At 45.5% G+C, this 123,234-nt stretch overlaps 3 protein-coding genes and 1 long non-coding RNA gene across 4 annotated transcripts in view; 2 read left to right on the forward strand and 2 right to left on the reverse strand.

Moving 5' to 3' along the window:
* Positions 1-30,770: 30,770 nt before the first annotated feature.
* Positions 30,771-52,540, reverse strand: LEO1 (LEO1 homolog, Paf1/RNA polymerase II complex component). The gene is made up of 12 exons (XM_081170025.1): positions 52,390-52,540; positions 47,973-48,749; positions 47,174-47,278; positions 44,047-44,141; positions 43,378-43,523; positions 42,208-42,292; positions 40,116-40,210; positions 38,828-38,962; positions 37,319-37,454; positions 35,759-35,945; positions 35,342-35,439; positions 30,771-31,054 (listed from the first exon to the last, which is right to left on the reverse strand). Exons 1-12 carry the CDS (start codon positions 52,445-52,447, stop codon positions 30,947-30,949), a joined length of 2,025 nt encoding a protein of 674 aa, XP_081026151.1. The 5' UTR covers positions 52,448-52,540; the 3' UTR covers positions 30,771-30,946.
* Positions 52,541-57,483: 4,943 nt separating this feature from the next.
* On the reverse strand, positions 57,484-102,485 carry LOC308573279 (tropomodulin-3). The gene is made up of 10 exons (XM_081170085.1): positions 102,465-102,485; positions 89,809-90,014; positions 86,188-86,344; positions 74,237-74,359; positions 73,751-73,840; positions 70,523-70,653; positions 69,516-69,623; positions 68,484-68,627; positions 66,821-66,965; positions 57,484-59,924 (listed from the first exon to the last, which is right to left on the reverse strand). The coding sequence occupies exons 2-10, from the start codon at positions 89,932-89,934 to the stop codon at positions 59,890-59,892; spliced, it is 1,059 nt and encodes a 352-aa protein (XP_081026211.1). The 5' UTR covers positions 89,935-90,014; positions 102,465-102,485; the 3' UTR covers positions 57,484-59,889.
* On the forward strand, positions 91,383-91,845 carry LOC308573311. The gene is made up of 2 exons (XR_014002023.1): positions 91,383-91,510; positions 91,722-91,845. It is a non-coding gene; the product is annotated as an uncharacterized lncRNA (long non-coding RNA).
* Positions 102,486-115,335: 12,850 nt separating the features above from the next.
* The window catches only part of TMOD2 (tropomodulin 2), a 42,482-nt gene continuing 34,583 nt past the window's right edge, over positions 115,336-123,234 (forward strand). Inside the window, exon 1 of the mRNA XM_081170086.1 lies at positions 115,336-115,504. The gene's annotated coding sequence lies outside the window, so the exon portion shown is untranslated. The remainder of the gene's footprint in view (positions 115,505-123,234) is intronic.

Consider the following 123,234-nt stretch of genomic DNA (forward strand, 5'->3'; position numbering starts at 1 on the left):
GTGGAGAGGTGTAGATAGGAAAACAAGATCAGCTGCAGTGGGAAATGTGACATTTCTGTCAATTGACCTCATCTGGGTTAATGACATCCACTAGCAGCAGTGCTTAAGTATGAATAAATAAAGCCACCTGAGAGCTACTACTCTGGGCTGGTATCCGCCAGTTCAAAACACCATCTATCTTGTTTTTTTAGGGATTCAGAAAGAAACAAGGCAGAACGTTGTTGTCTAAGTTATTACCCACCCATTACCAGCAGATTCCAGAGCAGGCTAACATAACTTAAGGTTCAGTATTAAAAGCAGTGAAAACAAATGAGTCACAAGAATAGGATGGATGCCTCTTCAGTATTCTGTCCGTCCCGAATCGCCCATCATTCAACATCTTTGGACATCCAGCATTATGAGCAGGGCTGGCCCAAGACACTTTGGCAGCTCAGGCGATCCACAAAATGGCACCCGTCCCCACCACCAGGGAAGGAAGAGCGAAGATCTACACCGGGAACAAGGGACAGAATCAAACCAACCTCCCCAGACGGTTGAAGTGGGAATCAAAGGCTGCCGCAGCGGGACTGGGAAGGGATCCACTCTGAATTATGCCGGGAAGGTGTAGAACCCAGCAAAGGCAGAGCTAGCTGCTCTGACACCCGGAGTGGTGCACATGCTGTGCACCCAGGGGCAGGGCCATGGGGGGGAGGACGAATATCCCAGGGGGGGCACCGCGGCGAGTTTCCCAGGGAGCGAGCTGCCCATGGGGTGTGTGGAGTGATCTGCCCATGGCATGCTGCTTCCTGGGTGGGTGGGTGGGTGGGTGGGTGGGGAGCAGTGCCACTTTACCAGCAGCCTTCCTCCCTTCCCTCTTCCTTTTGACAGCAGGGGGGGAGGCCTCCCTCCCAAGAAGCAGCCCGCGAGTGGAGGGCAATGGCACGCCGCCCGCCCGCGACTCCCAAGGCTCCCCTGAACTGTCAAAACAATGGGGGAAGGGGGGAAGGCCGCCGGCAAGGCGGTACAACTCTGTCCCTTCCCCTGATGGCTCGGGGGAGGCTTGGGAGTCGCGGGAAGGCAGCACGCCGAATGTCACCCCCCTCAGTGATGACACCCAGGGTGGAACGCCCCCACCACCTCCTGGAGAGCCAGTGTGGTGTAGTGGTTAAGAGCGGTAGTCACGTAATCTGGGGAACTGGGTTCACGTCTCCGCTCCTCCACATGCAGCTGCTGGGTGACCTTGGGCCAGTCACACTTCTTTGAAGTCTCTCAGCCCCACTCACCTCACAGAGTGTTAGTTGTGGGGGAGGAAGGGAAAGGAGATTGTTAGCCGCTTTGAGACTCCTGAAGGGGAGTGAAAGGCGGGATATCAAATCCAAACTCTTCTTCTTCCTCTACCCCTGGACCCCTGGACCCCAGGAGACCCCACAAGTTTGCTTTTGGTTGCCTGTGAGCCAATAAGGTGTAGTGGTTAAGAGTGGTAGACTCATAATCTGGTGAACCAGGTCCGCTTCTCCACTCCTCCACATGCAGCTGCTGGGTGACCTTGGGCTAGTCACACTTCTTTGAAGTCTCTCAGCCCCACTCACCTCACAGAGTGTTTGTTGTGGGGGAGGAAGGGAAAAGGAGATTGTTAGCTGCTTTGAGACTCCTTAGGGTAGTGATAAAGCAGAATATCAAATCCAAACTCCTCCTCCTCCTCCTCCTCCTCCTCCTCCTCCTCCTCCTCCTCCTCCTCCTCTTCTTCTTCTTCTTCTTCTTCTTCTTCTTCTTCTTCTTCTTCTTCCCTCTGCCCCTGGACTCCAGGAGGATCTGCTGAGCAGCAGACAGATCTGTCCTCCAAGGAGCACATCACAGCCGTCACTGTCATCGCGGCAGCGGCAAAATCAGTAGGAAATGCATTCCTTGGAGGTTGGATCTGCTGCCCCTGTGGATTCTGCCACTCGAGGCGGTCTTCTCGCCTTACCTCATGGGTGGGCCGGCCCTGATTATGAGATTAGGGAAGGCAGAACGTTCTTTGTCTTTGTGAAACCTTTAGCGTCTTGTGTCCAGTTCTCTATCCCCGCCATAGCAGGGAAACATTGGTCTTTTGTTTAAAATGGTTTATATGGAACTCTCCACCTCTCTCTCCTCCACCCAAGTTTTTCCTCAGCCTCAGCAAAGACTATGAAACCTGCCCTTGACAGATACTGATCTGGGGCGATGCCAGGTTGCTCATGCAGATGGAAGCTGCCTTCACCTCTCAGAAGCTACTGGCTGCCTTCCCTCCTTCTCATGTGCAACAAGGCATAACTCCAGCTGCTGACATCAACTGATTCAAAGGTCCCAGTTTACACGCAGAGAGGAACGCTGCCAGAGGTGTCGTGGCAAATGCTGAAACGCTCACCATGACAGCTCCTGTTGTCATGTCCCCAAGGAGAATCCACAAATGCAGGCAGCTATGTTCATCCATTTCTGACTCTCCTTCATTATACATACACACCCTGCCAAAGAGAAGTAATACATATCATAATACTGTCAGCATCACCCTTGAGCCAGTGCCACCGACTGGACTCATCCACTTCAGCCCTGACTGGGCTAGGCGAGCTGGGTAGCACTTCCAGAGACCACCTTCTGCAGGAACAGGTCAAAGTGCTGTGGACTCACAACCCAGAGCTGTGAGCACCTAACTCACTTCTAGAAGACAGTCGTTGCACAACAGAATATAGCAGAGTGCAGCCGAGCATAAACGACTCGGAGAGCAGCTCTGTAGAATATCTTCTTTATTCTATCTACAACTATAATACACAACTATATACAGAGCTAAATGAGGTCTAAATGAAAAATGCTGAACTGCACTGAGTGTCTGCAGCTGCTCTTAGCAGCAACCTTATCTATACACACGATCTCTCTCTAACACTCAGTCTCTCTCTCTCCCCCCCCCCCGACACTTTGATGTGAGGCTGGAGAGGAATAAGTAGAGAGCAGAAACCGCCCCTCCTCTCTGGAGAATCAGCAGAGAACATCAGCAGATTCTTGGATATGGGAGGGGTGAAATCTCCTCAAATACCCAGTGCAGGCATCCCCAAACTCGGCCCTCCAGCTGTTTTGGGACTACAATTCCCATCATCCCTGACCACTGGTCCTGTTAGCTAGGGATGATGGGAGTTGTAGTTCCAAAACAGCTGAAGGGCCAAGTTTGGGGGTGCCTGACCCAGTGCGTTAGGATAAGAATGACCACAATCTCATGCCTAGTTTCCTGGGAGTAGACTCCGTTAACCTCTGTGGCACTTTCTTCTGTTCTGGCTGGAGATATTCCACTTGTAAAACACACCAAGCTTTAGGAAAAGATTTTCAGCCAGCTGAAGTACAAACTTTAGAAATGCAAATGACCTTGCAAATAAATGTTCTGTGAAGTCAGACACCCATCAAAGAAAATGAAAGAATTTCCCGGTCTCTGATTGTTTCTCTCGTTCTCTGACCTCCACTATGCTAATTTGCCACAAACAGACTTGAAAGCCTCATTATCATCACATTCATTTGACAGATCAAGGAGGAGCCATCAATCACCGTGGAATTCTGCAAAATGATGTCATTACTCACCTGACCCACTCACCTGTTTCTTTTCCACTATACGACTGAACACTGCAAGTTCATTTTTTTATTGATACAGAAAGAAATGGAAAAAAGAGAAAACACAGATACAGAATTACACACAGGAATAACAATAAACACAAAATTTTCTTAACAAACAGTAAAACATAAGTTGGTCTTAACACTATAGACCCGACCTCCCATCTATTCCTTATTTCAAATTCATATTACTTATTGCCAATACACACTTTTATCATAATTTAACTTTTTCTTAATATATCTTAACTCTTATGTCAAACTTGCATCTATTACTGAAGTTCCTCGAATGCTGCAACAGAGTTTAAACTACTATATTTATATTTCAAATATTCTTTGAAAACCTCCCATTTTCAGACAAATTCCTGTTTTGATTTATTCTTTATTTTTTCTGATAGAGCATCTAATTTGGCATATTCTGTCAGCTTTTGGATCCATTCATGTATAGAGGGAATTTCAATACTCTTCCATTTTGCCGTGATAAGAACTCTTGCTGCCGCTGTGGCGTATAAAAAGATACCCTTCATTTTTTGCGGAATATCCAAATCTGTAAGTCCCAGGAGATAGGCCTCTGGGGGTTTTTTTATTAAAGAACACTGCAAGTTCAAAGGCTGGTTAGGAATCTATATTAGCCCGTCTGTGTGACAAAGCAGTGGCGTAGCGTGGGGGTGCAGGGGGAGTGGGCCGCACCGGGCACAACATCAGGGGGTTAGGGTTAGGGGGCGCAAATCCACGGGTTAGGGAGCGCAAATTACTTGCCTTGCCCCAGGTGCTGACAACCCACGCTACGGCACTGTGACAAAGAGCTAAAAATTAAAATACAGGTTCCAGGAAATGTGGAGAAATGAATCCAGGATGCTGGCAACTAAGAGTGTGCAGCAGTGGTTAAAATTCCCACAACTTAGAGTTTACTTGGAGATGACATAAGGAATGCAGGAAGCTGCCTTCTACAGAGTCAGACTACCATATTTTTCGCTCTGTAGGGCGCACCTGACCATAGGGTGCACCTAGTTTTCAGAGGGGGAAATCAAGGAAAAAAATATGATTCCCCCTCCCCCCCAGCTCTGGGAGCAGTGGGCAGGCTGCATGCAGACCTTCTCCCTGCTATTGCGGGAGGTAGGGGAATTCCCCCACCTCCTGCAAAAGCCCACAGGAGGGAGAAGGGACTGACTCGGCCAGTCAGTCCCTTCTCCCTCCTCGGGGAAAAGCCCCCAAGAGCGGCGCACTCTTTAAAGGCTGCGCGGCTGTTGCGGGCTTTTCTACGAGATGGAGGAATTCCCCTGCTCCCCCCCCCCCAGCCTCAAAACCAGATCGGGGAGCAGTGCAAAGGCGTCACGCGCCTTCCTGCTGCCCCCCGAGCTTGTGGGGCTGGCGGTGGGGGGAGGCGCTGCTTTCCCCCACCGCCAGCCTCAAAGACCAGACTCTCCTGGCTTCAGCGAAAGCAACGCAAAGCTTCCGGAGCGCAGGCTTCAGAGGCTTTGCATTGCTATCGCTGAAGCCAAGGAGCCTGCATTCGCCCCATAGGACACACACACATTTCCCCTTCATTTTTGGAGGGGGGAAAGTGTGTCCTATAGAGCGAAAAATATGGTAATTGGTCCATCTAGATCAGTACTGTCTCCACTGGCTGGCAGCAGCATTTCAGGTTTTCAGAAAGGGTTCTTCCCCAGCCCTACCTGGAGATGCTGCGGATTGAAATTAGGAACTTCTGCATGCAAGACAGATGTACTACAGAGCTATGGCCTTTCTCACTCACTAAATCTCACCCCAGCCAAACTCCCAAGGTTGCTAGGATAGATTTGGGTAAATCCATCTACCATGTGCTGAGCTTCTTGGGAGCAGAGCAGGATATGGATAGATACAAGGGAATCAGGGATAACATAGATCTTTTGAGATACTCAAGTGGTACCTGCAATGAAAGGTTACTTTGTGGAGTGCTCCTATTCAGGATATGTGGGTGGCGCTGTGGTCTGAACTACTGAGCCTCTTGGGCTTGCTGATTGGAAGGTCAGCGGTTCGAATCCCCACGACGGAGAGAGCTCCCGTTGCTCGGTCCCTCCTCCTGTCAACCTAGCAGTTCGAAAGCAAGTCAAGTGCAAGCAGATAAATAGGTACCACTCCGGCGGGAAGGTAAACGGCATTTCCGTGTGCTGCTCTGGTTCGCCAGAAGCGGCTTAGTCATGCTGGCCACATGACCCGGAAGCTGTACGCCGGCTCCCTCGGCCAATAAAGCGAGATGAGCGCTGCAACCCCAGAGTCGGTCACGACTGGACCTAATGGTCAGGGGTCCCTTTACCTTTTATGCAGGATATTATACAGGATATTCCATTCCACCCCCACATCCAATTTCCATGACTCCCTCAACAATCAGTTAGCACTCGGTGGCCACTGAGCATGCTGCTCAGTTCTCAATAAATGGATTCCGAGGGCATTGTTGTATATCACAAAAAACCCAGCTCATTGAAATTTCTTTTATTTAATTTCTTCTTTCTTTTTGTAAAACCGCTTTTGTTGTGTTATTGACGATGTATTCTGACCTTGGAAAAAAGCAATAAAAAATATTATTAAAAAAAAAAAAGAAATCACAATGGTCTTCTGTGATACTCTAATACAGTGTGCCCACTTAAATCACATCCAAAATGTATGCGCATAAATCGTATGCAGGACTCTATCTCCCATTCAGACCCAGCCAGCGTGGCCAATGTTCGGGAATGGTAGGAAATGTAGAATAGAAACATTTAGAGTGCCACAGGTTCTTCACCCCTTATTTAAAATGCAGTAATTACCGTATTTTTCACTCTATAACACGCACCCGACCATAACACGCACGTAGTTTCTAGAGGAGGAAAATCCGTAGGCATGCCACCCGTAGGCATTCCCTCCATAACACGCACAGACATTTCCCCTTACATTTTAGGAGGAAAAAAGTGAGTGTTATGGTGCAAAAAATACGGTATTTCCAAATTTTAATCTATTGTATGGAGATTTTATGCAAATTAGCGCTCTCCTTTTCGGTAAACCATTTTGTCTTTTCTTGGTTATGCCTATAACAGGCATCCCCAACCTGCGGCCCTCAAGATGTTTTGGCCTACAACTCCCATGATCCCTAGCTAACAGGACGAGAGGTCATGGATGATGGGAATTGTAGTCCAAAACATCTGGAGGGCCAAAGGTTGGGGATGCCTGGCCTATGTGGCCAGCCTGTAACCATCACCCTGGGCCTGAAAACATCAAAAACCAGTGCGGTCAGTATCACAAGATAGTTACCTGCTTAAGAAAACCCACCACCCTTGTCCCCAGCCCCAAATTCTTGCTGCTGCAGTCGTATGTGACACTGCCCCATTTATCTTGACATATTTGCTTTATGATCTAAGAAGAGGAGTGAATCTGAGGGCAGGGCAAGAGGAGATCAAATGCTGAGCAATCAAAGAAGTCCTGGGGAGAGAGGAACACAAGTCAGTTTCGCCTACGGGGAAAAACAGATTAAGGATTGGAAAACAATATTCAGAGAGTTGGCAGGGATTCCACCCACAGTGGAAAACAAACACATTCTCAGGGATGGAGGCTAGAGATAGAGATGGCCCCATCCAACCAATCCCGCAGCCTCGGAATGATGACTCGCAGAATTGGGCTGGTGGAAGCAGTTTAGGAAACAAGCTTCAAAGGACTGACCTACTAAGCAAGATGTGCATTTCCAAGTGGGTTAGATTTGCATTTCGGTTGCGTTCCAAAGGGAGCTGCCCAGGCTTCCAAGTTGGGAAATCGGAACGGATTCAGAAGAATGGGAGCAGTCATAGAGGCTTAACCAGCCAACCAGCATCCCCAAGTGACTCAACGGTTGTTGGCATCCATCTGTCTCGAGAGAGAATGGAGTGCACCTTCAAGGGTGAAGTCAAACTGCTGCATTAGCTGCACTGAAGTGACCTCCTTGGGGCACAAACCTGGGCAGTGTGTCTGGAGGCCCTGGGTTGCCCAGACAACAAGGCTCCCCTCTCGGCTTCGCTGATCATAGAATCATAGAGTTGGAAGAGACCACAAGGGCCATCGAGTCCAACCCCCTGCCAAGCAGGAAACACCATCAGAGCACTCCTGACATATGGTTGTCAAGCCTCTGCTTAAAGACCTCCAAAGTAGGAGACTCCACCACACTCCTTGGCAGCAAATTCCACTGTCGAACAGCTCTTACTGTCAGGAAGTTCTTCCTAATGTTTAGGTGGAATCTTCTTTCTTGTAGTTTGGATCCATTGCTCCGTGCCCGCTCCTCTGGAGCAGCAGAAAACAACCTTTCTCTCTCCTCTATATGACATCCTTTTATATATTTGAACATGGCTATCATATCACCCCTTAACCTCCTCTTCTCCAGGCTAAACATGCCCAGCTCCCTTAGCTGTTCCTCATAAGGCATCATTTCCAGGCCTTTGACCATTTTGGTTGCCCTCCTCTGGACACATTGCAGTTTGTCCTTCTTGAACTGTGGTGCCCAGAACTGGACACAGTACTCCAGGTGAGGTCTCACCAGAGCAGAATACAGTGGCACTATTACTTCCCTTGATGTGGTCAAAAGGAAAGAAGAGTGAAACGTTTGGCACCAGCTTGGCTGCAAGAGTTGCCAGAAAGAGGCGTACCAGGCGCCACCCAACCATCTTAGGAAATCTATTCCAGATTTGTGCAAGGTTTACTCCTTAGCCTTCTCCTCTCTTAAAGATAGCCCACAAGACAGCAGGAGCACAACGCAAGGGCAGGGAATCTCATTTTTCCAATATTAAGTTCTGTTCTTCATATTTCAACATCAGTTTGTGATTTGTTTTTTTAATGCCCTCATGAAAACCAGCATCTCCTCATATACACATTTTGTGTGCAACATTGCCCAATACAGTGGTACCTCGGGTTACATACGCTTCAGGTTACATACGCTTCAAGTCACAGACTCCGCTAACCCAGAAATTGTGCTTCAGGTTAAGCACTTTGCTTCAGGATGAGAACAGAAATCGTGCTCCGGCGGCGTGGCAGCAGCAGGAAGCCCAATTAGCTAAAGTGGTGCTTCAGGTTAAGAACAGTTTCAGGTTAAGTACGGACCTCTGGAACGAATTAAGTACTTAAGAAGAAGAAGAGTTTGGATTTGATATCCCGCTTTATCACTACCCGAAGGAGTCTCAAAGCGGCTAACATTCTCCTTTCCCTTCCTCCCCCACAACAAACACTCTGTGAGGTGAGTGGGGCTGAGAGACTTCAGAGAAGTGTGACTGGCCCAAGGTCACCCAGCAGCTGCATGTGGAGGAGCGGAGACGCGAACCTGGTTCACCAGATTACGAGTCTACCGCTCTTAACCACTACACCACACTGGCTCTACTTAACCTGAGGTACCACTGTATACACAATTTTTACAAAAAAAACCCCCCTCTCCTATAATGGATTTTTGCATGCTGCTTTCACCCATATATGTATTTTTCTACACATTGCTTGGCCGGAGAACTGCCTTGCAGAATTCAGAGAAGCATATAGACAATACTTGGATCACAAGAGTGATCTGCTCACCCATTGGACTAAACGAGCAGCGTGACTTTAGAGAATTACAGTGGCTACTTCTCTGAGTGGAGCTTTTTGTTCCCTTATTTTTCAGTTATTTCTACCCCACCCATAAAACAAGCTTCCCCAGGTCTCCTTCACAATAAAAATAGAGACACAATGAAAGAAAACAAGGATAATAAAATTCATGCAGCTAAACAAGATCTGTAACGAAAGCAGAGCATCTTAAATACCAATCAACAGAGACTTTAAAAAGCCTCACAGTTAAAATGTCTGAGGAGAACAAAAGCAGCCCTTGGCACTGAAATAACCTCACGGCGCGACAGGTGTTATGCAAGTTTCACCAGGAAGCCTGTTCCGCAACAGGGGGCCATCGTTCTCTTTCCAAGACTCTATTCATCTGCGACAGAGGGGGCAAGAAAATCTCAGTGCAGAATAGAGATATATATTGGCTTCCAGCGCCTCCTGCTCAGAGAAGTATTCCCTGGCAGTCTTCCACGAGCGCCTTCTCTGATACTGACATTAGTCAAAATATCAGTGAATACCTTTAAAAGACCCCAATAGCTTGGTTTCAGGGTACCCGAAGGATTCCATTCTGCCTGCTCCCTAAGATCAAGAAAAGTCTTTTTCTGTGTTTCTCCCTAGGGTGGAGGCCAATTGTTAAGTTGTGGGTGAACATATCAGACGACACAGCGATTCTTCAAACAGCTCTTGTTTCTTCACAGGCCAGAACAGAACTGAACTGAAGGGTTCAGTCAGCCTGTTTATATAGAGCTCCAGTACAACATAACTGTAACAATCTTCTAAAACTATCCAATCACTGAACGTCACTTTCGATCCCTTATTTGCATAACTATCTACAGTATCCCCCTGCTGGCCCAGGGTGAGAACTTCAGTACATAACACCAATGATGATTAGTAACGCCTGAACCTAGTGGGGGTGGCCTGTGGCCAAAGAGTTCCTATGGATTCCTGTCTCTGCTCTGTGCTCTGTGTCTGTTTCTTCCTCTTCATCATTCATCATGCTCCCAGCCTCCAGTAGCTCCCAGCTCATTTCCTCCTCTGGGGTGCAGCCTGTTTCCCACCACTAGGAGCCTGGGTCCAGATCTTCTCCCTCTGAGCTTTCCCAGTAAGGTTGCATGGGTGGCGACCAAGGAGGTCTGATGGGTGCAGCCAATTTGCTCTGATTTTCTTCCCCGGCTCTCTTGCAAAGGGGTTGACTCTTTGACACCATCTGCACTAGGCATTTGAAGCATTGTGCTCCGAACAGTCATGGCTTCGCCCAAAGAATCGTGGGAACTGTAGTTTAAGGGTTTTGAGAGTAAATCAATCCCTCTTCCCAGGGAACTCGGATATTGTAGCTCCAGGAGGAAAACAGCGGTCTCCTAACAACTCTCAGCTCCCTTAGCAAGCAACAGTTCCCAATATGTTTTGACTGTTCATGTGACATAATACTGCTTTAAATGTATTGTGCAGATACGGCCTCTATTATTCAAGCAAATGAAGCTTAGCCATCAAAAGATTGGACTCAGGGATTGGTCCAAATAGAATTAGGATTTGTATCATTTGCCTGTTTCTTTCCCTGTAATGTCAGGTCGGTATTGAAAGAGAGAAGGTCAGACAAGGATGATGATGATGATGAAGATGAAGAAGAAGAAGAAGAAGAAGAAGAAGAAGAAGAAGAAGAAGAAGAGGAGGAGGAGGAGTTTGGATTTGATATCCCGCCTTTCACTCCCCTTCAGGAGTCTCAAAGCGGCTAACATTCTCCTTTCCCTTCCTCCTCCACAACAAACACTCTGTGAGGTGAGTGGGGCCGAGAGACTTCAGGGAAGCGTGACTGGCCCAAGGTCACCCAGCAGCTGCATGTGGAGGAGCGGAGACGCGAACCCGGTTCACCAGATTACAAGACTAACGCTCTTAACCACTACACCACACTGGCTCTCCATGTTTGGATGGTCAGCCAAACATCAATTCATTCACAAGACAAGAAAGCATCCTTTTAAAACCCGAATATATTTTGTTCAATAAAAATAAAATAAAAATCCCTTTTAATTTGTCTGGCTTAGCCTTTGCTTTCACTAAGATTACTACATAACGCTTGTTATTTTCATTCAACTTTTCCAACTGTTACATAAATGGAGCCTGAGAAAATCCCGCATGAAAGCAGCCAAGCCAAACTATGTATATATTGGCCAAAGGATTAGCCCTGTGCTCAGCAAAGGCTTACATTTTAAAGCTTGAATAACTGATTGCATAAAACGTTTTTCTTCAATCCAACCCGGCGAGAGGGGGAATTAAGGCCATTTGACGGAACAGACAAACAAACTGAAGCAAAACCCCAGTCATTGAGGATTCCAATATTTCCTGGGTTCAAGCCTTTTTGTCATTCAGGGATCAATGACAAGGGCACTCGAGTTGAAGCAAAAAATAAAATAAAATAAAATAAAAATCCACCACTTCCAGCAGCTAGGGTTATTTTCTAAATTATTATTATTAGCTGCAAAATGGCTAGGTCAGCTTTGAGCAGCTGTACCTGAATAAAGGAGATGTTCTCTAGTTCAAGATCCCTGACTTCAGCATCTTGAGCTGAAAACTAGGACATCAAAAGCAGCAAGCAGAGGTTTGGGGGGAACTGGGTGTCGAAAAGCTCTTCATTTCAAAAAAACACACTCTCTGCACCTACAAACCTTTGCCTAGAAGTGAAAAACCTAATCTAGAACCTATACGTTTGTTTTCATATGGAATAGTACATGATCCCTCCTCCCCAAATTCAGAATGCAGCAATAACTGCACCACCCCACTCTGCAAAATCCCGACTGTAGATTTCCATTTTCGTTTTTCTGATGCTTTGGGACATGACAGCGATGAAAAGCTCTAGCAAACATCAGGTCTTGATCACAGGTGAGATGTTGCAGAGTCAAGATGCCTCAAGGATATCCTGCCACAGTGGCAAGTCTAAGCAGTTGGGGCAGAAAAGCGACTTACTGCCAGAAGTTCCTATTTGAAGAAGAGTTTTTAATGGGTTTTTGGTTTGCCAGTACTGCTTAAAAATAGAAATCAGACCGAAAAGGTGCTGTGTGTTTGCTGCAGGAACCTTCCCTGTTCTGCTGCCACCCATTACGATACACGGAGAGTCCCTGCACATTTTCTCTCTGTACTCTGAACATAATGTTCTATTGTTAGATCAGATATGAGCAAGTTAAACTCTATCTGGGCCATTTTAAACAAGCTCCCCTCTCTCGCTGTTCAGAACAAACCTTTCCCATGTGGAGCAAGGCCAAGCTGATTTGTAATCATGTGAGACAGAAGCAAGTTTTCTAACTTCCCAACAGCCGGCCTGCGACCCTCTTTCGCCTTCCAGAGGCTGTCAGCTCCACCTGCAGAGCAAGGTAGAGCAGGAGGACCATCTGGGATTGGTGGTATCAACTCCACCTGCTGCAATTGGAGTGGCAAGAAGCCAAAGACTCACCCTGTAAGATTCACAATTTCCAGATACATCGCAATCACTCAGGATATTTCTCAGGAACCCACCCACACCTGTTTTTGTGATTGTTTAATAAGGAGCAGTCCATTTCCATCTAATCTAGTTGTTATAAGAACCTTGAAACATTAAGGATTGACACCCTAGTTTGCTTTCTTTCCTCTTCCCTCCCCATCCCTTTTTCCTTTTCTGCTGTGTCTTTTTATTTTGTAAGCCCAAGAAAAGGGATACTGTTATTTTCATTGATCTTTTTCGCTGGCTGAAAAAGCGTTTATTGCCCCTTCTGCCTAGTCACGTACACCCCACTTGACTGTTGATATACTTACAAAGGTTTACATTTTTAGTGACTCATGCTGCAGGATTTATGTATGTCTAGACTGACCTTCCCCCTCCCCAAATGCTATTTTCATGGAGGCTTAATCTCAAACCTGAAATTGAGCAATGCCTCATGTGGCTTCGAAGTCTAATTTGCAACAATTAAATTAAAGCCCTTGGAAAGTATGCATAAACTGAAATTGCTGTGCAATTAACTTTCTACATTCTCCCGGTAATGCAGAGTTATCTGTGGCCCAGTTACAGGAGAGAAAAAAGGAAAATGGGTTCAATTAAAGCCTATTTTGAAAACAGCCTCAGCGGTTTCCCAAGAACGCACACCTTCTGAATGACAAAAAGAAAAGAAAAAAGTCACGCAAGCTTTAGGAATCTCATGAGATCAGGTCTGCTTAAGCCCTCTCAACATTCAGTTGAATGTTTTCAAGGAAACATTTGGTCCTATTTCCAGTGCAGGGGGAGATTTAAAATTATGATCTGCCAAAAGGTGCTTTTACATAAGCCCCCAGCTTGGAAAAAAGTGTCATTATGTGCCAATATCAATTAAGAACAGAAACTCTTAAGAAAATGGAAAGCTGTTTTATATCACATCAGATGCTTGGTCCATGTAGCTCAGTACTGTCATAAGAGGAGCCCTGCTGGATCAGACAAGAGACCCATCGAGTCCACAATCCTGTTCTCACTGTAGCCAAACAGATGGCTATGGGCAGCTCACAAGCAGAGCCTCAACACAAAAGCATCTTCTCCACTTGTAACTAGTATTAAAAGGCACAGTGCTGTCTCCAACAGTGAAGGTAGAACACAGTCTCATCCACACTGAATTCTGTTGTCCAATAAAAATTGGCCCAGTATACCTGAAGGAGCGTCTCCACCTCCATCATTCTGCCTGGACACTGAGGTCCAGCACCGAGGGCCTTCTGGCAGTTCCCACACTGTGAGATGTGAGGTTGCAGGGAACCAGGCAGAGGGCCTTCTCGGTAGTGGCACCTGCCCAGTGGAACACCCTCCCACCAGATGTCAAAGAGAAAAGTAACTACTACCAAACTTTTAGAAGACATCTGAAGGCAGCCCTGTTTAGGGAAGCTTTTAATGTTTAATTGGTTATTGTATTTTAGTGTTCTGTTGGAAGCCACCCAGAGTGGCTGGGGAAACCCAGCCAGATGGGCGGGGTATAAATAATAAATTATTATTATTATTATTATTATTATTATTATTATTATTATTATTATTACGCTTTAATACTAACACAAAAACTTCTAGGGCCAGATCATGTGTTTTGCATGATTCCCCAAGAACCATTGTTTGGGGGTGACTGATATACAGAACAAATATTTATCCGATTGGCCTTCTGCAATCCTGCTTTCTGCAAGTCTGCTGCCAGCTGCTTCTGGTGAAGGGACTGCAGAGATGCAGATTCCTGCTTGAATACCTTGCGATTTCTCTAGAAGGAATCATAAAAGCAGGGCCGTCTTACGCATATCCGGCGCTGTGGTGCAAAGCTCCCTCTGGTGCCCCCTCCCCTGTTTCCCAGAGGTTTTTTAGGGAGAATGGTGCTGCCGGTGGGGCTGGAGGAGGCGGGCAGCGGCTGGAGGGCGGCTCCTCAGGCAGGGAAGAGGTGGAGAAGGCTCTGGGCGCAGCGCTGATTCGGTGCGGGCGGCATGGCGGAGGCAGGTGAGGGCGGCGAGCTGATGCCAGCTTCCGCCTCATCCTTGGCACCCTCCAGGCCCTGGCACCCTGGCACCACTAGCCTCTATGGGTAAAATGGGTAAGACACCCCTGCATAAAAGCCACAAGGGACTCCACCACTTCTGCCTGAAGTTGACCGGATCAACTTGATGTCCTACAGTCACTCAATGGGAAAGGGCCATAGTTCAGGGGTCGAGCATCTGCTTTGCACCAAGGAGGTCCCAGGTTAAATCCCTGGGATCTCCAGGTAAGGCTGGGAGAGATCCCTGCCTGAAACCCTGAAAAGTATCCAAACAAACCCGTGTTGCAAAAGAGAACGTCAACAGTGTTTAGGCAACACGATGACCGTATACATCCGTAATAGACAATCTTTATAGAATTCCTTCAAACAATAACAAGTTCAAAAGGAAATCTTAGACTTAAAGTCTCTGAAAGTCTTTGAATGAAGGGAGGTACCAAACTTTGTACGATGAAAGATAAGCTGTGAAGCTTTGTGTGTTCAGCAAATACAATGTCCAACACTGAACAGAGATTCCGGATATTGACTGCTGTTTTGTAGATCTTTGTCAGCATGGTGGGAGAATATAGAATTGTTTCATGAACCCATCTTATTTTGAATGAATATATGTGAATGAAAATATCAAATGCTGTGGAGCAGTGCTCATGTAATAATGTACCACGCTGACAGAGATCTACTTGGGCTGCAGGTAACTGACTCTGCCACTGTCTCATGCCTGATTTTCAGCTGCTTTGCACCAGGAGGTTGGACTATATAATCCTTGGAATCCCTTCCAACTCTACAATCCTATGATTCTATGGTTTTCATGATTAAGAATAGTCATTCCCACATGCCTGAAGTCAGCCCATGCTTCCTCTAGAGCAGTGTTTCCCAACCTTGGGCCTCCAGCTGTTTTTGAACTACAATTCCCATCATCCCTGACCACTGGTCTTGCTAGCTAGGGATGATGGGAGTTGTAATCCAAAAACAGCTGGAGGCCCAAGGTTGGGAATCATAGAATCATAGAATCATAGAATCATAGAGTTGGAAGAGACCACAAGGGCCATCGAGTCCAACCCCCTGCCAAGCAGGAAACACCATCAGAGCACTCCTGACATATGGTTGTCAAGCCTCTGCTTAAAGACCTCCAAAGTAGGAGACTCCACCACACTCCTTGGCAGCAAATTCCACTGTCGAACAGCTCTTACTGTCAGGAAGTTCTTCCTAATGTTTAGGTGGAATCTTCTTTCTTGTAGTTTGGATCCATTGCTCCGTGTTCGCTTCTCTGGAGCAGCAGAAAACAACCTTTCTCCCTCCTCTATGTGACATCCTTTTATATATTTGAACATGGCTATCATATCACCCCTTAACCTCCTCTTCTCCAGGCTAAACATGCCCAGCTCCCTTAGCCGTTCCTCATAAGGCATCGTTTCCAGGCCTTTGACCATTTTGGTTGCCCTCCTCTGGACACGTTCCAGTTTGTCAGTGTCCTTCTTGAATTGTGGTGCCCAGAACTGGACACAGTACTCCAGGTGTGGTCTGACCAGAGCAGAATACAGTGGCACTATTACTTCCCTTGATCTAGATGCTATACTCCTATTGATGCAGCCCAGAATTGCATTGGCTTTTTTAGCTGCCGCGTCACACTGTTGGCTCATGTCAAGTTTGTGGTCAACCAAGACTCCTAGATCCTTTTCACATGTACTGCTCTCAAGCCAGGTGTCACCCATCTTGTATTTGTGCCTCTCATTTTTTTTGCCCAAGTGCAATACTTTACATTTCTCCCTGTTAAAATTCATTTTGTTTGTTTTTGCCCAGTTCTCTAATCTGTCAAGGTCGTTTTGAAGTGTGATCCTGTCCTCTGGGGTGTTAGCCACCCCTCCCAGTTTGGTGTCATCTGCAAATTTGATCAGGATGCCCTTGAGTCCATCATCCAAGTCGTTGATAAAGATGTTAAATAAGACCGGGCCCAAGACAGAACCCTGTGGCACCCCACTAGTCACTCTTCTCCAGGATGAAGAGGAACCATTGATGAGCACCCTTTGGGTTCGGTCAGTCAGCCAGTTACAAATCCACTGAGTGGTAGCAGAGTCAAGACCACATTTTACCAGCTTCTTTACAAGAATATCATGGGGCACCTTGTCAAATGCCTTACTGAAATCAAGGTAGGCTATATCCACTGAGTTCCCTTCATCTACCAGGCTTGTAATTCTGTCAAAAAATGAGATCAGGTTAGTCTGACATGACTTATTTTTCAGAAATCCATGCTGACTATTGGTGATCACAGCATTCCTTTCTAGGTGCTCACAGACTGTTTGCTTAATGATCTGCTCCAGAATCTTCCCTGCTATTGATGTCAGACTGACTGGGCGGTAATTATTTGGGTCCTCTCTTTTCCCCTTTTTGAAAATAGGGACAACATTTGCCCTCCTCCAGTCTGCCGGGACTTCGCCTGTTCTCCAGGATTTCTCGAAGATGACTGCCAGTGGTTCTGAGATCACATCTGCCAGTTCTTTTAATACTCTTGGATGCAGTTCATCTGGCCCTGGAGACTTGAATACATCTAAACTAGCCAAATATTCTTGTACTGTCTCCTTAGTTATTCTGGGCTGTGTTTCCTTTGCTGAATCATTTGCTCCAAATTCTTCAGGTCGGGCATTGTTTTCTTTATCGGAGAAGACTGAGGCAAAGAAGGCATTGAGGAGTTCAGCCCTTTCTGTGTCCCCTGTTTGCATTTCACCATCTTCTCCTCTGAGTGACCCCACTGTTTCTTTGTTCTTCCTTTTGCTACGAACATACCCATAAAAGCCTTTTTTGTTGCTTTTAACCTCTCTAGCAAGCCTGAGTTCATTCTGTGCTTTAGCTTTTCTGACTTTGTGTCTACAGGTGCTGGCTATTTGTTTGAATTCCTCTTTGGTGGTTTCCCCCCTTTTCCATTTTTTGTACACATCCTTTTTTAATCTTAATTCAGTTAAAAGTTCTTTAGATAGCCACCCTGGCTTCTTTAGGCACCTTCCATGTTTCCGTCTCATTGGTATTGCCTGACGTTGTGCTTTTACTATCTCCCTCTTAACAAACTCCCAGCCATCATGAACTCCCTTTCCTTTTAGTATTGCTGTCCATGGGATCTCACCCAGCACTTTCCTAAGTTTTATGAAGTCGGCTTTCTTAAAGTCAAGAAATTGAGTCCTAGTATGCTTGGCTGCTCCTTTCCGCTGTATAGTAAACTTCAGAAGAGCATGATCACTCGCGCCTAATGATCCTTCCACTTCTACCCCACTAACCAGGTCATCAACATTGGTTAGGACCAGATCTAAAATGGCTGTTCCTCTTGTTGCTTCTCCCACTTTCTGGACAATGAAGTTGTCTGCAAGGCCAGTGAGGAATCTGTTTGACCTTATGCTCTTGGCTGAGTTTGACGTCCAACAAATATCCGGGTAATTGAAGTCCCCCATTACTACTATCTCCCTTCCTTTTGCATGCTTGGCCATCTGTTCCAGGAAGGCATCATCTATGTCCTCCGTTTGGCTTGGGGGTCTATAGTAAACTCCCACAATGAGGTCTCTGTTATTCTTCTCTCCCTTAATTTTGACCCAAATGCTCTCACATTGGCTTTGAGGTTCTAAATCTTGGATCTCTTCACAGGTATACACATCCCTGACATATAACGCCACTCCTCCTCCTTTCTTGTCTGGTCTGTTTCTCTGAAATAGATTGTATCCCCCCATTATTACATTCCAATCGTGGGACTTATCCCACCAGGTTTCAGTGATGCCTATTATGTCATATTTAGTTTGCTGTACCAAGAGCTCAAGCTCATCTTGTTTATTTCCCATGCTTTGCGCATTAGTGTACAGACATTGAAGTCCATTAATCATTCCCCCGTGTCTCTTATTTAAGGATTTTTTCCTCCCACCACTAGGTCCGCGTGCTGTTTGCTCCATTTGGTCTATGACCAAATTGGGAAACACTGCTCTAGAGCACACCCAAGTCCTCCACAGTCTTGCGGCCCAATGGGGAAGATCAATAATGGCAGGCAGGCTGACTTTCAGGAAAACTCACCTGCCATTAGTGATCTCATGGAGGAATCTCCAGGCTTCTTCTTTCTTCTTTGGCGATCACTCGTAGCTGAGTAAGATTGTCTTCCATAAACACGGTTTTAACAATGAGTCCGTAAGTGACTGTGGAGGCCAATTCTGGATCCACACGTCCTTCCACAGTGGGGACATTGGTTTCCAGGCGGGAGTTGATCATGGTGTGGATTTGTCAAGCGTGCCTTCCTCTTAGCATGTTTCTCCCTTTTGTCCTGAGTTCGGGTGTCTTCAAAGCCCATGACACCTTTGGTAAAGGCTGTTCTCCAACTCCAGTAGGCTTCTGAGGAACACCAGGTTTGCTCATTTAAAGAAAACCACATACAGGTGGAAAACTATTTTATATGAAAGAAAACTATAAACATTTGAAAACGTTTGTAGGTTTGAGTTGAAATGTTTGGTAATGTGAAAATAAGGAGCTGATTTACATATAAGGAGGTGAATGTAAAAAGAAGATATTAGGTAAAAAAGTGGCTATAGAAATGTGAAGAATTTGTAAAAGATGTTTGGAAGTCAGAAAGAGGGAGGGAAGGAGGTTGATGCTTTGTTTGAGCAATGCTTTAAGTTATGGGTTTGTGTAATGAAAATGTAATGAAATATGGAAAAATCAATTAAAAAATATGTTGTTTTTTTAAAAAGGAAAACCAGTGTGTTAGAACATGTCATCCAATCTTTCCCCAACTGCTCACATCAGTACAGAGACCCTGTGAGTTGAAAGATTCATGAAAGATTCGCTAGTGTCTTTTTCAGCTCTACAAAAGGCCCACTTGCTTGTGCGGAACTGGAAAACATCCTTATTGGGTTGTGTTATGTACTGAGTTGAATAGGATCCAAACTGCAGCAGTCTGATTGGTCCTAGAACAATAGGCTCCAAAATGCAGCAGTCTGATTGGTCCTAGAACAATGCAGCAGTATGATTGGTAGGCAGGAGCCACCCAATCCAGCTCCAGATAGAAGTGAATCCACAACCTGATTGGCCTACAGGAGAATTCTGGAATTAGCCAATCACGTGCAGCCCATCGTGTAAATAATGTATATAAAGCAGATACTTTGAGGGGACTTTCATTCATTCCTCCTCACCACTATGAGCGGAATAAAGAGCATGAAATCACTTTGCGACTCTGAGTATATTTCAGGTTGACAACCTGGAATTCATGCAGCTGAGCTCCCCAGAGTCAGTTTTGCTTTGGCATTTTCTCTTTTTCTCCCATCCCAAGCGATCATACAAAGGGGGAGGGGGACAGGGAAGGTGGGCAGGGCAGGGGGAGGCGGAGAGAATTGCCATAGTTAAGTTGGCTTGTCAGCGCCTTTCTTTCTCCAAAGACGCACAACTCCTTGTTCAAAACACAACATGACCCATCGGAATCTGAACAATACAGGGAGGAAAATGGCACCTTTGTACACTTCTTAATGGCAAGCATCGCACGGTTGGCACCAAGGTGCCAAGATAGAGGGAGCGTTGAACTTGTCTGGCGCTGAAATTCAACCCGATTCAGTGGGGCTCGGAGATTAAATACTCCAGCAGCCTTAAGCAAATAAGCTTCCTGGAAACTTTTTATCTTATCACTGCAGAAAGCATCACAGATGGCTAATCATTATGCTTTAATTTAGATAGGATGTTCTGCCATCCAAATGTCTTGGACAAAGTGCAGATTTCTTCACTTTAAGGAAGTTACCTTGATTTTTCTTATCGAAAACAATGCTGTTGGAACTTCTGATATGATACCCCCAGCCATCCTCTGTCCCATCAAGGTGCATCGCCTTTGTACAATCACCTGACAGGCCTTCTGGGCAAATGCACATCTTGAGTGAATCCCTACACTGGTTTCTTGTCCACTTCAAAATCCTGTATTAGGAGATTGTGTCCAATACAGGGATGGAAGGATCAATCAGTTTCAGTTTTCTCAGTTTCTCATTTTTCCAGTCATGATTTCAGTTGTCCAGGATTTCTGCAGCAATTCACAATTAATTATTATTATTATTATTATTATTATTATTATTATTATTATTATTATTATTATTATTATTATTATTATCCTCATGGAAACTCATCAGTGTTTTGGTCAAATTTCTGCAAATAAACACATTTTTGTATGCAGTTTTGACTAACGTACACATTTTTACAAGCAATTTTCTTAATGTGATGCATTTTTGTATGTTATAATAATAATAATAATAATAATAATAATAATAATAATAATAATAATAATAATAATAATAATTTATTTATACCCCGCCCATCTGGCTGGGCCTCCCCAGCCACTCTGGGCGGCTTCCATAAAAACCAAAAATACAATAAAATATCACACGTTAAAAACTTCCCTTAAGATGTCTCCTGAATGTCAGGTAGTTGTTTATCGCTTTGACATCCACAGGGCGGGCGCCACTACCGAGAAGGCCCTCTGCCTGGTTCCCTGTAGCTTTGCTTCTCGCAATGAGGGAACCGCCAGAAGGCCCTCGGCGCTGGACCTCAGCGTCCGGGCAGAATGATGGGGGTGGAGACGCTCCTTCAGGTATACTGGACCGAGGCCGTTTTCACTACTACATTCATTTCCATGCACCCTTTCCCCTAATACATGCATTTTTTGTAAACAATGGTTGGTTGGAGAACTAGATCGCTAAAGTTGGGTGACGGTGGATTTTGAAGAGTGGCTGTGTTTCAGTTCTCATGTCCGAAAGTGCGAAGTTGATAGATTTACCTTTAAATGTGAACTAATCCATCCACCTGGATAGCTCAGTTGGGAGTATGGTGCTGATAACGGCAAGGTTGCAGGTTTGATCCCTGTACGGGACAGCTGCATATTCCTGGATTGCTGGGGTTGGACTAGATGATCCTCATGGTTCCTTGCAACTCTATGATTCTATGCTCTATCATACGCTACTCCTCTGTTAGTCCTACTTAGATTAAAGGTAAAGGGACCCCTGACCATTAGGTCCAGTTGTGGCCGACTCTGGGGTTGTGGCGCTCATCTCGCTTTATTGGCCGAGGGAGCCGGCGTACAGCTTCTGGGTCATGTGGCCAGCATGACTGAGCCACTTCTGGCAAACCAGAGCAGCGCATGGAAACACCGTTTACCTTCCCGCCGGAGTGGTACCTATTTATCTACTTGCACTTTGACGTGCTTTCGAACTGCTAGGTTGGCAGGAGCTGGGACCAAGCAACAGGAGCTCACCCCGTAATGGGGATTCGAACCACCGACCTTCTGATCGGCAAGCCCTAGGCTCTGTGGTTTAACCCATAGCGCCACCCGTGTCCTACTTAGATTAGACCCACTTAAATTAAAGGACTCAACTAACCTAGATTTTAATTTCACTTGGTCAACACTGCCCAGGACCTATTGGCATACAACCCAAGCTCCTCACCCTTTATTCATCCTTAACAGATAGCGACTGAACGAGGGCACTCGTTTGCATGCAAAACATGTACTCCACCTAGGGATGCCCAAGGATTTTGTTCCGTCTGTATTTTTAAAGCAAACTGACCCAATTTTTCCTTCCCGAACAAATGCATGGATTGGAATGCAATTGTTATCCTTCTCCAAATTTCACAATATCATCGTTGGCTCCAAAATGCATACCAAAACGTGTACCAAAAATGCACGCTCTAGGACAAAATGCATATGAAGGTGTGTATTTCAGAATGAAAAGCATTAATAAATAATGCAATTTTTTAAAAAAATATGCACCCGCCCCTGAGACGGACCTATGCATGAAGTGGGCTGGACTTATAAACACATGTGGAAACCCATGAAGCCCTACCTTCAATGTCTTTCCTCTACCCAATGTGAAGTCACTCCCCCAGCTCATTCGAAGGCTGAATAGTGGGTTGCCTCCCATGTTAACTCCTGCTCAGAGAATGGATGGATAGTTGGAAGTCACTTCTATCGATCTTTCTCTCTCTCTCTGTTTTGTTATTATTCTTATCTTTCCAACCTTGGTATTCTATTATCATTTCTATTATCATTTTATCTTACTGTATTTGGGTAAGAATTGCAAACAGATGAAGGGGATGTTCAGACCCTGTGTGAGAGACAGGGAAGGGGAGATATCTCAGTGCAGGAGGCCGGGAGACGAGAGAGAGGCTCCCAGGTGAAAGCTGGGAAGACACTCTGTGTGGGACAAAAATTAAGATTTATTGTTAGAGACGATCCCTGGATTCTTCTATCTTTTTCCTTTTCTTTTTTATGATTCTTTGTGTCAATTAGCTTGTCTTTTATAATAAAATAATGATGATGATGATGATGATGATGATGATGATGATGATGATGATAATAATAATAATAATAATAATAATAATAATAATAATAATATTTATACCCCACTCTCCCCAGCCAGAGCTGGGCTCAGGGAGGCTAACACCAATAAAATCACAGTAAAAACGTAATAGGGGGAAAAGAGAGGGGGGGGAGAAACCAATTTAAAATACAGGTTAAAATGCAATTTGAAATGCAGCCTCACTTTAAAGTAGCCGATAAATAAAGACCATAAGGGGAAGGAAACATTAGGGTCAGACCAAGTCCAAACCAAAGGCCAGGCAGAACAGCTCTGTCTTGCAGGCCCTGCGGAAAGATGTCAAGTCCTGCAGGGCCCTGGTCTCTTGTGACAGAGCGTTCCACCACATCGGGGCCAGTACTGAAAAGGCCCTGTCCCTAGTTGAAGCCAATCTAACCTCCTTGAGGCTCGGGACCTCCAAAGTGTTGTTATTTGTGGACCTTAAGGTCCTCCGCGGGGCATACCAGGAGAGGTGGTCCTGTAGGTACGTGGGTCCTATGTGGGTCCCATAGGTAGGTGGGTCCTATTGTATTCTGAAAAGTGTTAATAAAACTTTATCAAAAAAATCAGGGAAAAGGAAAGGAGAGAGAGAAGTCCTGCTCAAAGAAGATCCGCTGAAAAGAATAGGCATTAGACGCTTAGTCCATTGGGTCGCATTCGACAAAGACATCCTGTTTACACTACAACTTTTACCTGAGCTTCCCCTTCTCCTCCCCCTGCAAGCCTGCTCCCCAAATCTGCTCCAGAAGGTTAGGGAACCCCCAGAACAGATCTGGGTGGTGCTCAGAGGGAGGAGAAATTCGGCTGTACAAGCAGAAGCCTTTGTGCAGATGGGAGAGTTTCACCGGCTACAACCCAGTGCCATGAACGAACTGACTGGACACCCTACAGTGCACCCCAGAATCACCTGCAATGCGCAAGGTTCCATCGCAAGCAAGCATTCGCTGAAGCTATAAAACGATTACCTGCTATAAACCAGGCAAGCCAAATACTTTGAGAGAAAAGGGACTTTCTCCCCCCACACCAGCTCAGCTTACATAAGTGTTCAGAACACCCAAGCGCTGGCAAACGCAGGCGATCGCTACCCTACTGACCAAGACTGGTCTGCAGCTTTCTGTAAGCTTTTCATGTTCAGGCAAGTGCGAAGAAATGTGGCCTGGAATAAACTAGGAAAACATGTTCCTTGGCCCTTCCGCCAGGGATTAGGGAAAGAAAGCAACAGTTAGAAGCTCCTGCCACTCGAGGCGAGAGAGAGAAAGAGATGGAAAAATGATTGATCGAGTCTTAGAGTAAGTTCTCTGCCAAGCAACGGCGGTAGCAGCAGCCAGAGCCTCTTTTAAACTCTCCAGATTATTCCACTGTTTATTTCTTCGGCCGTGGCTAGGCAACTTCATTTTAAAGGCGCATTATCTAGACACAGGTGCCACACATCACCCATTTTGCATTTGCTAGAATTCAATCTTTTAGTGTAGTTAGCACCTAAACTGCAGAACTCCCCACCAATTGATGTCAGGCAAGGCCTCTTCAAAGAAAGTGGATGTGAGTTTTAATCTGTTTGAGTTTATTTTTTTATTTTTTAAAATAATTTTTATTAACCGACCAATCAAATCAAATCAAATCACATCACATAAATTCCGAATTACAAAGCCAAATTTTAAATTTTTGTTGGGGGTACCCATATTTCAAGTTCCGAAGGGGATTCCAATCATCTTCTTGCTGCTGCATTAATGTCCACAAATCTGTCCAAATAATGTTCACAATTCTATCCAGTCCTATCTTGCTGTTCCCACATCTCATCTTGTTATTTTCATATATTTTTCTTTTTTCTTTGTGATCTCTTCTGATAATCTCCTTAAGCAGGTAAACACAAATTATAATCCTGTGTGGATTTTTCCGTTCGTCCAATAACCATATCGAGATGGTTTCCATATATCATCACTTCCATACATAAAAGCGCTCTTTCCATCATTAATCTTCACAAATCTGTCGCCTTCTTTAGTCCTCTGAGGAGGTTCGCCCGCAATATGAAAACAAATGCATTCCTCCTCCCAGACATAAATCTTTCGACAGAACTTGCCAAAATGGTGACACTGTTTTTTACTGCGTCATCCCAAAGCTCTTGTACTTTTCCACGATCTCCTTAAAACGTGCTTTTGGTTAGAAATTATTTCCACACAGTCTTAAATCTTCCAGCTTAGGTCATTTAAGCGGCATTTCTGACTTGTGGGGGGATTATTGGTTAATCACATAGAAGAAAGGAAAGTCCCCCCTCCATCCAGTCCCGTTGCCGACATACCGAGCCTTGGTGTGTCTTCTCATGATATATTCCTGTTTATCCGACCCGTCTTCTTTCTCAGAGATCCCTTCAATTAGCAGTCTTTACTCCCCATTCTTCCTTGAAATATGTGCATTTGCTTCTTCCTAATTGTTTCTTTTGAAGTTGCTGCAGCTAGTGGCGCGAATCAGAGACAGCGTCCAGGAGAGCCGAAATCCACACAAGGGCTTTCTGCCTAGTGCCCCCACCCCCCTCAAGTTCGGGGGTGGTATATATGGGCACAGCAGGCAAGGGCAGTCCCCCCCCCATTCCCTTGGGGGGGGGCAGGGAGGCTGTTTACTCCCATCACAGCCTCTTAATTACCTCGTGTGGGTCGGAGAGATGTTATTGTCAGCCATCTTCCAATGCGCCCCTAGTGGCCCCCCTAATCTGTTTGAGTTTATTGTTATTTTAACTTTTCAAAAGTTAAGGGGTAGACTCTCTTTCCTTGGAGGCTTTTAAGCAGAGGTTGGATGGTCATCCGTCATAGATGCTGAGATTCCTGCGTTGCAGGGGGTTGGACTAGATAACCCTCAGCGTCTCTTCTACAATTCTATCATCATCAACCTTTTATTCGACCGCCAGTCAGAAAAAAGTACATTTGTCAATACACAGTTAAAAGCTCCGGGAAGATTTTAGAACTTAGCCAACACTAAAATGGGCTAAACAGACAGCCCCATATTTCTACAATTCTATGAAATTATTGCCCCTAATTCTTATTGATAGTTGTATTGTTTTATCCTTTTTGTAAACTGCTTTGAGTGCCCCTCCCCCAACAAGCAGTGTGTGAAATTTATGAAATTACAGAAATGGCAAAAACCTAGTGTGATGGGATGATGAGCTGCTTGTGCGTAAAATCCAAGTCCCTCAGAGTTTGTTCAAGTCCGCAAACCTCTGTCTGTAACGGAGCCCCTTAAGCATGGCTCCGTCAGTCACTGGCAGATTCCGACAGTGGTTGCTTTCGGAATCGCTTCCAACATAAAAGCTCCTTAACGGAAACACGTCTTCTGGACTCGCGGCGTGACAGTTTCCGGCGAGGAGTGGGTGTCCCTATGGGAGGTCCAGAAACCTCCCCACTGTTCTCGCTGGAAGTGTCTCTGAGCCATCCCTCCTGCTCACTTTCCCTCGGAGACCCACCTCTCCCCCTGCTGGTTCCTGCTTCAGCTGCTGGGTCTCTCCCAGCCTCCGTGAGCCCTTCCACCACCTGTCCCTCCGATGGCAGTTCCCTGACATCTAGGCTTGCCACCACTGAAAGGACACATGACTGGAAGGTATCACTATGATCCACCTTTATGCAAACATAGGGGTGCCCCCCCAAACTTGTCCATATTTTACATATACTAGTTTACATTTACTATCATTATCATCATCATCATCAAAGTGTAAAATCAGGGCCTACGCAATTGCGAGACACAGGATGGCACTTTTGTGTTCAATTGTGCATGCAGCAGTCGATTCAATTTATTGTGATGCTTAAAATTGGAGCAGGATTAAATCTGTAATAATCAGAACCTATTGCTACCTTTGCATTCCTAATTTGCTGCCACTTAAAAAGAACCTCAGATTCACTGATTTACCAATGTGTTTTGTGTAAGCAACTGTAAGTCATCTTCGTGTATTTTTTATTAACAATTGTATTATTATTTTTTAAGAAAAGCTAAACAATGTTAACACTGCAGTTTTCAACTGATGGAAACACACCACTGGCAGATTTGTCTATTTTATTTTATTTTTAAAAAGAGAGAGAAAGGAGAAAGATTTGGGGAGGGAAGGAACACTGCGATGTTATAATGGTTTGCTACTATGGGTAGCTCTTCATATAGGGGGGGAAATGCAATAAGTAAGTCAGAAATTAAATTGTTATAACAAAAGAAGAAAATGCTACGGAAAATCGCATGGTTTTTTTTTAACTTTCCAGCGCATATCTGGTGTTGCATGTTTATAACACATTCAAAACACTTTTTTAAAACTAATGTAGCTGAGTCCTAAATCAACTGTCAGGGCTTGCGATGAATCGGTCAATAAGTTTAGCGTAGGTGTGGAAAACCCTGCTTGGGAAGATCCCTACAACTACACACATACACACACGGCCTGCACAATTGTCAGGGATCCTTTAAGGGCAAAATAATGGGTATTAAACCAATATGTCTGCAGTGACGAGATGCCCTGAGAAAAACAGGAGGAAAGCAGAGAGGAGAAAGTGGTCACTTGAATTTGAAAAAAGTAAAAGGGGAGCCCATTGATTCCTTGGGGCTAGAGAGTGTCTGGCTTCTAATGCGCTTGGGAGCTTACCTGTATACCAGAAACAGAGAGTAAGTAGCAGATTCAGCATCACTTTGATATGTTGTGCCATATTAATATAGCCTCACCTGTTGTAAGTATTGCATCCAGGTGATTAGGCAAGAGCTGGTTCTGTTTTCTTTTTCTTCTGAGTCACAGTTGGCAAACATTGGAATACACGGACAGATGCAAATAAAAAGAAGACACGTGTGGGTGACTCCCGGGTCCTTTGGGTGCTGCTGTTACCACCATCTTGTGTTATTATGGTTACAGACCCCTCCGTGTCTGCACTGCTTTAGGGAGCACTGCATAGAAAAAGTGGGTCTCTGCACCCAAAGTACTGACAATCTCAATTTAGAAATGGCGGTTGGGAGGTGTTAAAGAGGACAAAGGATTTTTAAAAACTTACAGTACAGTCGTACCTCTTATGTCAAACGGAATCTGTTCTGGAAGTCCTTTCATCTTCCAAAACGTTCAGAAACCAAGGCACGGCTTCCGATTGGCTGCAGAAAGCTCCTGCAGCCAATCGGAAGCTGCAGAACCCACGTCGGACATTTGGGTTCCAAAGAACGTCGCAAACCGGAACACTCACTTTGCAGCATTTGGGAGCCAAACGGTTCATCTTGCAAAGCGTTCAGGATCCAAGGTACGACTGTAATTTGTTTTTTTCCTCTAGTGGCAGTAGTCTAGAACTGATGGCTCTAGGGAGAAAAATTAAGAGTGTATTCTATGAATCTAAAAGAAGTATAGAGTTTTGCTGTTAGGCACAGTACTCCCTGTCGTGACAGTCAGAGTGTAAACAAAAATGGGAGAGAGAGAAGTCCTCATTGTCCTGAAAGTGTGTGGGAAATGTCTACTGAAATCACAGTAACCAGAGTACAAGGGCTTGAGAAACCGAAAATTTCCAATTGTCCTGCATAGGTTGAACAGTGTCCTGTGAACATACACAAACAAAACGTACAAGAAAACGTTATTCAAAGTTAAAATCCTGAGAGAACATAGGAAAAACTGAAGCACTCTGACGGCCAATCAAGTGCGCAGAGCAACTGTAATATTCCACTGAGGTCAAGAGCTTCCCCTCCACACTCCCAGCAGAATTTCAACACGGATATGCGCTGGGGTTGCTCTACGACAAAGCAAAAAGGCTACGTTAAATCTATATTACATAATGAAGCATCAGCCTCTTCTGAGCTGGCTTCTGTTATGTGAAAAGACCAAAGTAATACCTAAGTAACCTCACTAAGGGGATCAATGCCTCTGCTGATGTCACGCTGCTAAGAAGATTAACAGGTCAAAATTCCAGCAAGTTATAAAGCAGCATTATTTTTGAGGGTGGGGGGAATAAAACCCTAGTGGAAAACGCATGAATTTTATTAGACAGCGTTAAAATTACACAGAGGAACGTCATAAGGAGAGTTTCTCGGGTGTCAACTGATCACATGTTTAGGGTAAATTAACAATATAGGTAAAGTGAACCCTGACCATTAGGTCCAGTCATGGCCGACTCTGGGGTTGTGGCGCTCATCTCGCTTTATTGGCCGAGGGAGCCAGCGAACAGCTTCCGGGTCATGTGGCCAGCATGAATAAGCCGCTTCGATGAACCAGAGCAGCGCATGGAAACGCTGTTTACCTTCCCGCCGGAGTGGTACCTATTTATCTACTTGCACTTTGACGTGCTTTCAAACTGCTAGGTTGGCATATATTTTCCCCCAAAACTAAAGGAAATAAGGTATGTGGAACCACCCAGCTTTGATGCAGTGGGTGTGGGTGTGTGGAATAAAGGAAAAACAGGCAACAGGTAGAAACAAAGATTTGGGAAGGCTTACATGGGATGGTGAAAATCTCAAGAAAAGTAATGGAGGTGACCATGATGTGGCCTAGAGATGATGAAGTTGAAGGAGCTGGAAATTTTTGTATGGACAGAGAGGGACGGGCCTTAAATGGGAATCTCCGTGATAGGCTGAGGCCACATCCTCACCAAATATTTACAACAAGACGATACCACTTTACAGATTCATGGCTTTCCCCGCAAAGAATTCTGGGAGCTGTAGTTTAAGTGTGCTGAGATCCGTGGTCCCCTTATAGAGCTACAATTCCCAGTGGTTTAACAATAAATCCCGCTTCACCAGAAACTCTGGAAATTCTAGCTCTCTGAGGGGAATAGGGGTCTCCCAACAACTCTTAGCACTTTTAACAAACTACAGCTCCCATAATTATCTGGGGGAAGCCATGACTGTGCTGTATGGTGTGAACGTGGATTGAGGTTCTTTTGCCTGTAAGACCAAGCAAAGTTTTCTTCATAGCTAAGGCAGCAGCCTTTCATCCTTCCAGACCAGAACTCACATTTAAACCCAACATGTGTCCTACTTTTGAACAAATTCTATCTTATTTTGGTCTGTTTATATATCTAGACCAGTGGTGATCAGCAACAAAAGGTCTTCGTGGCTAGCTAAACAGGAAGAGGAGCCCAGGTCTCCCCAGGTCTAGTAAGACACAACTGACCACCTACACAACACCCACTCGTGTGTGTGTGCAATACAGGATCCAGCCATTTGATTAATGTAGCTATTTTTTAAAGTGCTAAACCTTTAATTACTTCTTCACCAGGGACAGGGGCCTGGCATAAGGAAGCAGAATCTATAAGCCACCCACATACCCTGTAGGCATAGTAGCTTGTGACTTATTTAATTCGGATTTGTGTGTGTGTGTGTGTGTATGCGCTTGTATATATGTTTGTGTGCACATGCTTGCACATGTGCCTGTTTTATCTGCACCAAGGGTGGTACGTGTTATGCCTGCCACCCAAATCAGCAGCCTCGCATCTCTACCTCCACTTCTTCTCCACTGTAGATATGCAAAACATATGATACAGCAGTAGCACGTTGCAAGTTTTCCTGCCCCTACGAGCAGCAGCCAGCAGAGTAAGGAAGGGGCAGGGAATCTTACGGCGCAATGGCATCGTGCCACACACTTTACCCTACTGAATGTTACAAGGGGGAAGAGGAGATGCTGGATCGCTGCTGCTTTTGGTGGCAAGACGTGACCCGTAACATTTCGTTCCGGCTTCATAAAACTCAACGATCCAGCAACAACCTAGCATTTGCCGAGCACAGTGTTTGACGATGAAATGGGTACAGATCTAAAACAAATCTGCCGCAACATATTCCAGCGGAACAAAGCAATCACCTTTTGAAAGAAAAGAAATTTAAAAGGGTCCAACAAAAATCTTTATTCATTTTAAGACTACAGATCTGAATGCAAGTTTCTTTTGTAAAAATAAAATAAAAATCCTCATTAGGTTTACTTACATCCTGGCTGCAAAAAGAACAGTGCAGTCATTATATATATTTACACGAGTCTTGTAGACTTTCAGGCTTGCATTATGCGTCCTCGTCCTCGTCTTCCTCATCACTGATCACGTACTTCTTGTGCTTCTTGCTTGCCTTCTCATCGTCTTCTGCTTTTCTTTTACCAGATGGCTCACCCTCCTACAGGAAAGCAGATCGATTTTAAGCCAAAATGAGCATTTCTCTAGGTTTAAGTGACTAAAACTGCAATTTGGATCATCCACGCACTAAGAAAAAGGCATTTAATGCTCCCAAAGAAAATGATGTCCCTCCTTGGTTAATAGAGGCAACATTTAATTATTATTATTATTATTATTATTATTATTTATACCCCGCCCTCCCCAGCCGAGACGGGCTCAGGGAGGCTAACACCAGGTATAAAAACAATTGATTGAAATACAATTTAGAGGGGAAAGAGCCTATGGAAACAGAGGTTGGGCTAAGGAAGAATGAATCTTGCAACTGTTTACGCTCGGCTATCTAAAGATGCAAACAGGACAGAGGACAGCTGAAAAAAACAGCCACATCAAAAGTACCCGAATCACGTTTTCTCAAAAGTTAAATTCCCCAGAGCTAAACCCACCAGGAGTGACAACTCAAGGCCTTCCATATGTGCTGTGCCAGAAAGATTTTGGGCATAACACAGCAACAGAATCTCAACCCAGCCCACATTCCCAGCTTGTTCACACACTTGTCTCAGAGACGACTACACTGGCTTGGTCATGTGCACAGAACAGAAGACGGCAGGATCCTCGAGGATGCGCTCCACGGGGAACTGGCTTCAGGCACCAGGCCCACTGGCAGACCAACTCTGCATTACGAAAATGTCTGCAAACATGACACAAAGGCTGGCAAAATCAACCCTGCCGTGTGGGAATTCCTCGCAGGTGCCTGGTGACAGTCAGGTCATGAATCCATAGCGGTGACCAGAGGAAAAATGACGGCTGGGAGGAGCGCAGAGAGAAGAAATGCCATGGTCCACCTGTCCCAATGAAACAGGACATCGCCACCTGCAGTAAAACATGCCTCTCCCATCTCTACAGTCACAGCAGGCACTGTGACCTTCCAGCGGTTTGACACCCCCTGCCCCGCCATGGCACACTCTTCCATTGCCTCTCAAGACAGATGGATACAAGCCATTTGTTGCTGGCATCTGTGTTCCCCCCAAATTTGCTTTGGAGGGTTTCCCAACCCTCTGGAGCAGACTTTGAGGGTGCCCAGGGGTCTGCAGATCAACTGCACAAGCAAAGCCTGACGTGTGAATAGCACCGGATGCAACCTAATGTTTTTAGGATTGCAGTTTCATTGGGGCAAAGAAGGGTCAGGAAGCAAGTATCCGAATGCTCCCTGCATAAAATCTACTGCAAGTCCCCCAAACTAGGCACCATTCATTGTTGTGGGAATTCACATGGTTTCATAATGTCAAGACAGGAGTGTCACTACACATCACAGAAGGTGTGAACTCAACACAGTGATGCCCTTTTCAGTGGCAGCCTTACATCGCCCAGAGACTCTGGCCCTGCCTGATGGGCATATTACAGTAGTTATGATTTCAGCCTAGATCTCAGCTAATTACTTGTTGTTAGCAAAAGGTAATGCATCTTGTTTGTTTTGCCAAAACATAGACTGTGTGCAAAATCTGGACAAAAAGCAAACAATGTGATAATTATAACTTGCTCTTAATTTTCAGGTAAGTATCCTGTTCTAATTTACAATGAAACCACTTCCCATTTTAAGACAGAATGCATTAACAGTGATGAGCTTAAAGATTTCTCTTTTTTCCCCCAGAGAAGATCTTGTATCCTAGTACAAAATACTTCAGCAAATGGCACCACCTACCCGCAAAAAAACAAAACCGACCCAAATGCATTCAAGTTTAATATTTTTCCTTCAGCTCTAAGAAGCCAGAAGTGCTACTGGGTGATTTGGGACTTTGGGTGAAAGCTAATTGCAATCCTCTACTCCCTGACTATTAACACACATCCAGGTTTTGTGCAAATGAAAGATCAAAATGAAGTCCTTGAGAATTTCAAAGTCAGCCTCTGCAACACATGCTTCAAAAGAGGCTGGTGGTTATTTTAATGAAGTAATCCATAATGTGTGTGTCTCTCGCAGTGAAGTAGAATTTCAACAGCTTTCTACCAACTGGAAAATTACTTGCTTTTTTATTAATGAACCCAATTACTTGATTCATTTTTCGCTATAAAGCTTAACATAATGGAACCTAGGACACCTAATCAACATGGGTCCGGATTCAGGGAAGTGCCTGGGGTGCTAGAATTTATTTTGAGGGGGGGGAGCAGGAGTGTCTCCTGGGTCAAGGGCGGCTGATTCAACCATCTACTCAGAAGCTGAAACAAATAGTGCAAACAGTTCATAAGGCATGGACAAATAAGAGTTGAATTCATGCATGCAAACTGAGCATCCAAGTCATGAAATGATATGACCACAATAAAAAAGAAGGCATTTAAAAGGGGGACAAATTGAGGGGATGCTGAAAATGCTTCCTTGCCTGTGGGGCTGCTTGGTCTGGGTCAGGGATGAGGAATATCAGGTGCAGGGTGTGAGAGTGTGTGTGGAAACTAGCCCACCATTCAAGATAAACTTTCCATGCATTGCCCCTCCCACTTTTGCCTCTGGCTCCACCCACCACCAGCATGTGGTCCAGAAGAGAATTGCAGCCTGCAGGCTCACAAAAGTTCCCACCTCTGGTCTAGGCACAAATTAAATGCTGACTTTAATAAGCCTGACCTCCTAAATAATGATGAACCTCTACAGATTGAATTCAGCCAAGGTTCCCCCCACCCACCCACAATGCACGTCAACTGATCTCAATGCAGTACAGAATTCTTCTTTTGGACTTCTACCCTAATTCACTTCTCCACCTGTTTCTGAGTTCTGCTGAACTCCAACATCACTAGCGCAAAGACAGCGGTCCTCTGGATCATTTTTGGAGAGCAAGGGCAGGAAAATGGTTGCAATGAGATGCATACCAAAGTACAAGTGTGTGCAGCCCATAATTTGTGGTCCATGCAGATGTGCTACTCTCTTAACTACTTTTTTTAATGCTTAAGCGCCACCATGTGGTGAAGTTGAATGTTAGCAAACTAAATTGCTTTTAAAATGGGGGGCGGGGGGGCGGGAAGGAAGCAGAAGTCATGGTTTCGTTGTCTTTCACAGAAATGAGAAATTTGTGGCACCAGACAGAATTCCACTTGTAGAATCCCTTCGATTGGAGAAGGCTTGGAGAAGGCTTTTCTTTGATTGGAGGCTCCCTTCTTCAATGCCATGTCACCAACCACTTTTGAAACACAAGACCAAAGCCTCTTTGGGCATGCGGGATACTGAGCCACTTAAGTAAAAACATGCAGGCGTCTAAAATTACAGCATTCAACAGATGCTTTCCAGTTATGATCTTAAGAGACAACAATGTTTTCAGACTAGAATCTGTGCAAGCCTGAAGGATGCTAGCAGGCTTTGTGATGCAACTTTTTATCTCAGTACATTACCCTCAAGAAGTTGAGCCCTGACTCCAAAGTTCCAGTCCAACGCTGTAAACCACTGCACTACACTGGTTTTAAAATGACCAACAACCTCTGGAGGGCCCTTCGTTCTCCACCCCAATGTACAGAGTGGTCTATACTTCAAACCAATTATAGTAAGCCTGGGAGTCATTCTGGACTCACAGCTGTCCATGGAGGCGCAGGTCAATTCTGTGTCCAGGGCAGCTGTTTATCACCTCCATCTGGTACGCAGGCTGAGACCCTCCCTGCCTGCAAACTGTCTTCCCAGAGTGGTGCATGCTCTGGTTATCTCCCACTTGGACTACTGCAATGCGCTCTATGTGGGGCTACTTTTGAAGGTGACCCGGAAACTACAACTAATCCAGAATGCGGCAGCTATACTGGTGACTGGGAGCAGCCGCCAAGACCATATAACACCGGTCTTGAAAGACCTACACTGGCTCCCTGTACGTTTCCGAGCACGATTCAAAGTGTTGGTGCTGACCTTTAAAGCCCTAAACGGCCTCGGTCCAGTATACCCGAAGAAGTGTCTCCACCTCCATCGTTCTGCCTGGACACTGAGGCCCAGTGCCGAGGGCCTTCTGGCGATTCCCTCGCTGCGAGAAGCCAAGTTACAGGGAACCAGGCAGAGGGCCTTCTCGGTAGTGGCACCCGCCCTGTGGAACGCCCTCCCACCAGATGTCAAAGAGAAAAATAATTACCAAACTTTTAGAAGACATCTGAAGGCAGCCCTGTTTAGGGAAGCTTTTAACGTTTAATACGTTATTGTATTTTAGTGTTCTGTTGGAAGCTGCCCAGAGTGGCTGGGGAAACCCCGCCAGATGGGCGGGGTATGTATGAATAAATAAATAAATAAATAAACACCTGAGCCACTCAAAATAGACCCCTTCACCATTTCTCTCACCTCGTCACTGTTGAGTTTCTTCGCTTTTAGTAATCTCTGAGTTTTATCTTCATCTGAGCCCTCATCGCTGTCTGAAGAATAAATCCTAGCACGCTCCTCTGAAAGGGAAATATATATATATATGCATTTCTTTTCAAGAGCTAATTTACAAAAACTGACCGTAATTTAGAAACTGGCCGCTTAGAAGTGACAATCCTTTCCCTCCATGAAGCACTATCAGCGTTCTTTATTTGCTTGTCATCACTGGCCATTGCAAAATGAATCAAACAAAATAATCACATATTATTTCCAAAAGGATTTCCCGCCACCCTCCTCTTAGGTATTAATGCTCGACTTTTCCTTTGTGTGATAAGCCCAAAGCAGCACCCTGGACTTAAAACCAGATAAATCCAGGACTCTGCGCTAAGCCGACCATACCTCTTATTCCGCCTTTATATCTGTTTTTAATTGCTGCCAGGCTGATGGCTTCTTCTCCTTCGTCTTCTTCATCATAGCGGTCAGGCTCCAAGTAGCTAGCGCTCAGTCCCCGCTGGTGCTGCTTCTCTCGCATTCTCCTCTGCTGGGACTCCCTGCGAATGGAAGCTCGCAGCCTCTCCTCCTCTTTCTGCCGGGGGAAATGGCAACAACATAAGGGTATGCCAAGGATTTCTCAAAACAGGGCTCAGACTGTGTATTGCCCTGCACATCACTCACCACTAATTGACACTCCTCTTATTGCCCAAGCAGAATTCGAAGTGGTTTTCAAAGTACACCAGTTACACGAATATTAGAATAGAAGCATCCATAATTAAAATACCCAATAAAACAATCCTATTAAACAAAACATTAAAACAGGTCAAGATCGTGGAAATGCCTGTGTAAACAGGTGCATCTTCAGAAGCCGGTAGAATGCCAGTGCAGATGAGGCTTTGGCATTCTTGCAGCAGTTAAGTCTAGTTCTACTTTTATTCCAGGTTCTTTTTCTGCTACATGGTGAAGCAGAGCAATGTGGCACAGGTTTCATGGGCTCTGTTTCATGACTTGCTCTGGCCTGGATTACACAGCTTGATCAATAGGTTAGAGAGGGAGGAAGAAGGATCCAAGTAAGGTTTTTGTTTTGCTTCAGACTAAATTAACTTGAATGGGACGCGGGTAGTGCTGTGGTCTAAACCACTGAGCCTAGGGCTTGCCGACTGGAAGGTAGGCGGTTCAAATCCCCGTGACAGGATGAGCTCCTGTTGCTCTGTCCCAGCTCCTGCCAACCTAGCAGTTTGAAAGCACATCATAGTGCAAGTAGATAAATAGGTACCGCTCAGGCGGGAAGGTAAATGGCGTTTCTGTGCGCTGCTCTGGTTTTGCCAGAAGCGGCTTAGTCATGCTGGCCACATGACCCGGAAAAACCATCTGTGGACAAAACGTTGGCTCCCTTGGCCAGTAAATGGAGATGAGCGCCACAACCCCAGAGTCATTTGCGACTGGACTTAACTGTCAGGGCTCCTTTACCTTTTTATATTAACTTGGCTCCCAACTCAGCCCCACCATTTCACCAAATGGGGGGGAAATGTGTTTTAGTCCACTGGCAACATAGCAGCGAGGCACTGCCCATTTTACCTAGCAGTGCTGGTGATACCATAAAATGGTTTATAAAGACTGATTGCCAGATTCCAATGCTGAGTTTTGCAGGATATGGCAAATAGGAAGTTACTCTTATCTCTTCTGCTCCTCCCCGCTTGTTCTTTTCTTCTCCCCCTTTTCAACTGTTTGCAGGCTTAAAAAAGCCCCCTGGCCACCCACAGAGATGCCAAGGTAGGTAAGGTTGTTTTCTATGGCAATTCAGACTCCTGCCGAGCAAGAGGCTAGCTGCATTGAGGGCAGTAAGTCTAAAAATGCTGCTGTCATGCATACAAACAATATTTTAAGATTTGCATATAAGGGACAAATTTAATAATGACTTAGAAGGCAAATTTTGATTCCAGCTACCCCACCCCAAAACTATACCTTAATCATTTCTGTTCGTTGGGACTCTGGATCACGGCCAGCCATGGGCAAAATACGAATTTTTTGTGTCTTGGAACATCTGTCTGCGAGCGAGAGAGTCATCTTTCTGTGTGTGGCACTGTCTGTTGAGTGAGGCCTGCGGTAAAATTGTTACTGGGTTAAAAAGCACTTCTTTCAGGGAACTGCAGGTTTGAGAAAACAATTGCATGTGACTGAGCTGATTCACACAACACGCTATGCCAACCCGTAGCCAATACCATCTTGTGGGTTGATCATCGGTTGCAGCAACCTCCTTCGAAGAAGCCTTTTCAGTGCCACGGGCACTAGGAGGTTGCCTTCACAGAGGCTCCCTGTACGCAATGACCAGCTGATTGTCAGTTACAGGGAGCCCCTTTGGAATCTCTGCAGAGGGGGAAACGCTCCTAAAAGTAGAACATTTCTCCCTCTGCAGAGAAAGCACTTCGTATCCCTGGAAAGAACAAAATCTCCATTTTAAATTTCAGCAATTTTCTCTCTCTCTTGAGAAAGTGGTTGCATCAGGTACTTCCTAAAGGGGAAGTCCTAGCACAACTGATTCCTGCTGACTGTCAGGCCTTTGGCTGTGCAGCGCTCTCTTGAAGCCAGGCCTTCAGCTGATTTGGCTCCTGGGCCTGAGGTTCCCTACCTGACACTGTTAGAAACTGAGATATAAAAGCTATTCGGCATATGGACCCTTAAAGCTAGGTTACAGGCACACTAACAGAATGTTTGGATGCATATATTTTTTAAAACAAGATCACAAAGCTGAAAATGAATTGTGTATATTCTCAGCTCCAGCGAAAATCTGACTCGCGCCATAACATGGCAACAAAAAACCACCAAACACTACTGTCCACCAGCCAGTCAGATGGTGAAGTCAGGTGCCATCCTGGTGCCCAGGCATCTTCACTTGGTTGCAAGTGGCTGATAGCCAGGTGCAAAATGTGCCTGGCTAATTCTGAATGCAGCTACCTGCTATAGGCCATAGAGAACAGTGACCATAATAAAATGATTCAAGAGTTTTGTGGCACATTAAAGACTAACATATTTAGTATAACATAAGCTTCTGAAGACTAGAGTCCACATCATCAGATGCATTACATATTTTCCTGAATTGGAAGGTAGACAGAGACAGAGAGAAATAGATAGATAGATAGATAGATGATAGATAGATAGATATGGTTGAGGGTGGGTGGGAATTGTAAGAAGTGAAATTAAGAGGGCAGAGAAGTAGATTCTGAGCATTATGTTAAAGTTTAGAAGGTATGTAAAATCGTCAGTGACCACAACAGCACTGCTGAGAATAATCTAAACATCCTGATGCTGGTCAGTTAATTAATGCCTGTAGATGAGGCAAGTTTCAATGTTCTTGCTTCAACATGGCTACCCCCCTTGGAAATAATTAGGCAAACCACCTTGTATCCTCTTTCACATTCACTGTGATGCGATTACATGTAAATATTTTCAACTCAATGGGATCCACGTGCTTACCTGAAGGTTAGCTTTGTTTTGAACACAGCTTGCCCCTGAAGACCTGTTCCTTGCCTGATGAAGAGATGGTTGTGATCTCCCTGCAATGGTGCTTTGTATACATCGAACACTTCATTCCCCAAATGTAGTGACATGCTTCAAAAGGAAGGAGGATAGCTTCGATTAGCACACAAGCCACGAGCCTTATTTGCTTTGCTCATACAAGTACATTAAGCCAACTGAATACTTCGACTGATGTATTTACAGGCCCGTGATGCCCATATCGTGCACTCTGCCATTCTGTCTCAGCTTTGTCCTTTTTCTCCAGCCTCCTTTCCTTGCTCCCGTTTTACTTAGGCAGGAAGCCTTATTGCAGCAGCAGCCTTTGAGTTATTTTTCTGTTTAAGGGAAGGCGCCCAGTTGATACAAGTGAACTAGATATAGGATGTTATTATCTGTTTACAGAGCAGTGAAGAAAGTTATCCCACAAAATTCTGACAACTCCTTACATGGATTATTTTTTTACAGGTGTTACAGAATTTGGCAGTGCCTGTGTGAAACTTGATAATTCTTCCAATCTATAATTATGCTCTCCTTGGTTCTGTTCCTAGCCTGTCTTTTATCGTGTTTATTGTCAGCTTTCTTTAACGTGCTATATGGATATGTTTTTCTATGTATTCTTGCCTACTGCCTCCAGGCCCTCCTGCCATAACACGGATGCCCTAACAGAATTGGAAATGGCAAAGGAGAGGGATATGGGCTTCTTAAGATTCACTGACGGCACCTTGCACTTTCCTCTCCCTGTGGGTTTTTATATGGGTAGCGACATCGGCCATTGAGCAGCACTTCCACCAAGGTGTCTACCACTGGAACCTTCTCTGTTCCAAAGAGGGTGGGAGGCAGTAGTTATTTTGAGCTACCTTGGTAGCTTTTCTGACCTTTAGTGGGGCAGCTCATTCAGCCTGGATCATAGCAACAAAAGCAGCTGCAATACAAACAGTGGTATATACATATTTAAATAAATAAAATGAAAGGCGTCCAGAAAGGTGAGATGCAATGAGGCTGAATGAAGGGATAGGGCAGAGCTCTGTCCCAGGTAAGGAACTGAATTGCTTAAAAGCTGGCCGCATGATTCCTTGCAGGAAGACTCAGCTCCTTCATGGATGCGTGCCCTCTTTCACTCAACTCAGAAAACAGAACAATAATAATAACTGGGTGAACGAGACCCGAGATAGAACTCTATGCTACACAACATGTTTCCTTCTACAGTTCAGAAGCATGGGTCAAGCGGGATCAGGCACAAACTGACCTTCCATCAGACCATTTGACTATCCGCGCGTTGCTTTCTCGAACCTCGCTCCCTTCTTCATCTCGGCGAGTTCGCCAGCGTATCGTGTTCTCCACCTGTGGGGACACAAAGTTGCAGGAGGTATTTCTTGAGAGAAATGTCACAACGCTTGCAAGAAATAAGAGTGTGGGGAGTGGGGGAATAATGCTGGTGGGAATGTCATACACTGGTATTCTGAATTGCTGAATTCATGTTTAAATATTAACTGGCTTAATGTATTAGTATTGTGAATCAATGAGCAGAAAGACAGCTCAGTGTACCATGAGGGATTCAGCAGGGGGGCGGGGAGGAGAGGCCACCACTGCAAGCTCAGACCTTTTCTGCTAAAACTTTAGCGTAACATGTTAGTCCTCACATATAACATGCATGCAAACCTGAAATTAACTTTCTCTCCTCTCCATTCCTCTCCACTCCCACTGTTGCTTCCCATGTGCCCATTTTAGCTCCTTCAGGAAGTAACCTATCTCCCTCCCTGTTATGCTGAAAAGTAATAATCCATGTACACTGGTACCTTGGTTCCCAAACTTAATCCATTCTGGGAGTCCGTTCGACTCCCAAAACAGTTCAAAAACCAAGAAGCGGCTTCTGATTGGCTGCAGGAGCTTCATGCACCCAATCGGAAGCCATGGAAGCCGTGTTGGACAATCAGCTTCCGAAAAATGTTTGCAAACTGGGACACTTACTGCTGGGTTTGTAGTGTTCGGGAGCCAATTTGTTCGACAACTAAGCCATTTGGGAACTAAGGTACTATTGTACATTGATGGAGATATAACTAAATAAAAACCAAGGAAGAAACCCCAGGTGCTCTAACTGGCAGAGAGAATGTTATTGTGCATATACTATGGTAGTGCTCTAGAGGTCAGCCCTATTGATCCTCCATAGAATGAATCAGTGTCATATTTTGTGTTTAAAAAGTAATTTGAAAACTCTCAAGAACTTCACATAAGTTATCGTGGTCATCAACATTTATTTATTTCATTTACAAATCACTTCCCAGAGCGACGGATGTTTTCCTAACAATGGCGCTGTAAGGTGGGTCAGTATTCTTGTCCCCCTACTGCAGATGGGGACCCACAATTGGCTGGGGTGGGTGGAGAAGGCTTGCTTAGGGCCACCTACTCGCTGCTCTTCCTGGGAAGAAGTTTCTCGCAATGCTCAGCTTCATCTGAACCCTCCTGTAACTTAAGCCAATTTAATTTAATGGGCATCAGTTACAGTAGGGTACCTTTCAGCTGAACGTTATGAGAAACCTCTTGATGGAAACAGGAGTTGGACCATGAAACCAATTGCCTGGCCTCTTCGAGAAGAGTCTGGGCAGCTGCCTGTTGGAAATGCTCAAGTTGTGGGTTTCCTGCATTGAGCAGGGGTTGGAATAGATTACTTAAAAGCTTCCCCTTCCAACTTTAGGGTTTGATGGGACTTCACCGCATCAGTGGATCTGAGCTGAGGACTTCAGGGTGCATTGCTCCATCTCTCAGAACTATGCTACAGAAGCTCTCAATGTTTAAAGAAGGGATGGGGAATCTCTGGCCCTCCCAATTCAGTTGGACCACAGTGCTCACCATCCCTGACCATTGGCCATTCAGACTGGGGTTCAAGGGAGATGGGAGTCCAACAACGGCTGGTTCCCCAACCCTGATCCAAAACATGAGGCTTGAAAGAATTGTGTTCCAAGACAGAGCAAGGAGTGTTTAATAATAATAATAATAATAATAATAATAATAATAATAATAATAATAATAATAATAATTTTATTTATACCCCACCCTCCCCAGCCAAAGCCAGGCTCAGGGCGGCTAACACCAATAAAATCACAGTAAAAACATAATGGGGGGGGGGGGGAGAACCAATTTAAAATACAGGTTAAAATGCAATTTAAAATGCAGCCTCATTTTAAAAGTAGCCGATAAATCAAAACCATAAGGGGAGGGAAACATAAGGGTCAGACTGAGTCCAAACCAAAGGCCAGGCGGAACAGCTCCGTCTTGCAGGCCCTGCGGAAAGATGTCAAGTTTGCATGTTGTGTGGAGGCAGAATTTAAGGTATACGGTACCTTCAGTTTTAACCTTGTTCTACCTTCTTCATCCAGCATCTCCTCATCTTCAAATTCATCCTCATAATACTGTGGATCAAAAGGCCTGCAATAAACCGGAATATGGGTTACCATGGATGTCATCCTTTCCTTGCAAAACAATTTGGTACCAGGACTGGAATTCTCACACAAAAACCCAATTATGGGTTTGTGGCCGCAGTTCCTTTGTACACATGGTAGGGGGTGGGAGAGAGAACAGAGAAGGCGAATGAATATTGGAGAAGGGCTGTAGAAGATCTGCCTTGCATGCAGAAGGTTCCAAGTTCAGTCCCTGGCATCTCCAACTTGGGTTGGCAGCAACACACACGGGACACCCTGGAGAGCCACTGCCAGCCAGTGTAAACAGTGCTGATCTAGGTGGACCAAGGTGTGACTCAGTATAAGGCAGCTTCCTATGTCCTTAAGGTTTGCACATTGTGCAACAACATCACAAGCAGCTTGCTTGTGCATTCTATTGTGCAACAACCTTCTTCTGGTGCAAAACATTTCGCCAGTGGAACAAGTGAACTGCTAGGTGACTTTCACTTCGCACTACATTAAATACAACCCTCTGTTACTATCTTCTAGCAAGACAGAGGGTTTCAAAGTCACACCTGAGTTTTCCTAGTACAATTCTGTTTATTTAAAATGCTTATATTCTCCCTTTCTTCCTTATAATAAAGATGGTTTATAATAAAACCAAACACAGAATTAACGTGTTAGCATTATTATTTTTTGTAAAAAAAACCTATTTACGAATGTTTCCTGACTAAAGGGGGGGGGGGAGGACTTGTGTTTTTTTACATACAGTGGTACCTCGGGTTAAGTACTTTAATTTGTTCTGGAGGTCCATTCTTAACCTGAAACTGTTCTTAACCTGAAGCACCACTTTAGCCAATGAGGCCTCCTCCTGCCGCCATGCCACCGGAGCACAATTTCTGTTCTCATCCTGAAGCAAAGTTCTTAACCTGAAGTGCTATTTCTGGGTTAGCGGAGTCTGTAACCTGAAGCGTATGTAACCTGAAGCGTATGTAACCCGAGGTACCACTGTAGTTGCAACTCATCTGTGGATAGCACTACAGATTGGTTTTCTGTTTTTGTTTTTTAAGGCCCTGGAACACTTGTTTCTCAGACTGAGCCTGTGACTTTTACCTGGGCTCCACACTGAGGAAGTTGGGAAGTTTCACAAAATATAAGTCATTTCCCAAGTCTGTGTTGACTTTAGGAATTTCGACTTCTATCCGCGTTTCAGGAATAGGTTCCTCCTCCTGTTGATCCTCGTTCAATCCATTCTCGTCCTATTCAGTGGGGAGGGGAGAGAAAATCAATTAGGAAATGTAAATATAAATATAATTCCATCTCTTCCATTTATGCATATGTGTGATTTAACCATACAGAGAACATACATTTTATCAACATTATGCCTGCTCAGGACATCAGCATAAGGCAAGCGTGGGGAACTTTTGGCCCTTCAGATGTTGCTGAACCACAACTCCCATCATATCCAGCCGTTGACCATGCTTGCTGGGGCTGATGGGAGTTGTAGTTCAGGAACTTCCGGAGGACCTAAAGTTCCCCAATCCTGGCATCAGGAGAGAGGGGGGAAAGAGACCTTCAACTTTCAAAAGTCCCGAATGGAATACACTTATCTGCAACCCCTTCTAAAAGGATCACAAATCATTATCCCACTTTTTCCTAATGCAATTTGAGAATACAAATCTTAACAAACATGTAAGCATTAAAATATTAGTGGTCAAGTTGTCAGGTTAAATCCAACACTGATGCAAAATCAGGACCTAACAGACCAACAAAGGTACTTACAATAGGTTGCCCTGGAGTTGGGGGCTTGTCTTCTCCATCGCTCCCCGAAGATATGTCATCTGCTCCTCCAAACAGATCCATTGCATCTTTATTACCTTGCCCAGAAAATAAGAAACAGAAATCATACTTAGAAGGTTGGAAACTGGAGGTGGGGAAGGACTGGCTTTGTTTTCAAGAGACACCTTATTTATAGAAAATATACTCTACAAGGGGCATAAAAATATGTATTAAAAATAAAATAAAATTGTCCAGTAGCACCTTAGAGACCAACTAAGTTTGTTCTTGGTATGAGCTTTCATGTGCATGCACACTTCTTCAGATTCTTTGTTGAATGTAGAGGGCTGGTTTATACCTGGCGTTCCCTGTGACGAGAGATCGGTTGTTAAACCACTCTGCAAATTGCAGCTCTGTGAGGGTAATGGGGGTCTCCTGACAATTCTCAGAACCTTTGACAATTTGCAGTTCCTGGGATACTTTGTGGGAAGTCATGATGGTTAAAGTGGCACAATAGTGCTTTAAATGGATGGCTCAGGATGCGGCCCGAGAGGGTGGCAAGCGGAGAATGACATTCGAACTCCCAGCCAGCCATAAAGCTTATGAGGCTTGGTGTGACTATTTTCCACCTAGTCATTTTGACACTTTGGCACACCCTATATGCAAAATTTGACAATTGCAAAATACAGAGAAGCTTTCACTTTTGCAAGATTGAATATACTGCCTTTGGCTGTACTTGACGGTCGATTTCAAAAACTCCCACTGGAAAAATGGTTATGTCCCTATGGAGATGGCAGTATTGAGTCAGTGGCTCATGTGCTTCTGGCTTGCACTCTTTATAAAGATTTGAGGACTGAGGTTATGACCCCTTTATTACTGTCCATGCCGGGTTGCTCAACCATTCCTACTGGGTCCTTTCTTTTAGCAGATCAAGATGATCAGGTGACAGCAAAAAGTGCAAGGTTTTTAGCGGGGGCAATTAGAAAAGATTTATTATTTGATTATTGATGTAAACCCCCTAAATGTATTTTCTATAGTTAAGTTTTTACCTCTATCTTCAGCACATTTTACTTTCTTGCTACGGCTTCTGGCTGATGCAAATAAAGATTCTTCTAATTCTGATTCTTTTCTCCTCTCAGACAGGGCTGTTGTGAGGATTTATTTAAAAGGGTGGGGAAATCAAGCATTCCCCCTCTTTTTAATCTTAATATTTTGATAATTTTATTACATTGACTTCTTTTTAAAATCTGTTGGTTTTATTGGCATTTTCTTATGAGTACTTTATATTATTTCATGTAAAGTTTTATATTATTTCATGTAAACCATTCATTATTAAATTGTTATTTCTTTATCATATGTGTTAAAGTGACTTTTCTTACAAGGTGGCCCAAAGTGCCTTACATCCTTGTTTATCCCTTCCTTACAAACAAAAACAAAGCATTTTAAAAAAACAAAAAACTAACTACCAAGTTTGCCCTCCAGCATACCTGGAGAGAGGGAGGCAGGCAAAGACTTTCTCAGAGCCTCCTGCTCCAGCTGGACTCCTTTGCCTTACAAAGAAACCTTCTTCCTACAACTGGCCTGTGGGAAGGTGTGACAAAGTTATCAGGTAGACTTGGCAGATGGACGTGAGGTGTGCATCTAAAGAAGCCAGTTCTCTGGCAGTTGGAACTTTGTCAGTTGGGAGAAGACAGTTAGATCTCTGGGGCAAAGAGTCACAGAAACCGAGAGAGTGTCAGAGAGGGAGTGAGAGCGAAACTAGGTGATCTGAGCTAAGCCTGCCCACCCGGTCATAAAGATGACCTGTCCTTTAAATGAGAGTTATTCCACCTTGGGGGTCCCCACCTGTTGCTGCGCAAGACCCATCGTTATCAGCCAGTGTGGTCAATGGAGAGGGCATGATGGGAGTTGGAGTCAAATGGGGACCCAAGGTTGAAGAACATTGCTTTAAATGACTTTAGTGATAAGGAACGTGTAGCTAGACTGGAAGCAAATTTCTTACTTCTTAGTCTTTAAGGTGCAACAAGAATCTTTGTCATTTCAGTAGCAGGTATGTATCTTTTGGTTTTGAGACTTTGCTCTGTATGCCTTGCCCTTGTTTCATTTCTAAAAAAACTCCCGCCCTGGCTTATCAATGACGTAAACCCTTCCAGGTATTTAGTGGCGTGCTTCAGATGCCTGAAGCATCTACTGGGGATTTTCTTTTGAAACTTAAGGGTGGTCCATTCTGAACTGGTCTGGCAAAAATTGACCTTATCTCCTAAACTGCTCTTACAATAAGACCTAGAAAATTATATGCACCACAGAAGGATACCAGGAGAGGGTGCTCACTTTGGCAGCACAGATACTAAAATTGGTTTCCAGGAGAGGTAACATTGTTTAACACTAGGTACCTGGAGTTGGATTATTGCAAATTGTTCAACTTGGTTTTAATATTGTAATTCTAAATTTTTATACCCAATTTTAATTTTGTATTTCTGTAGTGTTATAACTTGCAAGTGTAATGAAAGCCAGTGTAAACTGTTTTAACTCATTCTAACAATGTACATTTATTTTGTTGTAACCCACCCTGGGACCTTATGATGAAGGGTGAAAAAAAATCCATAAATAATAGTGTTTTTTGGGGTGGGGTGGGGATAAGTAAGTATTAGGTAGCTCTAGACCAGATGAAATTGTCTCAGGTGCCAGATCCAGTCCATGGAGCAACATGGAGCCAATCCTGGTTTATAGGAACTTTCCCACTGAAGCACTTGACCTCCTTTGAACCCTATAAAACAGGGACAGGGGAAATGTGGACTTCCAGCTGCTGTTGGGGCTAAAACCCCCTTAATCCCTGGCCTGCTGGCTGGGGGGTGATGGGAGTCCAACAGTATCTGGAGGTCTACAGGTTCTACATCCCTGCTCTAAAGCAAGTGACAAGAGATGACCCAAAATACTGAAGTCAGAGCTACCGTGAGAATAATCAAACATGTAGATTTGTTGTTAAACAGTTGCTTAAATAAACTGTTGCGGTGACAACTTTTGATCGATTGCAGTGGAGGATGTGAAGGGGAGCTTGGCACTGGAAACTGCTCAGATGAGTTTTGGTTTTTGGTTTTTTTACTCCCAAATGACAGGAAGCGGGGCTGCTTACCTTTTTGTCCTTCCACATCACTATCCATTTCAGAATCTGATGCAATTTGTTTCTTACGCTTCGTTTGCATGACTTCTTCATCACTGTCACTGCCTCTTGCCGATTCTGCAAAAGCAAATATCAATCTTGAAGCCCCCTCATAACTTTCTATTATTATACTGTATATATTTCCATTAATGTATTTCCATTAATATATTATTATATATTACACAATCCAGACACCCTGAATAAAACACAGCGGAGAAATGTCACTTTGAAGAATGGCATTCATACCAGTACTGTTGATGAAACCACACGGGTGCTAAAATAAAAATGACCGAGCAATGCAGTGGGCGTATATAAATGGAAGATACTCAAATCCCTACTTGGCCTTGAAGTTCCCTGGGTAGAGGCATTCAGCAATTTTTTCAGCCTTACTGCTATCAAAGGTTCATAGTGAAAAACAAACAAACCCCCCAAAACATTACAACCCATCCTGAAATTTTGGGGGGGGGGTTAAATTTTTTATAAAAAGGTAAGTGGAAAAAAGTGTGAGCAACTATTAAACCCAAATTCCAAGAGATATTCTAAAGGGACAACTGCTCTGCAAACTAAAGATGGATTGTGCTAGACTTGTTGATTTGGGGTGGATGAAAAAGAGTAATCGTAGTCTTCAAGATATGAGTACTAAGCCAAATCTCAGTGGTAAAGCACATGCTTTGCATGTAGAAGGCTGGGAAAGAATCTTGCCCAAGAGTCCTCCAGACCTAAGGTTTCCCCAGCCCTGTGTCTAGACATTTGCACCCTCAATTTTCCATACCCGATTTATGTTCATGCTCTTCTTCATCCTCCGAGAGCCTTCGCTCTTCATCATCGGAATGCTGGGGCCTCTCTTCGTCAGAGTTCTGCATCTTTTCCTCGTCTGAATGCTGCAGCCTTTCATAGTCATCATCCGAGTTCTGCATATTCTCCTCATCAGAGTTTTGGGGTCTTTCCTCTTCATCAGAAACCTGCAACCTCTCTTCGTCATCATCCGAGTTGTGCATTTTCTCCTCGTCAGAGTTCTGCAGCCTCTCTTTGTCATCAGAAGCCAGAGGTCTCTCCTCGTCGTCCGAGTTCTTCTCATCATCATCCAAGTGCTGTGGCCTTTCTTCGTCATCCGAGTTCTGGAGCTTCTCCTCATCGTCTGACTGATCACTTCTGTCTTCCCTTTCCCACTTTTCATCCTCAGAGTGTGCTTTGTCAGAGCCTTCTGCCTCAGAGTGGTGGCTGCCTTCATCTGACCTGTGATCCTCTTCATCCTCGTCCTCCTCGTGAGCAGCTTCAGAGCCACTGTGCTGGTCCATATCTGACTGGTCATTATCCTCATGTTCAGAATGCCCAGAGCCTTCCGAGCGATTGTAGGATCGCTCAGACCGGTTATCGCTGCCACTATGGTGAGAGGCGCCATCATCCTCGCTGTCGTCACCAAACAATTCTTTGTTACTGGGTTTCAAAGCCTCTCGGTCGTCATCTCTGTCACTCTCACTACCAGAAATATTACTGATGGAGCCAACAGGCTCCTGGTCAGAGTCTGAATCTGACCCAGAATCGGAATCTGTGAAAACCAAACAAACATAAAAGGACAATGTTAGCAAGAGGAAAAGGGTCAGATAACATATATAAAAATCAACTGACCAATACCATTTTACAGTGGTACATACGCTTCAGGTTACAGACTTTGCTACCCAGAAATAGTACCTCAGGTTAAAAACTTTGCTTCAGAATGAGAACAGAAATCGCGCGGTGGCAGTGCGGCAGCAGCGGGAGGCCCCCATTAGCTAAAGTGGTGCTTCAGGTTAAGAACAGTTTCAGGTTAAGAACGGACGTCCGGAACGAATTAAGTACGTAACCAGAGGTACCACTGTATTTATGTTCACCTAGTCAGAAGGAAGCAAATCCATCAGATATATGCAATTTGAAGAACTAGTCACTTTGCTGAAAACACTGACAACAGTGAAAAATCATAATTAAGTAGTAGTCCAGGAACAATCCTGACTGAAGTACTATACAGAAGTAAAGCAAATGTTGACTGAAAATGGGCAAAACAGTAAAAACAGGTTCAGGTGGATAGATGTGTTGATCTGTCATAGTCATAATAAATAACAAGATGAAAGATGAAAAAATCTTTTTTTAATAATTCCAGTGGCACCTTTAAGATCAACTAAATATAAGCTTTCAAGGTATGAGCTTTCATGTGTAATACACACTTTGTCAGATACTCCGAAGCAGAGGTCGCTTCAACCTTATAACTGCTGATGGCTGTTACGGCAGTTGGTTCCATAGGGAAGAACAAGGGATTTTTAAAGGGACAGATGACCAAAATTAGCTTTATCATGTATAATGGGACATGAATCCAATATCTCTGTTCAGACCAGGTCTCTCCATAGTTTTTAGTTTGGTAATGAGTTGTAATTCAACAACTTCTCTTTCAAGTGTATTTCTAAAATTCTTTTGCAGTAAGACAGCTACTTTAATATCTTGTATAGAATGTCCTGGGAGATTGAAGTAAAAACAGGATAGCCTGTACCTTATATCCCAGCTTGATCACTAGGATCACCTGCTGGAGCGTCACTTTTAAATTGTCAACTTTAAATTCTCTATACAGGCAATTAAGACTGCATCTTTCCACAATGGTTAATTAACGTCCATTTTAACTTTTTTAATATGATTTTTATTGTATGTATTATTGCTGTAAACTACTTGGGTATTTTTCTTTTTACCGTATAGTGTATAAATATTTTTATAAATAAATAAAACAATATTTAAGGCGCTGCTATTTAGTCCCATTATGCCATTGTTTCAGAAACACTGCTATGAACTGGCCCATAAATAGCAGCTCTCCTGGTCATCTGTGCAAAGTAAGAATCACCACCAGGTGACCACATAAGAAAAATATTATCCAAGCTGGCTTACCCCCAGCTTTTAAGCCACGTATGACTGGCATCAGAATGCGACAGATAGGTAAACTGGCAATTACTGTATTGGTTAGTAACTTTTGTGGGTTTATTTATGAGGATGCTATAGGCTGACTCGAAAACAACCGACACGGCCACAGCATTTTGGTGCTGGCGAGGGCTGAAAATAGTTGTAGTACAAAACACCTGTAGGGAATCAGTTAGAGGACGGGTGACTTAATGATATTTGCATTTGGGCAGAGATTACATTTTTTATCTTGCACTGCACCACTCTGCTTGCCAATATGACAACCACCACACATCGACCCCTAAACAGCCTGTCTAAAAAAAGGTCTCCCTTGCCTGTTTTCTTCTTCTTTCTTTCTTCTTTAAAAGACACCAAGACCTTAGAGTCAGTGCACAGAACCAGGTACTGAACAGCTTGGAGATCACCACAATAAAAATCCCTTGTTTGATAGTGGCCTCTAGTTTAATAGATGGTGGGTCTGCCCAAAAATTTTCATCACCAGATTTGAAAGAGTAGGAAGACACACACATCTGTTTCTGAGAAAACCTGATTCAAGGTCCACAAGTGCGTCATGGAGTACACCAGTCTCCTGTGATCCGAGAAAAACCCCCACAGCAAACCACTATGTAAAACAATATACGCTAGCAGCATTCAAAATAAAAAAATTCCTTCCAGTAGCACCTTAAAGACCAACTAAGTTAGTTCTTGGTATGAGCTTTCGTGTGCATGCACACTTCTTCAGATACACTGAAACAGAAGTTGCCAGATCCTTCTATATAGTGAGAAGGTGGGGAGGGGTATTACTCAGAAGGGTGGTGGGAATGGGAGATTGGCAGATAGCTGAGATGAGCCTGTTGACGACTCTTAACGACTGCACTATATAGAAGGATCTGGCAACTTCTGTTTCAGTGTATCTGAAGAAGTGTGCATGCACACGAAAGTTCATACCAAGAACTAACTTAGTTGGTCTTTAAGGTGCTACTGGAAGGATTTTTTTTATTTTGACTATGGCAGACCAACACGGCTACCTATCTGTAGCTAGCAGCATTGTTTAAGATGTTCTTGCAGGGTACCTAAAATGAGGAAGAATTTCAGAATAGATGTGCATGGGTGAGAAGGGGGATGGAGACGAATGAACAGACAGAGACCACAACATTGTGACCCAATGAAAAGGAAATTACAGTCGTACCTTGGATCCCGAAGGCTTTGGTACTCAGATGTTTTGGCTCCCGATTGCCGCAAACCCGGAAGTGAGTGTTCAGGTTTGCAAACGGTCTTTGGAACCCTAATGTCCAAAGTGGCTTCCGATTGGCTGCAGGAGTTTCCTGCAGCCAGTCAGAAGCCGTGCTTTGGCTTCTGTTTTGGAAGTCGAATGGATTCAACTTCCAAGGTAAGACTGTATTGTACCTTTAACAGCGGCACATAAGGATTGCAGTGTTTCTCAAACTTCAGTCCCCAGCTGTTGCTGGACTGCAAATCCCATCAGCCCTGACCCTTGGTCCTGCTAGCTAGGCATGATGGGAGTTGTAGCTCAACAACAGTTGGGGACCCAAGTTTGAGAAACACTGGATTATAGTAACCATAGCTTGTGACAAAAGCATGAGAAAAGTTCCCCCCGTTGTCACGCTGCTGTTAAAAGGTACAGAAACCGTGCCTTCCTTTGCACTTGCCCCATTCACATATTGCGAGTTTTGATGTTTCAGACCCAGCGGTGCCTGGAAGCAGTCTCACAAGCCCCAACTTCCAGAAGGATGAAAAAATGAAACTGGGAAAGGGGGGGGGGGGACAACTGAAACGTGATTGCAGGTAAATCTGGGGAAGAGCCACTAAGGTGGGATTCAACCCATCGCTCACTGTCAGCCTAGCCCTCCCTCACAGAGTTGCAAGAATAAAAAACGGGGCAGGGGTGGGAAACAAACCACAACACACCGCCCTGAGCAACTTGGAAGCATCAAGTCCCCTTCTCCCACCTCATCCCAGCTGTGTTGCGAATATGGCACTTTGCTCATGCTCAGAGGAACTATTTTTCTGCATGGCACTTTGTTCATGCTCAGAGGCACTCTTGTTCTGCATGGCCGCCTCTCGTGCACTCTGGTACCAAAACGAGGCTTGGGGCTGAGCTCTGGGCGCGAACAAGAAAACAAGGAGAGAATTTCAAAGGAATCAAAAGGCGGGGGGGGGGGGAGAGGTTAAAAGCCAAGGCCTCCTTCCGCGCATGCGTGACACAATGCGATATGCCCCCCCGGGCGTCCGTGTCTCCCCTCCCCCGTTACCTTTTTGCTCCGGCTCGGTGTCAGCATCGCTGCCGAACAGCTCCTCCATGTCCGCCATGGCGAGGGGAAGCCCAATTTCCTCAGGCCACCTCAGCGGACCCGGCGGCAGAGCTAGAGGAAGAGGGCGCCTTCTCGTGACGTAAAACAGTTGCGACTGTGGGGAGGAGGAGTCGTGCCTAGATTTACAATAGAAGATGACAGAAGATAGAGTGGCGCAGGGCCTGCACTTCCGGTTTAAAATGAAAACCTATACAGTATCCACTTGCGTTAAACCGGAAGTGTCCGCGTGGGCGGGCGGTAGTGATTCGCATAGAGATAGAAAATAATAGAGTCATCTCAATCTCTATTGCGATAAAAATCCTTCTGTGCTGCAGTGGGTCAGGGCGTCTGGCTGTTAACGGGAGGTTGGAGGTTCGAGCCTACCCAGGGATGGCTATGGGCAGGATTCCTGCATTGCAAGAGGTTGGACTACATGAGCCTTAGGCAGTGCCGGATTTATGTATAAGCTAAACAAGCTATAAGATTAGGGCCCAAAAAAAAATTAAAGGGGAAAAAAACCTGGATGTACATCCCAAAATATAAGATAAAAAACCGAATAAAACCTACATACAGCAACAGTGTTTTGTGTTGCGTAGGCTCTTATTTGTTATGTGCAAATGGCTTTAGATGCCAATTAGGTCCATAAATTTGTGGGTGGCGCTGTGGTCTAAACCACAGAGCCTAGGACTTGCCAATCAGAAGGCTGGCGGTTCGAATCCCCGCGACGGGGTGAGCTCCCGTTGCTCGGTCCCTGCTCCTACCAACCTAGCAGTTCGAAAGCACGTCAAAGTGCAAGTAGATAAATAGGTACCGCTCTGGCAGGAAGGTAAACGGCATTTCCATGCGCTGCTCTGGTTCTCCAGAAGCGGCTTAGTCATGCTGGCCACATGACACGGAAGCTGTACGCCGGCTCCCTCGGCCAGTAGAGCAAGATGAGCGCTGCAACCCCAGAGTCGGTCACGACTGGACCTAATGGTAAGGGGTCCCTATACTTTAAACAAGCTATAAGCTTATGGCCACACTCTCTTGGTGGCCCCCCAAAAAAATTAAAGGGGGAAAAAACTGGATGTACATTTCCAAAATATAAGATAAAAAACAAATAAAATAAAACCTACATACAACAACAGTGTTTTGTGTTGTGTAGGCTCTTATTTGTTATGTGCAAATGGCTTTAGATACCTATTAGGTCCATAAAGTACCATATAGCATATATTCAACACAAAAAACAGCGGCAATTTGTTGTTGACAAAGGACAGTTGTTGATAAAGGATGTTGTTGATAAAGGGCCCCATTACCTTCAGTAGCTTAAATCCAGCCTTGTCTGTGCTACCTGAGAACGTGTGAAATATAATTAATTGTACACTGCAATGGAGAAATGCCTGTGTGTGTACTGCTGAAGCATTTAACATTGGAAAATTCCACTGGAGTATACTAAGCTAGAAGAGAGCTCTCTGGGATCTAGCTGGGGTGATCTTTAACTGTTGTTGTTGTCTGCTAGCTTTCACGTGGTGTTTAATTTTAGATTATGTGAAGATATTGCAAATCTGTGGCTTGAAGGCAGTTGCCTATTAGCCTTCCTCTGGACGCCACAGAGACGAGGATGTGATAATGAAGCCTATCAAGATCGGGTTGCCATCTGTCCGGAATTTCCCAGACATATACGGAATACTGCTGTCTCTAGCATTGTCCGGGTGCAAATTTGTAGTTCTCTGGGAAAATATGTATGGCAGCCCATGTCGGCAGTGCCAATTTTCCATAAACAACTTTGGGCAAAGCTCAACAACTTTTCTGTCTGGATTTTCACTCTTTGAAATATGGCAACCCTATGTCAAGGAGCTGGATGCAGGTTAATGCAAGCTAAGGGAGAGAGATTTGATTTTTACTCTGATTGTAATTATGTATATTTAAGGAGAACATATGCTCGAATATGCATATGCCTTATACATCTTTTTGGATGCATCATTTATGTTTTTGTATCTGTTTTTTTAAGAAGTCCTGGTTAGTAAAGCTTTGAATCATAATTATGGGTCTGGACAATTTGTCTTCCAAAAGGACTCCGCTTTTATGCATCCATGCTGCACAATATTAATACCTGCAGTAGAACCACCCTGCTAGATCAAGCCAATGGCCCATCTCTTCCAACATCCTGCTTTCATGGTGCCAACAAGAAGCCTACAGGCATCTCACAAGCATGGCCAGCAGGCAAGCACCACCTGTGGTTCCCTATTCAGAGCTTTATTGCCATTATCATTTATTAAATTTCTATAACGCCCTTCATCCGAGGATCACGGGGTGGTTTACAATATAAAAACACAAAAATACATAACATAGGAACAGAGAGAAATAACTCCCTGCCCCAGTTTAAAAGGCCATATTTCTCCTATTAGTCTTTCTATTAGTCAAAAGCCTGGGAGAAGACCAACAGATGTCTCCAACATCTGGAGGGCAACATGTTGACTGCCCCTACCCTGATGCCTTAAAAATATCTGACCAGTCCTACCGTCTTCCCTCTTGTCTGATAGCCCAATGCAACTCATGTGCTTGGTAGCTGTGAATGCAGCCCCATGGAGTAAAAGGAAAGGAAAGCTTTGATATAGCTGGTTAGAGCATGGTGCTGATAATGCCAAGGTTGTAGGTTCGATCCCAAATGGGACAACTGCATATTCCTGCGTTTCAGGGTGTTGGACTTGATGATTCTCAAGGTCTGTTCAAATTCTATGATAAAGGGGGAATGTATGTCTTCTTGCTGCATGGTGAGGAAGGGGAATCCCAATGGTTGGTTATGAAAGTTTTGTCTGACTTTATAGATGCTGAGTATCTCCCTTAGCAATTTAATAACAAAGCGGTAGTTGGGTTGGAACGCAAGACGATCCACAAGGTCTATGTGCTTCTTTTTTGACCCATCCAATCCCCAACTGAACCAAGTTGGTCACCAGAGTGACATGTACATTTCAGGGTGAGAAAACCACTGCAGTGACTACTTGGGAAACACAAAGATGCAGACCATGGACCTCAATTTCTTTCTTTCTTCCTTACTTGGACCTCAGTTTCTGATATAAAGGAATGCCTTCCGAATCACATGAAACAATAAACCTACTTAAAGCGGGAGAAAAACCACCTTGTAATAATACTTTGAAAAAATCATTTGGATATTTTTATTACAATAACAGCAGCATACAGCGCTGGCATTCCTATATATTCCCATTCATGTTTTTCCCCCACAGAAACTTTGCCCAAAGATTCGAGAAAGTTTATAGCTTACAAACAGTACTATCTGTATCAAAAATAGTAAGAGAAGATAACATTTGTAAACAGTATTAAGTGGAAACAATTATTTTGTCATATAGTATGAAAACATTCTGTTCAAGATAAGTGGAGCCTAAAGCCAAGGGTTGTTTGTTGTTGTTGTTTTTAAAAAAGGGTAAGTGCATATATTTTAAAACATAAAGCAGTCTCTCACCTCAGCAAGAACCATTAGACTAAAAATGCACAAAACCTTCACCTTTTCGGGAAATGGCCCAGTTCTACAGTCATTTCTGAACCATCGTTGTATGTAGACTTTCATGATATGTGCCCTTAACAGTAAGCTTAGTGAACCGGAATGAAATATGAAAAGTCAGACAATTGCACTGTATTATAGTGTGCAACTCAGAAAGCTTTACGTTCCAAGGAGTAGAAACAGGAATGCATACAGAACTAGAAAGAGTTAAAGTATCCTCAGAAGTCCTAACTCAAAAGGACAATTTGATGGCTTAGACCCAGTTCCCTGCCTCTTTTCTCTACTCATAGATTGCTTGGCATTAAAAGGATGCCTGCTTCTACTCCACTAGGACAATGATCACTGGACTCTCTCAGGCTAGCTACCAGCTCACACAGACCTCTAAATTTAGGTGCTGCTAAATGCTCATATCACCATAATACTGATGGTTCATCTGGGCCAAAGGGAGCCAAGGTGATTCTCTCCAGGTGCTTCTTAACTCCTGCCACCTCCAGCCAGGGTAGTCAACGGTCATCTTGGATGGTCAACAGCCATCACTGACTGCTCCTGGTCTGAAGCACAAGAGAGCTTCACACTTTACTGCCTTCCTTCATCTTTAATTGAACATTTTCTGACGGTCATTGAGGCACCAATGAACTTTGCACCTGATCAGAACCCTCCCTGTAACAGAAACACAGAGAAACATTTACTCTGTGTGTGTGTGTGTTGACAACTTTTATATTGTATTAGGCACTACAGAAATGGAAAACCATCCACTCCACAACACCTCTTGATCCTAATGTGATGTAGGCAAACTCCCATGCAAGCCCTATTGAATTGAATGGAGGTCATGCAGTAGCAGTGCTTTCTGCACCTCATCCCTCGAGTTTCAGACAATGCAATACTGTACAAGTATTTATTATGTTTTGGTCAACTTAGTATAGCACCACTTGTTGAAAAACACCCGTGGAGCAATCCTGCCTGTGCACCGTGGCTCGTGTGAACCAAGTACCCAAGTAAGTGCAGGGCTGCAGTCTCAATAGATAGATAGGATTTTTTTTTAATGCATGCAGATGATTTGAGTTCATTCTTTAAGATGATTTAAGTTCATTCTTTGAGGGGGGGGGAAACACCTCTAAAAAAAGCCTGCCAGTTTGCAGTCTCAGCTCTCTTATAAAAAGCCATTCCTGCTTTGTGGCTCTTCATATGTCTGAAGCAGGCTGTTTTGGAAGCCCCCCCAAAACTAAACTGGGTGTATCAGCCGCCTGGCAGGCTGTAATCCTGACAGGCATTTTGTCAAAAGAGGAAAAAATAAGGGAGAGAAAGCTACTTAATCTTTGATTTTTCAGGACAAATCTACACTATCTTCTAAATAGGTGCATCGTATTTACAGACTGAAACTTTTAAAATGCTTATGTTTATACGGAGGCAACTACCCCCCCCCCCATTTTTTTCTTGTTGTTGGGACTGTTTTAAAGCTTTGCAAGTGAGAAAAGAGATTTGGATTTGTTTCCCAAAATTGTTTTTTAAAAATGCAAGTTTCTGTTTTACACACCTAAGTGCCAATAGGAACAAACATATGGTTTCTTTAATGCAGTCTTTGCATACAATGCAAAAACGAACAAAAACCCGCACCTCTGCCCTATAGCACCCTCCAGATAGTATGTACTACAACTCCCATCAGCCCTTCACTATTGTGGATGATGGGAATTTTAGTCCTAACATCTGGAAGACACCTGTTTTAGGATGACTGCCCTACAGAAACACACAACTTTAGCTTTGGTATTCTCAGTGCACCAACTCGGAAAAACGTATCACTGATTTCAACACAACTTCCTTCAAGGTAAAATGTTTGCCGTTATGGTCCATATTCAAAGAGACAATGATGTGAAAAACAGCACATCAGAGTTGGGCAACTTTAATCAAAATGCGTTTGTCCTGGCCTGATGCTCTGCTTGTTTTGCACTCAACAAATCCAAGAGCCAAAAGATGTCAGAAAAATGAAGGAAAAACAAGAGCGAACCTGACCAGAGTTGTTTCCTAGTTTTTCTGAAGACAGAACCCTGAACTAAAAAATGAACCTGGCGTATACTCTGTGAATCCTATTCCATATACTACTACTGCTTGTGCTCCATTGACTTTTATCATGGTTTGCATAGGAGAAGCCTGGCGGATTTTGTCCAACATGCATGATTATTCCCTGTACCACATGAAACTGGAGATGTAAGTCAGCAGAAGGCATTAACATAGTGGCATTAAAACGGTCCTTATTTCACAGTGGGAACTAAGCTCAGGTCACAAAACCATCCTGTTAGTTGTAGCTGTTGTAAGGTTAAAAGTATATGCTGTTATTAACAGATATTTGAAAACTGTGGATTTTCCTTGCCAGCTGCACCAGAACTGTGAAAGAATACAAAATTTCCTATGCACATAACGGATGAAGCAGAGTAAGGGCTGGAGCCAGGGTTGAGGGGGAGGCCTTAGTAAAATACCACTTGGTATTTTAAGTCAGCGAACCCCTAGTGGCAAGGTTGGACAACTGAGAAGCCACCATTAAAAAATCCCCACGGCATCTCAGAGCAGTCAATGTTTTGCCCCACAGCATCGTGGGAAACTAAAAGTGGTGGCGCCCAACTGGAAGCCATTTTAATTCCTCACAATGCCCAAGTGATGCTCCGTTGGCTGCCCTGGGGCATTGTGGGTAATTTAAAATGGTGGCCCATGGGAGGCATCGGTGAACGTGGGCCCTGTTGAGGTGCTCAGAGGCTGCAAGGCCGCAGCAGCTGTCTGTGGGTTCTGGTAAGTACAGGAAGCCTGAGGTTTCTAAAAACGTGCCATGTCACACTGGTCAGAACTCACAGCCAAAGAGCATAAAACTTGGTTGCCATGTGTTTTGGCCTATACAAAACAGCATACCAGCAGACTGCTACTTGATGCTGTGCTAGGACTCAGATGCCGTTTGTGTAGGTTTGGCATGCTGCCACTGAAGTGTGTGTGTGTGTGTGTGTGTGTGTGTGTGTGTGTGTACGTGCGCGCAGACACACACACATATATATATACTCACACACAGAGAGAGATTCCAAGGAATATAACTCGACACGACGCGGATGAAACAAAAACACCAAAAGGTCCATAAATACATCCAGTTCAGACATAACAGAACAAAGGTGCCGAAACGTCATGTTCTGTAAGTTGACAGAAAAGGAAGCCAACCGAACACCAGATATTGCAAAGGCCGTGGGCTTAAAATACCAATCTCCATTTCTGTCGGCTTCACTTACCTCCAATGAGGTAAGAGAGTAGAAGCAGCCCTTAAAAGTGGGATAATAATCTCTTATAAAAAGAAGTTTCAAGCTTAAATCTCCATATCAAGAAAGCATTCTACATGGTCAAAGCACGTTAAGAACCAGAGGAGTAACTGCGGCAGCAGTGATTTATCCGCATCACATACAAAGTTGAAGTAAGTGGTCAAAGCCCTTTGTTTTTTCTTGGAAGGGTCTCTTTCTCTCCCCCACCCCCACCCCACCCGAAACATTTGTTTTCTAAAAATATGGAGTCCGTATTTTAAATAAGGACTCCGGGTTTCCTGACTGAAAACTTCCTCCCTGCGGGTTTAAAACTGTCTGCCGATCCTTGACTGCATGTCATGAAGATACTCCGCAGATGATAGAATTGGTACTTATCTTTGTGGAAGACACACACCCAAGTTCTGAAATGAAAGGCTGTTCAAGGACTGATCTTGGGCAGATGTAGTTACAGGGCTTTGAACAGACATGTGTTGGATATCACGCATACAAATATACATTTACAACACAGACACACAAAAACAGAACACCCGACAACAGGAGGAATGGCGATTCCAGTCTTTTCCCTTCTACCCAGGTAAGAAGTAATCTTGAGGATGCCGAAGAAACCATCTCAGCAGATGCACCTGGAGGAGCTCCAAATTCTCCATGCCACACACATCTGGAAGCCGCTAAGGTTTATTGATGGTCTCCTTCCACTCTTCTTTTGCGAACTGTGCCCACAGAGGTGGGGGAAGAGAAACAAGACATGAGACAACGCTGGTGTAAGGCTATCATGTTTCAGTTACCGGAATGACGTCTATTAACAGCCAAGAACTAGGAGGACTAATTGCAGCATCTGTCATACACATTAAAAATGGTGGCCATGACTGAATTCTCCCACCCTTTAGCGATTTTTAAAATTTTCCTTTGTTTATTATGGGTTGAATCCAAAGTTCCCTTGAGTGAGCACAAAGGCACACAACTAGTCCCCACCCCCAATATGCTGATGACACTCAGCTCTATCTGCTGATGGATGGCCACACCGACTCGGCCCCGGACACACTGACCAGATGTTTGGAAGCTGTGGCTGGATGGTTTCGTGGGAGCCGATTGAAACTAAATCCTTCAAAGACAGAGGTCCTCTGGCTGGGTCAGGATGGTTGGGGATGAGGGACCAACTCCCTTCTCTTGCGGGGGCCGAATTAGTGCCATTGCCTTCCGTTAAGAGTTTGGGTGTAATCCCTGACACCTCCCTTTCCATGGAGGCACAGGTTACAACAGCCAAGGCGACATTTTTCCACCTTCGCCGCATCAAGCAGTTGGTCCCTTACCTTTCCCGCCCCGACCTGGCCACAGTGATTCATACGATGGTCACCTCCAGGCTTGACTACTGTAATTCGCTCTACGCGGGGCTGCCCTTGAAGCTGTCCCAGAAACTCCAGTGGGTGCAGAATGCTGCAGCGAGGCTCCTCACAGGGTCTCTGCCATGGGAGCATATTCAGCCAATGCTTTTCCAGCTGCATTGGCTCCCGGTGGAGTACAGGGTCAGATTTACGGTGCTGGTTTTGACCTTTAAAGTCCTTCACGGCCTAGGACCCTCATATCTATGGGACCGCCTCTCCTGGTATGCCCCACGGAGGACCTTAAGGTCCATATATAGCAACACCCTAGAGGTCCCGGGCCCATAGGAAGTTAGATTAGCCTCAACCAGAGCCAGGGCCTTTTCAACACTGGCTCTGGCCTGGTGGAACGCTCTGCCTCATGAGACCAGGGCCCTGCGGGATCTGATTTCTTTCCACAGGGCCTGTAAGACAGAGTTGTTCCACCTGGCCTTTGGCTTAGAATCAGTTTGATTCCCTCCCCCTCTTTCTTTTTCATTTCTCCTCCTGTGAAGAGGCCGCATCCTAATGTTTTAATGTTGTATCTTAATCTTTTAAATTGTATTTTAATCAGCTTGTTTTTATTATTGGTTGTTAGCCGCCCTGAGTGCGGTCTTGGCTGGGGAGGGCGGGGAATAAATATTTTTTTATTATTATTATTATCTTGCATTCCATCTATCCCTTTCTCTCCCACTGCACTGCTCCAAGCCACATCCCATCTCATTCCAAAGCATCCATGACTGATGGATGGTCCATTCTCACCATCCAGCAAGCCAAATTTTAAAAGCCGCAGCGAACCTGAAGAACAGCTTGTAATATGGCAGTGGGTATATGATGTGGTTAACAAAACAAACCACATCTGTGCTGCAGCGCATTGGGACTGCGGAGCTGTTGCTGCAATTACTCTTCCTGTGCCTTTTGCCTGCATAGCAAAGATACTTGATGTTATTCAGCACTTTTTAAAACGGGTCTGGAGTCTTTGTTGTACCAGCACAACTACAGAAGCCCAGCACGAAAACTCAATTTTTAGCAAGCAGGTCATGTTGACCTGAACTGGTAAGATATTAAAAACACAGCATATTATGGAACAGTTAAAGGAGGTCTCCTACTGCAAACCTCGTTTTGTTTTTTCAAACCAGGCAGGGAAATATTCATTCCAAAACAGTTAATTTGATAAGCCAAAGATTTAACTGGTCAATTTTGCACACACAATTCTCTGGCCTTTTTGTTAGGTTAAGAAAACACATTAGTCCATCAAGTCAACAGTGGAGAGAGTCCAAACAGTCTTGTAAATATTTTCAGAAGGTTACTGAACATGTATATTAAGCAAGGAGGGGGGGGGGGAATGTATCAGCCCTGTATTTTGAAAGGAAACAGTTATTCAAAACTTCTAAGTTTAAATGTACCGAAAACTCATTTTTTGTAAGAATCGGTAACTAAGAAGCTCCCTCTATTGGTGCAGGCAGACCTAGGCTTTGAAGAATCCAATTTGCTTTTTCTAGAACCCGCTGGAGTGCAAAACAGCAGCTGAGAGGCACAGACGCACTTATTAATTTAATGAAACTTATATACCACGTAAGACATTAACTACATATCTGTGCCTTTTAACTGCAGCTGCTGCTTTGATTCCACAACTTGCAGGCCTGGGGAAAGCAGAAGAAGGTAAAGAGTTGTCGAAGCCTGCTTATACTAGGATTCTCCTGGACACCCTGCACAGGCAATTCATGTTTTTAAAAAGCCCTTCATTTTAACCAATGCGGAACGCAATGGCGCAGTTGATCCCAGTTGGCTTGTGCAGCTGATTGGTGGAGGCAGCAAGCACAATTTGCGAGTGATGTTATGGGACATCAGGAGAGAGCATTTGTGGGAAACAGCCTCACAGGCCAAAGTGGGACCTGTGTGGGTCCAGTTAGGTTTATGGAACAAATGTGCCCCCGTCCCCGACTTAAAGGCAATGATAAGCCATTATCGTAGTGTAGCTGGGCCCAAAGAATTAAGGGAAAAGGAGCCTCTGAGTACGTTTTTTAATTCGGTACTGGAAATGAGCTCACAGTCCTTTCACCTCAACATCTGATGCCCCTCTCCACCTTTCTTCATTGCAGCACCCGAACTGGGAAAGAACAAAATGCCAAAAAGAAGAGAAGAAGAAGAGTCTGGATTTGATATCCCGCCTTTCACTCCCCTTCAGGAGTCTCAAAGCGGCTAACAATCTCCTTTACCTTCCTCCCCCAGAACAAACACTCTGTGAGGTGAGTGGGGCTGAGGGACTTCAAAGAAGTGTGACTGGCCCAAGGTCACCCAGCAGCTGCATGTGGAGGAGCGGAGACGCGAACCCGGTTCCCCAGATTACGAGACTACCGCTCTTAACCACTACACCACACTGGCTCCCAAAAGATTGGATTTTTGGAACACGTTTCACTTCGGAGACGACTTGGAAACCTCCACTGGTCCAAAATGCAGTGGCCAGATAGATTACTGCCAGTGGTTCTGTTTAGATCTTACCTAACGTATTTTAATACAAGTGCACTGGTTGCCAAGTTTATTTCCAGGCCTAATTCAAGGTGCCCATGTTAGTGTTTAAAGCCCTACAGACCACTTTGGGTGTTAAGATTGACAGAGGAGACCCTATTGGTTGTTTTCCCATCCTCAGAAACTTGGGGCGGAGGCGGCTCGGAAGACGGCCTTCTCTGTGGCAGCCCCAAAATAGTGAAATTCTCTCCCAAAAAGGGTGCCCCAAGCTTCTCCATTGTACAGCTTTCAGTAAATACAAAACACACATCTTCACCCTGGCTTTTGACATATATTTAGGATCCACCTCAATCTGTGTTTGCAAGATGGTTTGAACTGTTTTTAACATTGTGTTTTAATTGCTGCAACCTGCCTTAAGACCTTAGGGTAAAGGGTGGGTAATAAATACGTAATAACAACGTATTTTTGGTGGTGAATGTAACATGAATTATGGGAATTACACTAGAACTTAGTCCAATGTTGATTTTATTTAACTGGATCAAGGAGGGTATCCCAAAGGAAGTGAAATCTTTTAACAACCACCTTGTTAACAGCAGCACCCAAATGTGAAGAAGAAGAAGAAGAAGAGTTTGGATTTGATATCCCGCCTTTCACTCCCTTTAAGGAGTCTCAAAGCGGCTAACATTCTCCTTTCCCTTCCTCCCCCACAACAAACACTCTGTGAGGTGAGTGGGGCTGAGAGACTTCAAAGAAGTGTGACTGGCCCAAGGTCACCCAGCAGCTGCATGTGGAGGAGCGGAGACGCGAACCCAGTTCCCCAGATTACGAGACTACCGCTCTTAACCACTACACCACACTGTGTTTTTGCATGTGATTGTGTGTTTTGTGTGTGATTGCATGTCAATGTGTTGACATGCAAATGGAAAAGTCCACTTGTTACATTTATTTTGTATTTTTCTTTATTCCGTACCCTACACTTTTGAGCCCAATCAGCTCTGAGCCATTATGGCACTATATATTGCAACCCATTGCTGCATGAAACAGCCTCAAGAACAGAATTATACAGGATTTCATTTACGCCTCCCTAATTAATCATGCTATTAGAAAGGAATTCCAGAGCCTTCATGAAATGAAAAAAAAGCATGCAGAAGAGTGTGATGGAAACATGGAACAACAGTGCGCACACGAAGAGCTGTTAGGAGACTCATACAGAGACAAGGAGAGATTTTAAGAGAGTTTCTCTTGCAGTGTTCAGTACCCAATTGGGCGTTTGCAATAACCTGTCTCAGAAGCTTCAGGGCTGAAGAGATGAAAGGGCATTTGATGACATTTTTACTCCTATACGCCAGACTAGGAAATCAAAATAAAAAATAAAAAAGCAAGATATAAATAGATGAGAAAAGATAAGACCATCCAGCAATGACATATCACAGCTGGAATTTGGGGCATTGATGGAAAACAGGAAAGTTTACAATGTGCTGAGCGGCTTTTTGAAAATGAAATTAAGAAGAGGCCAAGTTATATTTCCTTAGAAGCCTAGAGTCTTTTCCGGCAGTGTTGAGGACGCCTTTTGCTCTTCATCCCACCGGTGCTTTGCATGTACAGTGGTACTTCGGGTTACAGGCACTCCAGAAATAGTACCTCGGGTTAAGAACTTTGCTTCAGGATGAGAACAGAAATCGTGCTCCAGCGGTGTGGGAGGCCCCATTAGCTAAAGTGGTGCTTCAGGTTAAGAACAACAGTTTCAGGTTAAGAACGGACCTCCAGAACGAATTAAGTACTTAACCCGAGGTACGACTGTACTCTTTGTTAGTAGCTGTTGAAGCAACTCTTAAGCTCAGTCAGTAGAGCATGAGACACTTCATCTCAGTACAGGGCCATGGGTTCTCGCATTGCAAAATGCGCTCAGCTAGCTCTCTACCCAACCACCTTCCTATTTATAAACAGCTGGTCAGTGCTGCCCTTTGTAGAACTCAGTGGGGAAGAGGATGGGGCCAAAACTAGAATGGGGTTGGCTCTCCCTGTCAGTGGCTCAGGCACAACAGACTGTTTGGCCTTTGGCCCTGCCACTCCCAATGGGCAACATCTACTACCAAGGACACTTGTGATTAAACCTGCTTGCTTTCCTCCCCATTCCCTCCAATTCCTCTTCCCTTGGGTTTGTTATAAGTCTCAGGGGAGCCACTCTGGAAAACTTTACAGTTAAATAGCAGGATTTTGTGGGAGGGAGCATTACTTGTTTAGTTCTGTTTTATTACATACAGTGGTACCTCGGTTCTCGAACATAATCCGGAAAACCGTTTGACTTCCGTAATGTTCAGAAATCGAGCCGCAAAGGGCAGTTTGCAAATCACATTGAGAAAATCGAAAACAACCAACCCTGGAAGTCAAATACAACAATAATATTTCGTTCGTACAGTAACAAACAGCATTTAAGGTTACATGTAGTTAATTCTCACTACATGATTGAAATTTGTTTTTTGTATTATTTTATGCTCTTCCTGTGCTCGTTGTACAAGTAACAAGAACTGTATTACTGCTTGTTAACTGTATTTATTTTGTTAACTAATAAAGCATTATTTTTTAAAAAAGAGAGAAAATTGAAAAACACGCAGAGGAAGCTGTTTAAGTTCTGAGGTGTGTTCAAAAATGGAAGCATTTTCTTCTGGGTTTTCGGTGTTCAGGTTCCGAAACGTTCGTCAATGCAGACGTTCGAGAACCGAGGTACCACTGTATTTTGTGTTCGCATTTTGTATTTTTCTGTTGTGAATGCCTTGGGGTCTTTGGATGAAGGGCAGAATATATTATTATTATTATTATTATTATTATTATTATTATTATTATTATTATTATTATCATCATCGTCCCTTAACTAAGTAAATCAATCTGGTTGGCCATGATGCGAAACTAGATGTGGGATTAAATAGGCCAGAGGTGGGGAACATTTTGCAGGCAGAAGGCCACATTCCACAGCAGGCAACCTTCTGAGGACTACACACGAGTAGTATGTGGGGTCCTAAGGCACCTGAAGGATGGAGCAGTGCCCGTGACTCTTAACCTTTGTTCGGCAGGTTATACAGTAGTGCCTCGCAAGACGAAATTAATTCGTTCCGCAAGTTTTGTCGTCTTGCGATTTTTTTCTTCTTGCGAAGCACGGTGTCGGGAAAGTTTTGGAAAAGCTTCAAAAATCACCAAAAACCTCAAAAAAGGTTACCACACCGCGTTCTATGAGTTGCTCCTCGAAGTCAAGTCGCAACTGTATTAACGGTGTTAAGAAAAAGGAAGCAAACTTGCAAGACGTTTCTGTCTTGCGAAGCAAGCCCATAGGGAAAATCGTCTTGCGAAGCAGCTCAAAAAACAAAAAACCCTTTCGTCTAGCGAGTTTTTTGTCTTGCGAGGCATTCGTCTTGCGAGGTGCCACTGTATTCCAATTATACAAATACAGCAGTTTCACACCCACCTTCATTCAGGAAAGTAAGAGGCATGATCAGAGTTGAAGGACACTTTCCAGTCAGGCAAAAGCACCAGGAGGCAAGATAAGAGCAACCTAGAGGGCAGCATTCAGTTTGAGGTTCCCCACCCCGAGACAGGCCTTAGGCCTGATCCAACAAAGCTCTTGAAGAGGAATCAATGTGGAGGGAGAGCATACCAGCTGGAGGAGCTGAATTTTTGGTGTCAGTTTTCCTTACAGGCATATTCTTACACAAATTATGCCAGGTAGCTGCCACCATGCTCAGTGTGACTGAGGCCTGCTCGTTCTGCAGCAGAAAACGCCTTACCCAAATCGTTGTTTTTCGTAATTGCATCCGCTGCTCTGGCTCGCGGTCCCTGCTGCGTGAAGTGATATCCGAACTTGAGGATCTTTGTGTTCTCCTCAAGCATCTTCACCATCTCCGTTTCTACAGGGGTCCCCAACTGCTGCCTCTGGTGGAATCAGCAAAGCATTGGAAAATCAGCAAACGTCGGTCCAGGGTTGCCCAAAATAAAGTCTCCTAAGCACCTTGGGATTTTAAGATCAGTAGTGGGAACAGTGAGATGGGTGATTTGACTCTACAAGAGTAAGGCACAGCACGGCATATGTGGCGATGCTCTCTCCCATCTCTCAGGTAAGAGGAGTTATGTTTCGAATTCAGAAACGATTAAACTTTCAGGCACCAAATTAAACCTCGAGGCAAATAGTCTCCTGCTTTCATTAAGAGTCAGATACAGTAAAAATAAAATTATTATTATTATTATTATTAATGCTTTGATCCTGCACTGGCAGCCTCGCAACTGACAGTTAAGAGCTGTTTGGCAGTAGAATAGACTCTCATGAGAGGTGGTGGACTCTTCTTCCTAGGAGGTTTTTCAGCAGATATTGGATGGCCATTTTAAGAAGTCAGTGCCATTTTGAAAGGTTCAGTCTGTCATCTTGATTCAGAATGGTGCTCAGTTTTATCCAAACATAGATGAAAACCAGCTTTCAGAAACCATCATGCGTATTTGGCTACGGTATCTTAAGAGGTGTCCAAATGCACAGAGAGAAGAACTGACAGACCATTTTGTAAAATATAAGATATCAGAGCATATCTAATTATAAAAAAAAAATTGTAAGCACAGGACAGATATGGACTACGTGTGTGCAGAGATTGCAAACCGCATGTTAAAAACAATAACCACAACATCCCTATCTCAACTGTCAAAATTTATTTGTTTAATAACTAGTATGTAAGTAGTAGCTAACATTAAAAAACCCCAAACACAGCTATTTTTAGTCTCAGCAATTAAAGTTACAGGGCAATTACTGTCATTGGAAGGCGGCTGTTCAAGACCAACACAGAACTAAGCGAGGGAGAGTTAAATTCATGCTGTAGATTAAAAAAATGTTACAGGTAGGTAGCCGTGTTGGTCTGCTGTAGTCGAAACAAAATAAAAAAAAATTCCTTCCAGTAGCACCTTAGAGACCAACTAAGTTTGTTCTTGGTATGAGCTTTCGTGTGCATGCACGAAGAATCTGAATAAGTGTGTATGCACATGAAAGCTCATACCAATAACAAACTTAGTTGGTCTCTAAGGTGCTACTGGAAGGAATTTTTTAATTTAAAAAATGCTTCAGGAAAGGATTAATTACTCCAAAGGCATCACTCCTCTGAAGAATAAATTTGCCTAATTGGTCCCACTACAACATTCAGGCTGAGAAGAGACATTTGAAATGTGTAATGCGGCCAACAGGCCCTCACTTTCAATCTCTCAGCCCTCTGAGTGTTCGGTAGAAGGTCTGAATGCAGAATCTATGCAGTTACAGCTTCCACCAAACAGTGTCATTTGAGAGGTGGACCAATAGCTCAACCTTCAGCCTCACCCCCACCAAACTAGATTTATTTATTTTTCACAGCAAAGCTTTGGATCCTCGCTAGCCTGCACTTTGACAGTTAACTTTGCATAAGAAGCAGCTGAAGTTACCTGGTTATCAATCTTTATTTCGGCCAGGGTTTCGTTCTCCTTGAGAGCTTCGACCAATGCCAATATGCCCACACCGGTGATGAAGTTGGATTCAATGTTTAGACTCTTCAGTGTTTTGTTCACCCTCAGCATGTCGGCAAAAGCCTTGAAATACAAAGAGGTGTCAATGAAATCAGCCCATATGGAAAACCAAAGCAGAGTGCGACCATGTCAGGCATGAATGAAAGCCTACACCATAATGGTCAATACCCAAAAGGCGATGAGAGTAACAGTGTCCTGGTTCAAGAACTTCCCTTCCACCAACATCTTACAGTGCTTTCAGTCTTGCCTCATCCTGCAAACCTGGCTAAATTCTACAGCGCAACAGTATCATCTAGGCTTCAGAAACTACCGGAACACTGTCAGCTGACCAACCCCTGGCCAATCAGAGCCCACCAGGCCCTATAAAAACCCAAACATCCAAGTCAATTTCTCAGTTTGAACAACTCATTATTGTGAAAAGCTGCTGAAGGGACTAGTCTTGCCTCATCTCCCCCTCATTATCATTTTATCATTTTTCATTTGTATACCGCCTTTCTATCTTACAATACTCAAGGCGGTTTACAAGCTGAAGAAGCAAAAAATGTACATCTTATAACAATCTAATGCAATACAAAAATGTGATAATGAACCATAACTTTAAAATAGGCAACCTCCATCAAAAAAAGTAACATTCAACAATCATTGGAATAGTATAAAATAATAATATCAACATATAAAAGTTAAACAGAAATCCACTCAACGGTTACAATAATATCTAAACTATCATCAATAAAGCAACCCTGTCGTGCCCTTGACCCTTCTGACTATGTCCTCTGGCTCTTGCACCAGAATGAGACCCCTAGTGTCAGCCTTAGTCTGAGCTTATCCAAAGCACGACAGGTTTTGAAAGCATCTCTCCCTCATGCACCACCTTTTACCTTAACTCAATTGTTTTGAGTACCTCGTGTCACGACAACACCCTAGATTAGCGAACCCTGGAATCTCACTTACGACAGCAACAGGGTCGTTGCTCCGAGTAGCCGCAAGGCTGAAGCTCTTCACATAAGTATTTGTTTCCAATGCCTTGGCAAATTCTTTCAGTGTTGGAATGGGAATGTTCTTCAATCAAAATTAAAAGAGAATAAGACACAATTAATATTATGACGGCAGTTCCCTCCTTCCTTCAACTTGGGAACAGTGGGGCTCTCGGTCTATTTTCACGAGGGAGGAAAGTGAGGGGAGAGGGTGGCAGATACTTGCCCCATCTGCACTAAACATTTAAAGCAGTATCATACCACTTTAAACAGTCATGGCCTCCAGCAAGTAATCTTGGAAGCTGTAGTTTTGTTAAGGGTGCTGAGAGTTGTTTCGGGGTTCCTTTTCCCTTTGAGAGAGCTAAAATTCCCAGAGTGGTTCACAGTGAATCCAGGGAACTCTGGGAGCAGGGATTTCCTAAAAACTCTCAGCAAGGACAGCAAGTGCCACTGTAAATATCCACAGATCAAGAAACCAAAATAAAAACAATACAGTCGTACCTTGGATCCCAAATGCCCTGGAACTCGTACGCTTTGGCTCCCAAATGCCGCAAACCCAGAAGTGATTGTTCCGGTTTGCAAATGTTCTTTTGGAACTCAAACATCCGACGAGGATTCCACAGCTTCTGATTGGTTGCAGGAACTTCCTGCAGCCAATCAGAAGCCGCAATTTGGTTTTGGAAGTCGAACGGAATCCAAGGTACGACTAATTAAATAACAATTTGCATTGTAGTAAGTTAAGCACACTATTTGCCATCATAAAACACTGGAGCCACATTGCCATGGACACAGAAATTCTAGTCATTTTGAAAGCTACATTTCTGGACTCCAGGAACAGGCACCTGTACCCCACCGGATGCTGTTGGACTCCCATCAGCCTTGGCCAACGTGGTTGAGTCAGGGATCATGGGAGTTGTAGTCCAGCAACATCTGGAGAGCCACTGGCTTTCCATCCCTGCTGTTCTCTGTATGCTTCACAGTTACCTTTATGTTGTTCAAGTTGACTTCAACAAGGCGCGAATCGTTCTCTTTAATCCTTTGCAAACTCTCCTCTACGTTTGTGGGATTTGGTGGCTCATTGAAGACGGGCATCATCTTTTCGCCTTTGACCACATCTGAATCGAGAGACAGGGAATGTGAGAAACACGAACACTGAATTTTTCGATCACACACCCCAAACGGCGCCAGTACTAGTTTTAAAATGCAGGTTCATTTGTTGCAACATTTTTCTGTCAGGGCAAACTGTCAACTACCATCAACAAAATTCCACAGGGAGAAGGCTGTAGTATGGAAACATAGGGATAAACCAAAGTACACAGCACAACCTCCCATATCTTGAGTTCTTTAAAAAATATATTGCCCATGCCAATGCAATCCAGAAGGAAATTCAATTCTATTCCAATTCAATTGTAAAAAAACCTAATGGCTAAAATGTTTTGATTTGAAAGACAGTTACATTGATCTTTTAATTTACTCCTTGATGGTATCTGATGGGTGCTTATTTTTATATGTTTTATTACAAATATTGTGTGTTTCCTTCTCTGATTATTTGTGGGAGGCTATTGAGTCGTTCTTGTTTTTATTTTGATTATGTATTTTGTGTTTTAATATTGTGATTTTATCTTGTGAACCGCCCTGAGACCTGTGGATATAGGACGGTATATAAATTTTAATAATAATTGTAATGGAAACACTTCACTGGAAAACAAAATTATTTGCAATGCCCCACCGCTTCCTCAAGATGTCATGTGTTACTGATATTGGGAGAACTTTAAATGAAAAATCTGGAATGGTAAAAAGATAAATTACAGGTTGTATCCCACTAAATTGTACTCGTAGTAGACCAGCTGAAATTAGGGGGTCTGCTCTGAATGAGTCTGATACAACCAATCAAACAAATCATTACATCCCTTTATGAGTATTGTGTTGGACCGCCAATGGGTTGGCGCTCCCAAAAAATCCTTCCTCCAGCAGAAAGGATCTTGAGGAGAGTTCCCTGGAAAGAAGGACTGACTGTTAAATCATGCTAGTTCTTGGTATAAGCTTTCGTGTGCATGCACACTTCTTCAGATACTGTGTATCTGAAGAAGTGTGCATGCACACGAAAGCTTATACCAAGAACTAACTTAGTTGGTCTTTAAGGTGCTACAGGAAGGAATTTTTTTATTTTGACTATGGCAGACCAACACGGCTACCCATCTGTAACTGTTAAATCATGATGAGCTCTGTTGCATTGTGGTGGGGAAGCCATGACTATGTAAAGTGGTATGACACTGCTTTAAATGTATAGTGTTTGTGGGAGGGAGGGGTGATTGGAAAAAAACCAGTGTCGGTGCTGACCTTTAAAGCCCTAAATGGTCTCAGCCCAATATCCCTGAAGGAGCGTCTCCACCCCCATTGTTCAGCCCGGACACTGAGATCTAGCACGCAGGGCCTTCTGGTGCTTCCCTCACTGTGAGAGGTGAGGTTGCAGGGAACCAGGCTGAGGGCCTTCTCGGTAGTGGCGCCTGCCCTGTGGAACGCCCTCCCATCCAATGTGAAAGAAATAAAACATCTATCTAACTTTTAGAAGACATCTGAAGGCTGCCTTGTTTAGGAAAGTTTTTAAATGTTTGATGTTTTATTCCAGGCTTTTTAAACCTCGGCCCTCCAGATGTTTTTGAGACTACAATTCCCATCATCCCTGACCACTGGTCCTGCTAGCTAGGGATCATGGGAGTTGTAGGCCAAAAACATCTGGAGGGCTGAGGTTGAGGAAGCCTGTTTTATTGTTTTAATATTCTGTAGGGAGCTGTCCAGAGTGGCTGGGGAAACCCAGCCCGATGGGCGGGGTATAAGTAAACTATTCTTATTCTTGTTCTTGTTCAGTTGCTGGGAATTGTAACTCTGTGAGAGGTAAACTTCAGTGCCCAGAATTCTCTGAGGGAAAGAAGGTGGGTCAGACGCTTGGCAGCTGCCTGAGGTTGCCCAGTGGTGCCCTGGGCCTGCCAGAGGGAGTGTTCCTGGAGCCCAGAGCCCATTGGCTCCAGTCCTTGGCCAGGCTCTGACCTCACAACCAGCTGTGGAATCCTGGGGAATGTTTGGTTTCCTAGGAAACCAGGTGAGTTGCTTGAAAGAATCCCTGGGTCAGTTGAAAGACAGTTGGATCAGTTAGCAGCCCATAAAGCAGTGATTCTTCTTTTGTGGTCTTGGAAGTTGTTTGACTGACTTTCTGGACCTTTTTGGTTCTGAAGATCTTTGTGCCACTGGTGGTGTAGAAGGTAAAGTCATGGGAAAGATGGGAGGCACAGTGGCGGAGGAAGGGGGGGGTGCCCTGCCCCAGGTGTCATCACTGGGCGGACGGGACAAAATGATTTTTTTTTTTTTTTAAAGGGCTCACGAAACTTTTTAGGAGTGACATGGTGGGTTAGCTGCCTGCAGGTTCCGTCTGCCTGAAACAGCAGAGTGGGACTTGCATCTGCCTACTGATTCTCCCTTAGCCACCTTACAGCTGTGGAATCCTGGGGAATGTTTTGTTTCCTTGGAGGCCAGGTGAGTTCTTTGAAAGGAACCCTGGCTGAAAGCCCAGTCAGTTGGACCAGTTAGCAGCCATTCAGATCCCTTCTTCTGTTTTTGTCTTGAAAGCTGATTGACTGACTTTCTGGATATCTTCGGTTTTCTACCCCCATACCACAATGTCCTGCTGGTTGTGCAGAAGGTAAAGTCATGGGAAAGAGGGGAGACATCCTGAAGATTCATGTCCGCACCACATGCCCAGTTTTTAAAGATGCTCCTTGGACCAATGTTAATGTTTTATCACTTTAATTTATTATTATTATTATAATTCTGTTGGGAGCCGCCCAGGGTGGCTGGGGAAACCCAGCCAGATGGGCAGGATATAAAAAATAAATAGCTGTTGTTGTGCAGATGGGGCATAAAACTGTGCAATTAAGCCTCACAGGAATATTATGACCTCCTTAACAAAGGCATAAGAGACCCACAAAGTCACCTCTCACAACAGAGTAGCCTTGGCACTCCGAAGGAATCCTGTTAAGCTGCTGCCTTGTCCAGGACAATAGCTTAGGACACTTTAAAATAAAAATGGCACACAAAAATAATCCACCATACGTCTGCATGTGCTCAATTGCATTAGGAAACCCCAATGCAATCAGCGAGGCTCACTTTCAGTCGAACCCACAATGTTGCATTTCTGGCTTTCAGCATGAAACTCACTTGAGAAACTTTCATTGGCGACACCGTTGCTACTTCCCACAATATCGCAAAACTGAGAGTTGCTTATCAAGTTGTGCATTCCCAGGATAGCTGTTCAGGAGAAAGGAGGAACAGCAGTTAGGTTTTGCAACTGGGCCCTTAATGTGACCGAAACATGCATCTGCAGCAGAATTTCCCAAAGACCAAAGTCATTCTTACAACTCCTTGTACAGCGCCACTAACATGCATGCACTGCTTCTGAGATATGGCTCACACCATCATCATCTATGCCAGAGACTGGAACCTGTAGCTCTCCTGATATTGTTGGGACTCCCCACTCCCACCAGCCCCAGCCAACATGGCGGATGGTTAGGGATGATGGGAGTTGTAGTCCAACCATTTGTGGCTTCCCATCCCTGCTGTAGGAAGAAGCCTTAAGAATACTTGTATGCAGGAGCATGCTTTTAGAAAAGCTAAATCAAACTCAACACACACATACACACTAACCTGCAATGTCACATAGTTCAGTGTCTGTAGCACTTGTCAATGCTTCCTCCAGTTCCGGATCAAGACTCACTTTTTCTTCTGTGTAAGACTGTACTGGCTTTGGCTTTGGAATAAATACTTTCCCTGTTCAAAAGAGGAGGACAGCTGTTTTAGGATATTATCAGTGCTCAGCTTTCGACAACCTTGCAGGATCCTGAAATCACATTGCATGATGATCAGTAGCTTACAAAGTCAATACAGTGGTACCTCAGGTTACAGACGCTTCATGTTACAGACTCCACCAACCCAGAAATATTACCTCGGGTTAAGAACTTTGCTTCAGGATGAGAACAGAAATCGTGCAGCGACGGCGCAGCAGGAGGCCCCATTAGCTAAAGTGGTGCTTCAGGTTAAGAACAGTTTCAGGTTAAGAACAGACCTCCGGAACGAATTAAGTTCTTAATCCAAGGTACCACTGTACTCACCAAACCAAACCACATCACTAAAGGAGTAATGTTTCAGTCATGTATACCTGGAGTGTCTCCACCCCCATCACTCAGCCCAGACACTGAGATCTAGCATGCAGGGCCTTCTGGTGGTTCCCTAACTGAGAGACGCAAGGTTACAGGGAACCAGGCAGAGGGCCTTCTTGGTAGTGGCGCCCAACTTGTGGAACGCCCTCCCATCAGATGGCAAGGAAATAAACAACTATTCGGCTTTTAGAAGACATCTGAAGGCAGCCCTCTGTAGGGAAGTTTTTAATGTTTGATGTTTTGTTTTGTTATGTTTTATATGTGCTAGAAGCCACCCAGAGTGGCTGTGGCGACCCAGCCTAATGGGAAGGATACAAACAACAAAATTATTGTAATGATTATTATTGAATAAGGTAAAGGGACCCCTGACTATTAGGTCCAGTCGTGGCCGACTCTGGGGTTGCAGTGCTCATCTCGCTTTATTGGCCGAGGGAGCCGGCGTACAGCTTCCAGGTCATGTGGCCAGCATGACTAAGCCACTTCTGGCGAACCAGAGCAGTGCATGGAAATGCCGTTTACCTTCCCGCTGGAACGGTACCTATTTATCTACTTGCAGTTCGTGCTTTCGAACTGCTAGGTTGGCAGGAGCAGAGACCGAGCAACGGGAGCTCACCCTGTCGTGGGGATTTGAACCGCCGACCTTCTGATCAGCAAGTCCTAGGCTCTGTGGTTTAACCCACAGCACCACCCGCGTCCCTTATTATTGAATAGGACGTCCCTATTTTCATCAGAGGAATGTTGGAGGGTATGCGCTAAAGGAGGATGAAAGAATGAGGAGCGTGTGTGGCTCTGAGAGAGTCCCAAGGGCACATACAGAGAAGCCTAGAGGGTCACATTAAACACCCCCACCCCAGGCCAGAGATTCCCCAGTGCTAATACAGTGGTACCCCGCAAGACGAACGCCTCGCAAGACGGAAAACCCGCTAGACGAAAGGGTTTTCCGTTTTGGAGGCGCTTCGCAAAACGAATTTCCCTACGGGCTTGCTTCGCAAGACGACAGCCCATAGGGAAATCTCCGGGACAGCGGGGAAGTGCAGCGCGTCTTCCCCACTGTCCTCGGACCTCCTCCGAAGCCTGGCGGCGGGGCGGGGACACCTCCTCCCGCCGCCGCCGGGCTTCGGAAGGCTCCTCCGAAGCCGGGCGGTGGGGCGGGAACACCTCCACCCGCCGCCGGGCTTCGGAAGGCTCCTCCGAAGCCGGGCGACGGGGCGGGAACACCTCCTCCCGCCGCCGGGCTTCGGAAGGCTCCTCCGAAGCCGGGCGGCGGGGCGGGAACACCTCCCACCGCCGCCCGGCTTCGGAACGATGCTCCGAAGCCGGGCGGCGGGGAGGGAACACCTCCACCCGCCGCCGGGCTTCGGAAGGCTCCTCCGAAGCCGGGCGGCGGGGCGGGAACACCTCCCACCGCCGCCCGGCTTCGGAACGATGCTCCGAAGCCAGGCGGCAGGGAGGGAACACCTCCTCCCGCCGCCCGGCTTCGGAACGATGCTCCGAAGCCGGGCGGCGGGGCCGCGAAGCCTGGGCAACTCTCCGCAAGCATGCTGGCAACTCTCCGCAAGCAGCGGGAGAGGTCCGCGAAGCCTGTCCAGGACAGCTTTTGAAGGCGGGGGGGAGCAAAGACTTTCGCCCCCCGCCCGCCTTCAGAAGAGGTCCTGGACCTCTTCTGAAGGCTGGCGGGGGGCAAAAGTCTTTGTCCCCCCCTGCCTGCCTTCCCAGGGGCTTTTAAATCGCCCCGGACAGCGGAGAAGTCCTCCGCTGTCCCGGGGCGATTTTAAAATGCCGCCCGCCAGCATTTTAAGATCGCCCCGGACAGCGGAGAAGTCCTCCGCTGTCCCGGGTTTTTTTTAAAATGCTGGGGTTGGGAAGGAAAGCCCTTGTCCCCCCCCCCCCAGCCTTCAGAAGAGGTCGGGGACAGGCTGTCCCCGGACCTGGTCTGAAGGCGGTTTCCATAGGAACGCATTAATTGATTTTCAATGCATTCCTATGGGAAACCGTGCATCGCAAGACGAAAAACTCGCAAGACGAAGAGACTTGCAGAACGAATTAATTTCGTCTTGCGAGGCACCACTGTATACAGCATGGGCACCTGCCACTCAAAAATGGCTTTATTTATTTATTTAAATTACTGGGATAGCTCAGTCAATAAAGTACAAGACTCCTAATCTCAGGGTTGTGGGTTCGAGTCTCATGTTGGGCAAAAGATCCCTGCGTTGCAGGGGGTTGGATTGGATGACCCTCATGGTTCCTTCCAACTCTACGATTCTATAATTCTAATCACAGCAACCTAATGAGCATATCCAAGCCCTCAGGAACTACCCCAAAGGCATTTCCTTGGATCTTGGCCTAGATCATTATCACCGTTACCGTGCATCATAAAGGCTGCACACAACAAACATGTCAGCCTGTCTGCCAGTTTCATATAGACTGCATTTGCCAAATTGAACATAAAAATTCAGCTATTACATCGAGATAGAGATCAGTGAGTCGCTCAGTAATCCGACAACGTAAATTGGCTTCAGTCTTTTGATTGCAATGCATCGGAGCGATTTCCAGCCCACTTTAAATTGCAGGCAAAAGCTTAAATCGGCATTTGCCAGATGTTCTGTATGGATGCCTGATGGCACCAGGTTGGCACAGCCAGGCTTGATGGGGGCTGATGGGTTGTCAAATTCCAGGACGTCAGGTTGGGAAAGGCTGCTGGAAATGGTGCTTCAGACATCTCTCTGATGGATGCTTGACGTGAAATATTTCTCTGCTAAGGCATTCTGAGTAATTCAGTAGATGGCACTCCTATCCCAATTTGCTGCTTCCTCTGAGAGCAAACACAGGAGCTGAATATATGTGTTCCGTATGAGAAAGTTGTGAATGCACATAGATGCAACCAACCTGTACAACAGGAAAACCCAGAGGAGGGGTGGGCAACCTTTGGCTCTCCAAACGCTGCTGAACTACAACTCCCATCATCCCCAGCAAGCATGGTCAATGGCGATGGGAGTTGTAGTGCAGCAACATCTGGAGGGCCAAGTTTTCCTACCCTTGAGTCAGAGGATTGAGAGACGTGCAGGAACCTAAGAAGCTGCCTTAAGCCAGCTCAGACTAATGCCCATCTAGCCCAATATAGCAGACTCTGACTGGCAACAGCTCTCCTGGCAGAAAGGGTCTTCTTTCCCTTCGCCCTGCTACCTGATCCCCATTACTGTCGAATGAAGCCTTGAACCGTCTGCATGCAAAGCACATATTCTACCAATGAGCTATCGAAACAGGAGCTTCAAACTCCAATTCCCATCAGCCCCAGTTGCCATGACCAATAGTCAGGGATGATGGGAGTTGTAGGACACTGCTCTGGAGCAGACTGGACCATACCTCCAGACCATAGTCAGGGCTCTTACTCTGTGTTTGCCCACCATCTGAGATACAGAGAGTGGCAACGCAGGCACTGAGATTACGGGACTCCCTTGCTCTGGTTACTCTGCTCCATCCCTTCTTGGCTTTCAGATCCCAGAAAAAGCTGTGATTCTGAGGGCTTCTGCAGACCCTGAAGGAGACTCCAGAAGGTTCTGAAAGCCTGTCTCCACCCCTAGAGACCCTCTTGGGTGTCAAGGTCATCGGAGGGGGCTCTGTCAGTAGTTCCACCACTCCCATAAGTGTGAGGAATGGCGGTATGGGAAAGGGTTTTCTCTGTGACAGCCCCTAATTTGTAGAAATCCCTCTTCACAGAGGCATCTTCACTGCATATTCCCCTATAAGCTGAAGAAACACTTATTTACTTACTTGAGAGTTAAGGTATTTTGTTTTGTGGGACCAATCCTTTTTGATGAATCTATACTTACTACAGTGGTGCCCCGCAAGACGAATGCCTCGCAAGACGGAAAACTCGCTAGACGAAAGAGTTTTCCGTTTTGGAGGTGCTTCGCAAAACGAATTTCCTATGGGCTTGCTTCGCAAGACGACAATGTCTTGCGAGTTCCTGCTGGTTCCCCCCCCCCTTTTTCTAAGCCGCTAAGCCGCTTATCAGCTGATCCGATCAGCAGATAAGCCGCTAAAAGCCGCTAATAGCGCTAATCCGCTAATCCTTCAATGGGCTTGCTTTGCAAGACGAAAAAACCGCTAGACGAAGAGAATCACAGAACGGATTCTGTCTTGCGAGGCACCACTGTATGTTTGATACTTATTCATGTTTTTAATTTGTAGGAAGCCACCCAGAGTGGCTGGGGCAACTCAGTCAGATGGGTGACATATAATAATTATCATCATCATCTTATTCTTCATCATCAACTTGGTTGGAACAATTTGACTTTTTAAAATAATTCTAATCTTTTAAAATTACTGTATGGTTACCGTGCTGCAACCCGTCCTGACACCGTATGGAGGGCAGGCCAGAAATCTTATAAGTAAACATAGATAAGTAATTTCTCCTTCTCCTAGCCATTTTACTTGGACCAAGCGCTTTTATTTTACGTTGTGGATTCTGTATATTAAAAAAAAACAAGACAGAGAACAAGATACAGCAGCCTTTCTCAATCTTGGGTCTGTAGCTGTTGTTGGACTACAACTCCCATTATCCCTAGCTTGCAGGACGAGTGGTCAGGAATGATGGGAGTTGTTGTCCAACAACATCTGTGGACCCAAGGCTGAGAAAGGCTGGGATACAGGCATAATAACGAAGCAAGAAAGGGGAGCATCTTTTGCTGAAAAGTGAATCTCGCCAAACAGTGTCAAGCCTCCCTTTCCAGCTCATCGCCATCTGGTTCTGTTTTCCTTGAATTCACTTTCACGTTGTCACAAGTCTTGGCAAGAGCCAACTCTGATCTTCAAGATAAAAGGAAATGAAACGGGGCGGGGGGAAATCAAATATGTCTGGAATCCATCTTAGCAATATTACAAGCAATGGAAGACTAAAGGGTCGGAGTTTTACGGCACAGAAAACTTGGATGTAGATCTGATGGGATGACTCAAGACCCACTTTTGCCCTGGACTCGTTTTATAGTCTTTAGAGGTCCATGTCAAAAAAAATACGACTGATATTGAACTTGATTCTGCAAGGCCTCCAAGACACCATGTACAATAGGGCCTGTAGGTTGCAGCCTATTAAATCCTATCTAAGGGTAAGCACACTGAAATCAACGGACAATAGCCAGTCGTGCCTATTAATTGCAAAGGGTGTGCTCCAAATAGGCCTGACAATGGGTCCAATCCTATGAACCAAAAGTTTTCAGAACCAAAATGGGAGACAGAAGATTTATCACAACTAATTGAGAGCTGCTTTCTTCATATACAGTGGTACGTTGGTTTAAGAACTTAATTCGTTCTGGAGGTCCGTTCTTAACCTGAAACAGTTCTTAACCTGAAGCATGACTTTAGCTAAAGGGGGCTCCCGCTGCTGCCGCCGCGCAATTTCTGTTCTCATCCTGAAGCAAAGTTCTTAACCTGAGGTACTATTTCTGGGTTAGCAGAGTCTGTAACCTGAAGCGTATGGAACCCAATGTACCACTGTAGTCCGGCCCACCACATGGTCTGAGGGACGGTAGACCAGCCCAGAGCTGAAAAAGGTTGCTGACCTCTGAGGTAGAACATCACAGCTAGCAGCCATTGACAGCCTTCCCCTCTAAGAAATTCTCTCACCCTCTTTTGAAGCCTTCCAAGTTAGTGGCCATCACCGTCTCCCATGCTTAGGACTGAATTTGGGAGTTTCTGCACACAAGGACAGTGCTCTACCAGAGAGTTATGAATGCTCCCCAATTATATAGCAAGTCTGAAAAAGCTGAAAGCAATGGATATACATTACATGCTGCCTTCTCTCTTTTACTTTTCTCTGCCTGCTATAGCCTTCACAATTGCATTTCTGTTCCTTCTGATTAGCATTATTCTTCATGGTATGCAACAGGAAAAGAACCCAGTTATTAAAAACAGAATTGGCTTCACAAAAGAGGGCTCTGAGGCAATCTGCCGAAAACGCGCAAGCTGCCACCCCCCTCGGCAACACGGCAAGCGCGCAACTGGGGAAAAGCACCTCCCTCCTGGTTTTTTTCCAGGGGAAAAGCTGCCAGTTCCCATTCTTGTGCCTTTCCTGTCCATTTGTTTCCATTATTAAACCTAGCACTGCAGAGCTGCACGTTAAGAACTGAGGCGGCTCAGCCGTCTCCCACAGCTGCAAAGCATTCTGGGTTCTGCAAAGGCCGCAACACTACAGAGGCGATGAAATCTCTATGAAAAGCACAAAATGGGTACTGTCCAAAATTCACTGTGAGCACCTAACCTGGATTCCCTTGGCAGACTCCGCAGAACAGCCATAAACGTACCCCTTTGAGAATGTAAAGGAAAGCCCTGCTGGTCCAAGCCATCTACCTGTAGTTCAACACCGCCTCTGAGAGTGGAGGTAGACTATGAATAATAGCATACTTGTGACAGAGGAAGCCTGGACGGCCAGGCAATGGCCTTCTTTTTATTTATTGAGTTTATATACCACTGTATAAGGGGCGCGGGTGGCGCTGTGGGTTAAACCACAGAGCCTAGGGCTTGCCGATCAGAAGGTCGGCGGTTCGAATCCCCACGACGGGGTGAGCTCCTGTTGCTCGGTCCCTGCTCCTGCCAACCTAGCAGTTTGAAAGCACATCAAAGTGCAAGTAGATAAATAGGTACCGCTCCAGCGGGAAGGTAAACGGCGTTTCCGTGTGCTGCTCCGGTTCACCAGAAGCGGCTTAGTCATGCTGGCCACATGACCCGAAAGCTGTACGCCGGCTCCCTCGGCCAATAAAGCGAGATGAGCGCCGCAACCCCAGAGTCGGCCACGACTGGACCTAATGGTCAGGGGTCCCTTTACCTTTTACCTTTATACCACCCTATACCTGGAGGTCTCGGGGCAGTTCACAGAAAAGATCACAACATATGTAATTGGAATAAAAACAACAACCCAATAACACCCCCGAAGAAAAGAGTCACATTTTAAAAGGGCACAGGATGTCAAACAGATCAACCAAAGGCCTGGTTAAAAAGGAACGTTTTTGCCTGGCACCTAAAGGTGTATAATGAAGGCGCCAGGCGAACTTCTCCAGGGAGAGAGCATTCCACAAATGGACAGCCACTGCAGAGAAGGCCCCGTTCTCGTGTTGCCACCCTCCCGACCTCTCAAGGAGGCGACACACGAAGAAGGCCTTCAGAAGGTGATCTCAGGGTCCAGGTAGGTTCATATGGAAAGAGGTGGTCCTTGAGGTATGGCGGTCCTGAGCCACTGGAGCAGAGCAGAGTTTGTGCTATTTCCCTTCCATTGCAGCTCCAGGGGTGCACTTTGGCCAAAGCACACAGACAGAAACTTTCTCACACAGCTCTGAAGAACTTTTGAAGTACTCAAAGATAAAGAGTGTGAGAGTGACCGGACGGCAACTCCCCACAGACCATTGGCTGTGAAGGCTGAGGCTGAGGGAGTCCCCATAACCGACCCAAATTTAAACACTGCTGTGTGATCAATGCCACAGTTTAGCTGCTCCCTCGTGCAATCAACAACAACAAAAAAGACCCTCACACAAATGCAAACTTGGTCTCACTGGAGCTCGCAGCGAGTCTCGTCTTGTGCAGACCCACCCTTATTTCTGTTCTGAGAAAACTCCTGAGATTCCTTTCCAGGTAATGAGCAAATACGCTCAAAACTCAAGCTCATTGTTCAGTCACTGTGAGGGCAAAACTCTGCGCAGCCTTTGGAAACAATGACATAACTATACAGGCATAGAGCCAAGTGAGAGCTTTTCTAGATTCCTCTCGCTCGACACGCACCAACACAAACGTTGTCGAAAGGACACATCTGCACTTGAGCTTGCAAGGGCCACAGGAGTGTTTCTGCTGATAATCTGGGAACATTTCATTTAGTTAAGGAGGAGATCACACGGTGGAGTGATTTTTTTGGCGGGGGGCAGGAATGCACAAATCAAAACACTTCCACACCCAACAGCTTGGCATAAGTGTGTCAGAATGGTTATGTGTGCTCAGTATCACTGAAGTGTGTACAAACCAGGGTGGGAAAACTATGGTTTTCCAGGCACTGGCAGACTCCAGCTCTGATACAAAAAGCTGAATGAAATCAAGGCTAAGATGAACATGATGCATTTATGCATCAGAAATCATAGAGAGCCGTTGTGGTGCAGTGGTTAGAATGTTGGACTAGGACCTGGGAGACCAGGGTTCAAATCCCCCCCCCCCATGCAGCCATGACACTCATAGGGTGACCTTGGGCCCAGTCACGGCTTCTCAGTCTAACCTTCCTCACAGGGTTGCTGTGGGGATTAACTGAGGAGAGGGAAAACCACCTTGAGCTCCTTGGAGAAAAGGCAGAATATAAACACAATCAGCTCAATCAATTTATTTCACATACTTGTGCAAGAAAAAAAAACCTGTGCCAAAAATCAAACACAACATCTGGTAGCTACAGTGGTGCCCCGCAAGACGAAATTAATTCGTTCCGCAATTTTTGCCGTCTAGCGAATTTTTCGTCTTGCGAAGCACGAAATCCCATAGGAATGCATTGAAAATCAATTAATGCGTTCCTATGGTCAAAAAAAGTCGAAACAAAGCCAAATTTGGTACAACAACAGTTTATTAACTGCTCTTTAAAGTCACACATACTGTAAAGAGCAGTTCAAAAATTGAAGGGAAAATAAATTAACTTTATAAACAAAACATGTCATTGTTTTTAGACAAAGGAAACAAAGCCGCGAGACGTTTTCGTCTTGCGAAACAAGCCCATAGGGAAATTCGTCTTGCGAGGCAAATCGAAAACGGAAAAACCTTTCGTCTAGCGAGTTTTTTGTCTTGCGAGGCATTCGTCTTGCGAGGTACCACTGTAATTGAATTATATGGAATTGTATTGCAATAAAATACAACGGATCCAAAATAACAGAGGCAATAGAGAATCATATAGCATCTAGCACAGTGCATCACATTTGCTACAACAGGCAAGAATCGTTAAGCGGTTCTTCATGACCTTCAGCAGTTTCGACTGGGCTGTGCAGGGGAAAAGTCTAGGAACCCACTGCCTAGATTCTGGCTTACAACAGACTGGCTTGCAGCTCAGCAATCCTGGGTTGTGAAACAAGGCAATCAATGCAAAATGCACTGCATTGCCCTGTGGATGTCCATGGGTGATTTCTATTCTAAAAGTAAAGGGACCCCTGACCGTTAGGTCCAGTTGCGGACGACTCTGGGGTTGCGCCACTCATCTTGTTCTATAGGCCGAGGGAGCTGGCGTTTGTCCGCAGACAGCTTCTGGGTCATGTGGCCAGCATGACTAAGCCGCTTCTGGCGAACCAGAGCAGCGCACGGAAATGCCGTTTACCTTCCCGCTGGAGCAGTACCTATTTATCTACTTGCACTTTGACGTGCTTTCGAACTGTTAGGTTGGCAGGAGCAGGGACCGAGCAACAGGAGCTCACCCCGTCGTGGGGATTCAAACCGCCGACCTTCTGATTGGCAAGTCCTAGGCTGTGTTGATTTGACGCACAGTGCCACCCATGTCCCTAAGGTAGCATAGGAAGCCAGAAAAACTGGCCAAGTAGACTTCAAGCCACAAAGGCTTGGGGTTCTCAGGCAGGTGAAATCAGATGAATCAAATCATGTGGGCAAACGAAGAACGGTTTGCAAGTGTTGATGGTCAGCTGCAAAACCACACTTCCTTTACCAGCAGTGATGTGAACTCAAGCCACACAAGCAAAGGGACAGATGACAAACGGTGCCTGCAAAGCCTGCTTCTGGAAAGGAGTCGCATCTTTATCTGCCTTACACCCAGGGCCGGATTTAGGTTTGATGAGGCCCTGAGCTACTGAAAGTAATGGGGCCCTTTATATGTCCAGCTGTCGTTTGTCAACAACAAATCGTCACTGTTCTTTGTGTTGAATATATGCTATATGGTACTTTATGGACCTAATAGGTATCTAAAGCCATTTGCACATAACAAAATGTATTTTACCAAAGTGATTGCTGAACTTATCTTATATCTTGGAAATGTACATCCAGGATTTTTTTCCTTTACATTTTTGGGGGGACCCCCAAGAGAGTGGGGCCCTAAGCTATAGCTTGTTTAGCTTATACATACATGTGGCACTGCTTACACCTGACGGCATATATATATAGGAAAGGTGGGTGTGGCTTCAGGAAAACAGGCTTGCGGGTCAATTTAGGACTCCCGCTTGGCCCAAGCTCACCACCTCTGAAGTAGGGAATCAATTCCCCAACCCTTCTGGGTCCTCGAGCTGTATGCTTGCAGCAGACGATTGTTTGCATGCCTTCTTGATAGTCACAATGCTTTTTGCCACAAAGCTCCCATTGTTACGTGGATGAAATCTGTATTTTCTTTCCAAATGTCATTCCGCAAAAGAAAGTTTTCTTGCATCAGCCCTCTCCACCAGCAACAGTGGCTCATTGTATGTTCGCCAACAGCTGGGACAGGGTAAGGCTTTCAAGTTTTAGCAACCGCTTACGACAGGGGCAGGGGAGTGCTCTATTCATTTTGGAGAAGCAGCCCTCTCCGCTTTGATACTGAAAAGCAGAATTTTCCAAGGACCTCAGATTCATGCAGGCAAGTGCACATCCGAGGCCCAGTTCATACATGTGAAGGAGTCAACACACACACACACACACACACACACACACACACACACACTACTTCCTCTCTGTCTCATTCCTCGGAAGACAGATGGGGCTATAAGGTTTAAACTGGATCTTTACAAATGTTTAAAATAACTTTTTCTAAAAACAAAACCGAGAAGCCTTTTTTAAAGGACTTCTAGGTGCTGAAATCCCAAGGGAGCAGAAAATACTATTTACATACGTGAGTATGGCTGCGCGGATGCTACTAGCCCAGAGATGGAAAGAAGATAAAGTCCCTACCAGAGAAGAATGGCAGATGCAAGTTGATGGACTATGCCGAAATGGCAAAAATGACTGGCCTGGAAGAATCAGAAATCAGGAAGACCAAAATTTTAATAAGGGGGGTGGGGGTGGGATTTATAATCTATTTTAGAAACCATTGTAAACAGCTAAAATCGTTAGTGGGATTGGCATAGCACTTGTAGTTTAATGGTGAATTTGGGATATAATGGAGATGCGAAAGTTCTGAATTATTATAAAAGATGCAGGAGGAAAGGATTAACAACAGGACCCACAAAGGGGAGGAGGAGGGAGTCCAGGAGATTCTGAGGATTCTTGTTTTTATATTGTATGTTGATACGGGATTGTAAAATTTTAATTTGAGAAACCTAATAAATAAATTTATTTTAAATATAAAAGTAAATAAACTGGATCTTTACGTACAGCTACCAAGCCAAGCATTACCAGTTACAGCAGAAGCAAGGAAGAAAGGTGAGGAAGTAAACTCACGTCAGTTAGTTTTCAGGGCGAGTTTGCGCAAACCATTGTGCCTGGTGTGGCAGTGGGGCTGGGGAGAGGCGCCCTTACCTTTCTTTTCTCCCGTGAACGGGACAAAATCTTCAACGTCTTTATGTTCCAGGGCTTGCTTCTCCAGATACGAAAGGAGTTTCTCCCTGTCGAAAGCACCGGAGGGCTTTTTGGAAGTCTGGTCCTTTTGCCGGAACCCTGCGGGCAACAGTGCATTCTGCAAAACGAAAACGACATGGCTTCTATCACTCTTATTCGTCAAAAAACAACAAACCGCCGAAGCGGTGCACTAAAATACACACAGGTATCTAGGAAGGGGTCGAAAAGGCCAAATCCTCCTGGATCCTGTCTCGGGAGCAGAGCCATCACCACTATCATGTTTCCTTGCATCAGCCCTATCTCCTGGGACAGGATGAGACTTGCAAGTTTGAGGACAGTTTTAACACAATGATAATATCTGCATTTATTCATCACATCCTACTTCTGGTGCACGTACTTTTAGATCCCTCCCTGTGCACATACAAGTAAGGCTCTCTTCCACTTGGCAGGAACTGGGATACATCCCAATGCTGATATTAATTACTTATTTTATTTTATTTTATTTATACCCCGCCCTCCCTGGCCAAGACCGGGCTCAGGGCGGTTAACATCACGTATAAAAACAATTGACCAAAATACAACTTAAAAACAGGATTAAAGTACAACTTAAAATGCAGCCTCATTTCAGTGGAAGCCCAGATCAAAAACTTGGGGGGAGAAAACGTCAAATCTTCACGAAGGCCAACTATCCAGACTGGTCCTACGTGGGTCAGAAAAGGTAAAGGTAAAGGGACCCCTGACCATTAGGTCCAGTCGTGACCGACTCTGGGGTTGCGGCACTCATCTCACTTTATTGGCTGAGGGAGCCGGCGTACAGCTTCTGGGTCATGTGGACAGCATGACTAAGCCGCTTCTGGCGAACCAGAACAGCGCACAGAAATGCCGTTTACCTTCCCGCCGGAGCGGTACCTATTTATCTACTTGCACTGGTGTGCTTTCGAACTGCTAGGTTGGCAGGAGCAGGGACCGAGCAACAGGAGCTCACCCCGTCGCGGGGATTCGAGCCGCCGACCTTCTGATCGGCAAGTCCTAGGCTCTGTGGTTTAACCCACAGTGCTACCCGCATCCCTTCTAGAAAAGCCAGGGAAGTCCCCAAATAGGGGTTCCATCACAGAAGGAAAAGGAAAAAGAGGGAGGGGATCAGGCTGGTTCAAAGTCAAAGGCTAGGTGGAACACCTTTGTCTTACAGGCCCTGTGGAAAGAAATCAGATCCTGCAGGGCCCTGGTCTCATGAGACAGAGCGCTCCACCAGGCCGGAGCCAGTGTTGAAAAGGCCCTGGCTCTGGTTGAGGCTAATCTGACTTCCTTAGGGCCTGGGACCTCTAGGGTGTTGCTATTTGTGGATTTTAAGGTCCTCAACGGGACATACCAGGAGAGGCGGTCCTGTAGGTACAAGAGTCCTATGCTGCAATGTACATACATGTATAATATTTTGTGCTGGATTTATTCTGAAACAAAACTTTTTTTATTTTGGCATTTTTCTACTGAACCAGATCCATTCTGCAAGCACCCTATTTCTTGCTCACGGACAGGCCATTTCTGGGTGTGAAAAGAGTGCCACGTGTGGAGAGTGAACCAGAGATGACATTGCAGCACACAATCTGCTGACTTTTTCCTCTGGAATCCACACCTGTTAACGTTTATAGCTTAAAATCCATTGCGCCTGCACACCCAAGGCACGTGCCGTTCCAGATGTGGCCATCCAGATGTCACTCTCACCATGCTGTACTTCAGTTTCTCCCAAACTTGTATCGTCAAACTGTTGTTGGACTACAACTCCCATCATCCCTAGCTAGCAGGACCAGTGGTCGGGGATGATGGGAATTGTAGTACAAAAAAATAGCTGGATACCCAAATTTAGGAAACCCTGCTCTACCTCCTTTTCTGTATACTGGTTGCTGGGAATCACGAAGAGGGGAGAGCACGGTTGAATTCATGCTCTGCTTAAAGACTTCTCAGAGGCATTTGGTTGGCCACTGTGAGATACTGGACCAGATGATCTGGCAGGGTTGTCCACATGGCACTTATCCCTGACCATCGGCCATGCTGCCTGGGGCTGATGGAAGCTGAGAATCCAACAACAGCCAAGATGCCCCAGGCTCCCCCAGGATTCGCTTTCCATTGAAAAGATGTTTGCACTCTAGTCACTGACTGTCTGGAGGCGGTTGGAGGATGGATGGCGGCTAACAGATTGAGGCTGAATCCTGACAAGTCAGAAATACTGTTTTTGGGGGACAGGAGGCAGGTGTGGAGGACTCCCTGGTCCTGAATGGGGTAACTGTGCCCCTGAAGGACCAGGTGCGCAGCCTGGGAGTCATTCTGGACTCACAGCTGTCCATGGAGGCACAGGTCAAATCTGTGTCCAGGGCAGCTGTTTATCAGCTCCATCTGGTACGCAGGCTGAGACCATACCTGCCCGCGGACTGTCTCACCAGAGTGGTACATGCTCTAGTTATCTCCCACTTGGACTACTGCAATGTGCTCTATGTGGGGCTACCTTTGAAGGTGACCCGGAAACTACAACTAATCCAGAATGCGGCAGCTAGACTGGTGACTGGGAGCAGCCACTGAGACCATATAACACCAGTCTTGAAAGACCTACACTGGCTCCCAGTACGTTTCCGAGCACAATTCAAAGCATTGGTGCTGACCTTTAAAGCCCTAAACGGCCTCGGTCCAGTATACCTGAAGGAGTGTCTCCACCTCCATCATTCTGCCCGGACACTGAGGTCCAGCGCTGAGGGCCTTCTGGCGGTTCCCTCACTGCGAGAAGCCAAGTTACAGGGAACCAGGCAGAGGGCCTTCTCGGTAGTGGCACCCGCCCTGTGGAACACCCTCCCACCAGATGTCAAAGAGAAAAAATAACTACCAAAGTTTTAGAAGACATCTAAAAGCAGCCCTGCTTAGGGAAGTTTTTAATGTTTAATAGGTTATTGTATTTTAGTGTTTTGTTGGAAGCCGCCCAGAGTAGCTGGGGAAACCCAGCCAGATGGGCGGGGTATAAATGATAAATCATTATTATTATTATTATTATTATTATTATTATTATTATTATTATTATTGGGACTTGCAGTTCGTGCAACAGCACTAACACATGGACTCATTCCATTCAGGCTTCTTGTGGTGTCAAGCCACTGTTTTTTGCACTCTCTTGCAGCATTAGCTACCCTGAATGTTTGTACAGTGGTGCCCCGCAAGACGAATGCCTCACAAGACGGAAAACTCGCTAGACGATAGAGTTTTCCGTTTTGGAGGTGCTTCGAAAAACGAATCTCCTATGGGCTTGCTTCGCAAGACGACAATGTCTTGCAAGTTCCTGCGGGTTTTTCCCCCTCCCCCCTTTTTCTAAGCCGCTAAGCCGCTTATCAGCTGATCCGATCAGCAGATAAGCCGCTAAAAGCCTCTAAAAGCCGCTAATAGCGCTAATCCTTCAATGGGCTTGCTTCGCAAGACGAAAAAACTGCTAGACGAAGAGAATCACAGAACAGATTCTTTTCGTCTTGCGAGGCACCACTGTACAAGAGAAAGCAGGATAAGCACTTTTTTAAACAGAGGGAATCGTCCCGCTGACCCAAAACACACCTCTGGATCCAGATCATCCAGGACCATTTCCAGTTGTTTCAACTCCTCTTCCGATAACTTGCCCAGGATTTCATCCTCATCGAGGTCCTTGTATTTGTCCAAGTCTTTTCGGAAGGGGAGAGCCATCACTTCAGCTTGCGAGGGGGCAAGCAGCTTTGTCAAGTGTACAGCAAGGCTGGCAACCTGGGTTTTATTTTTAACAGGAACTGTGGAAAGAGGGACAAAGAACTCATCAACAAGGGCACTTTGCTGTGTAGCGGTGTGTGCAAACAGAAGGCAGTTCAAGAGAGTTAGGATAGTGCAGAGCAGCCGTTCCAACTGCAATGGCAGAATATAAACTACAGGCAACGAGCAATTTAGGCACATCCAAATGGCGCACATGAGCTTAACCCAGAAGTAGCCCCCAAACGTCATAAATACATTAGGAAAAAGGGCGGAACAGGGCAGAACGGGGGCGTGGCAGGCACAGAACCGGGCAGGCTTATGCGCACTCTTATGCCAATGAGCGAGGGAGTCCGGAACATAACCCCTGGGCAAAAAGAGCATTGCCTGTATTGCTGTTAGGTAAAGGGACCCCTGACCATTAGGTCCAGTTGTGACCGACTCTGGGGTTGCGGTGCTCATCTCGCTTTATTGGCTGAGGGAGCCGGCATACAGATTCCGGGTCATGTAGCCAGCATGACTAAGCTGCTTCTGGCAAACCAGAGCAGCACACGGAAACACCATTTACCTTCCTGCCAGAGCGGTACCTATTTATCTACTTGCACTTTGACGTGCTTTCAAACTGCTAGGTTGGCAGGAGCTGGGACAGAGCAACGGGAGCTCACCCCATTGTGAGGATTCGAACTACCGACCTTCTGATCGGCAAGTCCTAGGCTCTGTGGTTTAACCCACAGCGCCACCCGCGTCCCTCATGTATTGCTGTTACTAATACCTATTATTATTGTTGTTGTTGTTGTTGTTGTTGTTGTTATTGCTGCTGCTGCTGCACTGGCTGCCAGTGAGATACAGGGGCAAATTCAGGTGTTAGTGCTAGCATGCAAAGTCCTAAATGGCTTGAGACCCAAGCACCGAAAAATGTGCCGCCGCACCACCCAAATATCAACCTCCTCAGGTCCTACATTCCGCTGGGGAGGACAACCTGAACAAGGAAATTCAGAGTCAATCAACAACTTTACAGGAGGTGATGCTGAAGACCTGTTTAGACCTCCGCATCATCATCATTATTTAAAAAGATGAATTACAGTGGCGCCCCGCAAGACGAATGCCTCGCAAGACGGAAAACCCGCTAGACAAAAGAATTTTCCGTTTTGGAGGTGCTTCGCAAAACGAATTTCCTATGGGCTTGCTTCGCAAGACGACAATGTCTTGCGAGTTCCTGCTGGTTTTTTTTCCTCCCCCCCTTTTCTAAGCTGCTTATCAGCTGATCCGATCAGCAGATAAGCCGCTAAAAGCCGCTAATAGCGCTAATCCGCTAATCCTTCAATGGGCTTGCTTCGCAAGACAAAAAAACCGCTAGACGAAGAGAATCACAGAACGGATTCTTTTCGTCTTGCGAGGCACCACTGTACTGCCATGTACCCTCCTCCGAAGTTAGATCTGGACTGCAGCACTAGGAGAGGCAATTAGACCTTTCTTTGTACATCACTGTCCTAGCTGAAACCTCTCTACACCCCCCAAGCTGTGAACCTGAAAGATGCTGGTTCAGGCTTGATATCTGCACTTTCTGCTTCGTGGTGCAAACAGAAGCTTGAGAGGGGCAGCTTCAAGCAGCAAAACAAGGCCCAGGGCAGGGGGAGAATCAGGACCTCCATAGCCTGGTGTGCATGCGCGCGCCCTCCCACCACCTTCTGCACATCAATGCACCTGCTATTAATGCTGCTTGAAAGTGCCAGGGGAGACCCCAAACACAGCTCTCTTACAGCATATTACATTTTATTTTAAATCTACACCTCTGCCTCCTCTCTCGCCTCCTGCCTTTTGCCCTTTAATTTCAAATCAGAACTGGGGGGAAATAAAGAGTAATAGTTTTCATCAGCAACGTTATTGTTATGATGGTTATTATTCTTATTCTATTGACACTTGTCCCAGGGATTAAGAAGGTGGGGGTGTCCAATCCCTTCCCAACTACGATGTCGTAATATTTTAAATCCACACACTTTAAAGACATGTATTTAAATGTGCCCATTTGTAAGTCTTTTCACATGTTGTTTAGGATCTGTTTGCTTTACTGACTGTTCTTTGCCATCCAATGATCCTTTGGGAGGAAGAGCAAGTTATTTTTTAAAAATCTAATAAATGCAAAACTCAACAAACTGATGTTACGTTCATCCTGCTTTGCAGTAAGTTTATTTGAACAGGATGATATACAAGGAAAAGTAGTATATGTGTATTGATAAAACGCCAGCAAGAAGTGCACATTTCGCTTGAGAGGCTCATGCATTTTGTATTCAGACATCCATACTCTCAAGTGCAGAAGGTCAAGTGAGAAATGACCCTAAGGAAGCTTAAGGGTAAAGTTTGAGATCTGCTGTCCAAGTTTAGGTCAGGTCGCATCTCAGATTTCTGTTTAAAATCTAGCGCCTATCTGCATTGCTGGGCATGCATTGCCCAGAAAATGCACAAACCCCTTTCCCCTACCATATCATACTGCTGCATTTAAGAAGAAGAAGAAGAAAACCTTTGGCTTAACTGAATACACAACTTTCATTGTTAAAACAACAATGGAAACTCCAGAGACGCTATACTAGGCAAAAACAGGGAGGAGATAATTTATCTACTCTTCAAACACTAGTTACAAATCCCAGGACCTTGGAGTCAGCTGCGCATACAGAAACTTTGTGAAGCCATTTATTAATTTTGTTCCCGCTCAAGGTCACCTTCACAGTCTGAATCTGGAAGGCGCACAAAGGAAACCTTGGCTGCATTCAAAGCGGATCACACATAAGCACAGGTGCACGAGTCAGCAAAAACAGCAAAACATTTCCCCCGCTGAGTCGCTTGCATCCCAGTGCTAGCTACTGGTACTATCAGCCTCTCCCAACTCCTGTATGTTTTGGACTTCAACTGCCATCAGCTGCAGCCAGCATGGCCAATACCCAGGATGATGGAGGTTGTAGACCAACATTTGGAGGGCGGCAGGTTGGCTGTAAGATGGCAGGCAGGTGGCAGCTGGCTGGGGGCAAAGGGAGGTTGGTGGGGCAGTGCCCCCCTTTGTCCAAAAGGACCAGTTTCTACTGCTAACCAAGGGAGGGAAGAGATGAACTACTCCCCAGAGACAGCTAAGTCGCTAGAGCATCTTAATCTCAGGATCATGGGCCACACTGGGCAAAGGATTTCTGCATGGCAGGAGCTTGGACTAGATGACTCTGGACGCCCCTTCCCATTCTACACTTCTATGATCCTAGAAACCTTTATAGGGAGAGGTGGGGAGATCTATGGGCCTCCCAATGCTGCCGGTCTACTTCTCCCATCCTGCCTGATCACATGCCTTGCTGGCTGTGGCTGATGGGAATCCGAGTCCCAACAGCACTCGTAGGATAACTGGTTCTCCATGTCTGCCTTATGACAAGGATGGACGGCTGAGAACTTGGGGTTAGATGTGGTCTCCAAAACACATCTGGGGGGATGTTCCTCAGCTCAGTAGTAGACAATACAGCCATGCTCTTTTTATGGCCCTCAAGAACTTTTTCATAAAATGTGTTGCCTATTTGAAATAAACACACTTATTCTTTTCTGCACCAGGTTGCACATCTTTTTCTACGACAACCCTTTTCTCGCTGCAGCTGAAACAAGGAGTGGTTTCTTGCATGCCACTTCTCTTTCCCTTCCACTGTTTTCCTTTGCAACCCAAAGAGTCAATTCAGCTATCAAGAGCAAGCACGCTTTATCATAGTTTCCCTTATCTGCCAAGATGGATCCCTTTGATTTTGGGGTGACTTGGAGAATGCAGAATTCAAGCCATTCAGAAACAGGATCCTAAACTAAAGGAAGGGGATCTTAAGCCACCAGACAAGGAGACTTCATTCGGAAAGCATATTCCTTCCATTTGTTTCAGGATGTGGGGAATCTCTGGCCCGCCAGGCGCTGCTGAACAACAACTCCCATCCTTCCTGGCCATTGGTCATGCTTGATGGTGCTGTTGCAACATCTGGTAGGCCAAAAGCTCACCACCACCATAGATAGGTTACCCAATTTGACTTCACTTGACTTTTTTTAAAACAAAACAAAACAAAACTCAACACACCTGCTGTAAATAACCTCCAGCTTCATTAAAAGCTGCCTACCTTCTTTTTATTCCTGCTTTTCACCTACAAAAGAACCTGTGCATTTAACCTAAGGATGGAGATGAATCTGGGTAACAGCTAACGGTGCTTGTCCCCAATGCTAGTCCTGCTCAGAACAGACCCACTGAAATGAGTGGACACAACTAAGACCCATTCATTTCAGTGGGTCTACTCCAAGTAGGACTTAGTTTGGGTACAACACCTGAAACTTGCACAGCACTTAATAGTGCTACGGGCAAGACTCCATTGCTCTAACTCCACCCGTTTTAATTACTCTTGATTAAGAGTCCTGGAGAACTCAAAAGCTTGCAAATCATTCTGTGGCATTTTGATTGGCCTAATGAAGACATTGCCCGAATGTGAATCTGGGAGGATTTCATCATTTTATCACTTTGCTCTTATTTGATTACACAGTTTCCCTTACATCCCTGCTCACTCAAGTCCAAAGATGCTTTCTTACTCGATTCCATTAGAGCTCGGCTTACAGATTTCTTTGAACGTCATTGTTTACTTTAAAGGAAGTGCCTAACTATTTGATCTTGGCAATATGTCACCCACTGGGCCATGTTCTCTTTGACTCCAGGGATCAAATGTTGGAGCTTTCATTCGCTTGCTCCAAAAACATAAGATTTCATATCAACGTACCATACATAAAGTAAATATCAAAAACTGCGTCGGTTGCCGGTAAATTCTGTATATTTTGGGAAGGGGGCAGGAAATATCAAGATTGTGACATCTGCTTGCAAGTCAAGGACCAGTTAAGAACGTAAGCCAACGATCAGCATTAACCTAACATCTATGTTACAGACATGTGCTTACTCACATCCTGCTATTTTTCCATTAGCAGCAAAAATAAAACACTGCTGCGTCCAACTTCTATACAAAGTGAAAGTCGGCAGCTCTCTAAATAAGGTGTCAGGTATACAAACAAGAATTTGAGTGCCGCTGGCATACAAACAGGTCTGAAACAGAGACAGCTGTTGAGTAGGAAGCAGAGGTCTAGGCAGGGAGAAACAGCTGTGAGCATGGCCAGTCAAAGCAAAGTGATAATTGCTCAGGCAACACCCTAGCCTGAACAGGAAGCTGTTACAGCATTTCCTGTTAGGGAGAACCAATGGCCAGTGTGGTTGGGCAGAGTCACTTCAGCAGCTGATAATAATAATAATAATAATAATAATAATAATAATAATAATAATAATAATAATTTATTTACCCCAGCCACTCTGGGCGGCTTCCAACCGAACATTAAAAACAATACAGCATCAGACATTAAAAACTTCCCTAACCAGGGCCACCTTTAGTTGTCTTTTTAAAGTAAAATTGTTGCTTATTGCCTTGACATCTGATGGGAGGGCGTTCCACAGCGTGGGCACCACTACCAGGAAGGCCCTCTGCCTGGTTCCCTGTAACCTCACTTCTCACAGCGAGGGAACCGCCAGAAGGCCCTCGGAGCTGGACCTCAGTGTCCGAGCTGAACGATGGGGGTGGAGACGCTCCTTCAGGTATACTGGACCGAGGCCATTTAGGGCTTTAAAGGTCAGCACCAACACTTTGAATTGTGCTCAGAAACGTACTGGGAGCCAATGCAGATCTCTCAGGACCGGTGTTATATGGTCTCGGCGGCCACTCCCAGTCACCAATCTAGCTGCCGCACTCTGGATTAATTGCAGTTTCTGAGTCACCTTCAAAGGTAGCCCCACGTAGAGCGCATTGCAGTAGTCCAAGTGGGAGATAACCAGAGCATGCACCACTCTGGCAAGACAGTCCTCAGGCAGGTAGGGTCTCAGCCTGCGCACCAGATGGAGCTGATAAACAGCTGCCCTGGACACAGAATTGACCTGCACCTCCATGGACAGCTGTGAGTCCAAAATGACTCCCAGGCTGCGCACCTGGTCCTTCAGGGGCACAGTTACCCCATTCAGGACCAGGGAGTCCTTCACACCCACCCGCCTCCTGTCCCCCCAAAACAGTACTTCTGTCTTGTCAGGATTTAACCTCAATCCTTTACTGCCTTTGGAGATGCCTCAACCCAGGGGTAGCCAACAAGGCACCCTGCAGATACTGCTGAGGCTACGACTCCCATCATCCTTTACCACTGGGCCATGATGCCCGGGGCTAAAGGGAACTGTAGACAAACATTATCTACAGGGCCACAGGTCCCCCATCCCTGCTTTACATTTCCATCACCTTCCATGTTCGCTAGGTATCGCCTCTTTCCACCCAGTGGAGATTCTGAGATGAACGACAGGTCTAAAGTCCACGTGATTCCTCTCTTAGGAACATGCAGTATCTTTTTCAGATCAGTGAGACTCGGAATTATTTCTTTTGATCTCCCTGTATTCCTTCCCACCATCTTCTTAAAACTTTGCGGCTGTGGAGACTGGGTTATACACTTAAACATCGCCACTGAGGCCCACGCCACCTTACTTTGTCTCCCTCTCCAGGATGCTGCACTGCAAGGCACCCGTTTGCATGGTGACTTTTACCCAGCCTAACCGACCTACCTCACAGGATTGTTGTAAGGATAACAGTGGGAGCGGGGGAAATCCCCCAAACCACCCAGAGCCCCCTGGATGCAAAGGAGAGAAATATAATAAGATATTGTGGGAGGAATGGAAATTCTATTCTGTATTGGAAATGGGCTTGAATTGGGCCAGGTTAGTCTGGAATGGTGCGCCTCGTGAAGGATGGAGAGTGTAATAATAATAATAATAATAATAATAATAATAATAATAATAATAATAATCCGCCTTCTCCCATAAGGTCTGAGCATGTTTTTACATGAGTAGAATGTGCCCTTTTATTTAAAATGCATCTCTGGGTTATTTGTGGGTCATAGGAATTTGTTCATTCCCCCCCCCCCCCCAAGGTCTGAGGGACAGTGGACCAGCCCCCTGCTGAAAAAGTTTGCTGACCCCTGGTCTAGACTGACAGATAGCAGTTGCCTCCAGATTTCTGGGGCTTTCTGCATGCAAAGCAGATGCACTAACCACTGGGCCACGGTGGTTCTCCATGAGCGTTGCAACACTGTGGTACTGCTGCCATTGCAACATCCCTGTTGTATTTTTTGGGTGGGGTGGGGGAGAAAAGCTTAGAAAGCAAACAAAAGTTCCTGCTCCCATCAGAGGAAGGGCCTCTCCCCACCTCCCAAACCCCCATTCCAATGCGAGCCAGCATCTTAAAAGGGAAATGGCTTCTTGCAGCTAATGACCACAGAACTGCTGGCTGCCAAGCCGCCTATCCATTTGCCAAGTCAACACTAGGCTCTGTTTTTGTTCCTTCTCCCAGCGTAGTGCAAATCTGTTTATAATCAGACCAGACCACAATACTCTGGGAGGAGAAGGGAACCTTTTTCCAATACGAGTGCTGGGGACTAGAGACAAACAGCCGACATTTTATTTTTTTTAAAGGAAGGTTGGCACAAAGGCCTCCTTATTTTCTCTTATCAAGCACTGGTACAGCTGGCTGTTTATAAGCCAGACTGTCACAGGGAGATCTAGTTTGTTACTGAGCTCCATCACAATCTTACACCTGCATCATTCTATTCCAAAGAATCACTAAATGTCCCCAAGTGAGTCATGGTCCCCATTGTGTGTTTTTTTATATCTGGAAACAGGTGGAATAACAGCATCTCTTGCGCTACAATGTGATCTGGCCATTAGTGCTGCTACCATTTTTGCTCCTTAATGCGCCTCGTCTGTCAGCATCCCCCATCCTATGAGATGCCCATTTTGAGCAGCTTGAACACACTGCAAATGCTAGACTGGTTCAGGATGCATGTCACACTGAGATGCAGCCAACAGCACCCCCACCCCCCAAAAAACCCCTGATCAGGTGATGCTTTGCTTACAATGTTCTCTTACAGGAACTTAGGGCTCCTCTGTACTATAGGCAGTACAGTGGTACCTCGGGTTACATATGCTTCAGGTTACAGACTCCACTAACCCAGAAATAGTGCTTCAGGTTAAGAACTTTGCTTCAGGATGAGAACAGAAATCGTGCTCCAGCAGCGCGGCAGCAGCAGGAGGCCGCATTAGCTAAAGTGGTGCTTCGGGTTAAGAACGGACCTCCGGAACGAATTAAGTACTTAACCCAAGGTACCACTGTATTAGTCATGGCTTCCCCATTGGCCCAAAAATGGAAGCAAGAAGAACTACCAACGATGGAAGAATGGAGGATGAAATTAATGGACTATGCAGAACTTGACAAACTAACAGGAAGGATCCGAAACCGGTGGGACCAGAAATTTACCGAAGACTGGAGTAAATTTATGGATTATTTGAAAAGTATTTGTGACGATCAGACTACGTTTGTAGGTTTACAAGAAGTTCTGTGAGGGCTAATATTAGAAATATTGTAAAAAATGGAAAAGGAGAGATGATATGTTAAGAGATGTAAAGGCAATATTAAGTTAGGAAATGCATAAGAAGTGATTAAGATGGAGGATTATCAGAGGTGCTGATGGAAGTCCGATAAGATTGTATTTGTGATAAATTGTGTGGTATGTTTTATAATTTTGTATGACAAAAACCAATAAAAATATTTATATATATAAAAAATACTCATGGCTTCCCCACCCCCAAGAATCCAGGGACCTACATTTAGCAAGAAAGGGACTGACTGTTAAACCACTCTAGAAATTGTACCTCTGTGATAGGGAAAGAGGTGACCTAACAACTCTCAGCAGCCTTAGTAAACTACACTTTCCCAGGAAGCAGTTCTGTGATCTTTCCAAATCCTACAGTACTGTCTGTACCAGACTTGATTTTTTTTTTTTATGTGCTTTTAGCATCAGTGACTTCATTGTTAAAACACTATGGGAAGCAATGCATCAATGAAAATGCTAATAATAATGACCAAGTATGGCAGGATTCGAACCTAGGGCCCCTGGCGTGAAAAGCATGTGATTCACCTGTGGATTTTCATCCAAAAGCTGAAGATACCAGGGATTCAAACGGCGGCCTGTATGCATAGCATATTCAAGTTTTTCCTCTGCAACGATGAGGGATAGAAACTTGCTTTAGATAAACATATTTGTCATATACCAGGCCTGAGTCATTAGTCCATCTAACTCATGTAGAGTGAACTTGGACTGGCAGCAATTTCTCGGTCCCCTGCCTGAAAACCTTGGAGCTATCTACCCGCAGCAACGGAACTGCTGCTATTTGTCCTGAATTAAGACCTAAATAAATGTTTTAGTAGAGGCATGCAAAATACATGCACTCAGGACCCCTTGACCTCAGGCACTAACAAGGCTACAAAGAGGTTACTGGAGACGAGTGACCTGCAAAGTTACAGAGTCCTTATTGTTTTCTCTTTAGAAGGCAGGCAGGGCTTCCAAATTTACTGAGGATCTTTGCGAAACAAAGCCCCATTGCTGAAGTTTTAAAATAGAAAATGACATCAGAGCAAATAAACAAGAGCTGGTTTGGAACTAAGAAGCCTTAAAACATGGTCCTTATTTTTGGTCCGCCTCTTATTCCAATCAGCCTCTGGATGAACCTCAACAGGAGAAGGGAGGGTCTTTTGTAGGCAAAGTTTATCAGTTTTCCACCATCAATCACAGGCTTGAAAAGGTTCCAGCTGCTTAAGGGAGACCATTTCCAACCTTCTCACCAGAAAACCCTCACATTGGCAGCAGCGTTAACTCTTCAACAGCCGGGAAACCAGTTCGAACATCCCTGCTCCAGTTGTGCCATAAAAATCTGCCTTATGGATTCAGCAAAAACGTTCTCCTATTCAATCTTTCAGCCAGCCAGCAATCCCCTTCCCAGGACACTCCATTGCATCTTCCCACCCACCCACAGTGATTTTCCATTTCCTCTCTCCAACCACAGTCTGCCAGCATTCTTTCACGACTCTCTATTCCAGACACGGACATATTTTGTACCCTCCCCTGCCCCTCCCCAGGTCCAAGAAGCTGGTCTACGCTGGCTGGGCCGTCAAAAGTTGTAGCCCGACAACATTGGGAGGCCCAGAGATGGCCCAATCCTGTTGTGGTGCAATTGTTCTCTGCTCAGTTTTGGTTTGCGCAGGCTAGGAATGGGGAACGCTTTTCAACCTGGGGGCCATGTTCTCTTCTGGCGGACGCCTGCCAGTGGTGGTTGGGGGCTCGGGCAAAAGTGGGTGAAGGAAGATATTTTATCTTGGTAGAGCTGGCTGGTTTCTATGCACAGCCACCCATCAGAAGGCATTATCAGGTACAGAACTGATATTCGGATGGAAATGACACAGGAAATGGACTGAGACGCAAACGAAGCTCATAAAGCGACTGAACTACTATGTGTTAATATACCAACACAGATTTTAAAAACCCCAGCTTTTCTTTTGGAGAAGGAGATAAAAGAATAAAGAGGGAATGTTTTATAATGGTGAAGACAGTAACTGGAGAATCTTCTTTACACTTTCGTAAATGAACTGGACAGTACAGTGGTACCTCAAGTTAAGTACTTAATTCGTTCCGGAGGTCCGTTCTTAACCTGAAACTATTCTTAACCTGAAGCACCACTTTAGCTAATGGTGTGTCCTGCTGCTGCCGCGCTGCCGGAGCCCGATTTCTGTTCTTATCCTCAAGCAAAGTTCTTAACCTGAAGCACTATTTCTGGCCTAAAGGAGTCTGTAACCTGAAGCGTCTGTAACCCGAGGTACCACTGTACTGGGTAGAAGGCTGAAAAAACAACTTCCAGCAAAGGAAGGAACAATCAAATAACCTAGATAGAACATTTGACGATTTGGAAGAAATATTGCATACACAACTGACAGATGGCTCTAGCTGGACGTCCTACCTTTTCCCCTCTATTTTCCTTTCCCTTGGTAGTTGTTTGTTGTTGTTGTTGTCTCTCTCGTATTTTGGTAAGAACTGTATACAGATGAAGGAGGAGGAGTTTGAGGACCCCGTGTGAGAGGCGGGTAAGGGAAGATCTCAAAGGGTGGGAGACTGTGACAAGAGAGGGACGAGCTCTCACACGGGGTTCTCAAACTCCTCCTCCTTCCTATGTAGGGGATGAAAGTTAAGATATAGGGGTGAAAGAGGATTTTGTAGTTTCTTTTTCCATTTCTTCTTTCCATGGTTTATTTTCTTTATTTTTTTGTAGATTGGTTTGTTCTTTCTAATTGTACTGTGGAAACTTCAATAATAAAATAAAGTGAAGTATTATCAGGGTTCAGAGATGCATTCCAGCGAGAGGGAAAACATTTGCTGAGTGTGCAAACAGGTGCGTGACAGGTCCATGGAGAGTCACGAACAGGGAACGGAAAAGTTTTTGTGGCTTGGGCCGGTTCACGGTCCCGCAGATGCCGCGGTGGGCCGGAGTGTGCGCGCACGCATGCGCAAACGCTATTTCCTGCGCTCCTTCCGGCACGGAGGATGCATGTGCAGCTTCCTATTGGCTGCGGGAGCTTCCTGCAGCCAATGGGAAGCCGGCCAGTGTCGCGGAAGGCGGTCCCCGCTTTGCTCCGAGCCTGCTTAGCCCGGTGCACAGGAGCCAACCGAGCAGGCAGTGAGGTCCATGGGCCAGTTAAACGACCCCTGTGGGCCGCTTGTGGCCCACGGGCCTTAGGTTGCCAACCCCTGGTCATGGGGGTCAGGCTGAAAGGGCTTGAGGGCAACATTTGGTCTCTGAACTTGAGGTGCCACATCTGTGGTGTGGGCTGAGCTATCAGTAGATTGGGGGAGAGTGTAAGCCTAACTGATATTTCTGGTTGATCATGGTTCCCTCTCAACTCAGCGATTCTAGGTATCCCAAGCCAGATTTATTTATTTTTTAATTTGTATTTTGGCCTGAACCAATTTTCCCCTCTTCCCTTTCCTCCAGCAGCGACAACTTGTCCCCTTTGGGAATCAGCTCGCAACTCCTCACATCTGCTTTTGCTATAAGATTTCCCAAGAACGCTCCACTCAAAAAAAGTCTCGTGACGGACACATCCAGCATCACGAGGACTAAGGTTGGGGTGCTTTGCCTGCCACCCCGTTCTCTTCCCACTGTTTGTTTATCTTTAAAAGAAGCAAGACAATCGCTCTGGTTGTTTCCACAACCGTCCCACTGCTGAACTTTATATCCCGGAGGCCAAAGCAAACAAACTGGTCTAGGAGATTCCCCAAGCATTATGGAAACATTTCGAGTATGTACACATTTACATAGCAAACAGAGCCTAGAGACAGGAGGGAGCCCTGCCATTCAAAGTACCATTTCTAGAAGCCAAACATACCTTTCGAATGCTCTTATTTCCTGTTTCTACTCAGCTACGCCACTCAGCACCGGAACTGCTTTGCATTAATAAGAGTGACGGCGCACACCTAACATTTTATTAGGCACACCACATCAGGTGAGCATTCCTGAGTCAAGATACCTGGGGGGACGGGACACATACCTGTGCAGCTTTTTAAAAAGTCCCATGGAAGGTAAAACGGCTTGTTTGAAACTGTAGCACAATAATACAAGCAGAAGAAAAGGATAAGTAGGAGATCTCGAGGTTGTATTGAACCAAGTTCTGCTCATAATAATAATAATAATAATAATAATAATAATAATAATAATAATAATAATAATTTATTATTTATACCCCGCCCATCTGGCTGAGTTTCCCCAGCCACTCTGCTCATAGTACACCCAGTGAAATTCCTGGACGTAAGTTAGTCATCTGCTTAAACAGAAGTTAGTCATGTTCATTAACTTTGGTCCCATCTGTACAATACACTTGAAACAGTGTCACAGCACTTCAAATTTAGTTTGTCAAAGGTGCTGAGAGTTAGGAGACTCCTTTTCACCTCAAGGAGCTACAATCCCCAGAGTTCCCTGGGAAGAGGGACAGACTGTTAAACCCCTCAGAGTTACAGCTCTGTGAGGAGAATCGGGGTCTCCTAGCAGCTCTCATCACCCATAACAAACCACAGCTCCCAAGACTAGAGGAAGCCATGACTGTTTCAAGTAGCATGATACTGCTTTAAATGTTTAGTGTGGATGGGGTCTGGACTAGCATTGGATATAACCCCAACTTCTGAAAGCAACACCTTACAAGCATGGGAATACTTCAATAGACACTGTTGACATTCTTTGAACTCTTCTAGTCCGCTAAATGGATGCCAATGACAACTCCATCAGCAGAGCGTGAGACTCTTAATCTCAGGGTTGCGAGTTCGAGGCACGGCTTGGGCAAAAGATTCCTGCATTGCAGGGGGTTGGACTAGATGACCCACAAGGTCCATTCCAACTCCAGAATTTTATGATTCTATGATTCTAGGATGTTGGTTTGTTTGTTTGTTTAACTGCCACCATGATAGACCAGTCTTTTATTTAAGCACAGGCCCGTTAGCCATAGGCTTGGATTGTTTATTTGCTGTATTTTTCAGTCGCCTCATGCAAGGAGCCTCTAGCCTTCCTCAGCCTGGTGAGCTGCTTGAGAAAGGTCTGATGCCAACGAGGCATACATGATGGGCTTCCACGGCACATTTCCCTTTAAGACCACCTTCTTTACGCAGATTATCATGGAACATCGGTACTATTTTCATTTCTAGCACCCTACTCTCTGGAAAGCATTTTCAACAGCATACCAGCACAAAGCCAATCAGACACGCATGTAGGACAGCCCTCCACCCAACGGGAAATGAAATACTGTGGTACCTCGGGTTACATGCGCTTCAGGTTACATACACTTCAGGTTACAGACTCCGTTAACCCAGAAATAGTACCTCGGGTTAAGAACTTTGCTTCAGGATGAGAACAGAAATCGTGCGGCGGCACAGCGGCAGCAGGAGGCCCCGTTAGCTAAAGTGGTGCTTCAGGTTAAGAACAGTTTCAGGTTAAGAACAGACCTCCAGAATGAATTAAGTTCTTAACCCGAGGTAACCACTGTAAAAATATAAATAATGTACTTCTTTGAGAGGGGCAGGGACCAGCTCCTCGTCTTTAACCTCACACCCCCAGATGGGCATGTCAATCCACGCCTACAGATGTGCCCAGAAAATTTGGTGGGATCCCAATGACCATTATAGGGTGGAAATATAGGAGCATCAGTTGCACAAGGTGTTCCAAGACAAGGCTATGAAGACACCGTACCTTTAAAGCACAATCGGAGCATATGCTTTCCCTTAAAGGATTCTGGGCCCTGTAGTTTACCCCTCGCAGAGTTGCAGTTCCCAGCAGCCCTTTGCGAACTGCAGTGCCCAGAATTCTTCGAGGGAAAGAATGTGTTTCAAAGATATGGTGTGAGTCACTTCCTAGTTCCTACATTACCACCTCAGCCGGCACTGGGGAAACAGGAAGGGCATTAAGGTTAGCAAGTCCAGAGTCTAAATTAAAAGTTGCTCACTCTGGACCTCAGTGAGAAAGGATTCCCTTTCCACGCACCCTGCACACCTAGAACAGATGTAAAGCAAAGAGCGATCTTTTGTTGCATGCAACAGGAATGGAAACACCGAAAAGCAAAAGAGGACTCGCTTGTACCAAGATGTTGGGCGTAGTACAAAATGTTCCACAGCCAAGGGGAGGCGGGCACCATGGCAAAACAAGGCTCACTCTCACCTGCCATTAAACTCTTGGCCATTTTTTAATCAGCTGCGGAACGAAAGTGACACATCTGTCCTCTTTATGGGGAAATCATATTGGTGACAAAAAACCACACACCCCCCTAAGCTCTGCACGCTGCAGTCCTGAGCAGAAAAGCCCAAGGTGGGGTGGGGAGACAAAAGCTTCCAACAGAACACCAAACCCCACTTGCAAAACATTTCCCCCCCTTTCTTCCCCTCAGAGAGAGAGAGAGAGAGGAAGGAAGTTTCCTTGAGTTGGGGAGCCGGCATGTAGTCAGAGAGAGAGGAAATCCTTGCAGAGCAGACGGAGAAGGGGGGGTGGATAAGATTCACGATGCGACAAGGGGTGGAGTTGAGCTTCCTGGGTGTGAGTTTGTCAAGTTTGCAGTGGAAAAGAGCTGTGGGGAAGGGAGGCACGGGGGAAGAACTGAAGCGGGTGTGGAAGTGGAGCGACTCCGGATCCTACTCCGCGTTGCTGGATCTGCAGAGCAACTGCTCCCACAAAAGAAAGCTTCAACTGACTCTTTGTCCTTGTGCATACCACCCTTTTAAATAATCAATAATAATAAATAATAAGAATAATAATAAGAAGAAGAAGAAGAAGCAGCAGATACGCCTGCTTTCCCACAACGGCAGCTAGCTCCCTCCTCTTTCCGCCTCTCCTATACAGTTGGAAGGGGTCCCCCGCGGTCATCCAGTCCAACCCCGGCAAGGCAGGAATCTTTCCCCCCAACTTTTCCCAAAGTGCGGCCAAAATGACAGAAGTTCCCTCCAGGTGCAAGAGCCTCGTCCGGGCCCGGCTAGTTCCACCCCGCCCTTCCCGCCCCGACCACCCTCGTCGCCTCCGGAGGACTCACCCAGCCAGCCAGGCGGCGAACTTCTCCCAGCCTTTTCGAAGAAGGAGAGGAAACGTACAAGGCTGCGGCTGCCGAGTCTCCGCCCGGCCACTGCGCCTGCGCGCCCCTCCCAGGACGGGCTCCGAGGCGGCGCTCGCGTGGGATCATGGGAGGCGTAGTCCGCCATTGATTTGGGCTGTAGTCCGGAAGCCTCTCGCTCGAGGGATGGAGCGGGAGCGGAGAATCCCGGGGATGGCGCCGCCGCCCTATCTTCCGTTGCACATACAGACCTGGGATTCCCCCAAAGAAGGAGTAATAGAATTGTAGCGTTGGAAGGGACCACGGGGGTCATCTAGTCCAACCCCCTGCGATGCAGGAATCTTTTGCACAACGTGGGGCTCGAACCCGCGACCCTGACATTAAGGGTCTCGCACTCCACCGAATGGCATTCCACTTCTGCAGGCCTAATATAATATAATATAATATAATATAATATAATATAATATTTGCTTGCTCCATTAAAAATAAACCCCTAAAGCGGATTCATAACATAATTTATATACTTAATGATAATAATACTGACATTTTGTCTGCAAATTTTGAGTGCCTGTATTGTTATTTTTAAAATAAATTGTTTCATGAAATTGATTAGAGGGGGGGTGCATTCTTCACCAACACTGGGAAGGTGTTGGTGTAACCTGGTCAATTCAAAATAAATAGCAGCAGCAGCAACAACATCGTCAACCAAAATATGTAAAAAACACACAATCCATGTGTTTGTATAAAACAATACAAATAAAACAATTTAACAGCTTAAAACTAGATGGGAGAGAAAATATTGCCTGATGCAGAAATTAAAAAGTAGTATGCAAAACATCAACATGCTCCAGATGATGTACTATATCTTATTTCCAGTAATTTGGATCCAAGACCCAACCTTCAAGCACCCATGTCTCACCTAGGGTACTGCAGTAGATAGGTAGCCGTGTTGGTCTGCCATAGTCAAAATAAAAAAATTCCTTCCAGTAGCACCTTAAAGACCAACTAAGTTAGTTCTTGGTATGAGCTTTCGTGTGCATGCACACTTCTTCAGATACACTGAAACAGAAGTTGCCAGATCCTTCTATATAGTGAGAAGGTGGGGAGGGGTGTTACTCAGAAGGGTGGTGGGAATGGGAGGTAGGCAGATAGCTGAGAGAGCCTGTTGACGACTCTTAACGACTCTTAGGTCTTACAGGAAAAGGCAAGGGGTGAGAAGGTGAGAAATGGTTTAGTCATGTATAGTGAGATAAGAATCCAATGTCTTTGTTCAGCCCAGGTACTGCAGACACTCCCATTCCAGTTCTTACCCAGAGCGGCCTTATGGACACTCTTATCATGGGCACACACTCCACCCAGAGGCCAGTAATTTCTTTTCCACATTCTCCCACCAATTCATCCAGGGTTGGGGTGGGGGTGTAAACAAAGGTTTTTTCGGTGGCAGGGATGGGGGGACAGGATCCTTGCCCTTGTAACCTACAAAGCAATGACTTTTACAGCACTTTCTCTGAATTAAAGTTCATGGAATCAGAATTGTAGAGTTGGAAGGGAGACCATGCAAGTCATCTAGTCCCAACTCCTGCAGTGCAGGAAACTTACCTAACCTAGAGCTCAAACTCATGAGCCTGAGATTAAGTGTCTCATGCTCTACTGACTATCTGAGCTGACATAAGGGGAACAGGGAAGAAACATACATTTCAACGTGCATGTTTCTTAAAGAAAAATAAACAGTTTCTAATGATCAAGTGGGCTTTAGATATTGGGAAAACCATTAACTTATCAGCATGGGAAGAAGAACTATGGAGAAAGAACTGGAAATTTACAGCCTGTGAAGTACTGAGGAAAAACCTAATCAAGATGTTTTATAGATGGTACTTAACACCTACCAAAATAGCTAAAATGTAGAAGAGAAAAACAAATCTATGCAGGAGGTGTGGTAAAACGGAGGGGACACTTAAATATGTTTGATGGACCTGTGAAAAAATCAAAAGCTTCTGGAACACAGTGTATTTTTAAAAAATGTTTAAGTATAACTTTATGAAAAATACAGAAGCTTTTTTACTAGGGATAACGGACACAGGCATAGCAAGAGAAGATCAGAAAATATTCCTCTATGCCACAGGAGCGGCAAGGATCCTAACTGCTAAAAACTGGAAAAAAGAAACTGTGCCAACAAAAAAGGAATGGCAAGATAAACTGTTAGAATATATTGAACTGGCTAGATTAAGAGAGGCAATTAGAGATCACACTAGACAAGAGTTTCAAAAAGCATGGGGGAAATGCAGAGAATACTTCACAAAACAGTGCCCTAAAATACATACCTGGACTTGTTTCGATTAATGTCTGCAGGAGACTTTGTGGATATTTAAGTTATAATTAGAAAAATCTTAATAATTATTCATAAAGGACACAGTTTATAAGAAGTAAATAAGGAGGCCAGAAACAGGATAAAGGAAGTCTTTTATTTGGTTGTTTGTATTGTTGTATGTTATGTTCACTGTATGTTATGTTCACATTTAATGTGTATTGGGGGCTGGGGGTTGTGTTATGTTGTAAATAAAATTCCAATAAAAAATTAAAATTTAAAAAAGAAAAGAAAAATAAATAGTTTCAGCTTAGTAAAGGGTAAAGGGACCCCTGACCATTAGGTCCAGTCGTGGCCGACTCTGGGGTTGCGATGCTCATCTTGCTTTACTGGCCGAGGGAGCCGGCGTACAACTTCTGGGTCATGTGGCCAGCTTGACTAAGCCACTTCTGGCGAACCAGAGCAGCGCACGGAAACGCCGTTTACCTTCCCGCCGGAGCGGTACCTATTTATCTACTTGCACTTTGACGTGCTTTCGAACTGCTAGGTTGGCAGGAGCAGGGACCGAGCAACAGGAGCTCACCCCGTCGCGGGGATTCAAACCGCCGACCTTCTGATCGGCAAGGCCTAGGTTCTGTGGTTTAACCCACAGTGCCACCCACGTCCCTTAGTACTCATACTATGCTCTAAAAAGAAGCAAGCCATCATCCCCCACCCCTTTTGCTTAGCATTGCAAGTTAGAAACAGAAATTTTGGAACTCGTGTAGCAAAGCAATAAAGCAGCACCTTCGACTTAACAGTCAGAAATGCCTCTGCCACTGAAATGCCAGGTCTTCTGTATCCACCCAGAGCACTGCCAACTTCAGTTCACACCACCACCATCCACAATAGTGGACAAAAACAGGATCATCATTTTTACTACCTCTCTCAAACCAGGTTCAGTTTTGAGCAATCACTCACCTTAGCACATGAATCAATATGTTTATAGTGGTGGCAGGACAAGAGAGAGTCTGACCAGAGATGGACGGCCTTTGATATCATTTGCCATCAAAGCACAGGATGATCAGGAAGGCACACCTGAAAGACTTATTCAGGGATGCACAAAGGAAAGGATCTGGTCCCGAACTGATCTATTACTAAGAACTGGATAATGCATGGAAGAACCTATTACATTTTTGATAGAGAATGGTGCCCAGAATAAGCAGAAGCACCACATGGGAAACAGAGTTCTGCATACCTAGGTGGTCCATTGCCAAGACAGCAGGGCACAACCTATTTTGCCATAGGTCTTAACATGGGGAGGAAAAACCTTAATAACTTTCAAACTGCTGATCAGAACTTCATCAGGCCAATGAAAAGGTCAGGTCGACTACAAGCCTGAATAAAATGCATCAGTGGTCCCCCCGCAAATTGGAAATAACCAAATGATAAAGGTAAAACAGGTAAAGGACCCCTGACAGTTAAGTCCAGTCGCAGACGACTCTGGGGTTGCAGCGCTCATCTCGCTTTACAGGCCGAGAGAGCTGGCGTTTGTCCACAGACAGTTTTTCCGGGTTATGTGGCCAGCATGACTAAGCCGCTTCTGGCGTAACGGAACACCAAAACCAGAGCAGCGCACGGAAACGCCGTTTACCTTCCCGCCAGAGCAGTACCTATTTATCTACTTGCACTTTTTTTTTGGCATGCTTTCGAACTGCTAGGTTGGCAGGAGCTGGGACAGAGCAATGGGAGCTCACCCCACTGCAGGGATTTGAACCGCCGACCTTCAGATCGGCAAGCCCAAGAGACTCTGTGGTTTAGACCACAGTGCCACCCGCGTCCCCTAAATAAATGATATGCTTTCTTAATAGGGAAAACAAGGCCAAAGTGTCACTTGTCGCTTCGGTGGCAATTATTATCGGATGAGTTTGGAATCTGGCACTTTCTCAGACCTCATGTGAACATCGGGTAGTTCACATACGCCGCATTTCGTGTCATTAGCCCAACTAATGTCGTTTTTGTGAACTGCAGAATCTTACAAGGCTTTTCCATGACGTAGCCTTGCTTTTACCACTTGCCTTAACAATACTTATGGTCCATTGTCGTTTCCCCACTTCTTGGGGGCTCGGGATGGGAGAGTCCCACATGAAAGACAACGCTATCTTAGAGCTCTTTGTTCCATCCCATGAAAAGCACCCTCTATGCTAAACCGGGAGCTTTCTGCTACTGATCTGCTTGAGTTGTATAATGGCTGTGACAGTTTCCTCTGAGTGTGATAGGCGGGAAGGGGGGTGGCGCTGAGAGATGCCACCAAGCCAAGTTGAGTACTTCTGGCACCCTGCCCATAGTTTGGATGAAGAGAGGCTTTTGTATGCTCAAGAGTATGCCTGCCATTGAGCAGAGGTCTATTATAATTCTCCAGTGCTCCTTAGAAGGCGAGTCTTTTCCCAAACTTGCAACTATATGCTTGAGCAAGGGAGATTTTTTTAAAAAATAGATAGTAATAGTAAAACTTCCTTTTCAGAGGAGTAGCCTCCATGGTAGATGTCAGAAATTTAAATTGTACCAGCTCTCGGGGAAACACAAAATGTTTAAAAGACACACAGAAGAGATGAGTGCTTACCATATGTCTTTAAGAAATATAAAGAGAGAAAGAAAGAATCATAGAATCATAGAATCATAGAGTTGGAAGAGACCACAAGGGCCATCGAGTCCAACCCCCTGCCAAGCAGGAAACACCATCAGAGCACTCCTGACAAGAAAGACGAACAAAGACAGAAAGAAGCTCTTTTTGCAGAAACTCAAGTAAAGAGCCCAATGAAACATTGCAAGAGGGAATCTGTGATTTGTTAATTAGAACAAGTGGGACCTGCTGCAACAAAACGCAGCGGTGCACAGTGTTCCTGTTCACATTCCAGCCAGCAAGTCACACCCCTTTCCAGAACACTCCATTCCACCATTTATTTATTTACTAGATTTATATCCCACCATTCCTCCATAGAGCTCAAGGTGGAGTACATGTTCCCCCCTGTCATTTCCCCCAATACTTTTAATCGTCAACTCACATTTGTGCAGGTTTAACAGATGAATAAAGTTGCATAGGATTAATTGACTAAGATTTCTGTAAATGGGGGGGGGGGGGAGGAGGAGTCCACATTGATCCAATAAATTGTTTGATTGACACAACAAGTGTGTGTGCAGCAGCAGTCCTATCCCATCCTTGCCATTGCTTCCAATATCTCTGAGCCATTTTCCTTTTTAGGAGGACAGAAGTGTTTGCTCCACAGAGCTGTGACAGCATCCCCTTACCTGGGCTACTGCTCTCAGGTGTAGTGGAGGATGCAATTCTATCGCAAAGTTGAAGAGTCAGCTGTCAATCCAGTAGGCTTCTATTTATGGCAGTTGGTGGGGAGGAACGACCTCATCCTTGGCCTCCACATGTCTTGAACTAGCCCTGATTGTCTAACCTGGAATTCCCATTTTAGAATGGCTTGAGCTTGGGAGAGGAAAAGAGAAAAAAATAATATGCCTAGGCAGATGTAGGTCTACAGCTTCCTCATATGTCATTGAGCATTCATCCTGATTTGCTTGCACAAAGCTTATGCAGAGGTTAGACTACGCCTGGTCTTTGCTGAGCATTCATCCCAATTTATTTGTGGGAACTTATACAACAAAGAACATTCATCCCGATTTGCCTGTGTGTTGTTTAGATGCCTTCCTATTAATCATTAGCTCATCCTTCATGTTTGAATTAATTTCCCCAGTGTGGTGTAGTGGTTAAGAGCAGTAGACTTGTAATCTGGTGAACCGGGTTTGATTCCCCGCTCCTCCACATGCAGCTGCTGGGTGACCTTGGGCCAGTCACACTTCTCTGAATTCTCTCAGCCCCACTCACCTCACAGAGTGTTTGTTGTGGGGGAGGAAGGGAAAGGAGAATGTTAGCTGCTTTGAGACTCCTTAGGGTATGATAAAGTGGAATATCAAATCCAAACTCTCCTTCTTCTTCTTCTTCCCCATCTCTTTCCTAACTGCAAAAAGTCTGTTTCTTTTTAAAGATGGACTTGTTAAACTACAGCAATCAACACAGTGTTTTAATCCACTAATTGTGCAAACCTACATTTGTTGGAGTACACTTGCACCCTTCCTGGGAAGAAGTATTATTATTATTATTATTATTATTATTATTATTATTATTATTATTATTATTATATCACAGGGTATTTTACAATATACAAGTACAGAAAATACATACCATAGTAACAAAAAACCCCACAATACCCCCACCTCCAGTTTAAAAGGCCATTGATTGTTTAATTAGCCAAAGGCCTGGGAGAAATAAAATATCAACCAAACAATGTTAAAAACACTTCAATGGCTTTGCTAGGTGAACAGATGCACAATCACGATCTGAATCTTGGTGCTGTTTCAGTATCAGGAATAAGGTGCACTGAAAGAGTGCATTTTTGAGTGGGGAGCCAGCCCCATACATGCATGTCCTTTGATGAGTGCATATCTTCACGGGTGGTGACAGAAATGAGCTAAGCATCTTGGGATGACATGTTCCAATACCTTCCTCATAATTAAGTCATCTATATTGTGTCATTGCAAAGAGGCACACTGTTTAATTAAATGAGCGCATGGTTCATTATACATCAATGATAGGGGAAGATTTCTTTGATGCTTACCAGACTGGCTTTTCTGGTGGTTCCAGTTTAGGAATCAAGATTGCTGCTTATGGTTACGTCCCTCTTTAACAAGCGCTTCCACATGAACCTGGAAGGATGGTGCTCTGCTGTAATTAGAACTTGTGATCAAGATAATTTCTAAGATTGCCCCCAAGGAAAGGCTGGGACAGACAGGTGTGTCGTTCAGGGAGGAAGAGAGGCAGTCCCCACCTTTCAGTCTCGGTGAGTTAGAATATTACTATTCCTCCAGAGGGGATGCGGGTGGTGCTGTGGGTTAAACCACAGAGCCTAGGACTTGCCAATCAGAAGGTCGGCGGTTCGAATCAGCGCGACAGGGTGAGCTCCCGTTGCTCGATCCCTGCTCCTGCCAACCTAGCAGTTCAAAAGCACATCAAAGTGCAAGTAGATAAATAGGTACCACTCCGGCAGGAAGGTAAATGGTGTTTCCGTGCGATGCACTGGTTTGCCAGAAGCGGCTTAGTCATGCTGGCCACATGACCCGAAAGCTGTTTGCCGGCTCCCTTGGCCAATGAAGCGAGATGAGCGCCGCAACCCCAGAGTCTGCCACGACTGGACCTAATGGTCAGGGGTCCCTTTACCTTTACCTTTATTCTTCCAGAAGGACCTAGTTCTCTGGTTATGATGAGATAATAAAAAGTTAACAATCAAAAATTCTCTGAGGCAGGGGAAATCTACGGTGCTTTATGGGAATTTAACATTGAATGCATGCAAGAGTGTGTTATAACCTTACTTGTAAGTAATCTGCCCCACTCCCACTCGAGACCACTCTTCTGGGAGCTAGGAGGACTGAGATCTATCTACATGATCTAAGCTTATGGTTCCTTCTGCCCAGTGAAGGATCTGCTAAACATTCTGTTTTAAAACTCAAAGATAGGTTCCCCCATTAGGAACCACCGTCCCCCTGCAAAAACCCACAGTTGGGCAATACTTTGGTATTGGGGCTAACCAGAATGTCACAAAAGAGTGAGCAAACTTTCTGAGTTTTCCGTAACTCTTGCCAGGCAACAAACCAAGGGACTGAGGGGAAGGGAACAGCAACAAAAATTAGGCTGGATGTTGTAGGCATGAGGTCTGGATTTTGACTCACTGTAGGGGAAGAGCCATAGCTTAGCGGTCGAGCACACAGAAGGCGCCAGGTTCAACTCTAGAATTGTAGAATTGGGACCCAAAGGGTCATCTAGTCCAACCCCCTACCAGCAGGAATGCCCTGGCAGCTCCAAGTAGGGCTGGCAATTTCCCAATGTGACCTTCAGCCCGAATCATGATGGGCTCAATGAGAGCCATGCCTTGTCCTCCTGAACATCAGATTCAACCTCGGAACTTGTGTGCCAGAATTTGGGCACATGCCTCTGAGCATATGCAGAATGTCGTTCCGCTAACCACCGAAAAATAATCCCCAGTTGCAAGGCTACAAATAGGTGGAAATGGAGGCATCCTGACCCGTTAACACAAATTGAAATAACGCGAGGAAATCAGATTCTGTTACGCGTTGCAGTAAATCTATGTTTTATTATTCTACAAGTTTATGTTGTGGTTTATAGCATTGTTTTGATTTTGAATTACATATTGGGTTGGGGGGAGGTACCATAATCTTTTCAGAGCTTGGGGCCTCTAATCTGGCCCTGGACCAATCGTCAGGGATGATGGGAGTTGTTGACCAGCAACATGCTGGTCTGCCCCTTGGCTGCCCCTCGGCTACATTGTCCAGACTAGGAGCTGGGAGGCAAGGGTTCAAATTCCTTCTCAGCCAGGGAAGGCCACCAGGTGACCATGGGCCAGTCACCTTAACCTACCTCACAAGGTGTTGTCATATTGTTATAAAGATGAAATGGAGAGGTGGGAGGAAGCCTGTACGCTCTTTGGAGCAAAAGGTGTCATGCAAATAAAGTAAATAAATATACTGCTGCATTGCAGAGGGTTGGACTAGAATCTAGATGACTCTTCAGGTGCCTTCCAATCCTAGGATTTTTCTATATACCAAATCTTTAAAATCTTTTAAAAATGTAGTATAAACGCTGACAACTGGGAAACAGTAGCCTGTGAGTGCTCCAGTTGGAGAACAGCCTTTATCAAAGGTGACTTGGGTTTTGAAGACACTCGAACTCAGGACGCAAGGGAGAATTGTGCTAAGAGGAAGGCACACTTGGCAAACCCTCCCCGTGATCAACTCCGGCCCGGAAACCTATGTCCCCACTGTGGAAGGGCATGTGGATCCAGAACTGGCCTCCACAGACTTACTTTTAAAACCGTGTTTATGGAAGGCAATCTTACTCGGCTACGAGTGATCACCAAAGAAGCTGTAAGGATGAAATGGAGAGTGGGGAAAGATGCCTGTTTTGTGCGCATAGCTGTCAACTTCACCCAGTGGCGTAGCGTGGGGGGTGCAGGGGGGGCCGGTCGCACCGGTCGCAACATGGGGGGGGGGGCGTGCTTGCACTCGCAGCTCTCTGCCCGAGTGCTAAAATCCATGGGTTAGGGGGCGCAAATTACTTGCCTTGCTCCGGGTGCTGACAACCCACGCTACGCCACTGACTTCACCCTTTTCTTGCGAGGAATCCTATTCGGAATAAGGGAATTTCCCTTCACAAAAGGGAAAAGTTGACAGCCTATGGCTGTGCGACCCACCTTCAGCTCCTTGGAGGAAAAGCTGGGGTGCAAATGCAATAGATAAATAGACTCCTGCATTGCATTCCCCCCCCCCAAAAAAAATGCATTAGGTGCGGTTCTGGACCGGGCAGACCCCGGCCAGGCAAGGGATGCGTCGGAGTCCCAAGAACTACGAGTCCCAGAGTGCTCAGCAGCGGCGTGGAGGCTGCGCAACCGCCTTGCCTGGCTTGGCTGCAGAGAAGGAGGGAGAGCCTTGCCTGTTGACAGCCCTCTGGGGTGGGCTTTTCTCTTTTTGGTGGGTGGGTGGGAGCGCGCGGGCGAGAGGGGAGCGCACCATGCAGAGAAAGGCCGGCAGGCGGACGAGATAAATCGTGCGTCCGCCCAAGGAGCAGCGGGCAACGGCGCAGCAGCTGGTAAGCCTGCGGTCGTCACCCCCCCATCCCGATCCCGACCCCCGGATCTCTCCCATCTCGGGATGCGTGCATGCATGCACGCTCGCTCGCTGCCACCCCACCCGCCCTGCCCTGAAAGGATGGAGCCGAGCATCCTTCACCAGCCAAACTCCCTTCTGCAAGGAGAGCCCGGAGAAGATGGCATGGGGTACATAGCAGCCAATTCCTGGGAGCCGAGGTCCCTTGGCCCCCCCATAAAATATTTGAGCGGGCCAGGGATCTCCAAAGTTGATGGGCATTGCCATCCAAATGGTATGTGCGCCCCGCATCTTGTGATCGATTATGCGGGGCTTCCTTCCCCCCACCAATATTTTATTCAGGTTGGCACCCCTAATGGGGTGCAATGGTGCGTTCTCACCCCACCTCTCCTGGATCTGCCTGGGGGTGAAGCCACTCCTCTATTTGAGCCGTGGAGGGGACAGAATGGTCCCCGCGTTGCCCGCTGCTTGCATTACATCTCCTAAAGATGTACTATGCAATGATGCTCCGTTGAGGCTCAGCCGCCTCTGTTGCCAGGCGGTGCGGGCCGTGTGTGTGGGTTGGGGGGGGGACGGCGCTATGGGGAGGGGCGATGTATTGGATGTGGGGCCTTCTCGGGTCTTTTCCCAGGGGGAACCCGCCCGGGAAGCAGAGGTGGGGCACGGAGGAGCGGTTTCCAAGAATACAGCAGATCTTTGCCAAAGGGAGCCACTTGCCAGGAAATGGGCAAAGGGGCAGAGGCGAGCGGGTTCAAGACGAGCAGGACAAGGGATGCCAATCTGAATAAAATATATGGGGGAGGAGTCCCCCAGGTAAGCCTCGCCCTTGCATAATCGATCGCAAGATGCAGCATGCACACACCATTTGTTGGCAATGCCCATTAACTTGGGGGGAGGCAGGCCCCCTCAATTATTTTATTGGGGGGGTGCGAAGGCCCCTATGAGCAGGAATCCGGATTAGAGCTTTGCCAAAGGGGACTCGGTCAGAAAAGTGCAGAGGGAATGGGTACACATACAAACAATAGTAAAAAAATGAATAATAATAGCAATAATTCTCCTCATCCCAAAGAGGTTTCACTTTGATCTTGCAGCACTGGGTTCCTTGGTGTTTGTGTGTGTTTTAGGATAATAATGGATTGGTGTTGCTATTGTGTGTGTGTGTTTTAAAATGCTTCTATCATGAGAAGTGGGTGTTGTCAGGTGGTCCGTGGGAGAGCAAGGGGCTGCTCGAACTCTGAACTTCCTGCCCTGACCAGGATGGGGCTGGACTAGATGACACCTGGAGAGCCCTCTCTCTGACTCTTATGATTCTGTGGCATGTGGTGGTTCTTTAATAGGTGTGTGTGCACTTAAGATATTTATAAAGCCCTTTGCTAGTGGTCCTCGATAAACGGCTCACATAGAAATGCTAAAACAGTAGGCACCTGTTTAAAATAAAATAAAAATAGCAGACACAAGCTACAAAGGACAGGGTGGGGGCTTAAAAAATCTCTCTTAGCTCAGGGCAAGATGGTTCTTGAGTAGGCTCTCTGGTGGCGTGGGAGTGGCAGAACTAGATGATGGAAAAAGGCTGTTCTGCCTCTTCTTTCCGATCCCCCTTTAAGCATTTTAAGGTGCCCTAGGGACGCGGGTGGCGCTGTGGTCTAAACCACTGAGCCTAGGACTTGCCAATCAGAAGGTTGGCGGTTCGAATCCCCGTGACGGGGTGAGCTCCCGTTGCTTGGTCCCTGCTCCTGCCAACCTAGCAGTTCAAAAGCACGTCAAAGTGCAAGTAGATCAATAGGTACCGCTCCGGCGGGAAGGTAAACGGCGTTTCCGTGCGCTGCTCTGGTTCGCCAGAAGCGGCTTAGTCATGCTGGCCACATGACCCGGAAGCTGTCTGCGGACAAACGCCGGCTCCCTCAGCCAATAAAGCGAGATGAGTGCCACAACCCCAGAGTCAGTCACGACTGGACCTAATGGTCAGGGGTCCCTTTACCTTTACCTAGGATTCTTTAGGTGGGTTTCTAGAAAGCTGCCTTATACTGAGTCAGACCACTGGTCCATCTAGTTCAGTATTGTCTTCACTGACTGGCAGCTGCTCTCCAGGGTTTCAGGCTGTGAAAAATTCCCAGCCCTTATTTGGAGAGGATGGAACCTGGGACCTCATTCCTTCAAAGCAAACTAGATGAATTGATGACCCTTGGGGTCCCTTCCGACACTACAATTCTGTGATTCAAACTGAGTTGCAGCCCCCTCCCCAGCTGCTGCAAGAGATGAACAGCACAGCCCTCAGAAGTAAAGTCCCATTGTGCTGAATGGCGCTTAGACACCCTAGTCAGTGTGTTTGGAATTTCAACCTAGCATGGTTAACCTTTCAGAATTGCCTTGATTCTCCCCAGCGCCGCAGATGTAATAGATAAGAAGAAAGGGAGGTGGTTGTGCTATTTAGTTCCAAATGGGTGGGGCACTGAAAAGAAGAGCAATTAGAAATATTACTTTAAGTGTCCTGTATTTTTTTTTATAGATTTGACAGGGGTTTTTTCAATAAGATAAATGCATAACATAAAACAGTACCTGGAGACAGGATGGTGCATTAAGTAAAAAATACAAACGAATAAATAAAATAGGTTCTTGTACGCTAGCAGATAAAATGCACAGATTCCTTCCGCGAATATTTCACAGTGCTCCTCACACTGTGGGTGGATTTGCATTTTCTTGCGCCAACACGTGATAGAAAGACCCAATTTTCCAATAAAAATGACTGCAGGGTTGCTGACCCTTTCCCCTTAATATGCATTTTTTAAAATGCAACAATAACAACAACAACAACAACAACAACAACAACAACAACCAGATAACATCCTTAAGAGAGTTCATTTAAAAAAGAGAGATTAAAATGGACCCAGCTGCCCGAGTCAAACAGCTTTTCTCCCGCATTATCTTTGACTGAGCATCCCCTGCAGAGGACCTCCCTAGAATCCAGCTGTGGTTGTGTAATCAGCAGAGGCTAAGAACAAGGAGAGTGCATCTTGCCAAATGCTCATGCCAAAAGAAGCACAATAAGGAAAAAATTACAACAAACCATTTCACATCTTTGCTTCAGGACAAAGCAAGAAGCTTTTAGGATCGTCAGCCACTGTACCCAAGAGCTAAATCTCCTTTCTCTCTCTTTCCCCACAAACCCTAAACATGGCAACCAGCTGGATCCTGAGAATGGAACTGTCAAGCAGGGGTGGTGAGCCTCAGACCTGGGGGTCGTGGCCCCCCAGGCATCTCTGCCTGGCCCTCGGGACTCTGCTGACCCCATGCTGCCCCTCCCTCCCAGGTCACACCCAGCACGGATCCTGCTCCCCGCCTTCCTCTAGTGATTTTTACTTGGCTGAAATGTGTCCTTGAACTGTGACAATTACTCTCGTTTGCCTGGGCATAGGATGGAAAGTGGTTGTGTGTTTGCCAACCCCAGCCTTTGCCGCACTTGCCACTGGCTAGCGCCCCCCCCCCCCAGATAGGGGCTTCCCCATCGCTGCTGCTGAGCCTTACCTAACAAAAACCCCTTTTTCTTGAGAAGTGATGCGCAGATGAGATGAGATGAGTGCTAAGTAGTGCTGAATTAGCTTCGTTCTACATGCTTTGAAGCTGTAGTCCAGGGGTCAGCAAACTTACCGCGCCTCGGGCCGGTTTCTCCAGCACCAATCACGCGGCAGGCTGGAGGGCGGGGGAGCGAGTGCCCATATGGGTGCGCACACACTATTTCTGACGCTCTTCCGGATCAGAGGAGCACCGGAAATAGCTTGTGCGCATGTGCATGGGCCTCCTCCGACCCTGATGTGCACCGGAAATAATGCTTGCGCATGCACAAATAACACTTGTGCATGTGTAAATAACACATGTGCATGCGCAAATAACACTTGCACATGAGCACAAGCTATTTCTGGTGCTCGTCCGGTAAGAGCGGGCAGTGGGGGTCGCTGCGGGCCGGATAAACAAGTCCCTTGGGCCTTATCTGGCCCGCGGACCCTGGTTTGGGGACCCCTGCTGTATTCGCATTTCAGATCCCAGCTAGCAGAGACTGGGACATCAGCCCTATGGGAGTAAGCTGGGATAGCTCAATCCATAGAGCGTGAGGCTCTTGATCTCAGGGATGTGGGTCCAAGCCCCATGTTGCATTGCAGGGGGTTGGAATAGATAATTCTTGCGGTCTCTTCCAACTCTATGATTCTACAAGAAGCCCTGAAGAGATGCTGCCCTTCAGAATATACATGACTTTCTATCAATGAGGAACTTGACTCAATATGTGGGCTCCTCCAAATAATCCCGTTTACTGAGTGTTTGTCCTGATTTTCTTGCCCAAAGCTTACAGAATCATAGAATTGCAGAGTTGGAAGGGACCGACCTAGGACCCACGTACATACGGGACTGCCTCTCCTGGTATGCCCCACAGAGGACCTTAAGGTCCACAAATGACAACATTTTGGAGGTACCAGGTCATAAGGTGATTAGATTGGTCGCAACTAGGGCCAGGGCCTTTTCAGTACTGGCCCCGACTTGGTGGAATGCTCTGTCACAAGAGACTAGAGCCCTGCGGGACTTGACATCTTTCCGCAGGGCCTGCAAGACAGAGCTGTTCCGCCTGGCCTTTGGCTTGGACTCAGTCTGACCATGATGTTTCCCTCCCCTTATGGTTTTGATTATGGGCTATTTTTAAAATGAGGCTGCATTTTAAATTGCATTTTAACCTGTATTTTAAATTGGTTTTTTCCCCTATTATGTTTTTACTGTAATGTTATTGGTGTTAGCCACCTTGAGCCCAGCTCTGGCCGGGGAGGGCAGGGTATAAATAAAATTTATTATCATCATCATCTAGTCTACCCTCCAGCAATGTAGGAATATGCAGCTGTCCCATACGGGGATTGAACCTGCAACCTTGGCGTTATGAGCACCACGCTCTAACCAACTGAGCTATCCGCCCCCTCTGCGGAGCTTAGACTATGTCTGGTCTTTGTTGAGCATTTGTTCTGATTTGCTGGTGGGGAGGTTATACAATAATGAGCACTCAAGCAGACTTGCCTCTGGGGTGTTTATGTGCCTTGCTGTTCATCATGTGTTCGTCCTGAGCTCTCCACTGTATTTTCCTAAGAGCGAAAACACTGGGTGTGTTGCAACATAGCACTTTCATCTACTTCAGTTGCGCAAACCTAAATTTCCGGTATGTGCTTGGATCTCTCTCATGAAATGCTGGCGGGCTGGAGGTGACCTAAGTCAGTTCCACATGTTGCCAGGTGATGTTCGGAGAGCCTTTTAGCACCGCTTTTGGCACAGACCAGAACATCATGTGCCAGACTTTTCATTATGTATTAAGATCTGGAACTGGCTGGAAGACAGATTTATATTTCCAGCTAATGAGTGATGTGTCTTTGAGAGCACCTTTAATACATGACCTCTTTTGGACGTGCATCTTCCATTATCCAACCTGCTTCTTTCTTCTTTTTCTTCTTTGGCGATCACTTGTAGCCAAGTAAGATTGTCTTCCATAAATACCGTTTTAACAGTGAGTCCATAAGTGACTGTGGAGGTCAATTCTGGATCCACACATCCTTCCACAGTGGGGACATAAGTTTCTGGGCGGGAGTTGATCATAGTGAGAGTTTGCCAAACATGCCTTCCTCTTAGCATGTTTCTCCCTTTCATCCTGAGTTTAAGCGTCTTCAAAGCCCATGACACCTTTGGTAAAGGCTGTTCTCCAACTGGAGCGCTCGCAGGCCAGTGTTTCCCAGTTGTCAGTGTTTATACTACATTTTTTAAAGATTTGCCTTGGGAGAGTCTTTGAACCTCTTTTGTTGACCACCAGTATTACACTTTCCATTTTTAAGTTCAGAATAGAGTAGTTGCTGTAGAAGACTATAATCAGGCATCCGCACAACATGACCAGTCCAACGAAGTTGATGTTGAAGAATCATCGCTTCAACACTGGTGCTTCTTCCAGTATACTGGCATTAGTTCGCCTGTCTTCCCAAGTGATGTGTAAATTTTTTCGGAGACACCGTTGATGGAATCTTTCGAGGAGTTGGATATGTATGCATGGTGCCTGTGTCAACAGTCATTGTCCTAGTTAGAGACTGTGAATGGGGGGTTTCTTCTTTCCAGTAGCACCTTATAGACCAACTAAGTTTGTTATTGGTATGAGCTCTCATACCAATTTTTTTTTAATTTTGTTTCGACTACGGCAGAGCAACACGGCTACCTACCCGTAACCGGTCCAACAAAGTTGATGTTGAAGAATCATCGCTTCAACACTGGTGATCTTTGCTTCTTCCAGTACACTGGCATTAGTTTGCCTGTCTTCCCAGGTATGTGTAATTTTTTTCAGAGACACTGTTGATGGAATCTTTTGAGGAGTTGGAGATGGTGTTTATAAGTGGTCCACGTTTCACAAGTAGCTTTCTCCCGATTGAAGTGCAGAGTGTTTGAGGACCGGGACATTTTCAGGGAAACCAAAATGCTTGTTTACAAAGCATTACTGTACCCCACATGCTATCTTTAGAGTGTACAGGCAATGGCCGATTAATACGCACCCACAAGATGCATGACCATGCACTCGCACACAGATCCAAACCTGAAAGGGATGGAAAATGTGACAAAAAATAATTTTAAAAAGTGCAGAACTGGGATGGGGCTTTGTGGAATGGGGTTGGTCATGCTTTTATGCGCTCCACTGATGTGCGGGGGCCGGAAACGGAACCCCTTCACAAAATTGTAATTGACTGTATTTGTGCATAAGTAGCCACGAAGGGACGCGGGTGGCGCTGCAGGTCAAACCACAGAGCCTAGGACTTGCCGATCAGAAGGTCGGCAGTTCGAATCCCTGCGACAGGGTGAGCTCCCGTTGCTTGGTCCCTGCTCCTGCCAACCTAGCAGTTCTAAAGCACGTCAAAGTGCAAGTAGATAAATAGGTACTGCTCTGGCGGGAAGGTAAACGGCGTTTCCGCGCGCTGCTCTGGTTCGCCAGAAGCGGCTTAGTCATGCTGGCCACATGACCCGGAAGCTGTACGCCGGCTCCCTCGGCCAATAAAGCGAGATGAGCGCCGCAACCCCAGAGTCGGCCACGACTGGACCTAATGGTCAGGGGTCCCTTTACCTTTACCTTTAGCCACGATGGATGCAGGTGGGCATGGTGAATCATTTGAGCCGGAGTGCCTGATCTGGAGGTATATGGTGTAGTGATTAGTGTGTCAGACATGTACAGTGGTACCTCGGGATGTGAACGGGATCTGTTCCGGAGCCCTGTTTGCATCCTGAATAGAATATAAGATGCGACTGCACGTCTGTGTGTGCGTGGGTTGTGTTTCGCCGCTTCCAAGCATGTGCGTGACATCATTTTGACCTTCTGTGCATGCGCATGCATGAGCAGCGAAACCCGGAAGTAATGCGCTCCGTTACTTCCGGGTCACCGCGGAGCACAACCTGAAAATACTTATCCTGAAGCATATTTATTCCGAGGTATGACTGTACCTGGGAGACCAGGGCTCAAATCCCCACTCGAGCATGAAACTCACTGGGTGACCTTGGGCCAGTCACTGACTCTCAGCCCTACCTACCTCACAGGGTTGTTGTGGGGGTTAAACGAGGAAGGGGAGAACCAGGTATGCCCCCTTGAGCTCCTTGGAGAAAAAGATGGGATATAAATGGAATGAAGCAATAAATAAAATACAGTGCTGCCTGATCCCTGAGATT

The sequence above is a fragment of the Podarcis bocagei genome (genome assembly GCF_964188305.1).
Source record: "Podarcis bocagei genome assembly, chromosome: 14".
NCBI lineage: Eukaryota > Metazoa > Chordata > Lepidosauria > Squamata > Lacertidae > Podarcis > Podarcis bocagei.

Bases quoted from the DNA above. Each gene is read 5' to 3' on its own strand.
- LEO1 (XM_081170025.1), bottom strand. From the start codon at position 52,447: ATGGCGGACATGGAGGAGCTGTTCGGCAGCGATGCTGACACCGAGCCG. The intron at 42,293-43,377 runs GTAAAAGTCACA...GGTTTATTGCAG, and splicing joins TTCCTCAGTGTGGAGCCCAG to GCCTTTTGATCCACAGTATT. The intron at 35,946-37,318 runs GTATAGTTTTGG...TTCCCCCGGCAG, and splicing joins AACGAACAGAAATGATTAAG to AAAGAGGAGGAGAGGCTGCG.
- LOC308573279 (XM_081170085.1), bottom strand. From the start codon at position 89,934: ATGGCTCTCCCCTTCCGAAAAGACTTGGACAAATACAAGGACCTCGAT. The intron at 73,841-74,236 runs GTTAGTGTGTAT...TCTCCTGAACAG, and splicing joins TGAACTATGTGACATTGCAG to CTATCCTGGGAATGCACAAC. The intron at 68,628-69,515 runs GTAAGTGAGATT...TTGTATTTCAAG, and splicing joins GCAACGACCCTGTTGCTGTC to GCTTTTGCCGACATGCTGAG.